Source organism: Strix aluco, chromosome Z (genome assembly GCF_031877795.1).
Source record: "Strix aluco isolate bStrAlu1 chromosome Z, bStrAlu1.hap1, whole genome shotgun sequence".
Lineage (NCBI taxonomy): Eukaryota > Metazoa > Chordata > Aves > Strigiformes > Strigidae > Strix > Strix aluco.
In genome coordinates this window covers 78,107,693-78,251,871 of record NC_133971.1, presented here as the reverse complement: position 1 = coordinate 78,251,871, position 144,179 = coordinate 78,107,693, and the positions used below count along the sequence as shown (strand labels likewise).

The window sequence follows — 144,179 nt, the reverse complement described above, 5'->3', positions numbered from 1 at the left end:
TATTTGTTGTTTGCTATTCACCAGTCAGTTTTCTTCCAATTTAAAACACATCCATTTCTCAGTAAGGAAGGTAGTTTGTTGACAGTTTGGTCTGTGAAGGGCTCTTACAACACTTGAGAGGAAACCTGTCCACTGGCATCTCTTCCTCACAATGTTTGCTACCCAGCCACAGCTAGGAGAAAAAACAGTCAAAGGAATAAATCTGTAAAAAGCAGCGAGTGTCTGTAAACAGCTCCCATAGAGCAACAGGGTCTAAATACACTGAGGGCTGTATTCAGATGGCTGAATGTTTGACTAGCTCCATAACGGTGTGCAAGCCAGAAAGAGAAATAAATGTTACCAAAAGAAAAGCAAAGTCTGATCAAATATGGTGTCTGGGAAGGAGAGAGGAGAGCTGGAAGCACTCTTTCCTGATGCTGTGCCTGAGTGAGCTCATGTTTCACCCTTACAGCTCCCACCCCATGGTCCTTTTGGAGGAGTTGGCTATGGCACAATCCCATGGACTCTCTGCACCTCTGGGGTCCATGTGAGAGTCACTGACTGGCAGAAGCTGGCCTGGTGTTTCTGGGTGGGAGCAGAGTCAGGCAGTGGACACTTAGACAGAGTAGCTTAATGACACTCTGTCAGTATGTGACCTAGCATGCTCAAGGATGTGCACATCCTCTGTCCAAATGAAAGGCTTTGCCTGATCCTGTCATCTGTTCCAAAGGGTGAACCTCATGTGGCAGGTTTCTGATAACTCACTTTGATGCTGCTGCTGAGGGATGGGGTAGTGGGAGGCCTGTAATGTGCCTGAGTTCTGAGCTGCCAGGGACTCAAGGGAGTTTACTTAATCAGAGATCTCCACCAAAATCTGCTGCAGTCAATGGAAGACTTGCATTGACTCTAGAGCTTTTTGGATCAGGTTCCAAATGATTAATTCCTCATAAACAAAGGAAAAAAAAAAAAAAGAGATTCCAAAGAGTCAGGCCTGGAAGAATGACAAAATTTGGTCCTATAACTATCATACTCATTATAAACTGAGTTACATGGTTATATAGCCTCTAATTATCTTGTAATCTTCAGTGCTGTGTGAATATTAATATTTACATACCATCTGGATATATAGTATGCTTGTTCTGTGCTGTAGTTCTGTGAATACTTTCCTTTCCAAGAAATGCCTGTTCAAGAGTGGAACAAAAAAACTCATATGGGAGCATAAAGTTTACCCTCTAGGAGCAAATTCCAAGTGCATTGCTGAAATGCCAGAGTTGAGTATGATATAAACTGCAAAAATGCTGACGGAGAGGGAGAAGAGAGGATATGAGATAGAAGAAGATGAGAGTTAAGAAGAGAAGGACAAGGACCTTGAGTTCATTTGCAGCCTTCAACTGAATGTTTTTAATACAGCCAGGTTTAATTCTGTGCTGTTAGAACAGCAAGGGCATGGCCAGAGAGAGGAAAGCCTAATAGGTAGCAAGAAGAAGAAGGTATATGCATTGTCTATTCCCAGGTTTATGCCTGTGTTTTTTACACAATTGACATAGCCTTAATTCTTCTTCTTTGTGCACTGATCCCAGACTTGTGGGATTCCTAGGAGAGGAAGCAAAGGTGCTTGCTTTTGCTGACTGTTGGTGAATGAGAGGTTGTGTCAGAAGTCATCGAGCTGTTGCCTGCTTGGATGACATCAGCGTTCTGCCGGCAAGGGCTCTGCTCCCTTGGTATGCAAAGCCAGCACACCAGGTGCATCTTGTCTATATGTGAGAGACAGTTGTTACTATATGCAGCAAAGCAGCAGGACTGAACACAGTATGAACGACACGTTCATTATAGTCTGAGTTCTTGTGTATAACTGAGCAGTGCAGCTCAAAGATGGGCAAAAGAAACTCCCCTCTCCTCTCAGACTTTCATGGAGCACAGGCCATATCAGAGTTAAAAGGTGAGGTAGGGCCCTTCATTAAGTGAATGAGTAGAGATTCAACTGCCAACATCTACCTGAAACTCATACAGATGCAATCACTGCTTTTACATTAGGGAACTGAGGTCCTTGAGTTGTGTTATATGGAGGAAACATGGCACCTTGTATTGGCATTACATCTAGATGAAGTGACAAGGGATGAGAGATCCACACAGACATGACATTGCAGCTAAGACAGTGCTACAGGAACCAAGTTAACACAGAAAGCCTATTGTGGAAATCAGGCAGCATTTCCTTCCAGAACAGGAGTTGCCATGGCAGTCCCCACAAAGCCTTTTATGGGTAGTCTGTGAAGGACTTTCAGCTGTGTATGTTTGTGATGGAACCAGCAGATCATTACTTTCACAGTCTCTTCCACCCTCCCTGGGACTGGAGCCAATTACAGCTTGAACTGACCAGCCAGCTTGGAGCTGTCAGTCAGAAGGTGATGTCAGTCAGCAATGTCCTGTATTATATAATGGACCCTGGATACAATTTAACACATTTCCAAGAAATAAAACATTTATTGTCCAGAAGTCCAAGGCTGACCTATCTGCCTGACCACGCTTTAAAAGGAATATTCAGAAATCCTGATATAGAGGGTTGGGCAGAGCAAGTGCATGCTAAGGTAGAAAAGAAGGCTTAGACTGAACACTGTCATATTACAAAATGTTTGTTTGGGGCTACCAGGATTAAAAAGTTATGACTGAGCAAACTTAGAAAGATAAAAACAGCAGTAATTTTACACAGTGGGCCTGTTGTGTAGAATTTGCACTGTCAATCAGAAAAAATCTTTTTGCTCTATGCGCGTTGCCCATGACAGAAGACAAATGAACCAGAGATACCATGGTAGTTGTATGTGCCATGCCAGAGGAAGCCAGTTAGTGACATTTGTCCTCAGTATTTCTTATCACCTTAATGATGTCCTGACTACTACACACTTGCTCATGTGTTTGCTTAAGGCTTCTCTGCCTCTGATTATCTTTGTGCCTGACTGATGGTTTGGGACCATGTGTCTCCTCATCAGGTGTTGCCTCTCTGGAGTTAGCATATAAAATAAGTTGTGACTGAGTCCACTCAGGTCCAGGAGCAGCCTGAGAACAGGCCATTTTTCCATAGTAGCAGTCAATGTAAAATGCCTGGAAGCAGGAGAGATTCGATTCCTACACCTTCACCCCAAGGCAGGGAACACTGTGGTGACTAAAACTATTGGCTGGGATCTTCCAGTTTTTTGGTTAGTCCTTCTCAGCTGAGACACAGTGGCTTGTGTGAGCACTTTGATTCACGGCTGAGCAGAACAGGGTCAGTTTAGTTGCCTGTTGATTTGAAACTGTTCCACTTTCTTCTGAAGTGGGTTGAGTACTCATGTGGCAGTTATTCTGCCTTAGCTGGGAATCAGCAATGGACAGCTGGAATATAGATAGCTGAGCTGACTTGAAGTGAGCCTGTGGTTTGCCACAGCTCATGAGCACCTTACAATTAACATAGCAGTTGAACAGAGAGCTTAGATACTCTTCACAGACTTGGCAGGCTTTTGGTTCCCTGGGAGGTGAGAACTTTCTGAGGTGCTGAAAACATGATCTGGATCAAGGCAAAAGGTTTGAGTGGTGAACAGTCAGTGGGTCTGATGTCTGGCCCCCTCCCAGGCCAGTGTGGACGTGTCCTTATTAGTGGGGTTTGACAGGAATCCAGCCCAGTCTTTCCTCTCTGTTCTGACTCCACAGACTCTATAGCATGAAAAACTCAGCTGCAGAAAAGCAGCCTGGGTAAAAGTGGTGGAGAAGTGCTCACCTATCAGTGGATAACATTCTTGCTGTGTTCCCAGGCTCCTTTCTCTGTCCTGCCAGGTACATGTGTCCATGACAAGCAAAATAAACTATATGAATAGTCGGAATATGGGTGGCTAATTCATACATGATCTCTTTGTTTAAGGCTACAACATTGCTCAGGACATGAAGACTCTAGCTGACTGGAGACATGGTCATGTTTCCTTTTGTTTCAGTTATAGCACATGGTATCATCATTCTACAGTTAGAGAGGAGGCAGGAGATCATTCTATGTTAGCCAACGTACACAAAGTTTTATGTTGTAAATGATTCCGGTTGCAACACTGAATGCCTCACATCTCCTGTCCTCCTACCTCTTGCAAGCAATCTGGAAATATCTGCAGTAAAACTATACATGCCCAGTGCTGTCCTAAGCCACCTACAGCCTTACTGTTGTGAACAAAACTCCAAGGCACAAGGGGATGAGCACGCTGGGGAGAGAAATCATTGTGGGCAAGGGATCCCCTCTTGAAGGTGGTCTGGGGGTGCCTTTCAAAATGAGGTGGAGGAACATCAGTTTTCTGGTTCCACATGCTGCACTGCTGTTTTCTATCATTGGTAAAGGCAGATCCATTTTTACCCTAGAGGGTGGGCTTCCGTTATTTTAATTGTAATAGTTCATATGCTGCACAGAGTTTTATTTTTAACATATGTTCCCTGGTAAATCAGTTGGAATAAATTACACTCCTTTAAAAAGTCATTTGACCCAGTACAGGATATTTCTTTTTATACTAGTTGTTTGGAAATGTTAACACTCAAATGATCATGAGTATCCTTTGAAGTGAACGCTGGCCTGGAGATCAATTGCTGAAATTAGCACCATGGTTGTTTTTGCTTTAGTCTGCCTGCTTGAGGTGTCTGTAACACAAGAGTTAATCGTTTTACTGCTTGGAGGTTATCTCTGACATCTAAAGGGGCAAAGCACTTCATTTTCTCCTCTTCTCAGTTGGGGTGTGGAAGTAGAGAAGCTCTCAGTCTTGAGAGTCTCCAAAACTTCCCTGTCTGACAAATTGGATTACAGCAATTTTGATTCAAACAACCAGGACAGATATTTGGTCTTGTGCAGGCAATGAAATATAGACAAGTCTCGAAAGCACCAAGGTTGTAGGTTATTTGCCACACAGTATCAGCAGTAGGTTGCACTAGAAGTTGATGTAAGCGAGAAACCTAGTGAGTTTGAGTGCGTCCGTAATAGATTGGCCAACACGAGGCACCAGCAAGGCTGCTATTTTCAGGCAACACCTTAAGCCCTGGAAATCAGACCTCTTTATGGAGTCTCAAGGCACCTACAGTCATTAGTCACTTTAAAAAAATCCTGACTCTTGTTTGGATAAGGCTTAAAGGATACTGCAAGGTTATTTTCTTTCTTGCTCCCCACTCTCAGAATAGAATATGCTCCTGAGGAGCTTAATCTTAGGGAAAAGCAAGACATTTGCTGGGTTGCAGATTGTTGCTCAGACCATTCATAGAAACCTTTTCAGGAAGCCAAGAAGGAATTTTACCTCCCCCAAACATTTTTCCCCTTTTGCTAAGAATATTTGCAGATCTTGTCTGTGTTTGTGCAAGAAGAGATAAGACGCACATGCCTCACTGTGAAATATACATTAAGGAACTTGGGGTGTGATTTATTTCCCAAATATATAGCACAATATTCCACAAGCTACATCCATTATCTCATGCTCTGAGATGATGGTAATGTGTGTGCATCAAAAAGATTAATCAATAAACCTTTATTTGGAATGCAGCAGGGGAGCCACAGAGAGCAGTTTTGTGAATCTATCAGAAAAGCCAACTTTATGGCAAATACAAGATGTGTCCCTAAAATAGCAGCAATAAAACCTTTCCAGTGCACAAATGGCTATATTCCTTAGGATATGACCAAACTGCTTGAGATAACATGAGGATGATGAGGATGTGTCTAAATTTCTGACAAGTTAGCAGTGTCAGAAAATCACCACAAATCCTTCTCCATGAAGTCCCAGGCCCAAAATAAAACCTGAAGAGGCCATCAAAGAAAGGGGTGACTCCACCTGATCTGAGATAGGAGGAGGGAATGCAAATTATTCACCTATAGTAGTATGAGAGTTTTAACTTTCTGCTAAAACTTCTGGAGTTTATTGGTATTGCCAACAACCAGTTTAATTTTTCTGTGACTGTGATGCATTGTGTCCTTGGCAACCGTTAAGGAAAAAGGGTTCATGACTCACTTGAAATCTCTTGTAATGTCTCTGTTAGAGGAAGAGATTTTTTACTGTGCACTAATACCAGGATTTTTGGAGGGCAGTCTTGTGGACCTGTTTGCATTCTCTGCTTCCTGGGCTTAGTGTGTCTCTGGAGGACAAAGGTCATCGTACTGATGTGAAAAAGGTGTCCTGAACCAAGCTGATGTGGTCAGCTTGGGCAAAGCCAGAAGTTTAAGATCCTGGTCCAGGATGTGTAATTAATCACTGGAACTCACTTCCTCAAGTTGTCATAGAAGCAAAATAAACTTAATGATCTAAAACAATTGTATTGGTTGAAATGATATAGAAATTTTAAAAGGGAAATAAGGTCTCAGATGTCAATGTGCTGGTCCTTAAATAGATAACAAAGAAGCTTTTCCTGTGATTTGGTCTCTGTAGAATGGATTTCTTGCACTTGAATGGTGGCTCTGGTCACCATTGGAAACAAGATGCGAGCAGGATGATTCACAGAGGCAAAACCTTTCCCCATGTGTTGCACTGCTGTGTTTATACACAGGTTATGCAAGATGTAGCGGTGGTTTGGTTTAGTTGTACAAAAGCTTTGCGCAGGACCCAGCTATCTAACACCAGGCCAAAGCCCCAGAAATCCTTAATATAGCAGTATCCAAAAAATAGGGGAAATGATTCTCAGGTTTCAAACTTTCTGAACTGCTCTTTGATTGTTAATTGACTTTGGTGGAACTAAAACCAGGCAAACACTCAAAAATTCTGCTGAGTAAGGGTCTGAGGAATGTTAAACTACCAGCTGGTTCTAATTTGAATCACTGTTTTAATTAGTCACTCAATTAATTTTGGCACGTCTAAAAGGTGTCCTCACTCGGAGTAACCTTTTTCTTTCTTCTGACTGGCCTCTGTTTCTCAGTCCTCCTCCACAATTTAATCTGTTCTTCAGACAGCAGTATTAGCACAAGAATGAAGAGCGCTCTGCCCTTGTCAAGTCTGAACTCTGTAATTTTACTCCCTTCCTGAATCATCTGTTGGAAAGATGCAAATCTAGGAAGTTATTTTTAAAATATTATCTCTGTGATGGAATATGGCATCTTTGATGTGGGTGACCCATTCAAAAACTACATTCTGCTGGTAAATTTTAAGCCTCTCATTAAAGTTTAATCGTGACTTCGTGATATAGATGTCAATACAATTTATTTTAACTTAAATGTCATAGATGGCTTAGAGTTAAAAAAGTAGCTGACATTTCAATGGTTACATGTAACTGTTCTGGAAGAATAAAGCTCCAGTATTTTATTCTGCCACTGTGCAAGAATGTGGCATAACTTCTGGGTCCTGTTCCCCGAAACTCTGCGTGTACCCATCGTTCATGTGGCCAGCACAGGAAGAAGACGTTCTCTCATGATGGGAGAGCCTGTACTTTGTTCTCTTGCTATCCTGGTGAAATTCCTATGACTCTTTCTGAGTTTGTTTTAATTTTTGTGTCTTGTGAGCTCATGTATGTCCCTGAAATATTCGGAAGGCAATGACATAGGTGGGATTTGTTCTGGAGTTAGATGAAGCTATTCAGAGGACATGGTACAAGAGAGATGAAGCCAGCCTCTAGCAGTTTTCCTAAATTGTGTCTTAAAAAATCATAGCACATCATAGATCCATGATCTGTAATAAATTCATGATGACCATATGTGAACATGTCACACTTAGCACATGTCACAGAATTGAACCAATCCCTTTTTGTCTTAAGCATGCAACTTCTGTTTCAACTCAGGTGTACATGTCTGAAGGACCCTGGTGAAAAACTTCAAGTAGCATAGAATTCATTATTCCTACACAAATTTTTCAGAGGGTTAATTACAACTGCTGTTTTGGCTAAAGTCCCATAGTGAATTTTGAGGAGATATTTTTGTGTTATTAGGTATGTGCAAACAGTAGGCTGAAGAGACCATGGTTGAGTTTCCAATACTGTGTGGTCTCTCCTGTGTTGCCTGACCTTATAGAGTGTTTTGAAGCCACCTTTTCATTTTCACTCAGTAAATCCTCTAGGTGAAATATATGGTTCCAATTCCTTACTAGGCTAACTTCAGACAAGTAAACGGGACTGCACTATGAATAATTTTTACCTATTGTTTAGTTTTTAAGAACTTTATTCCTCTTGATTGAGCACAAAGTTTGCAAGGTTGAGGCAGCTCCAGAAAGAGTAGAGCCTGATATCTCTTACACTGTCAAGCGCCAAGGATCCTGCAGTTGCAAGACAGCTTAATAATACATATGTTTTCCAAAAATCCATTTGTTAACTTGTTTATCGTCAGTTGATCTCTACTCCAATTTGACTGAGTCTTAACTGAAACTCTCTCCTAATGTTCCCTTATCTCCATCAGCTTTGGACTTTTAGCCTATGTGGCCAAATTTAAACAGAGAGGCTCGAAAGGAAAATAGTTTAGTTAGTAGATTAAATTAACATGCAAGAGTAGGAGGAAGGTGTAATTTTATTTCGTAGTTTTAATTTATAGCCATATCCCCAAGAATAAAACCTAGGTTTTACCAGTAAACTCATCTGGGGTACATGTGTGCGCAGTTAAAAAAGAATGCTGGACTTTGGCAGCACATCTGTCCTAAATAGTCAGGCAACAGACTGGGAGTTGATTTTTATTCCTTTCACTACAAAACCTTTAATATGAGAGTTTTAAAAAAATGAATAAAAGAAAAAAAGCAATGTTCAAAGTTTTTACCCTTATAAATTAGTTAAACTTCTATTGTGACTTCTGGTCCCAAAAGCCAGAGGAACAGTTAGAATATAAATAATTTTAAACATCCTTTTCCCTCCAGTCAGAGTGACAGCATGATTTCCACAAAGTTACATCCAAATACACCGTTTTTAAAGTAAAACTGTGTTCAACAGATACTTGGGTATTGGGAATTTCAAGCAATCAGTGGTCCTTTTTCTTTTTCCTGATGTTTATTATTTTTATATACTTAAAAGAATAAAATGTGCTTGATCCTGGGATAAGAATGAATCTACTAGCGTAGACTAGGCATCTACTTTGAAAGACAGAAGTTTAGTGAAATTAGATTGCATTTCTTTTGTCCTTTCTTACTCCAGTGGATTTTAATTGACCCGGATCTGTGCAACCTGCAATGTATTCTGATGGATTTTTAATGAAAAAATAGGTTTTTTATGAAGACACATGACATTTCTCTTTGGATTATGCTAATGCTTGATAGGTAATGCTTTCTTTTTCGATTAATCTTTCTAGTGTTTTTATAGTATGTGTTTTCCAATGCTGGTTTTGATTGTGCATCCCAGTAAGGAAGATTTACAATAGGAAATTTCTCTAGTTTGAAGCAGGGGGACTGTACTTTTCATATGATCTTAAAAACTTTTATCCACAAAAATAAAAGAAAATTGCATTGACAATTCTGAAAAAATGAGCATGCAAATCATATGGAAGTCATTTACTAAAATATGAGTTATTATATTGATAAACTTGAGCCAGCTCCATATAAAACCTGGTTTAGGGCCTGACCAACCTCCCTGTGGCTCACTGAGCCATCAGTTTTCCTTGGTGTCTGTGTAGTCCCAGGTATGCCACCATATTTGGGGAACAGAAGAGATGATTTTGGAGGTACTTCCATCCTACTTGTTGTTGAAATTAGTTTTTAGTACAGGGATCTGAATATTGCAAGTGCTTAGATCAAAGCAGCCTGTCAGGTCCCTGGGGTGGAAGATGAATTAGGAGGGAATTACTGTGCCTTTATGCCAGCTGCTGCACTCCCCACGAGGTGGGTGAGGCCAGGTATTGTTTGTGAGGGAGCAGAAATGTTAAATGGCCAAAACCTTTAGAGCATGAATGCTGAAGGCACATGTGAGACAACAGTTACGTCTGTGCTTTTAGCTCCTCTAAGTAGAATTTTAAGGACTTTGGCTTTAATGGACACTGACCTTAATGAAAGTTTCCCTCTAACAGGTGTTCTGTGTTAGGGATGTCTTGGGAAGGACGGTCATTAAAATCTCGATACCATGATGTAAAGACCTGGGTATAATTTCATAACATCTGATAGCAGCCACCTCATCTCTAGCTACTGCTGATCATTTTTCCTCACTGAGACAACTTTTATCACTGACATCTCTAACATTTCTTCTCAAGACTGAATACTTTGCAGGCTGCATCAAACAGCAAGTAGTTTAAAGGCAGATACTTCCTGTTACATAGCAGGTACAATGTCTTTCAAGCCTCTACAGGCTCTGCTCACACTCAGCATCAAATAAATCAGACTGTTAAGCATAATTGCTGCAAGTACATGAACATTTTTGACAGGATGCTTAACAGGAATGTATTTGCCGACGGGTTCTGTCTCTTATTTTGTTTTAGTTACAAGAAAGTGCTCTTTTTTTTTTTTTTTTTTTTTTTAACAGGACAAAACAACATGAGAAGTCACCCTTTGCAACATCTGCTTGTCTAGATAAACATCTCTGTGACTCGGGCTTCTTCTGCTCCATCTGCCGGGCCTCTGCTGCCACCCACCGTGGGCTGCAGAGGAGAAGCTCCAGGTGTGTGGTCAGCTGGAAGTCTTTTGTATCCGTTATCCAGACAAATTGCACAATGAATCACCAAACTGTGTGATTTACTCAGTATGTGGAATTTTGCAATGGAAGAATTGTTTTTCTATAAACAAGTAAATCTTCAAATCTTTTAAAGGGATATTTTCATTCAGAGGGTAGCTGGATAATACTGCTTAAATCCTGTAGAAACAGAGTCTGAAACCTGCTAAACTGAGTTTGAATGATGATCTCTGGAAATACAGAGTAAATGGGGCCATATTTTTCTTACATTAGTCTCTGAAATAGCATAGGCACCTTTGAAAATGTCATCCTGCATTAGACTCCCATCAGTTGTCCCTTCTCTGTGGAGAGCTGATGTAAGTCACTGCTCTTTGCTGTGATGGGACCCAGGACTTTTCAACTTGAACCATCACATTTGGGTAATGACTTAAACCCATTCATGTCTGATAGTACTTGGACAATTACATTAGTTAGTTAATTATTAACCCAGCAGTTGATCCCGTCCAATTCCTCAAAAACAGCACCTCGTTTGTTACTGGTGGAACACTCCCAGCAGTAGGAGGTGGCTCTCACATCACCCTGTCTGCAGTGAGCCTGGGGGAGCTGATGGGCTGGGGCTGGGCTGCTGCACCACTCCTGTGGGCACCGCTCTCATGAGCAGGACTCTTCAGAGCTGTTCTCACAGCAGCTTTCCCAAACAGTAAATTCCTCTGATATAAAACAGTGCTGTGCAAATGCTATTATCTTATGTCACTAGTACCTGCCAAAACAGTATTAGTGATGAATCAGTTAACAAAATCCTTCACCCTGTCCTTTTGGTGTCCCATCTTCCATGTAATGTTTGGGTATATGGGCTTTTTAAAGGCTCCAGTGATAACGCTCATGAGCAAAGACTCATGTGCGACCTTAGACATGTGTAAGCAAGAGAAGGTCACTGACATGCTAGGAAAATCTGCTGTCTCTTCACAGAGGGCAGTCCAAAAATAGTATCCTAACTAGTCTGTATTAACTCTTTAATGTCTTCATCCCTTCTCTTGTGCATGTGTTTGGACTACCTATTTCAAGTGAGTGGATGTCTTGTTTTCCCTTTGAATGTCTCAGAAACATGTAATCTGTGGCCTCATGGATTTTATCATGCATTGAAGTGCAACACATGATAAGGAGCTGTCACAGACATTATTGGGAGAATACAGACTCTGAAATATTCATGCTTTGAGTTCAAACACTCTCATCACAATAAGCTGTGGTCAGAGTCTTCCAGTGCCCAGCAACAGGACAAGGGGAGGAGAGTGGAGAGGTGACAGCTGGGTAAAGGCTGGGCCTTTTGGCAGTCTCTCTTGCCCTCTTAATGTCTTGCACACCCATAACTAGGAGAGAGGAACAGCAGTACAACTGTGCACCACGAAGGTCCTACTGGGAGGTGACAGTACACAGCAAACATCCTATTGAGGTTGGCACAGCTCCATGCTTTGACTGGGGTTCACCTTAGGCAAATGTGACCCTGGCGTCAGGGAAAGGAGCTGCTCCAGGCCATGCAGGGCAGGAGTGTTACATTGCAGGCTTTCCTCAGGACGATCAGCAGGCACTTGGTACTGCCCTTGCTGCTCTGCTCTGCAATTGCTCAATGGCTTCTCTAAGGGCTAGTCCTAGGGAAAGCTGTTCAAATAAAGTGGACTTAATCTACACCCCAAGGCTGTGCTATGTCTAGCTGATAGTTCATGTTTCTGGTGCTGCTGATGGCCCATACCTGTGGCCAGCCTGTCTTTCGTTCTCAGTATGAAAATATTTTCCCATCAAAGACACCTTCAGCAGCACCTGCTTTTCAGCTGGTGCTGTTTGGAGAAAGCAAAACCTTTTGCCCCTGACTCCTTTGAGGGTACAAGAGAAATGCCCAGCTCTACGATGAGTTATATCATTTTAGATATGTTGCACGTATTTCTGGCTGCTTCCTCTTGTGAAACTCTTCAATCTGAATGACATAGGGCTGGGAGGGCCACATTTCCTCTTGGTGGGAGCAGGGACTTTGATTTGTAGGTGAAGGGAGTAGTAAACCCAAAGTATTATAAGGTGAAATTGAGATCACAGATTAAAGTTTCCTGATGTAAATTGTAGGGAAAGTTTACTAATAATCCTAGCTGTATCCCCTTCAGCCTCTACAGCACAAAGCAAGAAAAAGGACATGATCCACAAGGAAAGGACATGATCATGCATTTCTCAGATTGCTGCTAACAACATTTTTATTAAACAACAGATACATCTTGCAGCCAAAGGCATTGTTGTGCATGCTGAACTGAGAGTATGAAGGTCATTTATGTGAAAAATGAATGGTAAATTCTTATTGATAAGTTGCAGGTGACCACAGAGAAGAGTGAAAAGCTGTATGTGCTACTAGCATAAAGCAGAGTTTTCAATCCAGTAACAGCATTAACTCTTTTGAAACCCCTCAGGGTCAATCCTGTAAGTGTGTCCTCATATGCCCAGGACTCATGTGTCTCTCTCCATCTGGATCTTCTCTCAAAACAGTTTTATATTGTTCTACCGACTGCAGTGCATATATCTCCCCGCTTAGATTTGCATGGGAGTAGAACTGGGTTAAGGGACTTCAAGATTAATTTAGTAAAGTTTTGAGTGAGACCAGGTGACAGGAAAACATTTGAAAATGAGCATATTAAAGAGACTTAGGGAAGAAATGTGGGCAAAGAGGAAAATATTAGCAGGGCAGAGAAAAATGAAGTTTTCTGAGGATCCACAATTAAGTCAGTATAGAGAAACATAAAATTACATCTTTAAAAATGATGCAAAGCATAAAAGCAAGTACTTGTGGTTTACAAGTTCAAGATAGGGAAAAGGGAGAAGGGAAGTGATTTATCTAGGATTGTTAGTGGGCTACTAGCTGTGATCATTGAAAATGGGCTACTATTGAACATTTTAAAAGCTCGATAGGCTTTTTGAATATGTGTTCACCCAGAGATTGACTCCATATGAGTGGAATGTGAGTGACAGTTTGCTGATTCCAATCCTTGCTCTGCGTGACATGGTCTCTCACTGCTTTTTTACCTTTGGTGCACTGGAGCTGTTTGCTCTAGATTGAAACATGGTTTATGGAGAGTTTAAGACCTGTCATATTACAAAACAGCAGGAAATGGAAAGGGGTCATAAAAGCCAGTGGTATCTGTGTTATATTGGTCCAATACGCCTGGGAAGCATTTGGATACACCTCTGCTGTACAGTGTCTGCGTATGTAGATAGGGCATGCTGAGTTCCAATGTTTAAAAAAAAAGGCTTTTTGTCCCAATGAGGAAACACCCAAATTCTGCCCAAGAGCTAGAATCTCTCATTCTCTCCTGGCTGAAACTCAATTTTTGGGTTTTAAGGGATGAGTCCACAGACTAGATCACCAGCCAATGACATTGCTATTTTTCCTGTGGATGGACAGAGTTGGCATCGCCAGACAAGGATGATCAAACCCTGAGAAGCAGAGGATATGATCTTTGAAGTGTTGAAGAAGGGCATCAGAGCTTTCTTTCCTTGAGAGTCAGATCACCACAAATCTGAGCAAGAGCTGCTTTTCAACCAGTTGAGTTATTAATAATTGGTGATAGGTAGTTGAGTGTGCTGTTTGGATTTCTCCCTTTCTTTAGCTATCTGGTTTTAATGAATGTATCCTCTATCAGCCCTTTAGTGCCTGTCTGCCCATTCCTATCTTCCAGACAGTAAGGAGCCCCTCATAACTGTTGTATTTTAGGGAGTTCTTTTCCTCAAAAGAGGGCATAGCCCTCCAAAGAAATGGTGGTACATAGGAGATGTGCACAGGGCTGTCACGGTGCCACAGAAACAGAGTCTCATGTTTGTTCATCCTTTTTTGTAATAAAGCAAATTCTATCTGAGTTTTGTAACAGTGGTTCTTGTGTTCTCATTGCCTCCCACTTAAGCATAGCAATTCTTGGTCGGGTACAGAATCAGATTGCAGCGGGGTTAGCATGTGGTAGCAAGAATGATGCTGGGGGGCCTGAAGGAGGGAGAGCATTGCTCTAATTTTAAATCACTGAACTGGCAGCTTCATCTTAGATCAGCTTACCCAGAGTCAAAGGATATTGCTATGATCTATTTAACTGAAATCAACCTCTACTGATATGAAGCAATTACATTTCAAAATCAGCAACGAACTTCTGCTAATTAGTCCCCATTTGACACTGTCTCTAGATTTAAGAGCATTACTTTCAATCTGTGAGAACAGTTTTTCAAACCCAGCTTCCTCAGTCCCAGCCAACCTGTGGGCAGCTGAGTGTGTGTTGCACGGTTTTTAATTGTATATATTCTGCCATGAGATGGTTTTGCAGAGCAGACTGAGCCTGGCTTGTGCCAGAGCTCACCTGGCTCCTGGGCACTCTTATCCTCAGGAGGGAAGATTAAGGTAAGGAGCCTCCTTGTGTGTCTCTTCCTGTGTGCAGTGAGATCACCCACCTCCCACAATCTCTTCCCTGTGTAGTGCCAGCATTAGTATAGTCTCCACAGTCGTGCTCTAAAAGAAGGCAGGAAGAGACTGGGAGAGGCCAGCGCTGGGGACACCTATTTCTGGAAAAGCGCTGAATCAGCCATCAAAGCAATTCATGTTCATGGGTCATGAAGGAGGACAGAAATAGGAAGTCACCTTGTTCACGTCCTCAGTTAACAATGACTTATGGACACAGGAGAGGAAACAGTTATTGAATGGCAACAGCAGATGCTAAGTCAGGTTACTCTGCTGTCTGAATAGGTGAAACCCAGTGGTTATCTTCAGAGGGTGGTAGAGTGTCCTAGAGAAAGGATATGTGAAGAAGAGTAAGCAGCTCTGCTTCTCACCCCACACCCTTTCCACAAGCCTCTGTAAAGAGACCTTCCTAAAGAGTGACATTTGGAAAGGAGGATGTCTCGTCACCTAGAATCTTGTGAGTTTGAGGAATCAGTCAGACTTAGTGATATTTAACTATATCTAAATGTCCAGAAAGTCCACATTTAGGCAGTCATCTGGGGACACAGGTGAGTCAGGACCCACACGTTAGTGTCCACATGGCCGCCGGTTTTATTGTAATGGTCTTCCAGACTGGTAGCTCTTCCAAAGATACTTTTGGATTGAAGCTATGTTTACCTTTGCTAATGTTCACATTGCTGTGATCCTTTTCCTTCTCTTAACATCCTGTGAAAATCTACAAACTTGTAAGCTTTCTTTATGTGGCCTTGGAGTCTGTGTGAAAGATTTCTTGTTGTATCTTTTTTTCTAATTCTCAGCAGGGGAGGATTCACTGATTCTCAGCCCCCTGTTGAGGGCTTAGTGCAGCAAACTCTACTGTACATTCAAGTAAAGGCCCTGCATGACTATAAGAGAAGGTAAGTAGGAGGAGAAGGTAAGTATTGGCTATTTAAACTTAAGCACAGCTGAGCTGCTAAGCCATCTCCAGTTTACCTCCATGCCCAACATGTTCACTCTCACCATCAGATCTTACAGGTACTGCTGGTGGCCAATGCTTTGCAGAGTTCTCTCTGGGCTGCTTCAAAACACTTGCTTTTCTCTTTGAAGTTTCCTTGGAAGTTCCCCTACAAAGTGGGTCTGAGCAAATCTGCTTCTGCTTGTGTCATCTTGAGTCCAGGTCCAGATTGTGTCCAGAAGCACCTCAACATTTTGTGTGCTTCAGCCCATATATAGAGGAAAGCAGCTTACTGAAGTCAAGACCAATAACCAGACCTCTATATTTCTACTGAAATAGAAATGATGTGGGAAAAGATCAGGCTTTGTTTATTCAGGGCAGAGAAAAGATCCTGTTATGGCTGAGACATAAGGCAGCAGGATATATACATCTAAACGTAACGCTACTAAGGTGCTTGTAGAAGCTCAGAGCTGCCAAGCGTCCTGATTGCATTCTAGTGCCTAAACCAAACAGAGTGGAAAAGTGCCTCTGTGCTTTAATGACCTTTCCTGGGGTCACATTCTAGTCCCATTTATTTGGGGATTGAATCCTTTTCTTTCTTTCTCCCTTCAGCAAATGTTTAAACGTTAAAGTTCATCATGAGTCTTGGATGAATTTTTGTACCCTTCCCAAAGGCCTCTGCAGTGCTCCCACCTCTCTGCTCCCTGTCTGCTGATGCTGATCTGCTACATACCTTATTTTGTATGAGCTCTCAAATAATGCCTGTTTCAGGCTGCCTGTTGATGTCCTGCATAAAAAAAAATCTTTAATAATCACAAGAGCCTGTGTAAATATAGTAGAACTATTGCTCTTGTAGGACGCGACTCCTGTGTTCTCAGCCCAGTTTGCTCATTGACTCATTGGATGACCTTGGAGAAAGTGTACTGGAACAGGGATTGATTTCATCAGGCTGGTGACTAACTCATCTCAGTCTTGTACTGGTAAAAGAAGTGCTTCTGTGTCAAAGACATACTCCCACCCAGGCCCTATTCAGCTCTTTTCAGTGCCTGCTGGACTTTACTCTGAGTTTTCTTTGAAGAAAACAATGCCATCTTTTATGTATGAGAGGAGCAGAGTTTGTCAGAACAGAGTGATATAAAAGAGAGACTTCCATCTGCCAAAGTTTCAATCCAACATTGATGGGAAAATCTAAATGAAGCTCCTCCAAATGTTACTGATTCATGTTGTAATATTATTTGAAACCAGAAATATCTGTATGTTCATCTCCATGCTTGTTCATAAAGGACTACCCAAAACCTCACATCTCTTACCCTCGATTATGAAAGAAATATCTAGTAGCTCTTTTCTATATCATATTTTGATAGTGAGCTTGGAGAGTGCTTGCACTGGAAAACTGCCCAGAGAGCATTTTATTGGTCACATTCAATTTTAAAATCGTTTATATCTCCCTAAACCCCAGGTTTACAGTATTTAATATTACTAATGAGATGGTAAGATTGCCAAGCATTTATCAGCATAGAGATATCAGAATGGAAATAGTAAAATGCCACATCAATCTTCAAGCTCTCAATATGTCACCACAGAAACACCCGCTGCCCATTATCCAGCTGTTATGAAAATAGCAAGTTCTTAATAACAGACATGTTGGAAGAGAGGTAGAAATGCTGGTGAATTAATATTGCAGTTAGCTCAAACCTCCCTTTCCTTGTTGAGCTTCAGTCACATCCAGTTTGGTCTTGCAGGCAGCGCTGACTGCCTCCCATGGAGATAAGTCATCACCAGGCTGTATTTAAAAGGAAAGATAAGAGACAGGGGTTTTTTTGTTTGGTTTGTTTTTTCCTAAATTAAAGCCACACTAAGTACTCTTATGCAGGACACTTGGTCTGTAATGACAGCAGAGTTCCTACTGGTTTCATTGGCACTAGGTGAAACTCTCGGGGACCTGACATTTATTGCAAATGCTGGTTACAGTGTTAAGGGTGAACAGAGGACAAAATCATAGGTTGCCCGTGATTTACAGGACTGTGATTTTCCAGCTAACACCATTTCTAGGCTTGGGTCCCTCCCCATCTCTCCAGGGCCTGACAATATCCATAGCCTATTCTCCAGGGCAGGAATTTGAAAATGGAGAAACTGCACATTTGAAATTCCTGGCTGACATCTTTATCCGATGAGAGGAGAGTTAGCATCAGCAGCATTTGCACCTGAGCCTGTATGAGCCTAAATCCTCCTGCCTCTCAAACTGCTTCCCACAGGCTTTATTGGGTAAACAAAGTTTAGTTAACTGTCACCTCATTAAACAGCCTGCTTCCCTTTAGATGGTAAAGGGACTGGAACGGAATAATACATGTGTGAAGGTGCTTCTGCATTATATATTTATATTATATTTTTACTACAAGCAAAAATAATTGGTCTCTTTGTAATAAGCAAATCCAAAGGAAATATTTTCCCTTATGACTGGGGAGGTGGGAAATTCATCTGGCACAAATCTTTTTTGATATATTGGGGTAATAATCTTTCCTTAGAAAGAAGGCCCTTCTGGTACATTCTCTGGCATAGTCAGGAACAGGCAGTCCAACCTGAGTAGCTCAGCTGGTTTTGGCTCTGCTTACTCCTTCAAACTAACCTCTAGTGAAGAAGTAGAAACAACTGTTCCCCAGCTGGGGTCAACCTGCTGCCCTTCCTTGGACCACGAACTGTGCTGGAAAGAGTAGTGCACCATGCAGGCCAATGGCTCTGGGCAGAACCGTAGGTTATGGTACCAGTATTTTCCAAGGCTTTAATGAGCAATGAAACTGCTGCTTTATAACTTGTCCTCATGTGAGTGATGATGATTTTATTTGTGGAATACGCAGCAGTGTAGAACAGAGATTCTCTCTTTTAATCCCAATCCTTTTAGAAATAGATAGCAAAGGAAGCTATACATGGGTTTTGCCTGCTTTAATATGCAGCCCTGCTTTTTTATGAGGAGTGCACACATACACTTTCCCTGACGAACAAGGGATTTGATGTTAACTGGTACATATTCAAGCTTAGAGTTCTTTAGCGTGTCTCTAATAGCACTGTTGGCCCATCTCTTCCAAAATCAGATCCCACATGCAAAAGTGTGTTTAAGTCAAACTTTCTATGTGAGACACTTATTTTAAGCTCCACAGAGGCTTTGCAGGTGTGTCAGAAATAACCAGAGCTCACATAGCTGCAGGGAAAATAAAAAGCTCTGTCTACCCACTTAGTGATCTGGTTGCTTGTGTCATCCATGCTGTCAGATGAAAAGTCAACACCTCTGTTTAACTCATGTTTCTACTTTTCACAGAGCTGATATCCTTAAGTACACCTTATACCTGCTGTATACCTTACAAAGAGTCAGGAGGCATGTCCAAAAATCACAGCAGCAGTTCTGTAAGAGATCTAAGCATTCATTCAGTGCCTGTGCATTAGCTTTACCAGTCAGGGGCTATCCCACACAAGCATGTGTACAGATAGTAATGACCCTTTGGGTGCATTTTAGAATGGAAAAAAGTCCCAACTACCAACCTTGTAGATTCTTTGATGTTACTTGCCCAGAGCATTTTATCCAACCAGAATAAACACTCTGCTGGGATGATGACCTAGTGGAGCACCAGGGGAAATCATTAATGCCCACACATTTGTTCTGTTGGGCGCCATGGCCTAAGAATAAAAAGTCATCCGTGGTGATGCATGTGCACTTTGCAGGGATTAGCCCATCTGTATCTTTCCATTTTTTAATAAAATGCCAGCTACATGAGTGTTTCAGCACTCGTGATGATTACTGTATTGTGCATCTGCTAAAACTAATGATTCAAGGAATTTCCAGAGTTCAAACACTTTCTTCATTTCCTAAAGCTCAAAGATAGAACACTTCTGGGAACTGAATGCAAATTTCTGAATTGAATTAGGAGGAAAATTGGATTAGGAGGGATTTTTTTCATGTTCTAAGAAATGAGAGTTAAGTGGCCTGCCACAGAAAGACTACACACAGTAGACCACGCATAGTAATAATTCAGAACTAAATAAACAAAAGGCCTGATTTATATATAGTTTTTGATGCACAGAATGAGTCAGAGCGTCATCTTCTCATCGAAATGAATGGAGGGGTTTTTTAGCTTATTTATACTGAAGACATAGTACCTATTATTCTCTCGAATAATCCAGTCCATTGTTGTATATATATAATTTTCTTTTTTTTATTGAATAAGGATTAAATTGCATTCTGGGCATAAATCCCTCTCTAGATCTGGTTCTAGCTGAGGACTAAGCTGCTCTTGTCAGGTCTGTAGTCATCCAGTTTATTTTCCTGACCTGATCACCTTTTCTAACCTAAGATAACTGCTGAGGCTGACTGCACCAAGGCATCCATTTCAGCAAAGGGTTGGCCTAGGCAGGGGAGATACTGTGTATTGAGGTATTTTGTGACTTACGCTGCATTCCTGCTCTGCATTAGCTGTCCATGGAAATGTGCTCAGTGAGCAGATGGTAGGGAGAACAATTCTCTCCAAGTGCCAAACATTATCTGTCTTTTAAAGTGAAGGAATTTCCTTGTGTTGGCAACTGCAGGGTTGCACTAAGGCTGAACATTTTCTTCGTAAGAAAAAAGTAACTGTTCCCTGTCACAGTACCCTAAAGCAAACTCTTACCCATCCATCATTCCTCTGTGATACCTAATAATAGCTGGTATGGCAAAAAGATCCCAGACCCTACAACTGCTTGGTTGTTTTCAGAATCAAATTTCTAGTCCAGAAAATCTCCTAGTCCTAACTCACTCTTAGGAAAGGTCAAATTTTGGGATTTCTCCAGCTTTTAACGGAAGGCAGTGTCCCAGAGAGCTGAGGTGTAGACCAAGCTGGGTTGGACAGGTTCAAAGGAGCACCTTACACACCTGCACAGAGGAAGTAACGTCAGCCACTGTAATTGCAGTAATGTGATCCTCCCTGGTTAATACTGTCTTACAGAGGTTCAGCCACAGCTGGATAAAAAGAGATTTTGGCTAGGCATAGCATTAGAAACTTTAGGAACAGTTGCTGAATAAAAGACATCCCAAAATATTTTGTTTCCCTCCAGTGAGTACAGCACAGTTTCAATAATCATCAGAGGTAACTTCCTGATGTCCTCAACTCCTTCTCTCTGCCTTCTCATTCACCTTCAGCTTTCAGCTTTCCTCTCCCTATCCACAGCTCGCCTCTGGCCAGTGCTAGAAAATCTGCGTGCTTGTCTCTGGGAATGGTGGAACCACAGCCTGAAGTATCTGAACTTGCTGATTTTGGAAGTTCATATAGTTTCATATTCCTTTCCCCTCCAATAGAGTGGTGCAAAGTATGATATAGGGTGAATGAAGCTGGACAAAAAATTTAATCACTATCTTAGAGTATTCGCTTTTTCCCAACTAAAGAGAATTCTGCAAACTTCTGTGGGAATATATTCCTAATAATGTGAATTTTCCACTTAGGTTCAGCTGTGCATCCAATGATAGAAGGCACAAAGCCAAGTAATAACACATTTCTAGGTCATGCCCGAAGGTTAAGAACAAGTTTGCCCTGCATTTGGGAACATTTGGAATGATGTGGTGAGACTGTCACAGTACTCCCATGGAGGAAAGGAAATAGCTTTTCCAGTTCTCTTGGCAGAAGGAGTATCTGAAGGATCTTAAGGCAGGGAGCTGTGTGCCTGTGGTGCAGCTTCACCTTGCTCAGTGGTGTCTCCCCAACACAGCTTTACTCTGCACTGGCATGCAAGAGCATAGCAATTCTAAACAATGTTCTATGAAAGCAGCCTCTGAAATCCTGGGACAACTTGGGAAGAAAATATAAGTAGGACCCTGAATGGAGATTAGCCATGGCTCCTTCAGTCTTGCAGGCATTGCCACAGAGAATTTGTTCATCTGCATTTCCCATCTTCTGGTGCAACCATTTTTAATGGTCTGGGTTGCATTATAGACTGGACGTCTGAACTGAGACCCAGACTGGCATGTCTGACTGCATAAATCCAGACAGACGTGCCCCGGTTCCAGAGGGCACATTGTCCTGTGTTTGGAGGTGGCTGCCATGTCTCTACAGACCAGTTCAGTAGCAAGCTGCCACGTGGGCAGAACAGGTGGTTGTGGGTGGCAGTATCATTTACCCACTGCCATCGGGATGGAGTCACCACACCATACAGTGAACAGTGTCAGCAGCAGTTGTCTGCTCAAGATTATGATCCACACAGGCACGAGATTAGAGCAGATTGCTGGTCACAGCCACCTGAGTCCATAAGCTGCTCAAACATGAGTGATCTTGTGCTAGGAAATAGGCTGCTAGTTTTGCTTTCTCTCTAAAAATGCTTGCAGAATACAAGCTGGTAGTGATGAAGAGACCTAAGGAAATGCTTTTAACGTCCCAGTACATACATATACCCTGAAGAGGAAATAAAAGGAATTTCAGAGCCAGCACAGATTGTTCTCCAAGCATTTTTAAGAAAATAAAACCCGAAGATATTTTCCATATAAAATTCTCCAAAGATGGAATAAATTAAATACATCTTTCCTGCAGGAAGGAGCTCTGTTCCATGTATTTCAGCACAGTGCAATCTTCTATTGACTACAGATGTAAAAGTAAAGTTGGTGGCTGGGATGTACCCAAGCTCCGGAGCTGTGCTGGGCGGGTATAGAAGTAGCCCAAGAGCAAGTGACAGCAGGAAGAGGCAGTGCTGCCTGGTAGTGCTGCAGCTCCTCAGTGTGGGCATCACCGCTGTAACAAAACTTCACAGAAGATCTTGGTTTAGCTAAATCTGTCAACTTGTAAACTCATCCTTCCATCTCTCAGACTGCTGGGGAGACACTTGCAATCATTGGGAAAAGCAATGTTTAGCAATCAGTCTACATGTGTTTACAATGAACACCAACTGGAATGCTACAAGTACAGGAAGTTGTAGTACCAACCTGCTTTTCCTCTGCAGGGAACCTCTAACTATGGTTTTCTCCATCTGGGGTCTGACAATATGTGACTATTTCATTAGGAACCAGGTGATAAAACACAAACCAGTCCTTTTAAAGTTTTGAAAGAAATTTAAAGGTGTCTACAGAGCACTGGTATAACTTTCATTATCCTTGAGTAGTATATCACCAATTTAAGTTCACAGGTTTAACTTAACGGAATATTATGCTTTATGGAGGAACCACTTGGACAGGTGAATTCAGATTTGCTTTATTCCATTTTTATAAAGAGATCAGCTCTTAAAGTGCTTTTTGTAGTAGCTCAATTTTACAAAGGGTCAAGAATCTCTGACAGGCTACTGTATACCATCAACTCTGTATTTTAACTATAGGTTTCCAGTAAATAGACAATTATCTTGCAGCATTGAGTTCAAAATGAATCTTATCAGGGAACACAGCATGCTGGCTCTGAACCTGTAATTTATGTGAATTTTTGCTACTTTCAGGGAGCAGAAGGATGCTGAGCACCTTCTAGTATTGAACATTAAAGAAGAGTCTGGACAATCCTGTCAAAACAGTTTCATTATAACAGTCTTTCTCTATCAGAGGTTAAGGATACCAAGTAAATTGCAGAACTGACCCTGAACATGTATTTATTTCATAGTCTTGAAAGAGATCGGTGACAATAAACAGCCTTGTTTACTGTAAAAAGTGTTTCAAATGAACACTTACCTAAATGTATTTGTTCCTGAAGGTCAGCACAGGGAAAAGAACAGTATGGTATCTCTTATATACAGTTTCTGCTGTTGATTTTTGCCTCATTTGGATACTGTGCATTTGTTGTGGTTTAAGCTCAGAGGGCAACTGAGTACCATGCAGCCACTCACTTCCCCCTTCCCCCCCAGCACTGAGAAGGAGGAAGGCAAAAGACCCAGGAACTTGAGATAAGGACAAGGAGGGATGATCTCATCTTTAAGGCACAGGCAAAAGACAGACTCATTAGGGGAAGAAAGAAAAGAACGTAAATTTAATACAGACACTAACACCACCACCACTTAACAGACAGAGTAGGACCATGAGAAGTGTTACCACATCCTGAAAGCACCTTCCCGTACCCCTCCCTTCTTCCCAGGCTCAACTTTGCTCCCAGTATCTCCTCCTCCTTCTCTCCCAGTGGCACAGGTGTCAGGGAATGGGGGTTGCGGTCAGTTCTGCCATTTCTTCCACCTCACGGGTGTAAACTTCTGGAATTCCTCCTCTGTTCCAGCATGGTCCCCTCTCACAGGAGACAGTCCTCCACAAACCAACATGAGTCACTCCCATGGACATGTGTGTCACCCCCACGTGTTGCAGTCCTCCCAGTGCCAAGCTACAACAGTCGAGCCTTCTTCCCATGGGGACCCAGTCTTCTTTGGGTGCAATCACCTGGGTCAGCATGGGTCCCCCCATAGGCCGCAAATCAGTATCTGCTCCACCATGGGCTGTGGAGAGACCTGCCATCTCACCACGGGGTACAGGAGAGACTCTGTTCTGGCACAGCTCCCCCTGCTTCTCCTCCTTTCTTTCACTAACCTCGGAGTTCACACAGATGTTCTCCTCTCACCTATCCTCACAACTCCCATTGACCTCCCAGGCTCCCGTTCTTCAATACATTATCACAGAGGTGCAGCTAGTTGGCCCTGCCTTGGTGTAAAGGTGGGTCTGACTTGAAGCCGGGGGAGCTTCGAGAAGCTTCTCACAGGGGGCCACTGCTGTAGCCCCCTACCCTGCTACCAAAAAACCCTGCCACTCACTCAAACCAGGACAGACTTGTATCAGCAGAACAACAAGAGAAAAGTTTTTCAGAAGCAGTGAGTGGTCCAGCAGCGTCCCTCACCATTCTAAGACTGCATGGCTGGTTGCTGGTGCTGACACAGGCATCTGCAAAGATTGTCACAGGGTTAAATGCTACCCTTGGATAAATAGTCTAAAAACTAAGACAGTGACAGAACCACTTGACATTTAGCAGAGTTTCCATGGTTAAGCTAAAAGATTTTAGCTCATTTATTTGTGCAGGTAGTAGAACTTGTGGATAACTACAAAATCAGCCCCAGGTGTCTGCAGAATGAACACTGCCATTTAAACGCTCCATTTGTACCTGCTTTAAATTCTGGCCCAGGTGAAAAGCAGGCTTGCTATCTCAGTATTCATGGCTTAACAGCAGCAGAAATGCAGGTGATGCACAGAAACCTGTCAGTGATGTCATGTATTTCAAGAGTTGTGTCAGTTTTGAAGGCTTTGGGAATTCCTAAGAACTACCAAAAGCAAAGTACCTCAGACTCCAAACTACCGCTCTTCCTTTCCATTTATCATATATGCAGAGGGCCAAATTTGAAACTGATGCAACTCTCCTGATTTTTTGGGATGTGGCCGAGATAAACTTTGCCCTTTTAACTCTTGTTTTTCTTTCCAAGCTGTGTTGAAACACTTTGGTCCTGTGTAGTTTTTTATTACAAGGAAAACATACTTGCTCTGCGCCTCTTCGTGTCACCATTTTGACATACCAACCCCTTCTTTTCTCTCCAGACAGTCTCTGGAGAGCCTGGACGAGCGTAACAGCTCATTGACTTGCAATGTGATTAATCCTTGGATTAGTCAAAATATGATGCAAACAGATCCTGACACAGTGCTGAATGCTGTTCTTGCCTGTGCATGCAGTGTTAGGTACCTTACAACTGTCTCGAATTGATCAGGACATCCGGATTTTGTAACCTCATTTTATAACTGTCCTCTCTCTCTAATTCCATCCTGTGAAGTTCTGAGGATATGTAACAAGAAGCCACCCAGTTACTATTCCTTGCAGCTATCTGCCAGTGTCACCTGCTTCTCTGGCATCATCATGCAAGCATGCACTGTCACACTCACTGCTGGAATCTCAGCTTGCGGGTTGAGATTCACACTATCACTCAGCCTGACGGGAGTGTTGACTCCTGGAGCCAGAGCTGTGTTTGGGAGCACATAAAAGCACCGGAGTCCCCTACGTCTTGGCAGGACTTCAAGGACTATCCCAACGAAGAGATCTTGACAGCATAGTTGTAAACTCCACAGGCCCCAAGGGCTCAAGCACCATGATATTTATGCTGCAGACTGTATTGCCAAGATAGTATCGCTGTTATGCAGACATCGGTCTCTGGGTAAGAAGTAGCATTTCTCACACCTGTTAATTGGCATTTGAAAAAAATGAGACTGACTGAAGTGGGCAGTGTGGCCAAGAAAGACAATGCATGCAAAGGCTGCATCCAGTGTTTCTTCTGTTTGCTGTTTAGAGAGACTTCAGCTGCATCAACATCACAAATATTTGTGAAAGTCAGCATTAACTGAAGGAACTAGATACTGCATTATTGACGTTCCTGATATATTTAGGCCTGTGCTTTTATACTCCTTTCTGTCTTCATTACAACCTCAATCTCTGCAAAAAGATAAGAAATCCAGAGCTCTTAAATTAGAGACAGGTTTAGGAAGCACCTAATTGTGTGATAAACTACTGTGAGATTACATGCAGGCTTTCAAATTAAGCATAATCCATACTTTGCTCAACTGTATCCCTGATGGAAATATTGTGTCTAAGGTAGGTTCTCCTCATGTTTCACTACTCTGGTCTGATTGTAGTAGTAAGACCAGGTATTTTTGTATTAGAAGGCAGTAATTAGAACATTAAAGACAGAGTGGTGAAGCTGAAGATGCAGGTAGTGCTTCTGGCACTTCAGGCAGCATGAGGTAAGTGCAGCAGCACTTCATGAAGTCAAGTGTTGACAGCAGATTTCAGGCTTTACCTGTTGAAGTAAATAGGGCAATTAACACCTTTGATATCTAATTCGTAAATTCACTTGTGGGGAAAAACCCTTAAGAACTTCTGAAGATATGGCATTACTTCAGTATCTTTTCCTGAGAATTGCAAGGTTTATAGATGAACATAACATTTAAAAAACATCAGATCATAGAGGGCATAATTCTATGACCCAGAGAGACCACTTATAAGTAGAACAGTATACACAAAATCTTGCTAATAACTTTTAACTCTACTTTCTCTGGTCTAAAGAACTGTCTTTCTTTCTGAACAAACTCATTTTTATTTGGAACAATTCCATTATTTTCAAACATGTTATAATGACAATAAAGCCCGTGTTGGTAATATGAGAATCTTGACCATGGGAAGTCAAACCCCAAACCATCCTGAAACTATTCAGTGTCACGTGAAATATCTGTAAAGTGCTCCCATCTAATAGTCAGCATCAATTAATCAGATTATTGGGAAAAATATCTCCTAATGAATGGAAGAAAAATGAGAACAAAGGGTAAAGTTTTTATAGGTAGCTCAAAACAGGCATCCTAAAACTCCACATCTGCAAGAATTCTGTAATAATACTCCTGCTCAGACTTTCTCCTAGTTTTGGCTCTATTTCTAATGAGAGTGGAGAAAACAGCACTTTAACCTAAAATGCTGTTGCGCTTGTTCACCCCTCCACCCCTATTCTGGATGTGCCCTCGGACTTGTTGCTCTTTTTGACTGTTTTATTTCAGGGTCTACTTTTCTAGTTTTTTATATTGCGTTTTTAATGTGGCTTCTCCCACTTCACGTCGCCTTCCGCCTTTCCAGGGAACGTCTCTAGCATTTGAAACCAGCAGAGACAGATCCTCACCCGTAAGTAAAAGTGCTCAGGAAGGGGCGGGGGGCGTGAAGAGGGAACTCTGAGTGGCCAGGGGAGGACCGGGCGAACCCCGGCGGGGACGGCGGGGCAGCGGCACCCTCTGGCGGCCACCGCACCGCCCGGCCCCGCCCGGCCCCGGGCGCTCACGCACGGCCCGGCCCCGCCAACACGGCGGGATGCAGACGGGAGGCCCAGCCTCGAACCGCCCCTCTGCTCGCTCCGCTGAGCGCCGCGGACCTGGCGATGGGCTGGTCACTGAGTGTCACAAAGCTACGTGGGCGCAAAGCTGCCTGCGTGTCTGCTTTTGCTTCTTCGGCAAAACAGTTTTCGGTTGTCACGCTCATTTTCCATCTCTTTGTTAAGTCCAGTACTTATCCTGCGTGTAAGAGGCTTATGTAAGAGGCTTGAAAAAGTGTTGGCCACCTTAATGGCCAAATCCCTGACATGAGAATTTAAAGTGCAAAAACCTTTACATGACGCTAGCCTACTATTTCAGCTGGCACTATTTTAAAATGACAAATCCCCATTTATTGATTGAATATTCTTGCCATAGCACACTTGCATAGATTTTTACAGAGAGGGCAAATGCTGACAACACCTCTGGTCAAAGCTGTACTAAGCACAACCCAAATTCTGAATGCTGATTTGAATTTCTTAGGCAGCTTGTATCTGTAGAAATTGCTGAAATTTTGTTTCGAGCCAAAACTGGGGGTACTGAGCACTGAAAACATTGACTTCAATCTGAATTTTTGCTCCTAGGCTGCTTTGTCTGGTAATATGTTAACATGGGGATTTTCAGCCTTTTCTGATAGGTGTAACCTCTCACTTGCAACTTACACCTACTGGCAACAGGCCTGCTTTTCTTAGTGGTCTTTCCATGGTCTGCAAGTCTGAACTCCTGTACTGGCTGTGATTGAAGTGATCATATTGTACAGATGGGACTTGTTGCTTCTCCAAATCACAGAATCACAGAATCACAGAATCATCTAGGTTGGAAAAGACCTTGAAGATCACCTAGTCCAACCCTTAACCTAACATTGACAGTTCCCGACTACACTATATCCCTCAGCGCTATGTCAACCTGACTCTTAAACACCTCCAGGGATGGGGACTCCACCACCTCCCTGGGCAGCCCATTCCAACACCTAACAACCTGTTCTGTAAAGAAATGCTTCCTAATATCCAGTCTAAACCTTCCCTGGCACAACTTGAGGCCATTACCTCTTGTCCTATCGCTTATTACTTGGTTAAAGAGACTCATCTCCAGTTCTCTGCAACCTCCTTTCAGGTAGTTGTAGAGGGCGATGAGGTCTCCCCTCAGCCTCCTCTTCTCCAGACTAAACAACCCCAGTTCCCTCAGCCGCTCCTCGTACGACATGTGCTCCAGACCCTTCACCAGCTTCCTTGCCCTTCTCTGGATACGCTTGAGTAATTCAATGTCCTTTTTGTAATGAGGGGTCCAAACCAAATCATATACTTTGTGAGTTTACAAGTTTTTATATCGCAGTAGTGCATAAAACCATTTCAATTTCTTCCAAAGCGTTGTAAGAGAGCTCTTATTTTCTGTTCTTGCTGAAGCTTTATTAGTGAGAAGTGTCCTCTGCACAGGGCTCTGGGCAAGGACCTTGCCATAGTTATTTGAATTCATCTCAGGGGTGAACATAAAATATTAGAGAGATTCCTTTAGCAGTGTTGAAATACCATAAGTGAGCATATCTGATGCTGACCGTGCATATGATATTCCCAGCAACTGACTGACATGCCTTCAAAAGATCAAATTCAGCCTTCCTTGCATGATGTCAGATAAAAATCTGGCCTAGGATTTAACTGTACCAGGTAATTAAGTTTAAAGAACAATAATGCCTCACAAACCTCTCCAGGCCTACAGTAAGCATGCTGGAATCTTGGTTGCCATTTCTGCAAACTGTTTACAATTCACATACCTCTGTAAATCCAATCCTGATCTCAAATTGCTGCTCATAAACAACATAGCAGAGATTTGATGTATGAGGGCATGTTCTGAATTACCCTTCTCTAGCAGTAGCGTGGCTAACTTCTAGCATTAAAAACCCCTCTTATGTCTCTTCTTATTGCAAGCAGTGCTCTGTTAGCTACTTGAATACATCTCTCAGACAGTTGGGTTTTTTTGACTGGTGGCAAGAAGGCAGATGTAACATGCTTTATTCTCCTCTTCTTCTGCTAGCCATCTGTAAATTAATATTTTTAACAAATGGAGGCAGGGCAGTCTCTGCTAACCATCCCAGAATTTCTCTGGCAGTCTATCACAGCCAGATGTTGTTAACCTTCAAAGCATGACACAAAGCTGATCTTTCAGGCTGTGCTCTTGCTTAATCTTAACACATCAGTGTTTATTAGTGAACCTTGGTAGTGCAGTGATAGTTAAAAATGATGTAAACTCTCCTGTTTCATGAACTATATTTTTAATGGGGGGAGGAAGCTCTTTGCAGGATATTTTGTTCAAATAAGAAAGAAATAAATTACTTGCCTTCATTTACTTGACTTAACAATATACACAAAATTAAGGGCTCTATCCCCAGTTATTAGCTGTTTCATGAGGACAGGTGAGCATCCCAACACATATATTACCCTAGGGAACTCAAGAAATTTTGCAGAAGTGAAGTCTGAGCTGGTTCTAAAATGAGTGTGTTTGAAGGGAGATTTAGGGGCAGGAGAACTGGGAGAGGAGAACTGGGATATACAAGACTGAAAGGAGAAATGAGCAAGGTCAAGAACAGAAACGAGTCTCTCTCATTTTACCTTGCTCTCATTTACCTGTGTTTAACCTGATGCATGTTTTGTGACCTCACTGAAATCAGGGAAAGCCTCCTGTCCTGAGCTGGGATATTCACAGTGGTTACTGATTTAATGGTAAATTATTTCTAAGAGACAAGGGGTGGGGGCCTTTAAAAGACTACAGATATCAAATATGCATTCAGACAGGAATACCCATCTTTAATGTAGCCTAGTCTTAGGGCTGCAGAACCTGGTTGTCGTTGGCCCTCTAGTCTTGGATTGTTATGTTCCCCAACAGTGGGTTTGCTCTTGCCTGGGACAGCCAGTGGGGCTGAGGGATGATATGAAACAGCATGTCAGAACAGACAGCGCAGGGGAGCTCAGTCTGGGCTCCATGGCATCTCTGCAAAATGACCTTCATGTTATTTCTTCTTCACAAGAATGATGCTATAAAGGCAGGATTTTTTTCATCTTCATTATGTCTTTCACATTCATGTCAAACCTATTTTAGCATAATGGACATGAAGCTTACACTTGCATGTGCTTGGGAGGTGGGTAATTAACAATACTTCATGGGATATGTGCATCTGGCATTTGGGAAGTATGTTAGCACAGCACAGGAGTGAAGCAGCAACGGACTAGTGAGTCTTGATTAAGTCTTTTTGGAGAATTTGGTAGAAACTGGGTCAAAAAATTACATCTGGTAGAGACATGCATTGGTGGAGAAGCATGAGTGTGGCTTTACAGGAAGAAAATAGCACCTCAGGAATATGTTGGAACTCTTTGAAGAAACTCTTGGTTATGTGAGCACATGCTGATCTCCAGAAGACTTTTGACAAGATCTCTCAAAGTGTCAAAAATCCCCTTAATCCATGAGAAATTGAGATTAAAGGTCCTTCATGGATTAATAACTGGTTACAGGTAGAAACAATGAGTAGGAATAAAAGTCAGATTTTTTAAGTCCTCTGGGGATCTGTCCTAGGACCTGTACTATTTGACATATTCATAAATGATGTAGGAAAAGGGAGTGAGAAGGGGATGACAAATTTTGCATGTGATAATAAATTACTCAGGGCAGTAAATCCAGGAAACAGCTATGAACGATTACTTGCCTTGCAGAAAGATGTCATGCTGTTGGTAGGCTGGAGAATACTATACCTAGTGAAATCCAGTGCTGCCAAACATGAAACGATGCACTTGGAGAAAAAAACAGGCACAGTGATGGATTCAGCACTAGTTATTATCTACCAGGAAGGAGATTTGTAACGTATTTCTGTGAAATGTCAGCTCAGTTTGCAGTGGCAGTTAAGCATAGAATAGTAAGAGTTACTAGGAAAGAAAAAGTAAACAAAAAAGGAAATACCGTTATGCTACTACAGAAATGGTAGTGGTGTGTCTCCTGACCGCTTTTTCCAGTTCAGAATTCCTGTTGCCAAGAGAACACAGCAGAACTGAAAAAAAAAAAAAAAAAAAAAAAAAGATATTCTGAAGGGTGTCAATGATGGGCAAAGATTTGCAAAGCATCTGTTCAAGGATCAACTGAACAGGCAAGGATTCTGCTGCTTGCAAAAAAGATACATTAGAGGGGGCAACAGAAGAGATGGCTATAAAAGTGTGATCAATACAGAACAGATATATAGGAAGATAGTCTGCTATTTTTCATAATAATACTAGAACTGGGAGACATTAAATGAAACAAGGTAGTGCCAGACTAGAAGTCAAAAGGAGGGATTTCATCATGGGCACTGTAGTATGGAAAATACTGGCATAGGTTTGTGAATGCCAAAAGTTAGCATGGATTAAAAAATATTGTTAATTACTGGAATGGAAGAAAATGCGATTTGACACAAAGGTAACATTTCTGCCAGAGGAGTTTCTGAGCCAGAAACTGCTGGAGGCTGGGAAGGTACCCGGGAAGGCCTGAGTATCCACGACAATAGACTTTTCTTCCACTAGATGTCTCACAAAGCCAGTGATTGCACTCATTTTGCTCAGCTGGCATTTCTTTCGGCTACAAAAGTTTATTGTCTTTAAAATAAAGGGTTTTGCTAAATATAAATGCTTTATTCATCTGTATGCTGATGCTTGACATAGTACTGCATAGCAAGCTTAATATTCCAAAACACATTTATTAATCTAGATTTCAGTGGAAAATTATTGTTACAAGCTGGACTTTCTTCAAGGATTCAAGTCAAGCAACTTGTAAATGTCTAAGTGGACCACAGGGGACATGAATGAACAAACCAGCTTAGGAGTCGGCGCTTCTCAGGCTGTAATGCAATTCTGCACACCTCCAATACAAGGGTTCCTTTCAAGGCCAGTCACACCTTGTTATTAATGGTGTTTGGGCCTTTTTGTTTCTTTTGGTGAACTGCCTTTGTAAGGAAAGCTTTTGCTTTAAAACTTCCAACTCTTCCTTCTCTAAACATATATAAGTTCTAATACAGAGATCCCCACATGCATACATATTACTCTGTTTAGGGTAGAAAGATCTGCTTATTAACTCTTCCACTGAGGATATGGACATTTAGTTGCCTGAGTAGCAGTATCTTTATGTTATTCTAACCACAGTCAAGTGTTGCTGCTCCTGCTTCAACAGTCCTGGATGCATGAGCTAAAAGCCATTGCAATTACTGACTTTATAGCTAGCATAGTGCCCTGGAATTCCCTTTCTGTGGTATCTAGGCAGCCAAATTTGGGACTCCCTGCTCTAAATGTTGATAAACTACATTTACAGTGAAAAGATGAATTTGTTATTTTTGCAGTAGGAATACTACTCAAGAAATGGCTTAATAAGTTATTTTACCTTTTTTTTTTTAATAGGTACAAAGAACTGTAAGAACATTTTATCTGCCATCCTTTAGAATACAGACCAGAGATACAGGCCATGCAGTTGCTAATGCACGTATTCAGGAAGGTCTCTAGAGCTGTCGAGTGGAGTGTTTGTTTGCCCAGAATAGTGTGGTTTCTAGAAAGATACCCAACCTGCAGTGAAAGACTGCAAAAATCCACTATAATCCTAGGTGTGTCGTTCTGATAACTAATTACTCTCATTGTTAAAAATGTGTGGGTTTCTCCACATTGAATTTGTCCAGCTTTACTTAGATGCTGGACCTGATTATGCCTTTCCATGTTAGGCTAAAGACTACCAAAACCAATATCAAGGCCTAGAAACAAGGTTACTCTATTTGCTCTACGTGGTGATACACTTTAAGACCCATCATGGTATCTACATGGTACAAGTTTATAAAGAGATGTAGAAAAGAGGCTGTGGGTACCAGATTTAGATTACTAGGAAGAAGCTTCTGTTCAAGAGTCTTGACTATTACATCCTTTGAAATGGTTCTCCCTCCAATTATCTGCTCAGTTACACCTTGAGAAAAAATTATTAAGGGTAGTGTGTTTTAGTGGGAGGGGAAACCTCTGTGTTTTCACAGCCCTGCCTGTCAGAGCCTTTGGTAAAGTTCAAATGAAGAGTGAGGAATACCTGAATACCTTCTCTAGCTAATGTTTCTCTGAAATCACAGTCTCTTTCTGGGGTGTGGGTGGCTGTGTAGACCCAGATAACCAGATAAATCCGAATAATCCAAAATAACCACCCAAGAACTTTTATGACCATTGGAGCGTTAAAGTAAAATAATCTAACAAACCTTGTCTTCCTTTTGGTAACAAGATTTTTAGTGCTCTCTTTTTTTTCTCCAAGACTAGCACATAGTTGTCTTCCCTCTGGAGAATGAAAATACTTTCATATTTTCAGGACATTCTCAGATGCTGCTGCCAAAATCTGGAATTCTTTGACTTCATACTTCTACTCATGCCACGTCTCAAGGGATGCTTTCTAGCAGGCCTGGGGTGAAAGAGGCACTAGAGACTTTGGCTGCACAATGTGTACTGAGGGGAGATTTGCCATGTAGTGATAAGAAAGCAGTTGAGGAAGTGGTTTATACACTGACCTTCAAGTTAGAAAGGAGCAAAATCTGGGACAGCAGAAGGAAATCTGGGACACTGAAGGAAGAAAAGAGCTTGTGAAAGTTGGTTGAGACAGGAATGGAAAGAAGATTCTCTTGAAGTTGGGAAGGTTTTGAATAGTCAGCAGTATTTCAGGAAGGTGGGACAATGGTGAGAAGGGTCTTTCCTGGGCAGTAGGTCTGGCCTTCTGTGGGACACCATCTCACCTAGACCCAGTCCAGCTGCTCCTGGAAACTACTTTATTCTTGCCCCATGATTAGTCCTACTGGAGGACTTGCTCGGACATTTACTTCTTTCTGGTTACTAATGTTCTGATTTTCAGATTAAATTTGCTCTGATGCTGTTTGCAACCATTTTTTTATGTCAGCACTGCCCTTTATTTTAAATAGTTATTTTATTTTCCTCATTTTTACCATCAGAATCTCTTACCAATCAGAAATCACTCTCAGGCATCATTTTCTTAAAGTGTTTAGTCCACTCTCTCTTTTTTAATAAAAAAGTCTTTGTTAAACATTTTCTATTTAAATCTAGTACATACCTAAATGTTTGAAAGCCATTACTGTCTGTGAAACCAGCATAACACATTTAAAAAGAAATGTGTCTACATTATTGTCATTTTCCTTTAAGTATCTGTAAACATACTTGTTCTGTCAGACAGAAAACAGAGTCTATCCAAGTCTTTGTAAAGTAGATTTTGAAGATGAAATATGTTACTATAAGGATAGTACTTTTACCACTTGTTTTTATTCTGCATTCTGCTCTGGTCTCTCTCTGTGCAAGTATTTTGTTTGTTGTTTTCCACTGTAACAGATTGTTCTTTTCCCATTGTATGTGGAGGACTTGAACTTCTATATCAGAAGAAAAAATTGCCAAATGGAAGTAATGTGTCAGTTAGTCAACTACCTCAGTTACTGCATTTTGCATTTCAGAAGAACATAATGTTTTTTCTCCACTGAATTTATTTTACAGTTTGAAAACACATTTTCTTACAAGTATCTCATGAAATGACACCTGAGCAAAAAGTGCTAGAAAGGCATCAAGTTTGCAGAGTTCAAAGAGTTTTTCCTTTCCTTTGGTGACTTTTGATGTAGAGATATAGATGAAAAAAATAGATGTATATTATTGGTTTAATAAGTACACTCAAGCCTGATCCAATACACCGTGAAAGCAAAAGACTTCCATTAGCTTTTATGGGCCTGATTTGATGCCCTTTAAAGATTACCGTATCCTCCAGTGCAGCAGTTGATAAACTGCTGCTGATGGTGGTGTTTGAAAATGGGGTATGCTGGGGTTTTTACCACTTCCAACAGGATCCCACCAAGTTAATCATTATGCACCAATATCCTTTTACGAAGCTGAGTAAGAGAAACATTTGTTCTATGGTATATTAGCTATGTTTTTCCCTTTGCCAGTATCCCTTTAATTGCACTCTCTCTTTCCTATTTATTATTTATCTCTGTAATTGTATTCTTTCAGTATGCATAGCCTGTTGGGATATAGTTGGTATGAAAGGCACCATAGGAAATAAAGTTTTATAGCATAAAGAATTGTTTTTAAATATTGGACATATTGGCCATTGATTTCATTTTTATTGTGCTCTGAAATCATAAGCCACTTCAACAGCAAAGTCTCATATCCTTAACAGCAAATAAGCAAGGAAGAAATGAATAATACATTTTATTTATGTTGCTTCCTGCAAGTTCCATCTAAGCCCATCGGGCAAAGATTTCATTTTCATTTCACTGTGTGGCTAGCAGTCACACATCCATAATCTACCACAAAGTAAATAAGATATTTGTATTGCTGCATTAAAATAAAATGAAAAGTGAGAACTGTGCTCCCATTGAATAAGACCCTTCTCTTTGTTTTTGAGTTCAATTTTTACCCAAAGATCCCACTATGGACAGGTATGATGACTTATCTGTTCCAGTGGAGGTAGGTGAAATTGAATTGTATTTAGGCATCTAAGGAAATTGTTTTGGATAACCAGACCATTAATTTAGATATGCAACTTAACTAGCTTTGACAGTGAGGGTTGATGTGACCTCTTCACAGATGATACATGAACAACCTCTTGCTGTGGCACATAAAACAGCTCTGTGAAAACAAAGACATTCACCAACAGCTTAATGTTGAATCTGATCTGAGGGCGTTTTCTTCTACAGCCAAGTGAGAGCAAGTAGAAAAGCTCTTCTAAACACAATATAACATGTATAAAAATTCCTTCTCTTTCAAAGGATTGACTTCATCACCTCTGATGCTGACAAGGCAGAGCTGGAGTCTTGGTAGCCAATCCCCCCTGGTACCCAAGGAAAAGTTGGTGTCATCACACTGAAGTTTTCTCCTATGGTTACCTGTAATACCCAGGAAGAACTATACAGAAGACCTCTCACAGCCTATGACCTGGTATCCTGGGGGCCCTCCTGAACCTTTTTTGTCGTACAACAGTGCAGGATGATTTTTTCTGCTGCACTCAATGGGCTGAAGCAAGGGCTGTCACTGAAATACATAGCTCATACGCTTCATTACTACGGTGTCCAGCTATTTGTATCTGTTACCTTCAGTCATGTTTATAAGGTTTCCTTCTTACTGCAAAGGCTGAGAACTTATTTTCAATGGAAGCTGCACTGCTGGGTTAATCTCATGACTCTGGTACATGGGACTCTCAATGGGGGATTGTAATGTTTATAATATGGATTGAACCAGATAATCTTGAAGGACAAATGAAGATCAGATGAATTGGCAGTAGTTTCAGGGCAAGAAATTTCAGTGACTTCTGTTTTTACTGGTATGGATCCTCCACCTGTGATCATTCCTTGCTAAGAACCACTCTTCCAGAGGCTCCTTCTTGTTCACCACAATTAGTAATTTTAAACATCTCACCCCAACTTTGAAGTAAATTCAAAGCTCAGATTTCTTCTCACAGCTTCTCTGTCTTTGTGCTCTGCTGCTCTTCTGACGTCCCAATGCCTTTCCCAGCCCATTTCTGTGGTCAGCTGCTGTCTTTTCATCATCTCTCACAGAAGACTGACTTCTACAGGCTTAATCAGTATTGAACTGCACTAGGCGAGAACCTTCTCAGCCCTTGACATGATGTTCACAGAAAAGGAAATTAAAACTCCGAATTCTTCTAACTGTTCCTGTGCGTCTGCTCCTTGGAAGGGGGTGAACTTTTGCATCTCGTACAGGACTCTGCCACTCACCAGCTCTTAAGCCATTGGGGATTTATTGCCAGGTTTCCTTGCTGACATACATGTTTCCCTTGAATATTGTAGCAGAAGTTAGGATACAGCTTTGCTGATCAAGCAGAGATATTGAACAACAATAGCACTATACACGATCAGAAGTATTTTTCAAACCAGCAGCTCTTGGCAGCACAATGACCTCTCTCATCAGGCAATTCCTATGGATGTGCAGAATACAAAGTCAGACTGTGTGCAGGAGCTGTTTAACAGAACAACACTATGCACTTTACCAACTATAGGCGACAGCGGAAAGTGGAGCGGGGCATGGAAAGTCAGACTGAGAACAAAACTTTGTTCTTAGATACAGAGTCCAAATCTCATAACAGCTAAGTTTGTCATGAAAAAGCCGTTCAGTAAGAGCAGTCCCTCCAAAAATGCATTACAGGAAGTGTTCTGACACAGAAAGAGTATGTGTCTATCTTGTTTACCACATGGTAAGTTTGATACAGCACAACAGTAGGGAGCTTCTGTGCTATAGGAGAAAGGATCATCAAGTAATGCTTGTGCAGAGATTTCTGAGAAATCAGCTCTGGAGTGATGGAATGTTATAGACCTGCTCAGAAGTGCCTTTCTCAACAAAGGTGATCAATCCATGATATGTGTAGGGGTGTAATATAATGCCTATATTTAAAAACAGATTTCCACACATACCCCACAGAAATATCTTTTGCCTCTACACCAGTGCTACATAAACTATGTGAGAAAGGAGATGTATTTGGGAGTCTCTTTGGTTTTTCTATAAGTCTGGGCAGAAGTGTGAGACTGAAGACCTCAGAGGTACCATCCTTCATAACAAATGCTCCCAAATTCCTGTTATTATTTGATGATTCACTTTCGACATGAGAATCAGTCTAGTAGATCCCATGCTCCTCCTGTTTCTCTCAAAGCTGGACTAGTTATCCAAAGGGCCCAAGGTGGGAGGTGATGTGCAGAGTCGTGAGATGTCCTCTGATGATGATGACAGCACATCCAGCTGTGTGCCATGGGGGTTTCTCTGCCCTGTGAGGTTGCATTGTGATGATGAGGTGATAACCCATCAATGTGTTCTATCTCCTCTATAGGCAGTAAATAAGATGAGCACCCACAGGGGAATTAAACGTGAGATAACCAAGATACTGCAATTCCCTCACCAGGGAGTTACCCTCTTGGGCAGATAAGCCTTCTTCCCAGTGTGATCTTAAACCAGTGCAGTGAAATGTGTGCTTAGGACTGCTTTGCTTTAAACCAGTTATGTCTGCTGTCCCAGTAGGACTGCTTTAGCTGCCTGTGTGGAACAAGCCTCTCCTAGACTGAAATACAAGTGTCCACAGAGAAGTTTGCTTGAGCTTGGCTGAAGAGGGTCTGTGTGTGGACAAGTCCAGTCAGCAAAGGACCCCTCTTGGGAGTCCTGGTACAGTGTGGCTGTGCAGTGTCTTTGCTCAGCTGTAACAGCTGGGCTCCTCCAGGCAGAGGAGGAAAGAGACACATCTCCTGTGTGTCCAAAATCCCCCTGGGACTCATGGTCTGTGAAAGAAACTTTCATTTCCATATGCTGGGCTTTACATGCAGGTTTTCTTTGTTGCTCATCATTACAGTGCAGAAATAGCTGCACACAGCAACAAATTCCGTCTCCCAGCATCTGTGTACAGGAGAGCAGGACCTTTCTGCTGCAGTGCAGGGGTGCGGTGTCAGGCTCATGCCCTGTATCTTTAGGAGAGCAGCAGGGAAAGGAGAGAGAGCAGATTTTTCCCCAAGTACTAAAACTGCTTTTCACATAGATTTTCCAGTGGTAACATTACCTCTTAGCTTAGTGTATTCAGATGACTAGAAATTCAGAGACTATAACAATGATGCACTGACAAAGACACTGACCAAAGATAAGGTGAGTCAGCTGGAGCTAGTACTGATAATGCAGGAACGTACTTCCATCCTTTATTGCTATCATACACTGTGGGGTGTGTGTGTGTATATGTGTGTATTTTTAACAGCTTGGGGGTAGAATAAAACTATCTTCATTCCCTTGAAGAAAAATATTAACCATCTGTGACAGAAAGTATATATTCAGCAATTGCATTCCACATCTATTTTCTTGGCTTTTTAAATTATTTATACAATTACACCATCCACAGCTTCATGGCCCTTTGCACTCAGTGAAAAAGTTTCTCTGTGGATAGGATTCACTCTTTTGTCTCTGTCTCACCTACTGTATGTGGGAATTGGAGAATCTAGTATATAAAATACAGTGCAATAACAAAAGAAGTGACAATCGATGATATGAGAAAGATGAGATTGATATGGCACGAATACCTCAGAGCAAAAAAGAAAAGAGTTTGTTTCAGGGTAGGGGGACGTAAAAAGAGAAGCAAAGAACAATGATATAAATGCTCTAGTAAAATGCAGAAATAGATTATATTCCTAGCTTGCTCTGCTGATTAATGCCTAATAAGAAAATACACAAGTTGTTCTAGTGATTTAAATCCAGTCACAACATTAGTTTCTTTTTACTGATTATTCACAGTTTCATGGTCTGAATTTAAGAGAATGATGGAATCTGCATATCCTGTGTCATCAGCTTGTGAATCAGGTGATGTTCAAACACCTGGCTGAACCACACTGGTAAGGTAAAAATATATAGGCAATGAACCTGAGACTGCACCTTGTCCTTATCAGTGCTGATAGCAAACTTCCCACTGGCTTTAATCTGAATCTGTGTTTGTCTGTTAGGTTGGAGAAATGATTAGTAACTTAATGCTGTGTAATAGAAATGTTAGAAGAGAAAAAAGAAATAACAAGGACACAAATTTTAATGTGAAATCTAATCATTATATGTTACAATAAGTAAGTAAATAAGTAAAATATCCTTAAAGTTCACTCTAGCAGATTTCTGTAAAACTGAAGATCAAGAAAAGATTTACGTTGCATTGAATAAAATTAAGACAAATGAGTAACATGATTTTGAGTCTTGAAAGTTTTCCAAGGTTTGCAACAATACCATCAAATTTTAGACTGTTGCTGATAAATCTGTCCTTTGAAGGGTGTGTGTTTCCCTCTAGTAGCTACCAACCCTCCTCCAGAAATGCTACTTTGGACTGAAACATTCTACTTTAAATTGGTATTTTCTTGCACAGTGATATTTAAATGAGTTAAAACAGCAATTTGAATCTAAGCATTGACATTTTGAGATGAAGCACTTCATATAGTTTCAAAATGTTGTTTTGAAAAATGGAAATATTTTCTCAAAATGGATATTTTCCCAGGAGTGAATGGGACTCTTTAAATTAGAGTACGCAGAAAACTTTTCTCCTACACTAATTCATCTACTTGACTTTGGAATTTGAGAATGAAGCTGAGGCAGGTCTTTGAAAGAAAACTGAGCAGCTAGAAAGAAGAATAAACTCCAGTGTATCTCTCCATCTGCAAAATATTATTTCTTATCACTCATTTTCTGCATTTTGCCAAGCTTTTCAGAGCAGGAATGGAAGCAGATTATACTTTTGTGCAGTGTTAAGCATAAAGATTTCCTGATTTCTGCCACAGTACAAACAAGAATAAAACTATTTTTGTCCGATTCACTGCAGCAATTAATGAGCCAATGTGTAGGGCTTCAACACATGTCCAGGGGAGGCAGCTTAAAACACTTAGTCCAGCCTACCTTTTTTTTTCTGAATACTTCTAAAGAAAGTACTAGGAGCTTGTGCTGCTCTATAATGTGTTCCAGGCTGCTGCAGTTGTAGGTGCATCACTCTGTCTCAGAGCACTGATGCCTAACACGTTTCAGCTCTTTCTTCAAGACCATCACTTCCCTGCACTGAGTTTGATTTTCTGCAAGTTTTCTTGAGGTGAAAAGAACTCATGCTCCAGACAAACTCAGCCCCCTTGTGCTGGATTCAGAGCTGATACTAATCTTGCTAAGCTTGGATGCTCAGCACTAAATGTCTGACATAGTAAGTCAGTCTCATCCTGCTCCAGTTTCATAGATAAAGATTTGGAATTTAACCTTACATGATGATTTTCATCCAGAGGAGCCACCTGTTTCAGCTGGATGCACTAAGGACACACCTGAGATGCGTAAAAGCAGCAAAACAAGGTTGATAATGACTGGCAGCCAGAGCTGTGTTATGCTTAAATTCACTGTCCCAGTCTCAGTGCTGACAGTTAGACACTGGGATTACCTGCGTAGTAAGTACCACACAAGGGCTGACTATTAAAAAATAAATAATAATTATAGACTAACTCAGCCCTTCCAAAACTACACTGTCCTGTGTCTCACCTCGTCCTAGTCTTGCCCTAGCAAAGAGATGAAGGTAGCCATTAAACTTCGCTTTCCAGCCTGCTCCAGTGTCCTCCCCACCACACTGTGCCAGGATCTGCACCAGGCTTAGACCATAGCACAAACAACATGTGCTCATGCTCATTCCTCTGCTCTTTAGCTCCCTGCCTCCTAAACCTGGATATGCTGATAGGAAAGCACAGTCTGTGTCCATATGTTACACTCTGCTGTGCTTTACTGTCTGCTACAGCCAAGAAGCCACTACTGACTCTCTGGTGTACAGGATAATCCAGATTTCCCCCAGGACTGCATGCCTTTTCCCTTCAGGTGCTACCTTACAAGCTTTGCACTGTTACAGCATGAAATCACAAGTCTGGCCTTATTTTGATTTTTTATTAGTAGCTGGTTGATGCTGGTAGCCAAGTAGAAAATAAGACTCTTACCGTGGAACACAGTGAAAAGCAAATGGAATTTACAGTTGCTGCAGATACCCCAAGTTAGCTTCTCATTTTCTCAGGAGAGAGAGAATGTTAATTTTTCAGGATTTCAGGAATGTTAATTTCTCAGGATTTTGCTGTCATCTTGCCCTGTGAGCAAAAGCAGAGTGAGTGCAGCCACGTCCAGCTGTACCAGATGCCAGAGAGAGCACTCCAGCTTGCAGGGCTCCCTTGCACGAGCTCAGTACAGCACTTGGATATCTCCTTTCTTCATCGCTCATTCTCTTTCAGTGATTTTGTGATGGCTCAAATACCTCCTTGTGAAGCCATAAGGCCTCCTAACTTGCTGGTAAGCACTAAGTTGTACCTGACAAGAGAGAACCCAACACTTGTACAACCCCTCACTTCTCCCAGGCTTCAAAGGTGTGTATTATGGAGGGTTTCTGTTATGGTTCCCCCTCTTCTCACACTGAAAAAGTGGGGTAACTTCAGAAATATAAGTTTGTACTTTGATGGCATATTTGAATAAGGTTTTTTTAGTAGGGCCTGTAGTGATAGGACAAGGGTTAATGGTTTTAAACTAAAAGAGGGTCCATTCAGACCAGATATAAGGAAGAAAGTTTTTATGATGAGGGTGGTGAAAAATGGGCTGCCCGTAGAGGTGGTAGATGTCCCTTCCAACCCAAATGATTCTATGATTTTTATCAGGCTAATTCCTTTAAAATACATATTTTCTGGTTCCAAAATAAAACACCATAACACTTATCTTCATAATACCAGGCGAGACTGTTGCAGCCATCGCTGGGCTAGGATGGGGTGTAAACAGAAATGGAGAGGTTTCTCCCGACTCCCCTGACCTGTCCTCAAAGTGGGACTGGGGAGGCAGGGCAACTATAAATGTTCAGAAATAATACTATTGGCTTGAAAATCATGTAAAAAATACCCAGAAGAATCAATTTGCTTTCCACTGATTGCCTTTTGCTGTTAGATTCCTAAGGATTTGTGCAGAACACCCTTTTTCTCCAATTTAAACTACAGCAATTGTGTTTTAAAATTACATCCTTAATTCCTCAAATGATTGCGTAACTCAAGGACCTGAAGTTTTACAATGTGTATGGACGAGCTGGGTAAGATGACAAACACACAAGGTGTACTTCATTTAAAAAATAAAGTTGGGACTCAGCCTTGGGTAATGAGTTGGACTCCAGTTTGTTCCTGAAGCAGCACAGCTGTCTTGTGCTTCCTACTCAGGATAGAGGGAGCCTAGTAAAAGAGTAGCCTAGAAACTGGCTTATTAAGAATGCCGTTATTAGATCAAGGCATGAGTAATGTTAGAAAAGGCTCCCACAAAGAGTCTGTTGCTTCTTTACCTAAATATTACAGTGTAGACTGGCATTGAACCTTTCACTGTACCAAGTGCCCCTCTCTTGGGAGGTTAATGTCCACCCTCTTGTCCCGAACATGACGCTTTCTCTTCCCATCCAGATAAATCTCAGGTCAACAGTTGGATGCTGCTCTCCTCAGCAAGCAGAAAAAAAATCATTTCAAACAAAATCTTTCACGGAAATGAGGGAAATATTAATTCACTGTGCTGCATGTATTCCTTTGCTGAAATATGTATTAAGTCCACATCTTAAATCACTTTGATACTCAGGCTTTGTGGTGACCCCGAATGTTTCCTTTAAAAATTGAGAGATTCAGAATTCCTACAGTTTTTCAAGAGAACTGTAGTTCTGAGCTGGTTCCTTTACCTTCATCTTGATTTCCTATCCTTAGCACTCTCCCTAGTCTTGTTCCATGTCCTCTGACCTTACATGCTTACAGACTTGGCTCTAGTTTTTCCCCCTGGAGTTTGCTTTTCCCTGGTCCTGCTCCATCTGGCACTTGCTTCCTCTGTCTGTCAAGATGCATCCTCTTTTTGAATGTGCTTCTCAAATCTTCCTGTTTGCAGTTACACTAAACCCATTTTAGGACTGCATCCATGTACTTTCATCTTTGCCTTGCAAACAAAGTGGATTTTATCTACTTTGTGAGTTTCTTTTCTCTTTTTTTTTATCCTCTGTATTTTTACAGTTTCTCTGTTCACAGGCAAGGCTGCACTGAACTCTCTTGCACTTGTCTCTGACAAAGCATTTTCTGACTCTCTGGCTGATAAAGCCATATTATTATGTTGTGAATGCTAGTACCGATTTTTTTGCATGCAACCCTCACTAATGTTTTTTTTTTGTTGTTCTTTCCTCCTAGTGATTCATTTTGGGTGTGCAATTACCTTGATTATGCATTGACCATGCACATGGTTAATTAAGCATATCTGCATACACCATTTTGGCAACGGCACAATATTAATCTTGCTTTGAAATGATGGCTCTCACTATTAATAGATTATCTTGTTACACTGAAGATAATGTCATCCAGTCACTAGGAGTTATCCATTTCACATCTCCACCAACTGGAAATACGTCAATTTTTACCAAATAGTAGTTACTGAGGTACACAGACTTCCATGGGAAAAATGGAGAGCTGGGTCGTGTGGGTGAGGTCAAGGACGTCTACTAACCTAATACCCTATAAGCGTGGCAAAATTTGCAAGAGTCTGTGTCTAGTCTAAGTCATGGTTCTCCCTTGTTCTGGTGAGAAAGTGAGGAACAATACAGCCACTGCTGTTGTAGCGGTCTTTCTCCTTTGCACTTCCTTCAGTTCACAGGTGAAAAGTTTAGCTGTGGTACCCCATCTCTGCCCATCCTTTCTCTGCCCAGTTGCATGGGAGGAGCAGCAAACATCACAGGGAGTAGTTTTGTATCTCAGACTGGGCTGCAACACTCCAGGGTAGAGGTCAGGAAGGACAGCATCAGCTATACCTACCAGATTGGGCCAGACTGGGAGGGAGGGAAGGAACTATGACCTCCCCTTTAGTTTATTTACAGAGGTAGGAGTGAGTGGAAGGTATCAGTCCCTTTGTTTATGAGAAATGCTCTTGAAAAGGCAAATGTCCCTGTTGCCTGCAGATGTCCTTCAATTTTGCTGATTATCCATGTGTGTTTTCCCTTTCTGTGGTGGTAATTTTCTGGGGATTATTTCCTCAGAGTTTTCCAGTCTTTTGATTGTCTCCAACATCTCCCAAGGTAGACCCTAACTGACCCATCAAATCTAAGAAAAGAGAGAACTCCCTTAGGGCTGGATTGTGAATCTCCAATCTAAGCTGAGCTGGACAGGAGGAACAGCATCACTTCAGGTGGAGATCGAAGTGTAGACCTTAGCCTTACCTCCTGCCCCCTCCCTTTTTCTGGAAAAGCTCATATATCTGGCCTGTGCAAGTACCCCCACCTCCCTCCCTGTTTGTCATGAGCCCCCTACAAGTGGCTGGCTTCTGCAGGAATAGGAGGAAGTTGTTTTAGTCCACTCTATCACTGCCCATTTCCTTATGTAAGTAAGGCACCACTTTCCTTCTTCTGGTACCAGGACAATGAAAGTCTTTTGATTTCCTTTACCCACAAAGTTGGAGCAGCGTCCATTTCATTCTCAGACAGTGTGTCACACCAGCAAATAAATAAATAAACCTCAGTGATCCCCTACAGCTTTCACAGACCTGCTCTTTAGCGTTTGATTTCTGAGGTTCCCGCTGTAGCTGATTGAAAAGATCTGTTTACATTTTCTTTCTAAGGGCTTTGCAGGACTTGTCTTGTGTACGTACAACACAACTTAAATGCTTATAACATGGCTAGGTATTCATAAGTGTTTAAAGAGAAATACAGTCATTGAGCCCAAGCCCCCAGTGCATGGTTGCATTTCTGAGTCCCATTTTGTGTTTGAAATCCTTCTTGTTCATAAGAAGACAAATTTTTTGACAATTTTTTTACCCCCTAAAACAATTTTACTTCTCATTTTTCTAGAGTTCATGAACAACGGGCTTGCAAATAGCCAGAGGAGTGGTTACAGCATGTGATTATAACCAGAAGCTGAGCACATCTGGAAGGACTGTCACAGTCATAGTGACACCAAGTCTTTTGCACTTGAAGGTGACAGATCTGCTGGTGGGATTCAGATGTCTGTGCTATCACAACTGCTTCAAAGTTAGGTGCCTGATTGCAGAACAGTTTACTATCGTGTGGGTGTGTTTGTGTGCAAGCTGTGGATTTTCTGGTGTGGGTTCTGGGCTCTGGCAGTGAGCAGTGCTGCAGTGTGGCTGTGAGCCACACCCTGGAAGCCAGAGCTTTCTAGGGAGATCAGAGGAGGCAGGGCAGTGCAGACACCCTCTTCCTGCTGTGTTTTTTTGGCTATGCTGGACAGAGAAAATAGTAGTTATTTAAAGAATTAAAGTCTGCGTCAAGTCAGTATCAGTGTAATAGTAAAAGGTTACAGTATTGATTTTCAGCACTAAATATTGATGTAATACTTCTCAAAATGAAGATGAAACCATTTTAGACTCTTAACTGTGTGTCACATGGGCATCACGCAATAGATTTGCTTAATCAAGATCTTGATGAACTGGCAGTCTATGGAAGAGGGAAACATACTGTTTATTGGGCAGGGAGGTTAAAGGAGTGAGCCTGGAGTAACTGAAATTTTATAGCATGTAAAGAAGACAACATCAGATGGATCCAAGTGAATCTCTTAACAGATAACAGCATGGTTTACTTCTGGGATTGGTACAGGAATAGAAATAAATCAAAGAAAAATTATTCCCAGAAAGCTACAGACAGTATTCTTGAGGAAAGTCACCTAAGTATGACACCAGCAAAACAAGGTTCAGTACATTTTAAATTGACTTAATCCAAGAAGCGGCATGATGTCTCACATACAATACAACAGATGCAAGCTTCTATTATTTCTGTTAACAAAGTGCATCTGGAAGCCTGTAAGGATCTGACAAGTTTTTATGGGCTTAAGTTTGTTCTGTGCTTCTTTCTTCTGAAATTTTTTTTTTTTTTTCTGAAGGTAGCCAAAGGAAGAACAAAGACAGACATATCTTCTCTGTGTAAATAAAAAATTAAGTTTGTAACATTAAATATCATGTTAGAATACTTTTAATTAATAGGAAGACTTGATCATCATGGTCTTTCACCTGGATGAGGTAAGGAAAAAAAGCGTTGAAGATTTTGAGTAAGGGTTTGGACAACATAAGCAACATCAACACTGGAATCTTATTTCATGAGTATGTTGTTCATCTCTACTCCTCATGATGCTGTAGGGTAACATGCCTGGGCCAGACCCTCTGTCACTGTAGGAGGCTGTGTTTTTCTGAAGCTGATGCAATCTCCAGAGAGCTGTCTTGACTTAAACCCACAGAAGATCTGACCTAATATATTACAAAAGAAAATATGGTTGATGTAAAGAGGACATACATTTATATCCTTATTGGCCATCTGTCTCTTTGGCAGCAGCGATGTTGACGTCAGGAAAGGTGGCTGCAAAACAAAGACACTGGTGGCACTTGTTGCTATGGCAGGTCCAAATGAAGTCACAAGTTTAGAGTTACATAGCAAAAAATGACTCAGTATCTCCTCTTAATAACATCCTTAAACTTCCTGCACTCAGTGGCTATGAGATTTGTCTTTTTTATGTGGAGGGTCCTTTTGTGAAAAAATAAAAATAAAAGAATATATAATGCTGTCACTTAGTAACTGGAATACTGAAAAATAGCCCAGTTTATTCCATTTAATCTATAGTTATTTATATGCCCTTTATCACTGTTCTGTCTTGATCCTGATTCTGAACTAAAAAATGGTAGTATAAATTCAGAATTGCTCCACTGATATGGGTAGAGAGGAATAGACTACTCTTAGTACAACCTGTTGTATTTTCATTTTTCAAGCTGTATAAAGGTCAGTATTTACTTCCTTCTCCAAAGAGGTAATTTGTCTAATTTTTGATAGAACTCATCACTTACTAGAACATAAACGTGAAGTAGGCTGCTATTCAATATAGTTAGAGCTACTATTTTTCTGGGTTTTGTTGTTCTGTCTGGTAATTTTGTCTGAACAGAATTTAAGAACTTTTGTGCATTTTCTAGCGTTTCTGGGTATCAGCCTTAATTCAGCAGCAGGTCTGACGATGCTGATTAAGTATTGTGCTGGTTTTGGCTGGGGTAGAGTTAATTTTCTTTGTAGTATCTAGTATGGGGCTATGGTTTGGATTTGTGGTGAAAACAGTGTTAACACTGAGATGTTTCAGTTATTGATGAGCAGTGCTTACACAGAGGCAAGGCCTTTTCTGCTCTTCACAAAACCCCACCAGTGAGCAGGCTGGGAGTGCACAAGGAGTTGGGAGGGCACACAGCCGGGACAGGTGACCTCAACTGACCTAAGGCATATCCCATACTATATGATGTCATGCTCAGCATATAAAGCTGGGGGAAGAAGAAGGGAGGAGGGGACATTCGGAGTGATGGTGTTTGCCTTCCCTTACATGTGTCTTTATCTCAAAGCCATGAGTTTTCTCACTTTTACTCTTCCACTTCTCTTCACCATCCCACCATGGGGGGAGAGAGCAAGTGGCTGTGTGGTGCTGTGGATAAACCACAACAAGTATCCACATCCCATCTAGTACACATGCTCTTTGTACAAGCAGAGCAGGCACTACAATGCACACTCAGATGTGCTTCTGAAAGGAAAACCTGGACAAAACCACAGTAGTACTAATGAAATTGTATCACAGGGTACTGTAATCCAAAACAGTTTTAAAAAGATGTGGATTATTATAAGAAAGTCTCTCAAAAATGTGAAGTTCTCAATTCTTATAATATAGAATCTTAAAAGAACCCAAACTTATTATTTTATTTTTCCCTCTAGCTCTTTACTTTCAATCTTACAGCTGATTTAGTTCAGCTTTAACTTTACTATCCTTGTTGCATCGTATCTGTGCAGATATTAAGACTATATAGGAAATGCTATTAGTTTGTAACATGTACACCTGAAGAACTGAAGAAAGGGCATTGGGTCAATAGCTTCCTCCCTCTCTTGTCTTGGGATGCCAAAGCATAATTTGTTGTTTCTTAACTTTTTGTTAGAAAGTAAATTTGATGGGTTCTTCTTCCAGTGTCCACATGAGATTTCTGGACTCACTAAGACTACACAGCGTTTTGCTAGTTGCTGTGTGGAGAGCACTGTAGATCAGAGACCTTCATACTGTTTGGTAGCTGAAGAGGAAGTCCTGTGTGTGTGCATAGACCAGAATATATGAAGGGAAGTTTCCCAACTGTGGCAGCTGCCACTTCTGCCATGAGTTCAGCTGCAATAGGAACAGAGTGGTATGCCTAAGTCCCTCAACATTCACTTGACAAATGCAAAGTCCACTGAAGTCGTTAAAAGTCTTTCTGTTAGCTTTAGCAGCTTGGAATCAAGCCCAGTAAGGCAACTCCCTTAATAAGATTTGCAGAACTATATGCTCCAAGTTACAAACAATGTGTCTTGTTCATATCAGATCAATAATAACAAATGCTAAGTTAGATAAGGGAAGATCTCACATTCTAATTACAAGCTGAATATACCTTTCTTTTCACTTTCTCTGAGAGGAAATAAATCAGTAGGTTCATGGCAAGGGGACAGCTGTCTCATTGTGCCCCTCTTAATATCCTCACTAGGTGAGGAGTTCTTCAGCTGCTCTCAGTGGCACCGTGCTCTTCTCCCAGTTGATACTGGCAGGAATCTGCATGGTCTTCTCCAGAAATTTCATCTGTAAGTTTGAGTCCAAGCTCACTCCCTCACAGTGACTTCACCCCTGCACTTGCAATGCCATTTTTCTCAGCAGTGGGTAGCAGAGCAACAAAGAGCAAGATGGTCAGCACTGAAACTGGGGTGTTTCAGGAAAATAATGGATATAAAAGCAGTAGCACACTGTCCTACACCCCACCCACCCTACAGCATGACAGGAATGTTGAGTGGAAATTCATGCATCAAAACTGATCCTTGGCATTAGATAACTGTGCTGTAAAACATCCGGCCTTGGATTTCAAAGTCAAAGGAAATTGAGGTGCAGAAACAGGCCAGAGGGCAAGCACAGCTAACCCATACTTGAGGTAGCTTTATATATACTAACATGGATATCACACGTAATGTGTGTGTGTACAGCTGCCCTGCACAGAAACTATTTGCTACCTTCAGAGTTATGATTACATTAACAGAATGGTACCTTCGTCTTCTGAAACTGCATTACAGACCAGCACCATTTTCCTTGTAGTGTTTTGCAACCTGACAAAACAATTGAGACCTGAAATATGAATCCACTACACAGCCATTATGAATAAAAGCAAAGCTGGCTGATGACTTTTCCTAGTCCATAAAATCTGCTGCTCTATGACTACTCAAAAGTTCATTTGGTCTTGTGCTCTCTGGGAAACAAAGAGTCTCTCAGGTCCCATATATTAACAGTCTGAGCTGTTCATGTGCCAGTAGTTGCCTCCAAACCATCATGCTTAATAACGACAGATGAACTTGTCCTCAAGGGTTTGGTGGTACATCGGTATTACCCTGTGCAGGTGAAGTAAAGGGAAATTGCTGTATTGCTATAAAACATCTTTCAGCCCAGAGAATAAGAATCATGTTTTTATGATAAAGTGAGTACCTCACTAACCCACTAGTTTCATATTTATTCAAGCAGAGGGCTTTTCTGATGACAAGAACGAGGTAAGATTATTTCAAGTTAGGCTTACAAAATAAATAATGTGACTTTCTTGTGTTTTCTTGGACAGAAATGAAAAAGTTAAAGGTTTCACAATTTCTTCAGCATATAATCCTATCTTGGCACCGTCAGTATCTTAATTTGGATCTTGCTACCTACTATTTTTAAAGAAGTATTATTACTCTGTTAGGACAAATATGAAAAACTGCTTTTAAAGATCATTTAAAAGTTTTATGATTTTTCAAAATCTTCTTAAAGGCTTATCAGGTTCCAAGACAGCTGGAATTAACTCTACAGTATCCTCTCTGTGTTTCCGAGACAGTGAATTAATCTGTGGCAAGTGAAGTTTTCAGTGATCTTCTGAAAGAGACATAGGAGGAACATCTTAGATAAATCAGTGCACAAAATTAATTGGACACCTCTTGTCTTTTGAAGTCATCCAAATTGGGAGACCATGTGATGCCTACAAGTGGGTTTTTTAATGTCAAGTCCCAGAGGTGAACTGGTATGTGACAGAGTGTGTTGCATCCAGGGTGATCTGTTCAAAAACTGAGACTTCAAGAACATGACTGGGCTCCTAAGAGGTATGTGGTGCTCATTCTGCAGTTTTCTCCTTGGTCCTCTGAATTAGAAAAAAAAAAATCAATTTCTTAAAACTTCTGCTGTTTTCTCCAGTGCTTACATTTCCCTATGGAAGGAGCAGAAGAGACTGACTGAGTGAACTAACAGATCTTGTTTTCTTCCATTTCTTCAATAGCCTTCTCAGAAGTGTCAATGCTACAAATCCATCCTTTACTGCTCTTTCCTGCAAGTAAGGAGGGTGGTGAGATTCATGAAGAAACAGGCAATTCACTGGGGGATAATGAATAGGTATTAGTGAGTAAAGGAAATGAAGTTGCATACATTCATCCTTCTCCCTGTCACTCGTCTCACAGGAGTGTCATCAACATAAGGTGTAAGTAACAAAGTTGGAGTAGTATTCTCCCCTTCAGACTTCACTTTTGCCTAGCAGAGATTAATGAGAACCACATTCCTTCTGCACGCAGAGCAGAAGCAGACAGTAGTGCACTTGCCTTTACCATATGGGTACTCTTTCCAACAGAATGGGAATTAACAGTAAAGTTGGAAAAGCTAAGAACTGTGGTACTTTTATGTGTCACTTCTGCAGAATTTGTGCCCTGTCCCCCTTATTCACTGTAAATAAACTATGTAAGTCCAAAGATGCATGGAGTTCACTGTAAATACTGAACGGTTCTTTGTGATCCATCTCTTCTTTCCTCATTCTGAAATCCAGATCAGAAAAGTGGAGGAAATACCCCAGGAGATTATATCATAAGCAGGAGCTATATACCAGTCTATGAGGTTAATGGTTGAGAGGATGGGAAGAGCATACATACTACATTAAATAGAAAAACAATGAAAGTCAGTCTTTGAAGTCATATTTCTTTGAGAGCAGCAGAAAGACTGAAATGCAAAAATGAATATGAAGATGGTGCCCTGAACTCCTCAAAGCACTGTGGATCATTCATTTTTCTTTATATCATCATCATAAACAAAAGAAAGTAAAGAAGCTTATATTGGGCAATACATCATTTCCCCAACTCCTCCCACACTTGCAAATACTGAATATGTAATATTTGGTGTAAGTAAGGTATATGAGTGTCTAAAGCAACACCTAGATTTGTAAAAGAGCTCATTTCTCCCTTCTACAGCTTTTCATTACATTTACCATAGGCCCAAAGTCTGGCAAGAATTGACTTGTCAACAAGATGAGAAGAATGTGCTCCATTAAATCACCAGGAATAAAACTGGCAAATATTGACCTATCTGAGATGAGATGGTGAGAGAGATACATAACAATATACTTAGATTCTTAGGTGAGAATTTTTTGGAATTTGCATCTTTGTGCTTCTGTTGTTTCTTTGTGAGCTGAATAAGGGACAATATAAAGAACGCTCTGTGCTCCAAACAATACTTTCTCCACCTTACCAACACCTAGCCAAAGAAGATAAAAGGAGAAGGAAAACAAAGTTATTAAAACTGGAACCTATAAATCCACAACAACTCTGACTGATAGAAAGAGTAACTCAACAACTTTCTCATAAACCACAAGTGTAAGATTTGGCTTCCACAAGCTACCACTCATATTGCTCACCCTATTTCCAAGTGGCTCCTTGTGTTTATGAATCTACCTATCTTGAGGTTAAATTTACTCAGATTGAGTGATCTTTGGAGCTTATTTTGGGCATTTGTACCATACTGGCATCCTAATCCATGACCAAAGTGGTGTAAAATTATTTGCTATCCAAGTAAGAAATGGTACTATTTACAAAGAAAAGCTTGCAGGATAAAACTTTAGGATTTGAACACATAGAAACATCCATTTTGGAGCACTGGCACAAGTGAATGGTGCTCACTGCTAATCTCATAGCTACCCTGCAGGAAGACCTGGATAGGCTGGATGAGTGGCCTAACAAGAACCTTACGAATTTTGCAAGGATGAGTGTAAGGTCTTGCACCTGGGAAAATATAATCCAGGAGTGCAGCACAGGCTGGGATCTACCCGGCTGGGGAACAGGTGTGTGGAAAGGAACCTGGGGGTCCTGGTGGGACAACAAACTCAATAGGAGTGAACAGTGTGATGCAGAGGCAAAGGAAGCCAACAGGATTCTGGGTTGCATCAACAAAGACATCATCGGCAGAGATAAAGAAGTCATTATCACACTCTGCTCAGCACTTGTCAGGCCACACCTGGAATACTGTGTTCAGTTTTGGTCCCCACTATACAAAAAAGATGTGGACAGGCTGGAGAGGGTCCAGAGGGAGGGCCACAAAGATGATCAAGGGGCTGGGAAGCCTGCCATATCAGGAAGGTCTGAGAGAATTGGGTTTGTTCAGCCTTGAGAAGAGAAGGCTTAGGGGAGACCTTATCACCATGTTCCGGTATTTAAAGGGTGGTTACAAAGAAGATGGAGACTACATTTTTACAGGGAGTCACATGGAAAAGACGAGGAGTAATGGGTACAAGTTACTCCTCTGGAAATTGTGATTGGACACAAGAGGAAAATTTTTCACAGTGAGAATAATCAGCCACTGGAAAAATGTCCCCAGGGAAGTGGTGGATTCCTCAACATTGGACACTTTTAAGATTCAGCTGGACCAGGTGCTGGGTCATCTTGTCTAGACCATGCTTTTACCAAGAAATGTTAGACCACATGATCCTTGAGGTCCCTTCTGGTCCCTTCCACCTGGTGTTCTATGATTCCATGATTTTAAATTTTAAAAAAGTAGTAAAGTTAGCCCACAAGTGAAAGAAAGAAATGTTAAAATTTTATCTGGTATAATCCTATTATTTTAAGACTGTAATATATACTAATTCTTGATTATAAATATACTGCTGTGCTTGGCAAGGTGTCATCCTGTGACTAATAAAAATGTATAGCATGTTAGGAAAGAGCACTTCATAACATGATAAATACTGATGTGGCATAAAAAAGTGAAAATGAGTGAGGGCAAAAGAGTGAGATAACAATGAGGAATGTAATGATTTATACTGGCCAGGTGAATGCAGGGGTTTGACTTTTATTTTTCTCGTTGCTTACCATCTTCCCATTCTTCCTGTTCTCAGCATTTACTTGTCGCATGCTTGAAAGTTTTGGGCACAACAAGGATTTTTATGTTATTTGTCCCTGTGTGTAGAACTACTAGTCTTGACTGGGGTTTGTAAATCCTGATACAGTACAAGTAACTGGTGAAATGTAATTAATAAAAATAGCCTGAAATACAGTAGGAAGCACGGAGATTGGGGGATGGAGCTGACAGCATAAAGAAAGAGGACTGAAGACTCTCATCTGATGCACATGTGGTCAGTAGAGGCCCTTTGTAGTACAATTATCGCTTGCAGATGTATGAGTTGGTCATGTGTATTATCTTTCTGGCTATGCCACAGCCAATTCATTTGAGAGACAATGGAGGAGAGAAAGACTGAGTCCTTGGAAAGTGTAATGGGCTTAAACTGTCAGTTTGGTGAATATATGGCAAATATTTATTGATGTGACAAGACAGAAAACTTATGCTGCTTTGCTTGGTTTTGCATTTTCAGCATTTAATATGTGTAAATGTATAGTATGTCTCTGATGTATGGTTGTTTCTATATTAAAACATGAGTAAAGGACAGGCAGAGTTTGTTTTAGTTTTGTGTTCCAAATGAATAAAATCCAGGCTCCATAGACTGTCTGATGGAAAACAGGGAGAGGACAAGAGCCTTGAAGGCTCAGTTCAGACCCAGATCTAAAATAAGTAGATGGTCTCAGAAGTTATAGGATAATAGGATAATAGGAAAAGCTAATAGGATAAACTCATTCCTTCACCATTTCGAGGTAGTTTAAACTTACATTAACCTTTATGTGTTTTCTAATAATATCCTAAAGAAGAAACCCTACCAACTCTGCAGGGAAACTAGTTTCCATGACCCTTTCTCCTTGAGTTTGTTGGACAGCCAGAACTTCATTCCTGATCTGTTCAGGTGTACGCTGGCTGCAGTGCCGCTTTTTCATGTGGATAAAGCTGCTCTAAGTATGTGTTGTAGACTTCTCTGGTGCCCTAGGCACTAAAAATCTTTTAAATACTCTCAATGACCATCCTCTGTGCAATCTGAAACAGGTCTAGCCAAGACACTCTACTTAGTTAAGCCAGAGGGAAACAGCATATGCAGAAGAGTTATGACTTTAGATGGCATATTGTAATATGCACTCCATGCACGTCTATGGCATTTTGTGATAAATGAAATAATAAATGTAAACAGCCATTATATTGCAAAGTAATTAATTATTTGGTTTTTTACCAGTTAGACAATTATTTATTATAATGATTAGTAGAAGCAACAAATATATACATTCATGAAACATTACTGTTTTCTAATTAAATTATAATAAGATACAGATTACTGTGATTTGTTTGTTATTGCTGTAAAACTAAACATGATCTGCTAAAATAAAGTTTTCTAGTTTTAAGAGACATTTACGTTTATGAGGTTTGTATTTGAAAACTGGTGGGTAATGGTCCTTCTATTTTCCATAAATTTATGAAGTTACTGAAGGCAACAAAAAGATTCTCACTTCTATATAATTCTATATAACACATATATAGATTGGTGTAACTCATAGTCAGTATCTCATGTTGGAATTAATATCAGGATGGTAAAATAGGTAGAATGACCCTGGCATACTAAGAGGACCTTAAAACGTCAACAGTTTATGCACTTCTTTCAAGAGAAACCAGACAAATTTCTGACAAAAATCTATAGTGTATTATGGACAAATTGACACAATGACACAAATTCAGAATTTTTCTTTTAAAAAGTTGCAGATTATTAATGAAAAAAAGAGGGAAAACAACGAAGTTTTTGAGGCTTTAGTTAAAGAAAGAAAAATCCATTCTTCATAATTATGAAAATATACAGATTCCTCATCTCCTAAACTGAACCCTAAACTGTCATCATAAAAAGAACTATAAAGGTGTAATATATCCCATTTCATTATAGATGTATCCATTTTTATACTTCTACCTCAAAAGACTTCTTCACTGGTTTTCTTTTAATCTTCTTTTGGACTAAATGTGTCCACATACGGAGTTACTCTGGAAAATGCTATAAATTTATATGCTCCTTTAATCCCAAATATCTTTCAAGTGAGGACAAGCCCCAGGGCAAAGACGTGGCTTTTTTCCCACCATGAATCACAGTGGAAAAGCCTGCTAACCCCACCGGCCAGACTCCTATGCTCTCCAGTCTCACCGTCTGCTCACTTAATTGCCCACAGAGAAAGGCTTCCTCGCTTTTACCAAATAGTTTTGGGGTAAACATCCTGTTGTAGCTTCTTTCACAGCAAACTCCTTCCTCAGTGATTTATTGTAAAATCAGGTGTTGAAAACAATTGTAGGGATCTGGTTTTTACTGTGAATTAATAACGGCCTACGTATCTGCTAAAAAAACTTTGTTTCATCATGAGACTTGATGTGTCAAGTATAAAATTTACTCAAAAAATGAAGTCATGTTACACTGGACCTCCAAAACCTGAAAGGGGGGATATGGGCATGTTTGAACGTTTGGTGCTGTATATTCATATCTATTTTTATCTTTTCAAAAAAAAAGGGTGGCTCTTGATTTCAGCACTTGCAAGTCACATGTGACATACTAGTATAATGCAGTTGCAAGCTGAATCAAGTCAACTCTTCTGGATGTAGAGCTTTTAGAGGGTTCTGGGTACACAGAACTACAAGAGAGCATTTGTCCTGCCTGCCCAGGACATCATTCCGTTTATTCCTGTTCCTGTGGCAACATGTGTTGCCTCTTAGAGAAGAGATATGAGGGAAAAACTCTGTGCTCTCTGTTGTATCCCTTTGCTTCCTGGAGTAAGAAACTATGTGGACGGGAGCCTGATTCCCTATGGAATCCTTTCTTCCACGCTATGGAAGAAAGGAAGGAATATTTGACCTGAACACAGGTTTAGTATATCCAAATTAATGTGCTGGTTTAGTTAGCATCTTCCCCAGTGGAGTGGGTTCAACAGATAATGATGGAAAACTGCCTCCACCGCCACTGGACTCCTGGACTTAGGGACTTCTAAAAGACTGTGTCTCAGCCTTTCTCAACAACTATATACAACCACTGGTGACCCAGGCCCATGATGGATAGTTTACAGATCTACATACTCTCAATGGCAAACAAATCTCATCACTGGCATAGAGATGGTTCTGAGGCTGAATCCAATCACAAACCACTGATTAAAGCTGAATCCAGAAAAAACCAAGTTTCAGGTAAGGAGGAGGAGCAGTTGGATGAATACGCAGCCATGGTGTGTCATTAGTAACAACTGTGCTCCTCTGGCACAGCAGAGTCCTCCACGTTAAAGGTAATTTTTTTATCTGTAAGAGGATGATGTATCTCAGAATTTGGTCTGAGACTGACACTCTGCACTGTCAGAAGTACATGGTACACTTCACTCATTTGCCTTCTCCCAGATCAATGAACAGCAAGGTGTACATTTATCTTTTAACCCTAATTCCAAGTTTTAAGTCCAGATACTCCACTAAAATGCTTCTTCCTCTGGAGAGAGGTTGCAATAACAAATGTGTGCCAAGAGTTATTCATGTTAATCAGTATGCTACTGGAAGCCAACTGAGGACTATGACAATGAGGAGAGTGTTAAAACCTTACCAGTGAGAAAGCCACTGGGATTTGTTCTGTTATTTAGAGAGATTTTAATGGGCTTGCAATGGATTACCTTTGTTGGTATGATGTTGGTACCCCTCATGAAGTTCAACAAGGCCAAATGCAAGGACCTGCACATGGGACAGGGGAATCCCAAGCACAGATACAGGCTGGGTGATGAGTGGATTGAGAGCAGCCCTACGGAGAAGGACTTGGGGGTATTAGTGGATGGAAAACTGAATATAAGCCAGCAATGTGTGCCTGCAGCCCAGAAAGCCAACCATATCCTGGGCTGCATCAAGAGAAGTGTGACCAGCAGATCAAGGGAGGGGATTCTCCCCCTCTGCTCCACTCTCGTGAGACCCAACCTGGAGTACTGTGTCCAGCTCTGGAGCCCCCCAGCATAAGAAGGACATGGACTTGTTGAGCAGGTCCAGAGGAGGCCACAAAGATGGATCAGGGGACTGGAGCACCTCCATTATGAAAGAGTTGGGTTGTTCAGCCTGGAGAAGAGAAGGCTCCAAGGAGACCTTATAGTGGCCTTCCAGTACTTAAAGGGGGCTACAGGAAAGATGGGGAGGGACTCTTTATCAGGGAGTGTAAGGATAGGACAAGGGCTAATGGTTTTAAACTGACAGAGGGTAGACTTAGATTAGATATAAAGAAGAAATTCTTCACTGTGAGGGTGGTGAGACACTGGCACAGGTTGCCCAGAGAAGCTGTGGCTGCCCCCTCCCTGGCAGTGTCCAAGGCCAGGTTGGACGGGGCTTTGAGCAACCTGGTCTAGTGGAAGGTGTCCCTGCCCATGGCAGGGGGGTTGGAACTAGATGGTATTTAAGGTCCCTTCCAACCCAAACCATTCAATGATTCTGATTTTCAAGAAGAGCACCTATCTATACACCCAGAACTAAATATCCCACTCCATCCTAGCAGAGGCACGTTTCCAGCTTGCATGGCTGCAGAGATAATATTCCAAAACTGTAATTAAAATTACAAAATCTGTCTGAATCTTACAACTGCCTGGAACTCAGTGGTATGAACTTTTGTGATACAATCAACTTGGTCTCAATATGTCCAACTACTACTTAAGCACAGATTACTTTTGGTAGATAGGCGTATGTAAGGGAGAAGATGTGGCCAATACAAGTGCTGACAGAAAAAGAAGTCAGAGAAAAGATGACACAGAGTTAGAGGAGTGAAAGAAGGAAGGAAGGAAGATCAAGGAAGATGAAAAGCAGAAGTAGTAATGTATTTGATGACAGCATGCTGTACAAATAACAATTGCTTGGACCATATATAAAGGACAGACAGTTTTTCTCCACCCCTGGCTGTGATCTCTCTGCCATCTTTTACAGACGAGTGAGCAATCCTGTGTGACTTGTGGGCAGATGTGGAGTCCAGAGTTCATTCTCTGCCTTGTGAGCTGCAGTTGCACAATGCCCTGCAGTCCCTCACCCTGCTGGGAATTCCTGCCATGGGCCCTGCACTTCTCTCACACGTGCTGCAATCCCTCCAGCTCTGCAAAGGCAGGCTGATGAGGGTGTGAAAGAGACACCACTGGAATCCTAAATACGCTAACAGAACTACTCCTCATGTCTAATTCCTGCAGCCTTAAGCATGCTCTCCTGCCAGGGATCACTCTGAGACTTGCATGCTGCCCCTTCTAAAGGGACCAGGTTTCTGTCTCTTCACCTTGTCCCTGAGGGACGCAAGGGCTGTCCTCTCCAGCATCTCCTGTGGTTTCCGCCTCCAACTTCTTCCTGAGGTACTTGTGGTGCTTGTACAGCCTGTACAGGATACAGGCTCCCAACTCCCCTCCTCTGATCTTCCGTCCAAAAGGATTTAATCACCATTTCCTTGCCTCCTCTTGTACCCCAAAAAGCTACAGCTTTCCTTATTTTCCTGTCTCGGCACTGTTCCTGCATAAAGAACAGCTTTTCTTCTGATCTCCTCCTGTTTTCTCCCCATGTCACAAAATTACAGCCTGGATCTCATTGCAGAGAGTATCAGTGTTACGAATTTAATAAAATTCAAAAAGGGACTGTATAAACATGCATCATTTATGTGGACATCAAACCCACTCTAAGTTATCAAAGTGAACAGCAAAACAAACAAATGAAGCTCATTTTCAAAACAAAGCCCCCACAAACCCTCAAGACATAAAACTCTGATATTTCAGGGTTTAAACTGATCTCTAACTATCCAAGATTAGGATGAGACCTAAAACAGACGTAGATAATCCCACATCTGCCTAATACGAAGTTTTCTGCACCTTTCTCTGTCTGTTAAATCTCAAAGATGGGACACTGGACCAAATGGATTTGGTCTTTCGCCCCATCAATGCTATATTGCTCAGACAGGATGCTTTGGGTTCCTTCTTGCTCGTCCCTTCCTGTTTTTTCCTGGGATCCTCAAACTCTGCAGCTTCCCCTTGCGTTCCTCCCCCAGCCCTCCCCATCCTCTCTAATCTCCACAGGGGTTTCTATATCAGTCTGAGTGGCTGGATAGGTCTCAGCCTCCATCTGGGAGGATTTATTTATCCTCTTAACTCAGCAACAACTTCCTCACTGAATCCTCTCGTAGCTTTGCCTTCACCCTCGCACTCGGCTCCTACTTCAGCCCAGTCCCTCCCAGGGAAACTAGGGAAAAAAAGGAAGAAACCATGAACCCAAGTGTCAATGCTGATACCCCCTGGGGAGAGAAGCAGCCGAGCTGGGGTCCCGCAGTCGGGAGGGAGCCGAGGACACCCCCTTGCGCAGGGGGAGGGCGGGGATGGGCAGGAGGTCCTCGCTGTGGAAGGGGTGACACCGCGCCCCGCACCCCGCCGTGCCCGGGGGGGTCCCGAGTGTCCGCCCGGCGGGCAGGGCCTGCGCAGGGGTCACCGCCACCGCGGGGGTCTCCCCGGTAGGGGACACCTCGACCCCTCCATTAGGGCCGGGCCGGGGCCGGGGGCTGCGCCGCGGGGGGCGGCGGCGGCCGGTGGGGGAGGTGCCGAGCCGTGCCCAGCGCCGTCGCGGCCGCCCCCCGGGCGACGGTAATCCCGCCGAAGGGCCGGACCCAGCCTCCTCCCCCTCTCCCTCCCTTCCCCTCCTTCCCTCCCCGTCCCTGCCCGGCGCGGGTGCAAGCCCCGCCGCTCCGCTCCGCTCCGCGCCCCGCCGCGCCGGCCCCATCCCCTCTCCCGGCCCGGCTGCCGCCCTGAGGGGACGCGCCGGGGCGGCGGCGCCCCTTGCCCGCGGCCTCCGGCCCCCACCCCCCCGGCCCGGGCGGCGGCGGGGGAACGCGGCGCCCATGGCGGTACCGGGCCGCTGCCACCGCCGCCGCCGCTGCCTCGCCCCGCCGCCGCCGCTGCTGCTGCTGCTGCTCCTGGCTTCGTGCGTCGGGTGCGCGGCGGCGCCGCGGAGGAGCATCCCCCGCCGGCCAGGTAGGGCGGGCGGCGGAGCCAGGCTGGGGAGCTGCCCGGCTGGGGAGGTGCCCTTCCAGCGCCGCGCTCGCATCCCGCGAAGTTTCGCGTCCCTTGAAACTGGCGTTCGCCAGGGCGGAGGGGGGTGGTGGGGGGACACAGGCCAGCGGGCCGGGCGGGCAGCGGTGGCGGGGCAGCGCCCGCTCCTCGGGCGGCCGCGGGCGCTTTGAGGTCGGGTCGCGGCGCTGCCGTGCGAGACGAGCTGGTCCCGGAGCCCCCGCGGCGGGAGGAACGTGCCGTGGAAGAGTCCGTGTGCGACCCGTTTTCTCTGGCATTTTACACCCAGTGCCGGTGGGTTCACTCAAGTTACAGACTAGGACCCGACGGCTGCTAGTGCGGAAGCAATCGGCGGGAATGTTACCCGTTTTTCCCTGGAGCCCGTAACCTGTGGTGCTGCGTGAGCGGAGTTAGGAGCCAGGCGAACCTCTGTGCCAGTCAGAGGTTTCCTGGTGTCAAGGCTGAGCTTTGGCTGTGACAGTTACATGGGTGGTAGCGAATAACCTAAGACACGCAGAATGTGAAAGAATAATGGTTGAGAAAGCAGTAATTTCATCCAAAAATGTAGTTATTCTGTATCAAGAGTAATGTCGGGTGCTTCGAGGTCCTGCTTCTGGGTGAGCATTACTTGTGACCTGAGAGAGAGTTCCCACAGCTGTCGGAGGGTTTTTGCACGTTAATCAGGTGGTGGTACGTGGTCCTCCGTGGTTGAAAGTTAAAAACCTGGACTGTGAGCAGCCTTTACAGCCCCTGCCGCGTAAAGTAAAATGTGAATGGTGAGATGCGACACAGTGTATGGTGAAGTTTGACATTCTGCATACTTAAAAAATTGTGGCACTAAGAGAAAATATTAAGACCCAGGACTGTCTCAAACACTCGGACTATCCTGGAGTCTGAGGCCAACACCGATTTTTATCACTGAGTTCACCAGGATCAGATCAATGAAAAATATAACACGTTTAGTAAATTCTGCCTCAGCTCACAAAGTGTTCTCAGCTTCAGACCCTTTTTGTATATATTTCACAGTGTTAAAAGATTTTTATTGCTGTTTTTTAAATGAGTATTGTGCATTCTCTTGCTGTTGTGAGGAAAAAAAAATGCCTGTACAGTTGGAAACTTAATACTTAAATACAGCCTGAGCTTAAAGCCCTTGCTGGACAGATGGCTAATTTTACAGGTCTGACCTTGTCTCTTAGGGATCTAGTCCCATGATCCTTGGTTATCATAATAGCTGCCATTAAGTACTTGAGGAAATTAGATAGACAGTAGTTGTGAATGAGATGATTAGCAGATTGCATTAAAATACTAGATATGTGAAGTTGAGGATGGAAATGTGTAAGTATTTCTAAAGATTCCTCTGCCGTACTGGTGTACTTGTTTCCCCTACTCATGACAGACCTAGTGGAAATGTGTTCCTATTCACTGAATTTAAAAAGTTTAATAACTTGGAAACAAATTATTTGCAGTACTGTGAAGGAGATTAGTCTGATAACATTGTGTGTACATTAGTTTTGTTAGTTATACCTTTTATGTTAGTTTTTCTATAACTTATGTTATTTCAGGTTCACTGACTCAGTCATCCATTTTCTACCTTTTTTGCTGTATAAGAAGTAGCCAGTTTTATATGGGAACAATTTTTTCAAAATCTGTGCAGACGTGTGAAAATCCACTTGTAGCAAGACTTGAAGAGGGAAATCCCCCAGACAGTTTGTGTGCAGCAGCATGTGATTTAAATCCCATCTGCATTCTGCCAAGGGCTATTGGAATTGCGGGCTTCCAAGAATCCCACAGCTGGGTACCTGCTGTGAAATGTTGCTGTCAAAACACTGAGAACAGGTATAGTTCCATGTATCTCACATCTCTGCCTTGTTCTGCAGTGTATCCCATGCTGGGTGATTAAGTGTGAAAGGGAACTTTGATTTACTCGCACATCAAAAGTAGTGGCTGAAGAAGAGGTGAGATAGTAAAAAGTTCTTTAAGTTTTTTTTTTTTCCTTTCAGTTTGACTTTTTAATAGCAATAGAAGTGAAACTTGTATCAGAACTGTAACTGAGGTGAAAGCAAGGTTGTATTGAGGGAGAAGTGATAAAACCAGTTCATCTTCAATAACAGGAGCTGACTGGAAGGTCCTGTGGGTCAAAAGAAAAAGAAAATAGTCACATGCATCTCCATTTTTGCAAGATTTTTGTTCAGGGCTCACCTTACAAGGATCAATTTTGTAATCCCAAGAAAACAGCAGAGTGAGAAATATGTCTGTGAAGTTAAAAATAAAGTATATAGTAAAATGGCCACAAATGCATCTTCTTAAATTCAGGGAAAAAAGCTGTCATGCTCAAATTTGAAACATCCTGATGACTGCTAAACTCATTTGAACATTTATTTACAGCTACATGATCCATTTGCTGGATACAAGGAAATGGGGTGGCAGTCACTTTCGGAAGGGCTTAAAACAAATTCTTAGACACTGTGTGGTGAATAGCGTGGTTGGGAACAGAGTAGGCTGCGATTCTCTAAATCTTGTACTCCCAGAAGTTGGCACTCTTGTTGCTGCTTTCACATTGTTTTCTTGCTTTTGCCTTCTGCAACGACACAGATTTTCACTGCTTCTGTTTCAAGTTTCAGTGAACTGGTTGAAGGTTGGAAAGCCTAAACCTAGCCCCCAATGTGTAATACTACTACTAATATAAACACAATAATATTGAATTTTAATGGTTCTATGATTTTAGAGGTTTATGGGGCAGAGCGCAGACCACTTAGCTGATTTCCCATGGATGTTCATGGCATGAACTTGTTGCACTACACTGCACTGTTACTTTGTTAGTATCAGAGTGTAAAGTTGCAATGCCCTGTAAAGTATTAAAAGTGTTGAGTTGGTCTGCCTGGAGAAAATAAAATATTCATATCTGATGCTTAGGAATCCTTTTTTTTAAAAAAAATATGCTTGCCAACTAATATAAACAAAGAATTGGGCTTGTATTGTATCTATTTCCCAGATGTCCACAATGGTAGACATTACTGGCTTTGTGTGTAAATGCTGGAGGAATCAGACTGGTTAAAGTCTGAAGACTTTACAAGAGTGTAGCACTCAATATCAGGGCCAGATTTTCAAAAGAGCCCAGCTCCCTGTTCAGCACTACAGTAAATGACTTTTTTTCCAAAGAACTTGGCACTGCAATACTTGAATTCTTTAGGAAATCTGGCTATAATAAGAGCTGCTGGATATGGAACACTTTTGGAAGTCTAGCCCTATTTAGGTATCAAAATAAGTCAAACTACCTTGAAAATCAGGTCTACAGATAAGGAAAATGTATCAGTCTTTAGGAAGGAAGGTGCTTATTTGAGTTTTTTAACTATTACAATTTTTTTTTTTTGAACAACAATACAGTAAGTTGTAATTCACTGCCATAATAAATTCTGCACGTAAAGCAGAATTTATTATGGCAAGGGTGAGGTTGATCTGCTGCTGAATGTGAAGTGTCTGAGGAGAGGAATGAGTCCAGAGCTGAATGATTCCTAACACAAGGGCTGCAGAGCTGACAGAGACGGTGTGTATCTGTGAGCTAAAACTAATAAAGAAGGTGTGAATAATTTATTTGAGGGAAAATTAATATAATTCTTTTATTGTTTCAGACATAGGCCAAAATGCGGGCTATCAGACTGCACTGTTTGATGTCTTCAACATCAATAAGATCAACCAAGCACTAATTATATATATATATATATGTTGTTTATCATATTTGGGTGTAAGTTATGTCACAATGCTGTGTGACATTTTCATTTTGATTGGACTTTCTCTCGTACCTTTGGTGCCTATCTCCTGGTAAATCCTGCTAGTGCTGATCAATCCCATCACCACCTCACGCAGATATGAGCATTCCCCTAATATATACTCCAGGGCAGCAGTGGGGATGCACTCGAGCATGTTACTTGGTATGTCACTGCTAATCACTCATTTTGAAGTATGCTTTCTCGTTTTAGTTAGCTTTATTCACAACAAAACATGTTATGTCCTTTCCATCCTGAAATTGCTATCTTCCTATGTAAAAGGAAACTTTTGGTAAACGTTTTTCTTGGGTACCATTTTGCCAATGCCTCCTCTACTATACAGACTTCCACCAGTGTTCAGAAAAGTAAAATTAGCCAAGAAATTTTTAAAAATTGGTGGAATTATACCTATACCAGATATTGGGGTTCCCAGTGATGCTTTAGAGAAGAGGGATTGTTTTGGAGTTAAGGCACTAGAGTGACCCTTGGGAAACCTTTCTGTCCTGAGGCTGTCACAGACTTGCTTTGAGGGTTTTCCAGTCCTTCCCAGGCCAGATTTTCAGTTTTCAAAATAGGGTTGAAGTGGTTTTGTGCTTTCATCCTTTTCCAACCATGCCACATTAGACAGTAATAGGAATTCTGTAGGATGCTCAGCACAGCTGTACCCCAATTCTAGTCAATGCTGCTAGGCATTATCTTAGTAATAATGCATAGGTGAATGCCTCCATATCTTACAGCGTGCCTTGCAGAAAAAAACCCCTCTTTTTCTCTGGCAGATACACAGTGGACTAGACAGGGCACAGCACTGTGTACTGTGTACAGCTTGTCAGGAGTGAGCACATCCAACGATCAGATTCACTTTCTTAAACTTAATGTCAGGGATTCTGAGTGTCAGTCACCCAAAAGACTTCCTGAGGAGCAGAAGAGTACCACGTTGTCTTAAAATGGAGTATTTCAGTGGATGGGTTCTCTTCAGTGCCCCACAAACTCATCAGTTAGCTGAGAGTGTATTTGGAAGTTTCCTATTCCTCAGATCATGCATATATTGGTACTCAACCTTGTGCCTGATTCCACTTATATCCCTTTAATGTGGTCTTACTGAAAATAAAAAAAAAAAATTAAAAAGGTGCATAACATTGTTTCATGATGGAGACTCAAAGCAGGACTGATAGGGCCTTTTCACAGCTTTTCCATCACAATGAAGTGAAACAGTAAAATAAATTGTTATAAGAAGTTTTTCTTATGTTAAAAAGTTATTAACATATATTAAAGATGCCTGAAATCTGAGCAAATTACTATGAAGAGGTCCTTGCAGACTTCGTTATTTCATATATTAAAAAGTTATTAAAATTTGGTGCCATATTTATCGAAGGTAAAACAGTGATCTGTGATCATGTAATAAAAGGCTTTCTAAATCCCAGGCGCACAGGAGACTATGTTAGCTATGTGATCTTGAATAAAATTTTCTAATGGTTTTCTGTGCAAACAAATGATCTATCTAAAAAACCCCCACAAACCAAACAAAACCCAAAACCTGTTCTTCATAATTCATTCCAACTGAAGGGAAACACTTTTGAACAAGAATAGGCAAGATTTCATTTCCTTTATTTTTTATTTTTAGTGAAGATGCTTATATATTAGTTATTAGTAACACCAAATTAGTTATTTCATATAACATGACCATCCAAACCACAGCAAAGGATGAACATTATTTTTTCAGATTTTTCACAGTCACTGAGCTGAGAACAAGCACAACCGAATTCATCTTTGAAAGTAACTGCTTCAGGAGGGCATAAGCCACTGAAAATTGAAGGCTTAGAGGGGCAACCTCCATCACAACCAGGTAACTAACTCAAACTTAGGTAATGATATGGTGTGTGATGATCCATAAAACTCTCCAGATGAGATGTGTATATTGTGAAATGCACCAAATTCACGCCAGTCTTCTACCAAGGGCAGTGTAACTACACCCAAGAGTAAGGACTACTCATGAGGAAAGGTCCTCAGGATATTGGCCTCCAATGAAAGAGAAATCCACACAATATTGACCCAGGGAGCCTTTTGTTCAAAAGGAAGAGGACAGCTATGGGGCCATGGGAGAAACCCTTTCTTCTGTTAGTGACTTGCTGGCCATGTAATTGGTTGGTCAAAATACACCAGTTTTGTTTTCTTAAAAAGATCTTTTGGCATTGCCAAAAGTTATCCTGGATAATTTTTAGACCTAGAAGAGATAAACCACGTGCAGACACTAACATATTCTGCACTTGGCTTTCTCGGCGTGTCACCAAGTGGTGATGTGGTGTCTTTCCATTTATATATATTAACCTTATAGTTAAACTCTTTTTTAAATAACAGTGCAGATAGTTGTGTTAAGAGTAGTTGTTCTGAGAAGAGGACACTGAGTGGTTTAGAGTTTACCTGTGTCCTCAGAGGATAGTCAGACTGCTGTAGTTCACACAGAAGGATCTCTGAGGCAGGAAGAATCTCAAGCCAAATTATTTTTCACACCTCTCTCAATTTTTAAAGTAATTTAAAATTGCTGGCACCTGTGAAAATGATGGTACAGTCAAGTATCAACACCTGTGTACATTTGGAACTTGCAATTTGAATTGTCTTTCTAAAATGAGGGGAAATGAACATCTCATGAATGTTGAGCATGCTGCTTTCAAATATAAAAATCTTTCTGATTCTTCTGATGTGTCAAAGGCATTATTGCACATATGAAGTTTTAAACTAATACTGGCTTTGTGTTGCGGAGTTCAAAAATCTTCTGAAAAAAAATCCTAAGGGCAAAGATCATGGAAGATTTCACTCAAGTTAAATTCTTTCATGCATGAGAAATTTCAACTAGAAGATCATTTTAGGAAAAAAAACATGAACAAAACCTGTCAAACTGCAAATGATGGAAAGTAAGTGTCTAGTACCAGAACTTTTGTGGTTTAATTAGAGATAGCAGAAGCCAGAATTAGTTACTTGGGACAGAAATATTTCAGCTGTTTCATATTCTGCTTTCTAGATAATCACAGGAGAAGACAACATGTTTCTAAAAATAAGCAGGTTGTCTTATGAAGATGACAATTTATAGAGATGGTGGCATTGCAGCTGGTACTCCAGCCACGAACACGAACATCCAACTGGCATTTTTAGTTCCTGTTCCCGTTTCACGATGTTCTCATTCTTGCATGAACCTGTTGCATGTGGGTTGCTACTGTTTTCATCTGAGGTGAGAGTGTTTGAGCCATTTACCTCTGTGGAGCCATAAGATGTAGTGAGCATGGGGAAGACAGAAGAAACCTGCAGAATATTAGGGCAAGAAAGTCACTGCTGGACAAAGGACTAGACAGCACCTAAAATGGACAGAAGGGGGAAAAGAAAGAGCTGATTAACCAGCTGATGCCAAGACAAGGGCATGACTTGCATGGTGAGGAAGCCCTAGTAAGGGTTTGGGCCAAAGGGTTGAACTCTGCAAGCTGCAGAGGAGCAGAGAACGCTTTGAGAAGATTAGGGAGTGTTAGATGCTAGCTTTGTGGACATTGTAACTGTGCCTCTGTCATTTGCTCTTTGTTCCCTTACATATTTGGAAGACATTTGGTCTTTATTTATGCTGAGGTATATTTCCATGTCTCATTGTCTCTTGCAGCAAAGAAGGTTTCATCACTCTCACTCATTCTCCCAGCTTTCACATCCCACTGCTTATTACTGGCTCTTTGGATACACAGCTGTATCCCATGCTACATTGGTGTGGGGATTCAGGTTTGAAAAAACATCTATTTTAGTCACTTAATAGAGACAAAGAAATTCCTCAGTGGTTTTTACTGATACTGGTGATGAATGGAGACTTTCTGACTGCAGAAGGTAGTGAAATTATCCCATTTCTTATGGAGGAACTGAGTCAGAGAAGAATTTCCTGCTCCTTTAGAAGATGCCAGATTTCCTTCCTGACCCGGCCTTCAGCAGCCTTTAATAAAATCACAGTTGCTATTGAATTGGTTTCTCCAAACAGGTTAGGATCACTGTACGGTGGCAGCCCTGGTTGATGTGCCCTTGCAGCAGAAAGGCCAGCAGCATTCTGGGCTGCATTAGGAAGAGTGTTGCCAGCAGGTTGAGTGAGGTGATTCTTCCTCTCTATTGAGCACTGGTGAGGCACATCTGGACTACTGGGTCCAGTTTTGGGCTGCCCAGTGCAAGAGAAGACATGAACATACTAGAGCGAATGCAGCAAAGGGCCACAAAGATGACTGAAGGATTGGAGCGTCTCTGGTATGGGGGGAGGCTGAGAGGAACAGTTCAGCCTGGAGAGTAAAAGACTCAGGGGAAACTTATCAATGTATATAAATACCTGATGGAAGGAGCAATAAAAATGGAGTCAGGCTCTTCTCCGTGGTGCCCTGTGACAGGACTGGAGGCACAAAGAAACATCAGAAGAAACTTTTTTACTGTGAGGGTGACTGAGCCCTTGCCCAGAGAGGTTATGGAATTTTCATCCTTGGAGATATCAAAACCCATTAGGCAAAGTCTTGAACAACCTGCTACAGTTGAGCCTGCTCTGAGCAGGGGTTTGAACTAGGTGGTCTCCAGAGATGCCTTGGAACCTCACCCTCTCTGTGGTTTTGCAGAATATTACAAGTATCTCTTGAAAATATCTATTTCAGTTCTTGTGTTTGGTTCCTTTGAGCTGTCATCCTGTCATGGACTGAAAACACCAACTGGACCAACTGCTGTGCTTCCTACAGAGAAGCGTGTATTTGCTTTAGTTGTGATCAATACAAAGACGTTCGTTGGGAGGTCGCTACCATTTGAAGTGGTGTAACCCTATGAAGCCTATGCCGGAACCTCAGGGATAACAAACACTCATGTTTATTTTTGTGTTACTCTCTGGGGCATGACCAGATCGTTTGTGTCTGCCAATAATGAGCTTCAGAACAATTACTCAGGACTTGTAGGGATTGTGAGAGCCCAATATGCTGCATGTCCTGTCCTCACCCTGCACATTTGTTGCTTGTCACATGGTCAGCTTTGTCCTCTTTATACTTTAATCTTTTTGTGTGTGTGTCCATCCCTAATACATGTATGATTGTCAGGTTTTTCTATCTGACCACTTTTCCAGAAGCTCCCCTTGAATTTTGTTTCTTATAACAAGTAGGCTGTTTCTTCAAGAGCTCAGTTTTGTATTGTGTATTAGTGAGAAATAAATTTGTAGTAGATAAAGCAAAAAGATTAAGAGACATCAAGGAGAACATTTTTCAAGTAGCATGAACAATTTTGCCATGGTTCCCATTGAAGATAATAAGCTTTGGAGAGCAAACACCTGAAAAATACACCCTTAAGTGATACTGATTGATGGGAACATAAATTTTCAAGTTATTTATTTGGCATTTTTACAGTTTAACTGGCCTTTATATATATATTATCTATATAATGAAGCTGTGTTTTTTGATAATAAATACAAAGTCTTTTGTATGTGGTTTTCTTACGTATTTTACCCATGTTATAAATGCTCGGAAAATGTAGCAGGCTGACTTTTATCCTTATTTTTATAATTTCATTTCAGAACAGTAATAGCCTGCTTACTAGAGGTTATTTTCATCAACAATGCCTAAGACTCAGTTATGAACTTTAAGCATTGTGGGATTCAACTTGGTTAATGCTTCCCTGTTTCTGCCTCTGATAATGTTTGGAGAGCCATTTTTCTGGAGGTCTGATGTTCATGCTTCCTAGAACCTCAGATGCATAACCCATGAGAGAAAAGAGAAAAAAGAGAACAGCCTTTTTTTTTTTTTTTTTTTTTTTTTTTTTTTTCCCCTCCTCCTGGTGGAAGTGTGTTGAATTCTCTTAGATGACACCCAAATTGGTGCAAAAGTGGAGGAAGAAGCCCTGGGTAAGGTGGAGGAAAATGCCTGGAGGGAGAAGGATGGAGTAGCTGGGAGGGGACAGGGCAGGAGAAGGTGTGAGACCTTGTCCTTGCCACTGGCAGTGAGCTGCTGCTTTTGCTCAGTGGTTAGGATGAAACAGCACCTCTGAATGATACAGTTTTCCTTGGGTGCAGAGTTTTCCCTGTGGCTCAGAGGGTCTGTCTCACCCTGGCAGCATGTGCAAAGCCGCTGGGGTGCCTGGCTGGAAAGCCACTGCTGCTTGTTGCTGCTGCTGCTGCTCAGCAGCTGAGCGGCTTTTCAATTGATTGCTGTTCCCAGTGTAGTCCCAGTGTAGAAACTCGTGGAAGGAAATGGTTTAGAGGGGATGCCAGGGGATGCTATTGACATGCTGGTTCTTATCCAGCCCATCCTACTGATTATTAAAATCTATTGCATAGATGTGCTATCATGCTGTTCCTTGATTTCAGCTACTTTCTAACACCTTCCAGACACTTGCTTTTTAAATTATTTGAAAACTGGTGAAGCAGCAGATGAGAAGCAGGCATTAGCAGGGCAGGCAGAGACCTGGCATCAGGCAGGGCCAGCCACAGTCATTCGACTGCTGGACATATCCTCAGGGACAAGGCAGGTCTGAGCCCAGACAGGAAATCTCAAGCCAGGAAAAATGTTGAGCTTTGCATTCAAGCAGCCTGTAGGCTGGAGCAGGGAGAGGTGAGCCTCAGTGTCTCCCCTTCTCCGGGAATAGGGACCTGGCTACCATTTTCCTCTGCCAGGCCAGGGTGCTGTCAGGAACTGGCAGCCATGCCCCAGCACTGGGGCTTTGACAGCCAAAGGTCGATCCTGTTTTTAGGGTCATCAGCACTAGATTTTGACTTAGGCTTCCAGGAATGCACCTGAGGTTATGCAGGTGGAGTGTCTTGAGGGGGCTTTTTATAGGCATCTATACTACATTTATAGTAGTGGAAGGAGCTTCCATTAGGAGAATATTTCACCAAGTTATCTCAGATGCAGGTACAGTCTATGCAAGCATGCACTTGTGTTAGAGTGGTCTCTGATCAGTAATTATTAAAAACACAAGCCTGCAAGAGTTATCCAGAGATTGCTCTGTCTGTTCCTCTTGACAAAGGCAGGATAGGTATAAACTAGACCTTTGTTCAGAGGTAATGGTGTCCCCTGCTTTTAATAACCTTCAGCACCAGGAATTCCCCAAAAGTGGTTCCAGTGCGTAACTATCCCCAGCTAGAAGTTTTTCTCTATATCTAGCTCTTAAAAAAATTATTCCGAACAAGTTTCTGCTTTTCCTTCTCACACCTGGAAGTCACTGTGCACTGTGCAGAGCTCCCCTCCTCTCTCCTTCCCTTGTCTGCAGAGTCGGAGCCTTCCTGGGAGCTGAGCCTTGCTCTGGGGAAGAACATGGGGAGGGAAGCGGGGCTTCCCACCTCTGTCCTTCTCTTCTGGGATCTGCAGGGCCAAAGCAAAGCAGGAGAAGCTGCGACAAAGTCGTCACTGACTTTGTGTCTGTTCATTTTTAATGGGATTTGCTGTGTCGCACTGTAGCTTAAGTTCTGAGCTTTGCCTCCTTCATTCCTCTTGGGCTATAAATACCCCGATGACCATCACCTCAGATGTACCTGGGGCAGATAACAGATGCTATATACTGCATGAGAAAAACATCACGTGGGTCTAAGCCTGCTATTATTATAATTTTGAGCATTTTTTTACATTGTCTTTATTACAGTATTTTTAAGAGACTAACTGAGATTGGGTTAGTCTCTCCAAAGGTTTGCATACTGTGGTCTGGGTCAAAAACTGTGATCCTTCTATATGGCCATACTACCTGCAGTCTCTGCACGAGTGCTCACTTGGCAGCACACAGATGGTCCAGTGGATTTCCTCTTGTCAGGATCTAGGGCACTCGTTCAGAGCAACAACTATCAAGATTTCTCTATTTTTTGATGTTTTCCATGTTGACGTTGCTACTCAGGATGCAGGACCAGGAGAGACAGGCTGATATTTTCCAGTTCCAAGTCATTATCCTTTGTAGTTGTTGCGGCTAGGAGATTCTTGCTCTCTTACGTAACGCTGCTGGGCAGAGGGAGCTGGAAAACGCTTCAAAGAAATTAAAAGATGGCACATTTTTTTCATTTAGGATTTCCTGACCTTTTTCGGTTCATCATGGTGTCTTCATTCCACCGTGGTGTTGCATAACCTCCTTCAGTCTGTAAAAAGAAAGGAAAGAAGAGAAGCCCTCTATCGCTGTTTATTGTTTTACAAATGAGAGCTTCACCAATACTTAAGTGAGAGAGTGAAAGGGCCACAATACACTTTGTCTCACCTCTGGGAGTGGACAGACTTTTTTCCTGAAAACAACTTTTGCAATGATAAAATGCTATTTCAATAAAACTCAGGGGTTTTTTTATGAGTTAGTGAACTGAATTAAATAATGTTTGAAACAAAAGAAATCCAAGGGAATTTCTCTTACTGGGAAATGTTTTGTTCTGAAAACTTCAATTTAAAATTAGCTTGAATTGTCTTCCATGAGGTTTTTTGTTCCTATTTCCTTATATTGTGACACGTTAGTAGTGATAGCTGACATTTCATCAACATTTCTCTTTTTTCATGAGACACAAATAGAAGACACATCAACCTGGAAAATAAGGAATCCTTCAGTCTGTATCTCTCAGCTGTTACCCACAGACATTTAAAAGTAAAATAATGAAATGGTTATCTCATTTTGTTGGCCTATGCCCTATCATTAATAGCAGTACAGAATATGTAGTACAAAGATTTTAATTTTGCAAACCAACTAGTGGTGGTTTATTATTTTCATCTAATGTAAAATTTCTATCAATTTTGAAGTTTCCTCTAAAATAGTAGTACCAACTGTGAGGAGCTTTATCCAACTCATCCACATTCAGATATGGAGCTTGTGAACATAAGAAATGTATTTATTTTGAAGTCGGGTTTTTTCCTCATAACTGTTCATCACTGTAGTAAGATTATGGGGTCACTTCATGACTGGAAGGAAAGAGGAACTTGTCTGTGTCTTGCATGAGCAGTTTTCTTGCAGTAGCTGGAGTGCAGTAGCATCAAGCTGAAGTGGTTGCTTCTCAGCTCTGCATGAGGCCAGTATGGTTAGTCTGGGAGCAGTGGGTGGATTAATTTGAAGTGTTCCCATTAGGTACCCAAGCTAACTTTGCTTAAAATCACAAAGGTAGATATGGAAGTGCCATCTCTGCTGGTGGATTCAGTGATGGCAAGGAGCATCCTGAGGCTCTGGTACTTCATTGACTGGCCTAGGCTGGTGACTGTTCCCAGGAGGCACTTTCCCTGTGGCCACCCTGATGGTGGCCTATGGGTGTTTAATTTACGGGCAGAGGCTGTTCTATGCAGCTGCAATGGAAATGACACTTGTACAGATGGGATAAGCTTTCTTACCATTTTTAATTTGAGTTACTTTTGTGAAGCAAAAATTTAAATAACAGTAATAATTTTAAAATGGTAACATTAATTCCATCTTAGGGAGAAGGCTCATGTATTCTTCAGTTCACTTGCAGAGCTTGTTCACTGGTTTAGCAGTTTTTGCATATTTTTAGAAGTACAGAACCAAAAAGATCTATAAACAAGAAACAAAATAGCTGTAAGCAGAAAAGTAAATACAATGTTGTCAGCTCAACATTGTTTATCTACAGCTGAATCCTCATTAACTTCTTGTATTTGACATACTTTTACGATATATACTCATAATATCTGTAAGAGTGCTCCCCGTTGATTAATATCTTCTTTGCATGGGAGCAAAGTCATTGCTTCCATTATCAAAGCATTTTGGACAATATTGAACTCTCTGTGCCTGACAGGCCAGAAGGGAGAATGACTCTGTACATAATGTGTTTAATTTTATTTTTATGTAAATTGGCTCCTTGTTCTCCGTGATCAGAGCTAATCTCCATGCCTTCTTAGGTATGCACTGGATCCAACTGCAGAGGACATTTGCAGGTGGGATCATCATCTTCAGAGTATGTACAAATAATAGATATATTGCACCTCCCTTGTCTGCAGGTTCCCGTCCAGCAGGCTGCAGAGGGGAGTAGGCTCTTGTGGTTTTGCACCGTGCATGGTGCTACAAGATTAACAGAGATTTTGTGCTGAATTTTGAGAAGAGAGGTATTTCTGATCTGGATTGTAAGAAGAACTACAAATATCCGAAGAGTTTTACCCTTGAAAACTATTTTTATTTTTTATAGTCTAAACACGACCTTTGACATAAAGATGTAAATGTTTAGACCAGTTTTAATATCCATTTTTAGTGTGCCTAATACATGACATTCTGTAAAATCTTGCAAAATACCTCAAGTGCACATTTATCTCAAAATAAATTGTTAGTAAAATAGTGATATGTATTGCATCAGTTGTGATCAGCTGACAAACCACTTTGATATAGTGTTGCGGCATGACTGTTTCAAAGCCATGGCATCTCCTGCATCTCAGTGGCATAAACATTGCTTGTGTCAGATCATGCAGTCACTTTGTCATGGTTGTGAAGGACAAGTTCAGTCCTAAAATGGACATTTTTTCCTTTCTGCTGGGTTGTGTGAAAATCAGACTCTGTCAATCAGAAGTGACTCTGAATCCCCAGACGCACATCAATAAACTGCAAGGTCAGGAGCGGTGACAGCGGAGGACTGTGGAGACTGCCACACTGCATGAGATGTTCCTCTCTGCCTTACCCTCTATCCTCCCCAAGAAATAACTGTGCATGGGGCAGGGCTGGCCCACGTTTTCCTTTTCCTCTTGGCTCATGGTTTAACAAGGAGGCAGCGTGGTCCCCAGCAGGGTGAGCGCCATGTGCCTACTTGTCACACAGTTTTTTCACAGGGAGGGCAGGACGCAGCAGTGGGTGAGCAGGTCCCGCGCACTCCCCAAACTCTTGTTTGACTGCTGAGCATCATCTGAGGCTGCTCACAATGACAGTGCTAGGTGCTGATGGTACTTACTCCTGGTTCCCAAGCACACCTCCTGACACTGTCTTCGTTGCATTAGGGGAATTCCTTGGCTTCTAGGGAGAGTTAAACAAGGAGGATGGACATATAGACCTCTGTGGCTCCTTGCTCTCGTTTTCCCTGGCTTGAGTTTGCATTTGCTTCTCCAGTGACAATTTATAGGCCAGTGTAACTGAGGTCAGTATTTGGCTCTATGTGTCTCTTTCATCACCTGCAAAACGGAGATAGTGTTTAGTAGGGCTGGGTGAATAATTCATGGTGTGGCTCCTTATTAAACAGATGTTGCCTCTCTGTTTGCAGATAGTCTGCAAATTGATTGCATTTTTTTTCCAATTTATTTGTTGTTCCAAATTATTCACCGAATACTTTCTGTAAATAATTTTATTGACCTATAGTGCATTCAGAATATGAATTTGAAGCCTGTCTTATATGAATATTTGTCATTGCTAGTTAAAATTTGTTATTTTAGCAATTATGCCTCCCAGCAAACTTGTCTCATGGAGCCTCCCCAGAAAGTAATACAGGGATGGCACAAATGTCTTAAGAGTGTTTAGGGGTTATTCTTTTTCTTTTGCTACTGATTCAGCTCTAATACTAATCCACCTCTCTGGGTGTTGTGAAGATTGGAAGGGTTTTTTCTGAGTGTGAAATCCTGCTTAAGTAGACAGCAATACCCCAGCCCTGGCTGCTCTTCCCTGTCTCTCCTTTCAGTAGCAGGTAGTACAGGGTGGTGTATGGTCCAGCTACTGCTGAATGCAGGGCACGAGGCGAGCATGAGAGGTGGCACTCTGCTGTGCTCAGAGCCCATGAACTGAGCAGAGATCCATGAGATTAAGTCTGTGCTAATAAAGAAAATAAATGAAGGCCTGGAGAGCAAGTAGCATGGCATGGTTTGGCTCTCATCCATATGGCTGAACTCCTTCCCTTCCGAAAAGATGTCCGTACTGACTTACGGACATGGTTTGTGAGCTGTGCTATCCCCCAAACTGTTTCTGGGAGACTCTCCTAGGAGGCTGAACCTGTGCCACAGACTGTACAGGCAATATGGATGTGTAGATGTCCGTGTGTTTGGGATCTGGGTAGTTTCCAGCATCTCAGGAACACATTTATAAGCCTACTGGTTGCTCAATGGCATTGATCAAAGCACTGGGTGGTTATTTGTTTACATGAAGATCCATTTAGGATGGGCTCACCTCCTCCATGCCCTTTACCTGGGAGGTAGGGGAAGGGAAGCGCTGTTGGTATCCCTGGAAAGGGGCTGGGAGGGGATTGCAGCTCCCTGTTTTACCCTCTTGGAAATGCGACAGGCTGGGAGGGAAACTGGGAATCAGGCTGGTGGTTTGTGGTTATGGAGCAGGAGCCTGTTGGGGCAGACTGTAATTCTTGTGCATACTCCCATTAACTCAGGTTAGATCATTGAAGGTAATGAGGACAATTCACACAGGTAGAGCTCTAAGTATATTTTGCCCCCCTTAATGTGTAAGTGCAGCCCTATCATGTTATGGCTACACGAACTTCTTGGGGATGTTATAATAGCGTATTAATCTTCAGAATTTCTTTCGAGTTGAACTGATAAGCAAGATCCTTGGGGTGCGTAGAAAATACAAACTTCTAGCATACAATGGGTAGTCCCTTTTTCAGAAGGTATATTGTTTTTTTTATGCCCTGCTGTGTTGTTTTAACAATAAAAGGAAAAAAAAAGTTCTTGGTGAGGAGACCATCGCATGCAGTCCTTGTACAGCCTTGCCCAGGAGACAGTCTGCTGGGAATTGTTTTAGGTAGGAATGGCTGAAGCTTCAGGCATAGGGACCGAATGGTGGTTGAAGTTAGGGTCTCTTAAACCTCATCTATATATTTATCCTTTCATGGTTGTACCCAGCACTGTTCAGGATTTCTTTTAGTGTTGAAGAGAATTAGATAAAAGAGCCAGGAAAACAAAGAGTCATCGGTGTTAACTGAGGGGTGTGGACCGCAGCTGGCCACACTTGCTTACTCAAAATAAAAACTTAAACCAAAAGGTTTCCCAGTGATGGGAAAATCAGGATCAGTTTGAAAAGGACCAGAATATCAGTTCTGTTCTCTTTTTAACTACTCGAGTATTGATGCTGATTGATACTGTGCAGTTTGTAAGCTGTTAAGTTGTGCATTCAGCTTCAAATCAAATATGTTGGTGGAAGTGAGAAGTGTAAATCTGATGCAGGCTTGCTTCACATCTGAAAATGACCTTTACAATAGCTTGTTTTCACTTGATATTTTGTCAGATGTAGTGGAAAAAAAGGGAAATAAAAGGGTTTCCTTAGTCTTTACTTAAAGTTTTCATAGGTGAGGGCATGCAAAAACTAAGCACAGTAAAACTGTCACCTTGAAAAAAATGAAGTTGTTAAAGTGCCCGAATCAGTTCTCTATTACAGTTGTTTGTTAGGCTGGTTTGGTTTTAAGAGTACATATGATGGTGGTGGTTTGGAGAAGTTGTGTTAAAAATCTTACTTGGGTTACAGAGCAGACACGCTCCTCTGCCTCCCCTTTCTCAGACAGTAAATGAAGTTGCTAACGTGTTACTGGAGACATGGAGTTCAGGGTTTCCTTCTCCAGCTTTTTTGGTTTTTTGCAGTAGTTGAATTCACCATTGTACTGAAACACCAACACGTACCATGGGAAGAGAAGGAGACAGATAGGTGCTGTGAGACCTGTGTAGCCATATCAAAATGCTCTACTCCCGCTGCAGCTGGTGAGAGACAGGGATGATCATGGCAGCACTGCAAGCGTGACAGCCAGACATCCCATTGCCATAACCTGCATCTGGAGAGGGGCAGGCTGGAACTGAGGGGTCCTCTGTGCTCTTCTCATCAGGCTAGACTTGCTTCTTAGTTTAATCATAGCCTTTCCTATTCATAGCTGTCATGAAGGAATTGAGGTTGCAGAGGCCGGTGGTGATTGGGAGACGTCTCAGTGGCCTGTGAAGGGGGTCTCTTGGCCTGTGCCAAAGCAGCAAAGGGCTGAAGAGGAGGCATGTTTTGGGTTTGGTTTGGTTTGGTTTTCCTCACACCAGGATGTTGCTGTTGGACATGAAGCCTGGGGAGGGGAGAGAGGGGTGAAGGGAGGCTGAAGGTGTCCGTGAGGTGTCCAGAGCTGATCAACGGTTCCTCACCACTGAGAGAGGGGATGTCCTCCTTCACCCCCTCTCTTCTGGTATCCCACTGCTGCCTTGGAAGTCAGAGGTGGAGAGGGAGAAGGTGCACCCAAGTCAAATCTGATTAGTGGGCTATGTTTGACAGTTTGGAATGAGGGCAGCACAGGTCTATTCTTCTTCAAACCCATACCTGCCAGGTGGCTAAAGGAGAGGTATTATGTCCTGTGGTTTCTCATACAACGTTGTTTTGCTTTGAGCAGATAGGCTGGGGCCTCCCCTTGATATACTGCTGGATTCACTGAACTGCACAGCGTTCAGCGTACAATGGAGAATGCCAAAGCAGCATGCGAGCACGATCACGGGATATACGGTAAGTGATCCTCTATGCTGCTAGGAGAGGATTGCAATACCCTACATGGCCTTGGACTACAGATGTAGCATGGTGAAGCAAGCAGGAGAGGCTGCTCTTGTAACAAATAGTACCATTGCCCAGAAAGCAGTCAGGGGACAGTGGTCTTGAACGGGTTGAGCTGTAACTTTAAGAAACAAGCGATTCATGTTTTAGAAGCAAGTTATGATGGGAATTTGGGTTGAATGCCAAGGGCTTGCAGTGGATATAGATTGCTTTTCTGTTGTGGGTTTCATGCAAGGATCTCGGCGCTTTCTGCAGCTGATAAAACAGTAGAGCAGAGCAGGTCGATATTACACAGTGCAAGTGAAAGGAGATGCATAGTGATTTCAGGGCCATTCAGATGCTTTGTCTTATGCTTCCAGCTTGAGGTTTGCTTTAGCAGGAATAGGTTTTCAGAACTACACTTCTGAACCTTCCCAGACAGGTACAGGGGAAGGAGAGTTTCATGGTGTCTCTTCCTCTGATAGATACACCTACTGCACAGCAACCCTGGAAGCCCAGCCACAACCTTAAATATCAAAAGGGACTTTGGTTTATTCTCCCCTACCTCAGTGGCAAATTTCCCTTATAAAAGTTCAGTGATTTTCCTGCTTTAGCCAGTAGTTTTATAGGGGAGGCTCTGATCCCCTCCAAGCCTCCACCATGTTACCTTTTGCCTATTGAACAAAACAGAATGGCTAGCCTAAACTGGGTACTGTGTTTTAGTGTGCAAGCAGAAAAATAATGACCACTAATCTGCCATTTATTCATTTTTATTAGGTATTGCTTTAACAGGTATTCCATGGCAATGAAACTCAGTCCCAAAATGGAAGTTAGTCAGCAGGGAATTAGCAGCAAAAATGTGGGATATTGACTAGAACTCATTGTTTACCCCTTCAATTGAAACAAATAGCAGATGTTTTTGTTAGCATTTTCTGTGGTAAGATTTGAAATTTCTAGAAAAAATAATCCAAAATTCAGTTTTATGTAAAAAGGTGGGAAGCAGAAAACTCCTGACTACCTTTACTGTTAATGCATGCTAAATGAGTGAGAAAATTCCCTGGAATAGGTATTTCTTGTACACATACCCCTTCATCCCATGGTCTTGTAAATGACACTAGTGCAGCTCAGCTGCAGGGCTGTTTTTATTGTTATGAAAGTGCTTGTAGTCAAGGAGATCCAGAAACACTTGCTGTGACCAGAGCCTGTCTCAGCTTGGGTCTCTGTGTAGTTGGGTCCATTCTACTGTGTGAAAACAGAGGTGGAGTAAGTGGCTTTTCTATAGGTCATGACAGTTTTCAAACAGTTGCAAAACTTTATAGTCACAAATCGTAGTTTTCACTGTTTTTGCAGTAGATCAAGCATCCACAGTTTATTTTTAAGCCTTGAGCTCATGTGTGGCATGACAATAAAATCAGTGACAAACAGCATTGATAGTGCTGTACCTAAACAATCTTCACTTTGTGTTAGCTTTTGACCCTCTGGCGTCTCAGGGTCTCTGTGCATAGGAAAGCAGACTCTCCCTGGCTCATTAGTCTCCAGTACATGGCAACAGAGATGGAGAGATGTTTATGATACAGCAATTTTTATAATGACATAATCATGTAATGTCAGTATCTTCCTTATATGAAGTAAAATCCCTGGCTTGTTCAGACTAGCTTTCCACGCTGACCATGGCCAACTGATGCACAATTAAAGTTGTCAGTTCAAGTCTGCCCTAAAAGCTAGGCTGTGTTTCACATCAGTTCAGCATATACACTGTAAGATGTGTCCTTTGGTCATACTGACAGCTTCTAGCAAATATGAAAGGGATGTTAAAGGGTGTTAGCTTTTTGTGCATTTGAAAAGGTAGGGGATCATAGGCTCAAATGCTGTCTACAATGTGATAGCAATGCACTTATTTTTAAGTCATTCTGAAGCATTTATTGCTTTAACTGTCTTGACTATGTCTTCTTTCCAAGGTCTTTTACTCAGAGGTTGAAGACGACAAATCAGTTACACAGCTCTCACATGATGTTCCCCTGAGTTTGGATATGCTTAGCATGGTGAGTATTTCTTTTCATCAACAGTTGGAGCACTGGAGTGGAGCTTGGAAGTGGGAACTTGCAACTGTCTACTTGTTTCTTGGTTGTGAATTATGCTGAGGATCCAAGCCCCAGATCTGCTCTGAGTATGGAGCAAAAGGAAATGACAATGTTTTTCTGTAATCCAGCCAGTGTGATACACTTTTGCTGCTTGTTGTCTGGCTAATTTATCATGTAAAACTATTGGGACTTGCCTGTGTCTTCCTAGTACTGACCTTTTGTATCTACCAAAATAGAACTTTAAATTTGAATATGCATTTTCTGTGCACTTCCACCCATGGAAGGGAAATTGCATGACTGTATGCACAGTTAGATTTGCAATATCAGTGTACGTGTATTGCAGTGTCTGATACAGGTCAGTGTGTGAGCTAAAGGAGACTCAGAGTTTTCAGTGTATTTTTGTATCTGTGTGAGACTCTGACCTCCTGAAATATGGAATTTAAAGTTTAATAGCGCTGCAGTAGTTGGATCTGTGCAAATCCGTCTCCCAGAAGATTTCCTCAACTTCTGGTTTTTTTGTTCTTGAAAGCACTGCTTTTCCTTCTGCTTCCCACTTTCCTCCTTTCCTTTAGTTCTCTTTTCCCTTTTATATCTCCTTTGCTTTCTTATTCTGTTTTATTTCACTCTCCCCTTCTCTTTCCTTCTTCCCCTTTTCTGTCCAATTTCCCCTTCTTTTTACCTTCACGAATGAACACCGCCCATCTTCTTCTGGTGCATGGCTGAACAGTTAGTACCAAGATGAAAGCAACTCTTCTGTGCTTCTGGATGGCTTTAATACTGTCTGCTTTTACAGGGTATTCTTGAAACATGCTGGTGCTTCCTCAGTGCAGAGAAGCTGCTCTTTGAGTTCAACAAGGCAGGAACAGAGGGAGGTTTTCCAGCCTCTCCTCAGGCAGAGGGCGAAGGAGTGTTGCAGGTTGGGTGCTGTGAGGGGAGCACTTTCATACCATGCTCTGCAAAGGGCAGTCTGTCCATGAGACAGCAACATTACCAGCACAGGAATCAAAGGCTTACCTGTGTGCACAGAGGAGCATTGCAGGCTTTCCAATCTATTTGCTTATCCTTCTTCACAATTCAATTTTTTTCCTCCTTTCTCTTCTGCTCATCTTCATTATCCTTTATCTCCTCACCCCTCTTCCTTCAGCCTCCCCACCTGATGTTTAGTGAAGTATGTTCACTGATATTTCCTGATCCCTGCTGGGCAGTGCTCAGAAACCTTCCATGTGAACAGCATGAGTGAGGGGGATGCTCAGATTTCCTGCAGTTTTCCATCACTCTGGTTGTCAGTTCTGACTCCTGCAGGATTCTGGGATCATGGTGAATGAAAGAATATCATTGCCATGATGTATTTTTTGTTTATTTATGCATTATTTTCTCCCTTCTGATCTTTATCTCTGTATTCCTCACTTCCTTTTTTTTCCCCCCAAAAAACATTCTTACTAGTAGTGCCAACAGAGGTCAAACAGCACGTTGTTTTTTTATCTTAATCCTGACAGCAGTAATTTTTACTCACTAGGAGAACAGTGTCTGTATCCCAGTACTCATGCAGATGAATAACAGCCACATAGACTACTGTATGGTGGAGCGCTGGCCTTGTTTTAATTCCCTGACCCGTTATGTATGTGGTTTTGCCATCACTTTTTAGTATGTTACTTCACTAACAAGTTCTATTTTGCTTTTTTACCAGGGTCAGCTTGAAGGACAAGCAATTTTTGTAAGTATTGCTTCACATGAAACTTGGTCGCAGCTGTGATTTAAAATTAAATTGAGCGTCCCTGACCTGGTCTTTCCACAGATTCACGCGCAAAAGTTGATCTCAGGTGTTGATTCTACTTAGCACTTATACAGGATCTTTTTTAGTCAAAATGTGTCAAATACTAGCTAAAGCTCAAAATCCAGAGGTGAAGAAGGTGGGCATGCGTAGGTACAGCAGCTCCCTTTTTAGCAATTTAAAGACTTTTCTCTCAGTCATCAAAAATATTTATGGATGTCTTGTTTTGCTGGAGTAAATTTGGTAAAAATGAGCTATACCCAGGCAGCGAGGATTTACAGGGGACAGGGACAGTCAGGTAGTCAGACACACAGTGAGAGGGAAGAACAAAGTCTGACAGTGGGAGAGGAGACAGAGAGGGAGAAACCTGAGCCAGTCCAGCAAGAGCCAAGGAGGAGGAGTGCAGGACAAGGCCAGCCACGCAATGCCCAGGAGGAAGTAGTGGGAGACTAACAACTAGTATAAAACAGGTTTGGAAGAAATACCAGCCCTCTTAATGGCTTTGCAGCTGGTGAATTATTCAGATTAATTATTTCCAGTCCTGCACTCAGTCCAGTCTGCTTCCTCTGAACAGTAAGCAGATTGGGTTTATTGTGAGAGGGGAAGAAAGCAGGAGGTGCCTGGGTTTGGGCAGGATGAGGGCAGCTATTTTAGTATTTAAGTGAAATCCCTAACATGAACAACCTCTTACAAACCTTTTTTGTTTGAGACCTGTTCTAGGAATGGAGAAGTCCCACAAAGTTGGTGGATCTCGCACAGCTTTCATGGGCTGAATTAAAGGAAGTTTTGTTGGACTGTAGGAGGTTGTTGTCCAGATGAGACCTCAGAATGCACTTGAACCAGGACGGTCTGGTTCAATCCCCGCTGAGCTGAGTCTGGATTATGCCATTTTAGAGTTGAGGTTCCATGCTGGCCCTTTTTTTTCCTGCTTGATAAAAATAACACTTCTGAGGGGTACTTGTGGAGAAGTATGACTGACTGGGATTAATCAGCTCCCAGCTGTCATTAATCCTCAGGAAGTGGTGTTCTTGCTGAAATGCTTTCTGTTATATTCATACCAAACTCAACAGAAATCTGCAATAGTTTTGTGGTTAAGTCTGCATAGTTCATGTTTCCGTCACTAAGCCTCCTCTCCTGGTGATGGGTATGACCCCACTGCTTTCTCAGAGACTTCTTTGGACTGTGTGAGACTGTCGTAGCAAGAGCTGAATTGGGTTGCTCGTTTCTGTGTGTGCGTGTGTGCATGTGCCTGTGCGTTAGCAAAGTGGATAATGTATTATAGATGTGTTATAACATCTTATAATAGAGAACATGTAAGTGAGAGCAGCCAGGAGAAGTGCAGGTACAGTACATTTTAATAAGGCAGTTGTTCTACTAGGAATAATATTCAGGAAGTTGAGCACAAATATTAACAAAAAGAAAAAAGCATGAAAAATTAGTAGACTTTAAAGGTGGGAGGTTTTAGGTCAGGCGCAGAGCCATGGAGAGCAATAGCACTCCCTATCAAATCACCAAACACACCACTACAAAATGGGGACTGACGAATTGAGGGAATGCAGGGAAGGAGTTGTGAGGGGATCAAGTGTCATTAAACCCAGCTTGGTTTCTCAGCTGCCTTGTAATCCAGGGTTTGATGTTTTTTCGGATTAAAACAAAACAAAACAGAAAACAGGTTTTCTTTAGAAAATAATTTGTAATCCTGGTTTCTGTGAGGCGGCTTACTGTGCAGCCTCACAAACAGTTTGAACACACTTGGAGGGAGGGCAAGCTGTGTGGCAGGGCACGGAGGGATATATGGTTTCTGTGTACACCTGACTTCTCTACCAGAGAAAAGGCATCATGTTCCTTCACCCCATTCAAGAATGTGAGATTGTAATGAAAATACCAAATGTCATTTTGCAGGGTTTTAGCAAGAGTGTTGTGTAAGAGAAGAAATTGAGGTTGGTGCCTAGTAAAGCCTCACTGGCAATGTAATGTCCAGTCGTGCTTCAAAATACAGAGGCAATCTGAATGGAGGGAAAGACTACAAAAATGATGAGGAACTAACTCTTCCACATACTAACTAAATTCATTATCTGTGAGGCCACTGAGTTTCTTCTGGGATAGAAAACTTGGTTTTAAGACCCTTCTCCTAAATACAAGCAAAAAATGAGGTGAAATATGTAGTCCTAGGCTCCTGGACGGTGGGGTACAAGGAAATGTGTTTCTTCTCCAGAATCGCATTTGAAAGTGTTCTGGTGTGAGGTGGGTATTCCCTGAGATTGCTATGGGTTAAGGTAGCTTGATGATGTTCTGAATCTTTACCTATTAACTAATGTCTTGATCTTAGAAGATAGAAGATACCTGATCTTAGAGATAACCCCTGTATGTCCAACAGCTGTGTTAATGGAGAGGACATTGACAGAAGAGAGGCAGATAGCTATTTGTGTAAAGCAAGAGAGCACCTTGCTAAAGTTTTGAGGGTACACATGTTGAACTTAAATACCTAAATTGATATTAGGACTTTGGTCTTGATTGGCTTTGTAGTCAGTGAGATTCGTTCTGTTTATTGTAGACTTGTGTCTGGAGGTAATAATATGAGGCAAGTACATCAATATCGCACTCTGCAGAGGCCAGGTTCCTGAATAGTGTGAAGGCAGTAAGACACATAGCAAAGGATTTTTTCTCGTAAGAATGAATGTAATAAAGAGGGATGCTGGCAGGAACAAATGCACACAGTTTAAATACAGACAGACGGTATGTATGGCATGGAGGATGGAATGGCAGGAGCAGGGTCATCAGTATTGTCATTGACAGGAGGTTCTGGATTTTCAGCAACTGGCTTTTCAGATTGTGTTTTGAAAGATCTCAGTCACTTCAGCCATGAGACTGAAAGACCCAGATAAATCTTTTGGTGTGAGTGTTTTTGCTGCCTCTCTCCAGGCAGTTACTTTTCCAGCATAGTTATCATCTCTCTCAGATGAATCCAAATCATTCAAGCAGATCAAGGGTGAATGATGGAAAAACAGGATAATGGTCAGGTCATCCATGTTAATAGGAAATCAGTAATGGAGCTCCAAAGCCGCAGCTAGAGAAATGACAGATGGCAGGGTGTTGCTGAACAGTGTTGTAGTAATAACATAAGTTCCCTAAAGAATAGAGAAGGAGAGCTTGTCCAAAAGACCGTCATAAGGAAATTTAGCAGTTAATAAAATTTTGGGATTGTTTACTATTTTAATGCAACTGGAAATGCAGATTTAAAGTCTCTTCCAGCATGAAGAGAAAGGAGATTTCTGTATTTTCACATGCACTGTGAATAATGTTTTTAATATCAGAGAATGAAAAACAGAAGAAAAATCTCTGTAAAACAGTTTTTTATAAGTGCTTTTTTTCACACCAAAACAGTCTTTGGTGTAGAACTTAGTATTTCTGTTTACTTGTATATGCTGTCAAAATTTGTAAATCTGGGATTTACATGTCTCTACAGATAGGATGCCGGTAAAGAATGCTGAATTTGTATACACATGTACACATGCTTCATTAAAGACCAGACCTTAAATGTCTGAAGCTGATCCATGCTATGTGCACCAGCCAGTGATAAAATGTAATTTTTTGGGTAACATTTGCTAATTTCTGGGAGATTTGAGCAGTCTTCTCTGAATAGTATTCAGCAGCACAAGCTCTTTGTGTGGAGGTTAGCATCACCTCCCCTACAGTAGTTGTCTGTGGGTTAATCTTTCTGTGTTTATGGCAGAAAGACAAATAAGGGAAATGCTCACTTCAGGTCAAGGCTGATAGCTGGGCTAGGAAACTTGTGAGAGGCGACAGGACTGGTCCCTGCCCCGTGAGAACTTAAAGATCATCAGTTCACAGTGTGGCAACTTGCTTCGTTCTCAGGAGCTTCTACAGTCTCTGGATTTAAAAGAAAAACAAAACCAAAACAAACAAAAAAAGGAAGATGAACCAGACTGATATCGAATGCCAGCAATTGGCTCAGGGGAGGGAATAGTATGTGACTTTGACTTCACCAGCAAAAAAGTTGGATAACGAATGCAAACGATCTGCAACCTTGTGAGTTATGCTGAGAAATGGGTCCAGGTCATCGCTGTGGATTCCCCCTGGGTGAAGCTGCAGCTTGAGAGGAAACATGTGGTGCTGTTTGTGTTTGTTGCTTCTGAGCTGGGCTGGGGACAATCTTCCTAGGAGGCTACATGGGAAATGCCCGAGTCCCAGCTCACAGCGCCATCCCCAGTTACATGGAAGAGCTTTCACAATATTCTTGTCTTCTCTTGACTCTCGTAGGAAGTTGTTATCGGTGATCTAAAGCCAGGCACTCCACACCGCGTTAGCGTTGGAGCATATGGCTGGGCAGGGAAAGGACGACCCAGCATGCCCAGGGAAGTGACAACTTTATCCCAAGGTAATGCTGTGTGCATGGCTTTCTCTTGCAAAACTGTCAGGCACACGTCTATAACACAGCACATCACTCACACTTAAATCTGTCGTGTGCAGTATAGTAATATTTTACTATTGTATTTCTACAAGTGTGTCATTTTAGAGGGGCAACAGATGAGGGGAAAAGCCTATGAATTTGATTCCTAAGTCTGTGGGTGTTTGATTATTGTGTGTATTAGCCCGTCTGCTTTTCTGATGCTATTCATTTGCACTTCTGGCTTAGATAAGTGCATGCCCCCTGCACCGCCCTATCAGCCTCAGATCGTGGTAGTTTCTGATTCAGAAGTTGCATTATCCTGGAAGGCCGGAGTGAGCGAAGGAAGTTCTCCCATCCAGTACTACACGGTGGAGTTTATCAGGCAAGTTTACCAGTGGAGTCTGAATTTTAGTGTTTGTACACTACAGTTTTTTTTACTTAAATCTGCGCTATTAATATAGATTGTTCTCATGATTTATTTACTTACTGTATATAGTGTACCTAGTTTTCCTCTTGATGTGTGTTGAATTACCATGAAAATTTAAAAACAAAATCAGAAATAATCTAATTTGTTATAAAATCACCAATAAGTTGTACCTTCTGATTGAAGAAAACAAGGTCTAGTTTGGTATGTTCTCTCTAACAAAGGCCTGGGTGAATGAAGTTTTAAGTTTCTCCTGTCATCAAACACTGTTGAACCACGCTGAGTGTGTGGCAAAGCAGTTCCCCTGGGCAGGAGTACCCTCAGCTGCTATAGGAAATATATACCAACAAACTCAGTATGTTGAGCAGATTTACCTGACAAAAGTCTTCTGGGTCTTGAGCTTGCGGGACTCAGACTTGCGTTGTTATAAAGTTTACATGAAAGGTTGGCCTTTCTGTTTAGATTTTTTGGGTGGAGATGGGGTGTTGGTGGGTTTTTTTTTCCTTCTTGTATGGTGAACTCTTTAAAATTTGCGGTAATAGAACTGAACTGTGATAAATTGCCAGTTAAGTTGCTTTTATAAGATGCATATGAAGGGTCAGGAGGAGGTGGTTGTATCTGCATGAACAAACAAGTATTCATACTTGAATGTTCATATGCTTGTGTAAGTTGATATCTGCATACAAAACTATTTATTTTCATTTGCTTGCCCCTATGTTTACCCTTACACTGAATGCAAAATTCAGCCTTTAAAAGTTTAATCCTTTGGGTGAACACTTGATGACAGCTTTTAGTTGAGGTCCCTGGATAAGAAGAGAGAATTGCTTCTTTAACTACTCTGACCTGTAAAGGTCAAAAAAATCGTTCTTCAGAAAAAAACTTCATTTTTTAAAAAGAATTGTTGTTAGACAGAAAGAGCTATTGGTTTTCAGTGTTCAAAGTATGGTTAGAGTCTAGAAGACATTGATATGATGAAAAGAATTTCAAGGTTGAAAGCCTACTTGTGAACTTAAGTTGCACTTTGTGTTTGAATCAAAATGTCCCATATTTAGTGGGAAGCCATCCAATGTTCATTGCACTGGGAGGCAGGACATAAGGCTGAAGATACATTATGGCCATCATGTAAGCTGTGCTGTAACATTGCCATGACATTTCCCCAATATCTGTTTTTTAAACACAGTTGTTACTTGAGCCTTTCTCTCTTCTCCCTGTCTCTTGTGTCTCATTTGCTTGGTGGATGGGGAAGGGATTTCATCGGGTTCTGATTGGCCGCACTGCTGTTGCCTCCATGCTTTTGCTGGAAAATGGACCCTGCAGGTTTATGTATACCTCTTCCTAGCACCAGGGGCCTGCTAATGGAAGAAGAAGTGGGCACTGTCATCTCCATCTGACACATTGAAAGTGCACCCTTGAATGTTTTTGTTCAGCCAGGGAGTGGAAAGCTGCCTTCACTCCAAAGATGCGAGTGATTGAAATTTCAGTGTTTTGTTGGTTTTAGACTTTGGGAAAGCATTTGCTAACAGCACAATGTTTTGATTACACTGTTTAGTTTGAGGTTTAAAGCTAAGCTGGAAGTGTATTTGTTAATTTTGGGATTATGCTCTCTTAGACTTGGTAGCTTGATTATATATTTGGAAAAAGTTCAATGAGCCATAAGCCCTAATGGCAGTTAGAGGTAAAGATTTAACTTTAAGTTTCATTTTCTTTTGCTGCAGATAGTTTTAATTTACTATAAAATGTATTAACATGAGTTAAAGCTGTTGAATGAAACCAATGTAAAACCAAAACAAAGCAGTGCAAGTAAATTTAGAACCATGTCCTTCTATGTCAAAGAAATGCAATATTATGCTGTGTTTTCGCAAGATTGATGACTTTCTTATGCAAATCTGTAATTTCTCTTGGGTACAGCACAAACGTCTAAAAACTATGACGTTGTTTAAATCATTTCCATCCCCTTAGAACTAACTTTATGACTTTAACCCTAGAAAAACCATGCTAGGAGACTGAGATGAGAGAAAACCACTCTTTTCATTTGCTCAGCTGTGAAATTGCAGATTAAAAACTCATGAAAAGTCGGTACATAGCAGAATCCAATCAGAACCAGAGCTAACCTGCAGTCTGTTTCTACTCAGGGTCTAAATTTGAGCCTTTATTTAGGCATGTGCATGGGTTTCCCTTGTGACCTTTTGGTTCACTATAGGCAGTGGAGGGCTGCAGGCAGTTTCAGATGTAGGATGAGCTGGGCTAATTCAGACTCTGCTCTGCTGTTGACTGTAAGAGGACGCTAAGGAGACCACAATCACAACTTGGCTAAATGCTGAAAATCAGGAGGGTGAACTCAAGTCTCGCTACTCACTGCACCGTTCATAGGGAATGTGTAAAAGAATGTGTTAAAACCCCAAAAAGCTAATCGTGTCTGTGGAAGCTTGCAGACTCAGTGTAAACAGTCTGTTGATTTATGCTGAGAAATATTTTGACAAATGACACTCTTATGAAAGCCTCTAAAGTGAGACACTGGACTTAAACATGCTAGTTTGGGTGTTTTTCCTAAAGATACTATAAAAAATTAATTCTCAAAAATGTCTTGGATATTTTCACTCTAATACTCCAAATACTCAAAATTTTAATCTACTGAATGCCTACCCAATCTTCTAAGCTTGGAGACTAACTTATCCAAATTTTTAGAGTCAGCTATCATCTAAAGAACCAGTGTATTCCCTAAAAGGATTAGGTCACTTTCCTTTCATTTCTTTGGTACGTAGATGAAGTCAACAGCTTTCAATATTAATCTTGACATATAGGGGAAATTTTTCAATACCTCGTTAGTGACATGAAACTTCTGCTACAATGAGCTAGGCAAGTTCTGCCAATAAAACTGTGGAGATTTATCAGTATACAAGTGTTAGGGTGGACCAGATTCAGCATAGTGTTGTGGGCAAATTCCTTGATTAGTTCGAAGCCTTCCCCCCCAAAAAATGTGTATGCCTGAATCCATTCCATGTTGAACTATCTGTCCCTGGCACTACACTGAACTGGAAAGTCATATTTGCTTTTGTTTCCAAAGAACCCAAAACAACAGTTCTGACCAGGGAGACACTTCCTAATGCCCAACAAAAATACCTTAAATACTGTTTTTCTGATTAATGCATGAAGCAGATACATCTACCTCAATATTTTTCTCATTGTTTGTGGGGGTTAAATCCTTGAAAAGCTAATTAATGAAGAAAGAGGATTGAAAGGTGTAGAGCTTAAGGATGAAGTACTTAACAATATTAGACAGCATCAGAGGAATATCAGAAGAATGAGGTTAGAAAATTGCCTACTTCTACTTTTCTCAGAGTTGACCTGGCATATTGGTTGCTATATTTTGTAGAAAGTGTCACAATAAAGATAAATAATAATAATTACTAAAAATAATATCCTATAGTGCATTATTTTTTACGATGACTATTTTCCATAGCGAATAAGAATGCATTGTTCTTGTCACCGTATTTATTATTTGTAGGAATATTTTTAAAATTTGTAGAGATGAATTTGTCACTTGAGATGAGTACAAACATGGCACTAAAGAACGATCAAAAACCTTATAAAAATTGCTAGCAGGTGCTTCACTCTGTTAAATCATTTCCAGGTGATTTTAAGAGGAAGTTCAAGTGAGTATAAAATTGCTGTTCTCTGCATCAGAAAGATTTCCTTTCTTAAGTTGAATCAGTCCCCTGATTACAATGTAAAGCAATAATCAAAATGTTTTGGGAACATTTGGGGCAGAATTCTGCCCTTGGTTTATATCCACCCAGTCCTATTGACTTTACCCATATAATAAATTATTATCTCAAAAACTCTCTGACTTTGTCACTGGCCAGATTCTTACTGCATGGCATTTCTGCATTGGAGGTGCACAGCTGTAACTTCAAGAACAGAAAATGCCCATGGAAGATGTCTGATTTTCCTGTGCACAGATACAACATCCAAAACAACCCTGTGAGGTCTTGGCCAGAGAGGGAGACCTGTTCAGTTCCAGGGAACATAGCACTGCAGAAAGATGGGAAAAGTGGCATAAAAATGAGCCTTTCTGGTGTAAAAGTGGATACAAACTGAAATTTGACAAAAAAAAAGGACCATTGAGACAGTTTTCAAGAGAATGTTCCCAGCTTAGAAAACATGGGAGCTGGCTGGCCCTGGACACAGTCACCAGCTGAGTTTGTTGTGTTTCTCTCCCCATCTGTTTGCCATTTTTTCGTCTTGTACCGATTTGTTCACACAGGGAATGTTCTGGACAAGTAGCAAAGGTCAAGCGATAAATCTCCCTCTTTCCCTCTCTTTCAGCTGAAGATCCTTACACGTTTGCAGGCATTTCATTTATTATTCACTTCTGCAGAAGGGAGTCTTGCAAGAGACAGTTAGCGAAGCTGAAGGCTAGCCTACAGTTTGTGTTATCTCCTAAACTTTGTAGAGTGCAATATCTCCTTCGGGTCCCTTCATCAGAGGCATGTGTTTCCATTCGGGTGCAGACATTGGCAGGGCCTGCTGCAAAGACACTGTGAGGCAGCTTTTGAGCTAGCAGGAATTTCTTGAACTGGAATTAGAGCCAAAAAAAGATATATACAGGAAAATTGAAAACACTACTAAGCGAGCATGTGGAAGGAAGCGATGTTAACAGCTTTCATTTGGAAAACACTATACATTTTCATTTTGGCCCAGGCATCAAAAGATTAGAGAAGGGAAACAATGAAAGAGTGGCCAAAATAAATGCCCTCCTGTCTACCAGGAAATGATGGTGGAAGGTGACTTAAGATGGTCTGTTTAGCTGTCATTAAATCTTGTGCATTTGTCTGATATTTTTTTTTTATTTTTAGCAAGACAATGAAATATTCGCATCCTGTGTGCCATTGCACACAGGAGCCAGGCAGCTGGAAGCTGCTGCTTTGTCACTGCATTTGCCCTGCTGGCACAAAGCAATGAAACCTCAGTGATCAATAAATCTTGTATTGACTGGTAAAAGAAAACATACATTAACTTTGGCATTTCCTTCCAACTGCAAATAAACAAATACAAAATGCCTGCCTTGTGCTATAATTTTCATTGGAGACTGTTGGAGACATTTGCAACTAGTCCTATGTAAACATTGGTAAATTCAGGGAGCACTTGGAGGTTATTTCCTGTAATAAATATCACAAGGACATCTTAGAAAAAGACACTGGAATAATTTTCTCTGAAAGTAATTTCTGTCCCTATTTCACTTTTATAGGCTTCAACTGGAATATTTTGGGTGGTGTAGACTTAACTTTTACATTTTTATTTTGTTTGTATGTGTTTACCTTCTCATTCCCTTCTCTCTTTGATAAGAAGAGATACTTCTAGAGAGGGTAGAAATGGTGTGAAAGCATCAGAATACTCTCTCAAAGTATCTGAAGCAGCCCTCACCTTTCCGATGTCCTTCTGTGTATGAACTCAAACATTTGAGACCAGACTGCCATGAGAATGGTTGTACTAATTTCAGATGGATTATAATGGCACTTAGAGCAAGCATTTATTGGCAGCTGACTTCCAGTATGAATCAGGAGTTAACCAGGCATTGTCTGAAGGCAGACGTGGGAATTTTGTTGCAAAATCCACCTACATAGGCCAGGTTCTCTGCATTATTGTTCTGATTTGTGGGGTTTTTTTTCTGAAGAGAAGACTTTGGATCGAGATTTTCCACTGTGAGTAGATTAATCTGATTGCCTCAGAGATGAGATGTTAGATTATCAATCCTGCTGATGCTTGTATATGTTTGAAGGGAGTTGGTGGCATTAGAGCACAAACTCTTAGAAGTAAATAAGGTTCTTTCCCTCTGGTGTGAAGTACTGCTTTATATAGCCAAACAGGGGATTGGGAACTGCAGGTAATAAACCTCCACTTGAAAACTGAACCCAAAATCCATGAAAACAGATAAACAGAACTTGATTTTTCAAACTGTCCTCTAAACAACCTCCTTGGCTTTGTAAGCAAAATCAGAATATTGGTTTTGTATCACTGTATAGTTTTGATATCACAGGCTTCACGGCTTAGTAATGGTTGCACAGACTGGCCTCTTAAGAGTGAAGGATTTCAGTGATTATTTAGTAGGCTTAAATCTCATTTATTTTCTGTGTTTCCCAGGAAAGTTTAAAGGCAATTTATTTTTACAGCTAGCTTTAATTATTTATGATCTTGAATTTGTGTGTTCTGAAGGCCAGACCTTGACAGCAATTGGACGGTAATAAGAGAGCAGATCCAGATGGAGTCCATGGTTCTCAAAGGACTCCTCCCAAACACCAAGTACCAGTTTGCCGTCCGAGCAGCAAACTCCTATGGATCCAGCCCTGCCAGTGCACCGAGCGATGTCATCCGAACATTCAGTGAGTAGAACCACATTTTTTGTAATTAAAGCTATATAAAAATAAAGTATATCTGTAAATAAAGTGTATCTGGCGTAGCTGTGGAGGACTGCTAGTGGAAAGAGTCACTCTCCAAGCACAGGCACCCCCAGTCTGACACCTCTCAGTCCTGTCCATGGAGCTTGCAGCATCCTGTGAAAATCAAGCTGCAAGCAAAGATTTGAAAAGTGCCAGGCAGAAGAGCTCTCATGCCGTTTCTCTGTTCTGGAGGTCATTGCCAGATATTTTTGGATCACTACTTACTGACTTTTGTGGTGGCTTCATGCAGACCTGATAAGTGAATATCATGAGGGGAAATGAGAGAGACAAGTCTATTGTCCATCTTTTTTTTTCTGATTTTGAAACTGAATGTTATATATTACATTGGTAATTTAAACAACTCGAAAAGACCAAAGCAAATCTCTACTGTATTCTGAGGAGTAAGGCTCTTAAACTATTAAGCATAATAATGAAAATAATGATATGGAGAAGTAAGCATCCCTTTTTGATCAGAAGCTGCATAGCAGAAATATTAGGTGAAAATGTATTAAAACATACTTGAACAATCACAACTTCTTTAATATTATATTCACATTTGCGTAGCAATGTAGGCAATGCACACTGCAATAAGAGGTAGGTTCTGTGCACATCTGCTGATGGCCTTCCTTGGGATATAATCCTCTGTCAGTGCTAATGTCCCTGTGGGCTGACTTTGAGGTGCTGTTGCTGCTGATCACCCCAGAAGTCATAGTTGTATGTGAGAATCCCAACCAAGCCAACGGTGAGCACGATGGGAATCATACAAGTCATGTCTCCCACACAGCAAAAAAAGAAATGTCACAAAGAGAGTTGATATGGAAGCAGAGCCAAGGCTGGCAGGGTATGGGGACTAATTGAGCTCTATCCTTAATGTGCCAAACATTTTATTGTGTTTAAAAGGTCTCAGTATTTTTAAATTCCAGTTTTGAAGGCATTTCTAGGTAACAGAATGCCATGCAAGAAAATGCCTGGATATAATTTTAGCAGATTAATGAACTATAAAAAGTACAGCAAAACTGACATTTTTTTCTTTTCTCACCTGTACACTCAATTGCAACTCACCTTTAATTAACTGGTAGAAAATGAACGGCTGATATTCAGGTAGAACTGTGAGCTCTGCAAGAAGAATTTGTATGCTGCAGAAATGTGGACCACATCCTTAGTGATCCACCAATTTAACCCACTAAGGATTTATTTCTGAATTGCCTCCCTATCTTGGAATCCTTTGTTTTCACTGACTCTTATATGGCAGTTTTCATTCTAGTTTCCCCTCTGTCATAAATTCAATCCCTTGAACAGTTTGCATGAACTGTTATGCCTTCTGAATTCAAAAGTTTAACTTCTGAAGCAAATGTTTGTGAAAACCAAGAAGGTGCAGCATATGCTGGGGTTCCTTGGCCCCTGTATCCTGAAGGGTCAGCTCCTGCTGCCTCAGGCATGCTTGTGTGCTCCTCAGTATCCTGTTTGGATGTGAGTGGCTGCATTATTTGGTCAGAAAAGATAAAGTGTTTAGCTCTGTTAATAAAGGTGGAGTAATTGTCATGGTGCACTTATTACTGCCCTGCTCTAGGAAAGGCACTTTGCCTTTGGAAACTGCATGTTCTGCAGAGACATGTCGAGATGGCTTAAAACATGGATTTTTGTCAGTAGAGCTTGGAATCAAATTCATGCCTGGTGTATTGAAACACTGATTTCTGGAGAGGTTCATAGGGTGCATGAGCTTGATTCTCTGTGCCTGGATCAGATCTGAAAAGTCAATGTATTATGCATGTTGCACTGCTTTCTGAATAGGCTCAAAAACTCTGTGTTGGTCCATGGTAAGGCACGTGGGTGCCACTGTGTCTAAGAGGTTGGTCTTCCTGCACCAAGGGGCTGGCAGTGCTTGGGGAAGACCCTCATGAATGGACAGAGCTCCCACAGCCTGGGGCCACGTCTTGTCTGTGATGTGCTTCAGGCCTGCACCTGGCTAGGGCTACTTTGGCAAACTCTGGGCCCTTTGACAAATGCGAATGTGGTTCCTCTGCCGTTCTGCTCTTAGTTTCCAGGGTGGATTTTGCAAAGAATCTTGAAAACTACATATAGCCCATATGCATGAAAGCCTGTGTTATATCTTGTGCATACCTGTCTTCACAACAACCAGATTTGTGCAGAGCACGGAATGGTGTTCAAAGGCAACAGAGGATAGATGCCTTTAGAAATAAGTTCTGTGGCTTTCTGGAAGCAGAAGTGTAATAAGTATAGCAGCTCTCACTTGGCTTTAGTTGTGATGTTTTCTAAGAAACTGGTTTGATGTTAACCAGATACACAAGTACATTGTGCATTAGTAGAAAAGCTAAACTTTTGTTGTGAAAAAATGCTCTGTGTAAAGCCTTGCAAAGCCTGAGCATTTATTTTTCCCCAAAACGCTAAAAAACCCTGAAGAATGATTTAAACCGTTGACAAGTTTCATGTAACAAAAAAATGCATGCTAAGCTCAATGGCAACCAAGTAAAACTCACTGTTAGTTCACATCGTGTATCTGGAGCTACCTTCCCCCTTCTAGTAGCCAGAAAGCCAATAGTTACCCTCTTTAACCCATTTAATTGTTCACTTCAGTTGCTCAGGTATAGACATTCAGTGGATTTGAGGTACTCTAGGTCCTGTGGTTTTCAGCTGTCACTGCAGGTGGGCATGTGTCTCCCAGACATCTCCCAGACACCTGACAGTCCTCTGGGGATGTCTCAGGTACTATAATGCGTCTCAGGTGGCACCAAATGCCTGACTCTCTCAAAGTGCCAGCAGATACCTCTCAGTCACCTATTGTTGCTGGAAGGGTGTCAGACAGTCGGCATGTCTGAAAATGAAGCATCTCTGCTTTTCAGCGTGCACATCATAGAAATTACTATCTTCATTATTACCACGGTTCCTCCTCCCATGTAAACAGTGAAACATGCCACACATATTTGATGCTGTATTCTGGCTGCCTGTGTATTCCTCAGAAATACCTGAAATATCTTGGGAAGCTGGCAGAAGTTCATACAATACCTGGGTCCTCTGCATTACATCTTAGTCCACATGGTGCTGGCATTAAGGTCCTTCGTGTGTTTGGATTTTAAAAATTTGTAGCTTTATGCTTATATATCCTGGATTTTTATGCTTGTTTTGAAACAATTAGTGCTTTTCTGATGCTTTTTTTAACCGAAGAACAAATTCCCAGCATTACCTCAAACGCAATGCACCTTCAGGTTCCGTGTTGCATTGCATAGAATCTTTTGCAGCTCTTCTAGGCAGGCTGAGACAGAGATGAGTCCTGCAGACACTGAGTCCATGTTACTTAGCGATGTTTTCTGCTGGGGCTTATCTCATTCTCACATGTAATTAATTTTGTTTTTAAATGGTGTCAGGCTTTGCAGTACTCTTGACTGCACTGTTTCAGGTCAGCATAAGAAGCTGTTGTCTTTGTTTGCTAAAATGTTCCTTTGAAGGGTTGCTGATGGTATCACCTAATGTGGCAGACCTCCCAAGGTCATTGCAAGTAGAACATGTGGCCTTGATTATAAGCAGTTACACCCTTACCTAGTAAAAAATGCGTGCTTGGTTTATGTTACATTGCTCCATTTTCAGGGAGGAAAAAGAGGGCAAGTTTTCCCAAGGGTTCTCATTTATTTGTGATTTGGTTTCTTTTTTTTTCTAGAGGGAAATGATGTAATAAATAAATTTTTGTTGCCTTTCTTAATTACAGATGCAGGTTCTGGGTATTTCATTTCCATTGTTGTTGGGTTTTTGCTATATCAGATCTTTCAATGTGTCATGAAAAATTTACTTGAAAACAAAAGATTGCACATATCCAGTTTAGTAACAACAAAATAAACTGTCCCAAAGAATCAAACAAAGTGTCATCACCTGCACTGCTTAAATACCCTTTGTCTCCTGGGGAAACAGATGGGGTTTGCACTGTGTCTGGAAGGTCGCCAGCCTTGGGCTTTGCCAGACCAGCAAAGGAAGAGTCTTCTGTTAAAAATACCCTCCTGCTTGTCTCCACAGCAAACGTGACAGAGTGGCTGCTTAATCTGGGTACATCCCTTCCTCTGGTCCTGGCTGTCACCACCAGGCTTGTCCTGAGCAAGGCACTGGAAAGGTGCTTAAATATTCTGCACAGTGCTTGCATGTGTCAGCTGAGGTTCAGCCACAGGAAAAGGGCAGTCCCTCAGGCCCAAACCGTGATGTAAATGATGGTGATGTGACCTGGAGATAGCAAGTGGAGAAGGTTTTCCAAAGAACTGTTTTCCACAGATCTCCAAAAAGTTCACAAAGGCAGCATAGTGTATTTATAGGGACAGGGACAAAAAGCAAGAGACAGGCCAAGCGATGTGCAGTGCCTCATTGTGAGTCACTGACAAGAATAAAATTCAGATTAAAATGCCCCTGGTGTATTTTGGATTTAGATCTGTGAGAGGTTCAACATGAAGCTGATCAGTCTGTTAACACTTCCATTCAACCTGCCTGCATTGCAGTGCCTGGTGGTCTGCTTCCTATACTTTTCTCTGTCTCCTGATCAGTATGCTAGTGGCCACCTAAGCGCCAAAACAAAAGTTTTTGCAGCTTTCTGTTTGTTTTCAGAAAGATTTTTTTAGTATAACTTAATCTCTGATTATTTGGAAAGAAGCTGTCTAAAGTTCATGACCCCTGCCAGGTTTTCCAACTAATTATAAAACAGGATTATAGGACTTGGTAGAGGGTCTTAAATTGGCTTCATCTCCTTGTACACTGAAACATTGATTTAATGAAATATAGCATGCTTACAATCTCTGTAGTCATTGTTTTGGTATTTGCAGAGTACCGCTTTGATTAATTGTCCCTGATTTGCCACCCATTATGAGATGAACTCTCTACCAAAGCAACACAGTGCTCTTAAGAGATGGGCTCGTGTTGGGCTTTCTCTACAAAGTCCTGTTAGCTTTTCTCCTCTCTGTTAGGTTTGTAGTTTTATTGCATCACATCACATGTCACATTCAGTGAGCAAACACCAAATGTAGGGAAGAACAAGGTGACTGAGAAGCCAGTGGGCTGTTAGATGATCTCATTATAAATTCAGGCATAGTTAAAAGAGGGTACATCTCCATGACTTCATTGTTCCCAGATGCATTATGTGTTACCAAAACTGCTCACAGATCGGCAGGTAATGTAGCATGTGCTGACTGGAACTCAGATAGAGCCAGGGAGAAGTAAAAGCAGGGATTTGGGACTGTCCTAGAGACCTGTGGGTTTTAGGACACCTTCTGAAGTTACACTTTTTCTGGTGATGCCAAACTTACATCCTGAAAGTCTTTGAAGAGGGACCTCAAAGCAGTCTTTTCTACCAGCCACAATAAGCTGTACCTTCTTTGTTTTCTCCAGGCTGTAAATGTTGTACCAGTTCAATAAGGTGAAAGGAATCATTGTCTGGTTTAAAATAGTGGGTACATTTTGTCTCCCAAGGTCTTCTGTTCAAAAAGCATGGAATATTTTGGTCTGCCAGATGAAAAAGGCACACCTGCTTGGGGAACTGCCTGTCTTTTCTAAATTACCAGGTCTCATTACATGCTGGTGGTTATTGATGTAGTTTAGTGATAACTGCGTTCAAATCAATAGAGTTACACTTCTGTAAAACTGGCATGGCATTCAAATCACGTCTCTACATGTAAGCACGTATGCATATCTGAATGTGAATTTGAGACCTAACATTTTCCTACAGGTGAATATAAGGATACTTCATTCTCTGTATTGCTTCATTCCTGCCACCCTTATTGAACTTAAATTCCATTAAGCCAATAGAAAGTTTTCTTGAGAAGAGAAAAAATGTGGCAGAATTTGGACTACAGCAGATGTTTATTTTGTAGCTTGTGACTTCTAAGTTAGAAAATGGAGTTTGTGTATCACAGCTTGTTTGAATACAGATTAGATTGTTTTCCTGACAGATGATTGTGATTTTCTCTTTCTTTTTCCAAACTGATCTTTATGGCTTCTGTTACTCTTAGGTAAATTACAGTTTCATCCATTGGAGGAACTGAATGAGTTCTGAAATAGGTTCAGACACACATTATAAAGGCAATAAGTAATATTACAGACCTCACTTAAAAGCAGCAATATTCCAGTGTTCTGAAAAATTTCTGCATCTGCTGAGAGCTAAGTTAGTGCTGGGCTCTGCTTCATTCATATGATTGCTGTTAAACTGCAAGTCGTGTTTATAATGCTTATATTTGAGCTTTTGCACACCTAAATTCTTCTGTAGAAATGCATGTCTTATAATAAAAATCACTGTTGCCAAAGAAGGAGATTCTGATGCAGTGATGGATGGAAGAGGTCAGCCTTGCCGTGGGACTAGGTCATTGTTATAGGTCCCTTCCAACGGAATCTATTCTATTCTATTCTATTCTATTCTATTCTATTCTATTCTATTCTATTCTATTCTATTCTATTCTATTCTATTCTATTCTATTCTATTCTATCCCATTCCATTCTATTCTATTCTATTCTATTCTATTCTATTCTATTCTATTCTATTCTATTCTATTCTATTCTATTCTATTCTATTCTATTCTATTCTATTCTATTCTATCCCATTCCATTCCATTCCATTCCATTCCATTCCATTCCATTCTATTCTATTCTATTCTATTCTATTCTATTCTATTCTATTCTATTCTATTCTATTCTATTCTATTCTATTCTATTCTATTCTATCCCATTCCATTCCATTCCATTCTATTCCATTCTATTCTATTCTATTCTATTCTATTCTATTCTATTCTATTCTATTCTATTCTATTCTATTCTATTCTATTCTATTCTATTCTATCCCATTCCATTCCATTCCATTCTATTCTATTCTATTCTATTCTATTCTATTCTATTCTATTCTATTCTATTCTATTCTATTCTATTCTATTCCATTCTTCCTATCTGGAGTAAGATTATCCTGTGATGGTGATTAATCAGAGTGACTATACAAGTGAATACTAGGAGTAAGAGGTTTTGCCCACATTTTGATAATACCTATTGTTTTCCATAATGAATGCAGGATTGGGACCAGTTCATAAATGTGCGCTCTTGTTTCTCCAGTAGTAATCCTTTGCCTGTGCATTCAGTCACTAGCAGAAATAATCTGGATGTAGTTTGTCTAGTTGGTCTCATCTCGTGGCCAGTCATAAAGCTATGAGTTCTCTGCTTAGCTCAGTTGGTGAAATTCTGTGCTGAATACTTCTGTTTAATATACAGTTAAACTGTATTATTTACAGATGATTAGGTATACATGTCAGAGTGGAAAGGCTTATACACATTGTCTCCCAGTCTAGCATGCTGTTTTGGTTGCAAGTGTGTATGCCTCATTACCTCTACTCATTTGCCTCTGATTTTTCTGTATGCTGATGTAACACGTAAAGCCCATTGATAAGTAATTCCTACTGAGTGTATGGCAGACAGCCAATTAGCCAGCCAGGACACGCATTCATATCTGGTGCACATATGCTTGATTTCATAACTGTCTGCCAGGATTTCTGGGTTGCAATGATGGCAAAGGAGGAGAGAGTACAAAAAGGATTCAGGGAAGTGCTTTCCTGCCTGAATCAGGTCAGTGTGATATTTTTCCTTTATCCTCCAACTGAGGTCGGAGATGGCTGACCCGAGTTACACTGGCTCAAAAGGCCCAATAGCACAGTGCCCGCACTGCTCCCTCTGAAAGTCTGCTGAGCCTCGTTAGCTTTTGCTGACTCTAGCAGGTTATCCAGTGGTGGTAGTGAAGCTCTGACTAGCATCAAGTGGCATTTTCTGGGTTGGCAGGTCTCCTTTCTGCAGGCAGTCACTGCCTGGCAAGACTTTGCATCTCTGCACGTTGCAATGTGAAGGACCTGCTAACTTATGAGAAAATATGGGCAGCTTGTGGCTGCTAAAATAAACAAACACACATGGTCAGCCCATACAGAGGCTTTGTAAAGCAAGGGTTACATGTGCTGGTTTTAAGTGATTGCCAATATTTTATGTAAAAGGCAAATGAATGAAGTCTGTTGTTTTAATGGTTATCAAATGTCTGTCTATTCTTAACCTTGCTGAAATGCCAAGTAACAATAGTGATGCAGTTCCTTGTACTATCTTTCTTCATGACTTCTGGTAAATTTTAATAGCTAAAAAGCATAAAAAGCATTGTTTAAGCAGAATTTGCTATATAAAGTGCAGAAAAGCACAGATATTTTCTATTAGGACCCTCTTACTGCTTAAACTGTCTGTTGCCAGCCCAAAATCCTTCACAGCGCAGTTCAGCACTCCAGGGAGAGGCAGAAGCAGATTATGCACATGAAAAGCACATGATGTTTGTGCATGATTCTTTTTTCAAGGTGCTAAATTGTGTTTTAAAAAATAGCCTAAAAATAAAGTTAAGATGCTAAGTTCAGGAGCACTGGAGCCAGTGGAGGCAGATAAAGTCCTAAGCAGAGTGTGGTAGAAAAGCCTCACTTAGATGCATCACTTTTGGCGTTCCAGTTATTTAGTAGACAGTAGGGCAGATATGTGACAGTGTACTTATAAAAGGAAAAAGTTTGATCTAAAACCAATTCAGTTATTCAAATGTCCACATCAAAAAAGTTCAGAGCCATTGTCCTGGAAGAATGATAAATAAAAGTTGGGTTGCGGTGGGAGAACTGAGCTTTGCCTGCTTTGTTTGTTTAGTCACTTAGTAAGTGACTAAATGGAGGTCTTTACTTTGTTTTAAGTTGCGTGTGTATTGAACAGCATCTCCCATCTTCAGGCTGACACTTGCATTGTCCCTGCAGGATGAACATTAACACCACTTCAGATTTCAGCTGGTGAATCAGAATGTCGTAAGATCTGAGTTGCTGTGTGTAAAGAGAAAATATATATGAACTGAATATGCCAGTTGTGTCTTTTTAGGTTCTGAGGAGTTAGGAAGTGGAAGCTATGGGCATCAGTATATCACAGACACAGTGACTGGTGATGATGATGGATTTGATATCGATGACTCAGACTATGACATTTACATAGAAGAGGTAAATTTCAAGATTTCACTTTGTCGTTTCTGTTTTCTTCATAGTCTCGATATTTTAAAGTGTCCAGTCTTGTCAGGAAGTTTAATATCTGATATTGTGTGCTCAGATATAATAATGTGGTTGTTTCTTTTTCTTCAGTGAGGATGATTTTGTTGCCTCAGATCTGTGTCTTGGAAGGTATTAGTTTCATTTCCATGTAACATTTTATGTTTTACTGAATTTGTGTTTCTTTATTTCCTTTCAGCTCAGACCGCTTCCTGCTATCAAAGGAGGCAACAGAAAATTTCTGGTAGAAACTAAGGTCACACCAGGGTCTAGTTCCAGGCTCCTGTCACGGGTCCTTACAACCACTTCTGAACCCACTACTTCCAATCCCACCACCCCACAGGCTTCAACCACAGCGAGGGCAACTATGGCTGGGGCAGAGAGGAGGGGCGGCACGTCTTCTGCTGCGCGCTTCTTTGATCTCTCCTGCGATGAGGCCATCTGTTCTGCAGACAGCTTTTGCATCAATGACTATGACCGGGGTGGCTCACGCTGCCACTGCAACTTGGGAAAAGGAGGAGAGACATGTACGGAAGGTAGGTTTCTGTGTGCCCACTGCTGCTGGCTTCTCTTTGTCTGAGGCAAAGAGCAGCTTCACGATGAAACAGAAAAAGCTGGGAATAGGCGGCTGGGCTTAATGGATCCCTAAGGACAGCAGCAGCTTCCACATCCCATTTCAGACATCGGCCCCTTGCTTCTCTTTCCTCAAGTAGGTATGAAGAAGTTATTCTTTAATAAAGCTGAATGCAGACCCTGTGTGAAAGTGCACAGGGTAGGCTAATCCTCCTTCTCCCACCTAGAAGTGGGAGGGCGATGCAGCCAGATATGTTGGTAGGCAGTCAGGCCTGACAGGCCATGGCATCCACAGCTTCCAGCAGGGACATTCAACCCCACTTTGACCCTTGCCTTTTGTCTGCAGCTGAAGCCGTGAACCACCTGCATTTCCAGTGTGGTCTATCAGATGATGCTGATCCTACAGCAGAGATGTGAGACAGATCCCCCATTGTAAAACCATCTCCAGAGGAGGCTTTCCCATGGTCTACAGGGCAGAAGTACTGGAGTGTTAGCCTGGAATCTCAGGCAGCCTGGGGCAAGGGAGGAACAAAGGCCCCTTCTCAGTTCAGAACGAATGCACGACCTGAAGCCTGGGTCAATGTGAGGAGGTGTGGTTGTTCCAGTCAGGACTTGCCACACATCCTCTCACTTCTCTGTGGAGCGCCTGAGCCAGGGCAGGGGCTTGCTGAGCTGAAGGAGGCTGTCCTGCTTCTCCTTCCCTTGCTACCTTACTGTCATTTCCCTCTGCAGACCTAACCTCGCCCTTTTGCTGGGTCTGACGTTGAACTGATCACCTGGTGAGCCAGTCCATCTCGCTTACAAGGCCGTAAACAGGTCACTTTTTTTCAATCCTCTGGAGTTATTTTTCTTCTGGTTTGGTGACCAAGGGGTCAGATGAATGCCAGAGATCCTGCAAAGAAAGTATCCTGTTGGTTGTGGTGGTGCTGTCCCACCAGCTAAGAAAGAGGTGATCCATCCCTCCTGCATGCTGATCTGATCTGCCAATGCGCTGCCACACAGCAGAGCATCAGGGACACATGTTTTTTCTGAAGGCTTGTGTTAGACATTCGTGCTGCACAGTGTCATGCATCGGGTATACAGAAACTGAGAGTGTTTGATCTTCTCCCAGTGTTGGAGTAAAGAGAGCTCATTCTGAAAAAAATCTGTTGTGACTCAGCCACATGGAACAGCTGCAGCTGTAATTTTTGGCCTTGATCAAGTATGAAGAGTCAAGGATTTATTTGAACTGACATAACCGTATGCAACTTGTAGAGTGGGTTTGTTAATGTCAGTCCAAACCCACCATTTTTCACAAGGGAGTGTGTTATTCCTTGGTAAGCAGTAGCATTATGTACCAATATTCCCTTGTACTGCATTTCTCCACAGCAGCCAATATTGTTAAATAATATATTAATCTGAATGAAAACAGACTTTTCTTTGCAATCAACAGTTGCATGGTGCTCTGGTCCAGTCAGTTCTGCTTGTGATCAGGGCATGAGTTAATTGCTGTCTGCTGCGGTTGCATTCAGGTTTATAGCACCAGTTCTCTTCACCTCAGCCTAAAATGTATGCCTTGCAAACCAAAAAGCCGAGAGCTGTATCCAGATCCAAATATGCAAGAAAAACCTACTCAGTATTCAAATAGCAAAGAAGAATAGGACTCCTCATCCTTCCTTCCGTGTTAGACTTAGATCCATTGCAAAAGTAAGAATTCAGGCCTGAAACTGTGTCTGTCCTCAGTGCTTCTTAGGAAAATGAGCTTTAAAGGTAGCAGTAAGACACACCTCTGATTTTCTTTTTCTGTGCTGAAGCCAGGATGGGCCTCTAACATGAGACAACAAAGGGTGAGGATTGATAGTGCCAGCTGACAAGAGCAATATGAAGGGCCACTGTGGCAGCCAGGAATGGAGATGCCTGCAGGTGCTCTCTTCTCCCCATCATTCCCTTTAGCTTCTGCCCTGAGCTGACTTGAGGGAAGCACTGGAAGCTGCTGGGCTCTTATGAGCCACCCAGGGATTCTACAGATGTTGGACACAGCTGCTATGGAGCAGCAGTGACTAATGCAGTGAAGAGTCTGGCCACACTTCCCACATATGTTTTTATAATCCTGCAAAACAGAAAATTACTTTGTTGTCTCTCTTAAGTGAATTCCTAAAGGAGGTAAATATAAAGTTGATGGGTTCTGTCTTCTGTAACAAGGATGAAAATCTGGAGAAATTTCCACTGAAGCCAGCAATTAAACTGTTGAGCAGTATTTGGCCCTCAGTATCCTGTTTCTTTCCAAGTTCACCAGGTCCTTGGGAATAAAGGAATTAGTTGTGAAAGGTGGTGGGAGGATAAGGCAATAGGTTAACTGATCGTTGGCTGCACTGACTAATGGTTGTCTCTGGAGGAAGTCTGCCTTTCATTGTCACCTGATGCCTTCTAGTGCTAAATGTATATATTGATTTTTCTATGGGAGAAAACTGCTAAATAACATGCTTCTGTCTGTGCTTTTCAGATATTATTATCCAGTATCCTCAGTTCTCTGGCTACTCATATATCACCTTTGAGCCACTGAAGAACTCCTATCAGACATTTCAAATTACCCTTGAATTCAGGGTAGGTTTAAGCAATTCCGAGCTCACATAGGAGCTTTAAATTTTATTTGCTTATTCTGATCACCTGTGGACAATGGAACAATAGCTTACCTTCAGTGTAGCTTATAATGTAATTGTGGTGAACCTGTACATAACCTTCATGTCTAAAGATCTGGCTTCACCTTCAATGACTGCAAATGAAGTTGGTAAACTGGGCTAAAATGTTTGCATCCATTATTGGCAGGCAGTGCATGAGAGAATCCCTGAGACTAGCAATACTGGTATTGTAGGCTAGTGGCAATGTACATTGTCAAGATTATAGCCTTGTGAATGAGCTACAGGCTGAAGTACACCTGGAATTTTTGTGAGTTACAGTTTGGAAGTGGCATACAATGTCTTTACATATAAGGAACTGTGGTCTTATACTGAGCAAAACACCGCCCTATATCTAGAGTTCCTTTCCTACCCTACAGGATTTAAGTAGGCATTATTTTCCACCTCTGAAGTTTTGGACACTGGCTACTAATAGATGCAAGATACCAGACTATTTAAACTACAGGTCTGAAGTGATGGCATACCTCCCACAGTGACTTGTGTTAATGCTGTCTGTGTGTTACGGACAGAACTGATAAGGTTGCCTGTAGGGAGGGTGACCAAGCTCTCAGATGCACCCCTGCTCCCATGTAAGGCAAACTTGCCAGCCTCACAGCCTAGGTATGAGACTGTCACTAGAGCAGCAGCGGCAGTCTGTCACCTCACGTGGTGATCTAACACTCCTCTGGCAATTTGTCAGCTTAAAATGCAGGATGGCTGCAAAAACCCACTGTGTCAGCTGCTATGCACATATGGAGAAATCCTGCCTGCACAGGTTGTTTGGCTTGAAAAGTGTCAGGTTCACTGAACATGTGAAGCAGGATGTGTGTATTAATGTGTAGTAAGTCTGATGTGTCTACACTTAACAGGCTTGCTAGGACATTCTTGCTAGACTTTGTGCTCAGAGGTCTCATATGGGACATGTCTGACAGTCTTTAATGCTTTCAGGCTTGTTTTTAGTTCTGACAGTATCATACTGTAAATAAAAAAGATGTTCTTAAAACATTTAAGCATTAAGGCAATGGTTTTTTAGGTTCTTCAAATGCAGGATTCAAAATTGATCAACCAATTTCTCATTCTGCAAGTTAAACTCCATATGAAAAATGCTGTCCCTTTTCTGAAGAAAAGTCCCCCAGTGCTACTTGCATTTATCTGTTACTGTGAAGTTTAGACTTTGATTTTTCATGTTGATGCAATGATTGCAGGCTGAATCAGAAGACGGTTTGCTGCTATATTGTGGAGAAAATGAACATGGTCGTGGTGATTTTATGTCACTGGCAATCATCCGACGTAGCATCCAGTTCAGGTAAAACCTCCATTGCAAATCTGATGTAAAGAGAAGGGAACATTGCTGGGTCTGCTGTATATGCTGAATATCTGCTGTGTCTCTGACTTCTGTCACATGCAGTGAACAAAATGGACAGTATTACTTCATTTAACAGTTCTTCGATTTTTTTCTCTCATCCTTCATTAGTGTGTGGACTTGTGCCCTGTTGAACTATTTTTACTCAGATATGGTGTAAAGGCAAAATGATCACTTTTCTTCAAGACATTATGTAATAAGAAATGCCAGTGAACCACTGCATTTGCTAAGCTTATGCTATATTAAGCTGTGCCTGGTCAATGCTTTTGCTTCAAAAGGACCTGCAGATAACACAGTGAAATAAATGATTTAATGCCAGCAAGGGGCCTGGGACTTCATCTAATATCCATGATTTAGATGAGAGTTGCAGATTTTTTAAATGAAGATAGAGGGGGTTTCTTGCTGTCCCATAGATACGAAGCATGTGAAAGAGTATCTCAAGGATCTCCTTACTTGGGAGGGTGAGTCCTTGGAAAGTGGGGAATAACAAAGTGGGTGATGTGCCTTAGTTGTCTTTCTGTTCACCTGCACGGCAGTCAGAGAAAATGGCACATTTTGTGTGCATTCAGCTCCATGGAGACTCTCCTGGAGGTCTCCTTGTCAATCAGTGCTGAGTTTCATATAGAATCGCCTAGTTATTAATGTAGCACTGACTTTCAACAGGGAGCTAGAAAAATTCCCAAGAGAAATTACTGTGGTAGCAGGAACTCAAATTGTAATACCCTCCATCTTGAAACAGTTTCAGGTGTTGGCAAGCTTTGCAATGCACTTGGTAAGGACAGAGAATGCAAAACCTTCTCCGTGGGAGAAAGACAGATAATGAAGTTTGAAATTTAGAACAGAACATATGTAGACCCACTGTCTTATTTTCCCTGTATTCTGCTAATATGCAGTGTGAAACAGAGAGGTTCCCAAGAGTGAAGGAAATATTTGGAGTCTAAAACTGACTTTCAGTTATTTGGTTAATGTAAGATTGTCACCTTGCCCTCTCTGTCTCATGTGCCCAGGTTCAACTGTGGCACTGGAGTTGCAGTTGTAACGAGTGAAAACAAAATCAAGCTGGGGAACTGGCATAGTGTCACATTGATCAGAGATGGGATGAATGGCTGGCTCAGGATGGACAACGATGCTCCAGTGTCAGGAAAATCTCAGGTAGGTAATCCTGTGCTTGACCTTGGGCTTTCTCAAGATTATGATGACAATTTTTCTTTTCAGCAGAAGTCTGATCAGATTTAGAAGGTACATTTTTATTTACCAATGTAGGGGCATTTAGTGAACCAGGATCAGTGTACAGATTACTATTCCACACACGTAGTCTAGAAATCACATAGATAAATATTCCAGCGCTGAATCCCATCACAGTTTCCCTGTTGCCCTCCATGCTTGCTCTGCTGCCCTTCTGTTACACTTCACTAGTCTCAAATTCTGGCTGCTGTTAAAAGTTTGCCAGGTTTTACAGCTGCTGTCCCTGATTGCTTTCTTTTTCAAGCCTCAGAATTCTGCTTTACTTCCTCAGCCAGAAAAATTAGATGCATATGTGTATATGTGTATATATTTATGTATAATATACATATAGCCACACAAGGTTTGTATACAGAAGCGTAATTACATGTATACTATGGACTAGATTTAAATGCATTAATGGAGATAGACATTCTGCCCTGACTTACTGTAACACCAACAATTACATATGAGATTACCGGGATAAAATATAATAGAGGTAGATGTCTTGACTTCCTCATCTGTTGCCAGGCCAGAAAACAGAAGTGAAATTAAGGCACTGGAAAAAAGACAGGTGTAAATGACTTCAGATGTCTTTCCTCTTCCCTTTGATAGCTACTATTAACATGACATCCCTAGCCGTGAAAAAAAGTGGCTTTAGACATCTTATTACTTTACACTTTCATGTGCAGACACTGAAGAGAAAAAAATGCTGCGCATTGAGTTCTCATCAGCTGGAAATGGCAGAGGAAAGGATTTCAATGACTGTCATGTGTTGCTAAGTGTTATCACTGCTATGAGGCCACCCAAAGGGCAAATGTGAATCAGGAGAGATATGTCCAGTAGAGACTAATGCCATTGTACAGCACTTTGGTAAGACAACATCTGGCTATGCAGGGCTATGATCACCCATAGCCAAGAAGATGAAGTTGAAGAAGAAAAGGTGCAACAAAGGCATAGTAGGAGGATTATGGTTCAGAGTCTATTACAAGAAGAGTTTGGCAGTGAACAGACATTTTTCTAGCTACAACTAGAGCAGAAAAAAAGTTAATTGCTCCAGGTGCTGCTCACCACCGGAACTTGCTGCTGCCATAGTATTGTTGCTCCAGTGAGTCCTCCTCAGCCCTTCCTAGTTAGGATGACCTGAGTTAGTGTCAGCAGAGTGATAGTGTTTTCTGACCTGGTTCATTTTGACTTAAACAATCTAGAGAGTGCCTACAAGAGAAGTGCAGCTTGACAGACCAAGGCGGGGCAGGAGCATCAAAGACAATAGGAGATGGCAAATGGTTGGAGACAGGCTAGAGAGCTGTATGCCCACAGCCCTGACATATGCCCACCATGAAATCCTGTGGACATCTGACCTCTTTTTAGCCACAGGCTCCACCTGAATTATTTTTTTCCTGCTGAAATTGAGATCCATTTGATGTGTTTCTGCAGTGTGCTGTGTAGTGAACACCCATAGACTCAATAACTTTGGCTTATTTAGCCTGCCAAAATATAAGCTGTGGTATAATTTATTGTTATAAATACTATGGAGGTAGGGCGGGGGTGAAAAATCCAGAAAGTTTCTGGGCTAAAGGTCAGTGCTGTCAGAAGGACACATTGGTAAAAACTAAGAATTTCGAGTGTTTTTTTTCTAAAGGGCAGTGAGGGTTTGAAACACCTTTTGAGTAGGAGGCAAAAGACATATATTCTTATCAATTTATGAAGGGAATTATGACTCCATTGCCCACAATAGCATGGAGTTTGATTCAATGGTCCAAAAAGTTCTGGTTGTTTTTTTTTCCTTTGTTCCTTCCTGTGCACTATAGCAGTGCTAGTAAACTTGTATGTGTACATTTCTATAGGCAGGTTAATGCAAAAAAAAAAGATGGGGAGTAAATTTAACACTGGCAAAGTGAGCAGAACCCTACTGAAGTAGTAATTTCATTGCCTTTTGCCTTGTCTTTGTTTTTAATATATGTTTTTATCATTTCATTATTATTCAACACTAAGCACTTGCTGTGTTCTGTCCAAAAGGCAACATCACATTGGTCTGTGTCCCCCAGCACTTAAGAGTTTAGAAGACAAACAATTTTGGCAAAAGTAAAGGAAGAATTTGCAACAAAAGCCAGATCACAATCCATACTCAGAACAAACTGATTTTAAAGTTTTTTATTTTGCTTTTATAGTCCAGTTATCATGATGGATGCAGGTAAAAAGTAACATTTAAAATGGTAGACTGATTGGAAGAATGACTAATGGAAAGGAATTACCAATGATCAATCTACATATCCCCTTACACAAATCTTTGTGGAGAAAAAAATTTGATTCTACCCAGTGTGACTTAATTAGTTATCCTGTGTTATGTCTGTTCTACATCATGTCATGCTCTGTTTTCCCTTCAGGGCCAATATAGTAAAATTACGTTCCGGACTCCCTTCTATGTTGGCGGTGCCCCCAGCGTGTACTGGCTGGTCAGAGCCACAGGCACCAACCGTGGGTTTCAGGGCTGCGTTCAGTCACTCAGCGTCAACAAAAAGATAATTGATATGAGACCCTGGCCATTAGGGAAAGCTCTCAGTGGTGCTGATGTTGGTAAGTGTAATGGTACGGAGTCTTTAATCAGTGATAAACCAGGGGTTACTTTTTTGGCTGTTGAAAAAAATGAATCAATGGTCCAGGTTTGAGAGATGGAAGATGCAGTCTCTATTTTTGGCATGGTATTTCTCTGTGCCTTTTCACATTGCTTTTGCTGTGTCTGTAGTAGGAGGGTTTATCACACTGTGCAAGTAAACATCACTGTTTAGTATGCCAAAACCCCCTGTAGACACAGTTATCCTTCACAATAAATAGTAAAAGCAGTTCTCATGGTCAAGCAGGAAACTCAGTGTTGCCGATATAATTATGTCTGCACCAATATTTCTGCCAGGACCTTTCAGGATGCCCCTTCATGCTCCTGACTGACACAGTCATATCATCAGAAATCAATAGTATGTACGCTGTGTTTGTATTTACAACACTATGGACCCAACAAAATGTGTTTTGCCTAAAGGCATCATTGCACTTGTCCAAAGCAACCCAGGGGTCTTTCAGACTCACAGCAGTGCTGTGGCCATTACAGACAGGTTTTGCCCATTAAACCCCATTACTGCTAAAGCAAATAGGCTTTCCTGTTGACCATCCATTGTTTTCATTTCCACAGTCACAGTATGTTTAAAAATACCGTGGAACAAATTCTTTCAACAGCTTTATGAAGTGATATTATAACTTTATCTCCCCTTCACAGATTAAAAGGTGAAGAAGTAAGGAAGTTAATTAACTATTTCTGTCTTATTGATTCATCGCTATTTCATCCATCTAATGGGCACTTGGAAAAAAATCAGGGCAACAAAATCCTTGTTTTAATAACCTCTCAGTCTAAACAGTTTAACAGTAAGAGTAGATCCAAGTCAGAAAGAAAGTGGTAAAGCCAGGAAATAGATCCCATATCACTGAACTCTCTGTGCCATACTTCAGCCACAAAGTTATCTTTCTTCTCTTCTAAAGCTGTGCATTTGGCATTCCAAGAAGGAAATGATTAATGAGAAACTTCCTAACAATTGCTCTGTATTCTCTAGATACCATGACAAAACTTCTGTGCAATATAGGGGGAGAACAGAGTGGCCCAAGAAATGGATGGTGAAAAGAATAAGACTTTGGAAGCAGAGAGCAATTTCATGATAGACTGAGAATCTATGGAATTTAGATGGATAGACGAAAGCCATGCTGAAGTTCTCTGAGCCCAAATCTCTATTGCCTTTTGAGATGCAGCTGGCTTCATTCCCATCCATGAATGCTCCACATACTACTGCATTAACAATCAACATCAGTGAAAATAAATGCTGAGTTCTGCCATGTGTGACTTGAAACTGAGTGGTAAAACCTTACTGTCCTTATGTGACTGCACACACTTATATGAAACTGTACCAAGAGAGCCTTGCAAACAATATGTCATATAAATTAAGCCCAAAATAAATAAATTGCAAGTGAGTTCTACTAGGGATTAGGGATGTTTTTTTGCTAGCCAGTCTTTTGTTTCTTTTCTATTGGCACAATGTGTAAATCAGGGGTGCTATGGTACATGGACTGCAGAATTGAAGGTGGGGAGGAGAGGGGTCCATTCTGCCCCTGCGCCATCTCTGCTGGCTGCTCCCACTGGACCATGAGCTAAGGGGCCACTGCAGCCAAGCAGATGCAGCCATTAGACCTATGGTTTGCCTTTTTGATGTAGTCACCTGAGCTGGCTCAAGGCTGTGATAAGTCACTGAGACACTGTGAGAGCAGCCTGTCCTTAAATACCAAGACTACTCCAGTTCAAGCTGTCCCTCAAACCAGTGAGCCTGCAACTTGTCCCACTGTTGTTATCTTCCTTGTCCTTTTCTGTTTCTCAAAGACTTTGTTTAACTTTGATCTGTTTGAACATACTGCCAGCGTTGACTAACAGTGCAGCAGATGCAGTAAAGATGAGCGTTGTCTTAGTTTACTGTTTGTGTCTCAAACTCAGTACATCTAGATCCTTGTTTACCCACATGTCTTGGTTCTGTTTCCTTGTCTATAAAATAGAGCTAGTGCTACTAATTTCTGTCACTGTCATGATAATTGATGAACACATGAGGGGTCTCAGAGACTAGATACCCGTCCTGCTCTGGTTCACTGTGACCATTACAGTGCAGCCCAGAAGGGGAAAAGATGGCTCAATGAGCATTGCAAACACCCCTGCTCCTATGGCTGGGCATGGGGCAACCTTTTGAAGGGGTAACTGTCCCCTTCTACTTAGAAGGAGAATTTGTTCTCTTCTGGGGGACTTATATTTTGCTTATGCTCCTTGGGTTACCCCTGGAGCCCTGTGTTATGACTGTTGTACTGAGACCTTCCCTCTCTACAATGAAAAATGAGCCTGGCAGGAGATTTGTAAATACGAGAAAAGTCTGGTCTGTCAGGGAGTTGTACCAGATGACGCAAGAGTTATTAGTGCCTTTGTCCTGAGTTGATGAGAAAAGGTTATTTTCCACCATGGATGGCAGAGTCGTTAGGATGAACCACCACATCAACCATTTACCTCTACATACTTCTCTGTGCTTTTCTTTCTGGCTATGCAATGGGAAATCAAAGTGTAAAGCTGGAGCTGTACTAACACTGGTACCTTCTTGAAGATTTGTAGAGACCTTGTCTGGAAACCATCAGTGCGCTGTATTTAAACAAAGCAAAAAGGGCATATCCCATTTTTGCAGTAGTTTTGCAAGACTTCTCTCAGTCATCTCAGATAAGAAAACTGTTCTCCAGCATTTATTGTCAGAGCTGCCTCATGACACCTGTGTCATCTCAGAGGTGTTATTTCAGTGTGCCTCAAAATAAATGTGCAATTCTTTGTCATAAACACTTTGCCCCTCCAAACAATGTGCTTACACTTGTACACCACAAATGTCTTACTTGGGCTTTCTTAATGTATAAGATCAGTTTATTGTTATCAACAAGGGGAGAATTATTTAATCAGAAACTAAAACAGAGAAAGTAAACAAAATCAACAAGAATTTCCATCAGATGTACATTTGACCATTGCATAATCTAGCTTTATAGATATCAGTTTTAAGAAATTAGTAAATTATTTGTTCTACAACAATTTCAGCTTAATTCCAACAAGAAGAAATAATTTCCTTGTTATTTTAGTTGATGTGCCAGCATAGTAGAAATGCTTCTTAAAAAGCCCATATGCTGATGATATGGATCCCTTTTAGTGCAGACAAGAGGGCTGACAACCTCATTTTAGTTAATAAGATTAGTTGATGATGATTAACACCTTCCATGCTTACCATGGCATGAATTTACAGTGAACAAAGAAGCACTTAAGGTAATTGAAATTAAACAAGTCATGGTGCTTGTAAACAATCTAGAGAGAATTCTATGAGAAAATATAGGTACAAACAAGACGAGAAGTAATCCAAGGAATGATTGAAAGCTACAACTGTCATGGTTTGTTAGTAAGGGCTGATTTTTGCTATTTTTAAGGTCTTTTCTGGTCCGGTACAAAAAAAAGTGCTAAAAATCAAATTACCTTGTCTAAATTGCACACTGACAAATTCGGAAACAGTCTAGGCAGGAGAGCAAATTGTATTGGTTAGTAGCAATGATCAACTGCCAAATAAATCTTCTTTGACAAACTTCACTGATAAATCAATGTTCTGGCTCTGTGTTTAGGTGAATGTAGCAGTGGCATCTGTGATGAGGCATCCTGCATCAACAGTGGTACCTGTACTGCGAGCAAGGCAGATTCATACATTTGCCTCTGCCCTCTTGGATTTAAAGGTCATCATTGCGAAGAAGGTGAGAGGACACTGGGCTACTTATATATCTTTTAATGTGTTATTTAGTGTTCAATATGTTTTCCACATAGTGACATCCAAGGAGGTTTCTGACAGAAGAGATTACTTGTTACTTCATCTTTTTAAAATCATATAGCCAAGCCCTCCCCGACCATTCAGTTTGGGGCTACATCCAGCTCCTACATAATCAGTGATTCTCAAACTTCTTTGCTTATTTAAACTAGCTATAATTAAGCATCTCAAACTTACTTTTCAGAAGTTAGAATAATGTACTACTCCACAGCTGCACATTAACTCTAAAAAAATCCCTACTTTTCTTGTAAAACCAGTGTCAGTTGTATATTCTGAAATGTAAACAATGCAATATCAATTTCCTGCTGAAATTACAGAGATACAAACAAGTAGTCAAATACACACAGCATTATTTTCTGTGCTGCAGAACTTTTCATGCCACCACCCGTTCCGTGCTACTTTGAAAAACACTATGGTGAGTCACTAAAGAAAAGGAGCACAAAGCTTTATAATACAAATACATCCCTGGAAAAGGAAGAGATTAAGGAGGCGAGCAGTGTTGACTAGGATGAAACAATTATTTTTAATTTGGAAGATTAAATTTTTAGGTTGTTTTTCTTAACATCAGCTTTAAGTACTTAACGAAGGGAACTGACACTGGTTGGTAGGAGTCAATCCCTTACCTTTGAGCCTCAAGTGACCTGCTTGTGTATTCTGGATTTCCAGCACTCACCTTGGCCATACCTCAGTTCAACGAGTCCTTAAGGTCATTTGCTAGCACACCCTGGCCCTTGGAACCACAGAATTACCTTTCCTTCATGGAGTTTGAGATGACATTTCGTCCAGATTTAGAGACTGGTGTCCTTTTGTACAGCTACGACACAGACAGCAAGGACTTCCTCTCCATTAACATGGTGTCTGGTTACGTGGAGTTCAGGTTCGATTGTGGCTCAGGAACAGCTGTTATCAGGTAAACAGCGTTGCTTGTGTTTCCTTTCCAACAGTACCATAGTTCTGATCCAGGAGACGAGTGGGCTGGAAAGGGTAATAGCCTATAATAAGGTATGGGAGCCTGTCAGTCTGTAGTGCCTGCTTCTTCTAGGGAAGCACAGAAGCACTAGAACTGTATTGAAGCGGACAGGATTTTCTTCCTACATAGGTTTATGTTTCAAAGCTTTATTATCAGTGTTACCATGTCATGCCACCATCTTACTGCATATGTTACCTTTGTTTCTGTATGATATTTCAGAAATTCCCTCCTTGCCTCCATGACATTGTACCACAGCTAATTAGGGGATCTATAAAAATTTGATGCATATACTTTCTAGCCACAGGATTTCACAATATTGGCACTGTCATGGTTTGAGCTCAGAGGGCAACTGAGCACCATGCAGCCACTCACTTCCCCCTTTCTTCCCCAGTGCTGAGAAGGGGAAAATAAGCAAAGACGCTGCTTACTTCTCCCTTCCCCCCCAGCACTGAGAAGGAGGAAGGCAAAAGACTCAGGAACTTGAGATAAGGACAGGGAGGGATGACATCATCCTTTAAGACACAGGCAAAAACCAGACTCGTTAGGGGAAGAATATAAAACCTGACAAATTTAATACAGACACTAATAACAACACTTAACAGAGTAGGGCCATGAGAAGCATTGTCACATCTTGAAAACACCCTCCCCCACCCCTCCCTTCTTCCCAGGCTCAGCTTTGCTCCTGATATCTCCTCCTCCTCCCTGCCAGCAGTGCAGGGAAAGGGAATGGGGGGTGCAGTCAGTCCTGCTGCTTCTTCCACCTTGGAGGGGGAGACTTCTGGCATTCTCCCCCTGTTCCAGCATGGTCCCCCTCTCACAGGAGACAGTCCTCCACGAACCAACTCCAACATGAGTCACTCCCACGGGCAAGTGGGTCACCCCCGTGTGCGTGTTGCAGTTCTCCCAGCGCCAAACTACAGCAGTCAGGCCTTCTTCCCATGGGGACCCAGCCTTCCTTGGGTGCAATCACCTGAGTCCACGTGGGGCCCCCCACAGGCTGCAAATCAGCATCTGCTCCACCATGGGCTGTGGGGGATCTGCCATCTCACCACAGGGTACAGCTCCCCTGTTCCAGCGCACTTCCCACCCCTTCTCCTCCTTTCTTCCACTGACCTTTGTGTTCATACAGATGTTCTCCTCGCAACTTTTCTCAACTCCCATTGACCTCCCAGGTTCCCCTTCTTAAATACATTATCACAGAGATGCAGCTAGTTGGCCCTGCCTTGGTGCAAAAGTGGGTCTGACTTGAAGCCGGGGGAGCTTCGAGAAGCTTCTCACAGGGGGCCACTGCTGTAGCCCCCTACCCTGCTACCAAAAAACCCTGCCACTCACTCAAACCAGGACAGGCACATTTGTGAGTATCCTCCTCCCTGGTCTCCAGTTCAAGGCAGTAAGTACCGAGCTGGAGATGTCACAAGAAGATACACCTCCAGGTCCCCCCTTTCCCCATAGTGCTGTTTTTTGGGAGATTTGAAGCTAAAATCCAAATTACATAGCATAGGCAGTCTAGAAGATAAATACATGAATCAAATGTCACTGAGACTCACAAAGACAGACCTTCTGAGAATGATTCATCACATCTTAGAATGAATGTTTAGGAGAGGAGCAATGAAATGCCTCAAAAAGGGCTGCTCTCTCTCTATGTCTGTGTAACTGAGTGCCAGGTCTCTGGGCAGCTGTTCCCTCTGCTCTTCTGAAAAGGCAATGGCCCAGAGGCAGTCAGTAGCTTGGATGTGGTCCAAAAGGCTGCCAGTTTGACCAGGCTGACCTAATGTTTAGAAATAATCTATAGAAAGCTTATGCAAAATGTGTACACTGCCTGCAAGTCTTGCATACCATATGTTTTCTGTGGATGGACATCAGGAATTTTGGCTGTACTGTGATTAGGTGAAATGTACTGATTTTCCACTAGATGAGGACACAAGCAAACCAACCCGTTCAGATGACAAAATGAGAGATGAAATTTCCAGGGAACAAATGCAAAACAATGCACAACTGTAACAATGCACAGTTGTGGCAATACAGTTGGTGTTGTCAGACAGAGCAAGATCCTGGAGTCATCATAGATAGTTCTGTGAAAGCAACAGCTTAACTGCTTAGATATAAATACAGAAATGTAAGTACAATGCAGATAATTATTAGGAATTGAATAAGGAACAAAGCCACTGCAAAAATCCACAATGCACTCTGTCTTGAAAACTTGCTGCCATTCTGGTCACTTAATTTCAGAAGAAATTAGCAAAATTTAGAAAGAAGAGTAGTGTTGATACCCAGGGGAGGGAAGGAAACAGTTTCCACAAGACACAGCAGAATCCTTCAACCCAGAAAAGAAAGAGTTTGGTGGAAGTATGATAAAGGTTTTTAAATTGTGAATGACATGGAGATATATAAGGAATGATTATTCTGTATTTTTTCAGTGTGAAAGAGTTAAAAGGACCTCAGTGAAACTGCAAGCCAAAAAATAGCAAACAAAGAAAATAAGACTTACACTTTTTTTTTTTTTTTTTTTTTTTTTTTTTTTTCCCAGGCAGCACATAAATAAATTGTGGAAACTAATTGTCGCAGCATGTTACAGATGCCAGAACTATAAATAGGTTAAAAAAAAACCCAACACAAAACCAAAACTTTAGACAAATTTGAAGAAAGCTCCATTGAGGGAGATCAAACACAATTGTACGGATGCAGCCTCTGACTCAGGAAATTGCTACATGACAAGTTGCCAGAAGCCGGGAGGATATATCATAGGAAGAACCACTCCATACTTGCCCTGTTCTTTTCTCTTGCTGAAAAGCAGCAGAAATAGCAAATGTCAGAGACCTTTGCTCCAACCCAAAATCTTTTTCTGATTACAGCCATCTAATTCCTATTACTGGCAACAATGAGACAGTAGACACCATTTTTTTCCCCCCAAGAATATTGTGGTGCTTCAAAACACCTTGAACTAAAGTTTAACTGGAATGTAAGCTTGTAAAATGTGGCAAGAGCCTCAAGCACATGCCTGGGAGTGGAAACTGCCCCTTTTTATTGCAAACCAGAAGAGTGAGCAGGAATGCCAGTGAGCGCTTGGGTGATGTGCATTGGGGAAAAGGAGCGTGGTAAGATACCTGGGTAGTGGGGGAGACTCGTGAGACTGGCAGGCTTCGTTGAAAGTTGTCAGGATGTCCTGTGCAGTTCCTTTTTCTAGATAACAATGTGCAGCTTGCACCCTGTCATCAGCTGTGTCAGTGATTAAATAAGATAAATAGATTCCCTGTTTTTCATGCCTGCTTAGCCAATATCCACTTAAAAGTCTGCCTTGATCTTCATCATACCACTTCATACCTACCCTTTGTCCTAAATGGGGGTATAACTCTGGTCATTCTGACTACCTCTTCCATAGGACCAGGCTGTTAAATATTATAATATAATCGGAACACTATTATAATGTCTTTATAATCAAGGATGAGGCAAGCTCGTTTATGTATGTGAGCAGCAGGAGTAGGAAAGCTGATGTTAACAAAGCTTGGGTTTTGCCTGAAGTGTCCCAGGATGGAAGCAGCATGGTGTGCACAGGGGGCTCAGGAGGGAGCGGGGATGCTGAGCAAATGAACGCTTAGTAGAACCTGAGCTATTTACCAAGATATCTCAGAGGAGAATTTGTTGTCCCCTGGGATTTCCCTTGGCCAGGTGTCCACAAGATCAAGATCTTCATCATTTGGTGTATTTTTTAAGGTTTGGTTTATGCAGGGAAAAGTAATCCTTAACCCCACAGCACATGAAGAGCCAGAAGTGTCCAAATGCCTGCAGAAAGCGTTACCAAACTCATGCTGGTTTCAAAAAGTCTGTGAATCCAAGAAATAGCTTGCAACTCTGAAGTGATGACTCTGCAAAGCTTAATCATCCCTAATTGTATTTAAATCTACCAGAGCAGGAGGGTCAGCATGATGATTACCTATTCAGCAGAGGAGGTGAAATGTATGTGTTGCCACTTATTAGGTAATCAAACCTATCTGGTTCCTTTATATGTATATATTGACTTCTCCAGGGTGATTAAATTCTGTTACCTATTGATTTACCCAAGGTAGTTAAATCCTAAATGCTACTACGTAAGAAAGAGGACAAGTGAATGGCATTGCTCGATGATTCTTTTAATGGAGGTTTTCTGAACCAAGTGTCAAAGTAATATTGCCAGCATTGTCCAAATAGGTGAAAATGGGCTTTGAGAAAATTTGGAGAAGCATATAGATATAACAAAAAGATTTCAAAGCTCATGTTGATTGTTCAGAAAAAAAAGAAAAAAAAAGAAATTGTTGTTTTCACATTTTCAAAATTATATACCTTTTTGTGTTTATATACCTTTTATTACATACCTTAGTGGTTCGAATCACTGTTGACTCACTGTTTCAAATTACAGTTTTTTCAGTTCTTTCATTTTTGAAGTGTATTTTTTTTCATTTTTAAATTTAAGTAGCCTGAAAATACAAAACATTATTTCACCCAAAACAATTTTGTAGTTTTTCATTAAAAGTTAGAAAGTCTTCAGGTGTCCTAGATAACACGGTTTCTGATTTTTCCAGCTTCACCAGTGAATCAAATACAAGTTTTCATTGCTCCTGGAAGAAAGGCTGCAAGATAACATTTAGACATAAAATGCTTTAACCAGTGTAGTAAAATGACATTTGGAAACAAGATACAAAGTTCTGTAGAACTTGTAAAGGGGACTGTGGTTTTCCCTTTATACAGGCTGCTATTCATGTTAGTGCTGAATTAATAAAGATTGTAAGAGCAGTTTTAAAATGCTTCCTTTGAGACTGGTGAATACTTTGAACAAATGGGAATTATTGTTCCTAGTCAGGATCTCATCACATCATTACAATCATATTTTAGTTACTTCCCCTTAATGTACAGCAGCTGGGGGGTTTGGGGTGGGGGGTGTGTATGTGTGTGTAGATGTCACTGTAACAGACTGCATAAATAGCGCTGGTAATCCAGCACAAAGTAGTTCTGTTTTAAAAGAGGATGAAGAATGTGGGACTAGACCAACCGTTAAGTGGGAAGCTTTATCTCCAGGCTTATGTCCTTGTGAAATGAGGATGTACAGCTGAGACAAAAATTTGTCTTTATGAATTATAAATGACTGAGCAGAAAACTTAGCTCAGAGGTAGATGCATGCTGATTATAGAAATATTTCATTTATAAATAAAAGCAAGGTATTTGCTATTTGCTGTAGGAACATGGTCTTATTTTCCTTTGCTGATGGAGCTCAGAAATTATGTTACTTCCTTATAAGGAAAGAAACACAGTGATTTATTTTTATTTTTATTTAGAAAATCATCCCAAAGGACTTGACTTTTTAACATCACAATGATATCTGAAAATACCAGAAAGGCAAAAGCGTAAAATACTCAAAAGTTTTCTTCCCCTTAAAACAGGAGTGAAGAACCTGTCAGTCTGGGTCAATGGCATGAGTTGCGAGTGTCTCGCACAGCGAAGAATGGTATCCTACAAGTGGACAAACAAAAGCCAGTGGAAGGGATAGCAGAGGTGAGCATATGGCATGGCTTGTCATCAATATGGCTGTTAGACTATAAAATGATTGCATGGTAAACTACACATGCTGCTCTCAAAGCTCAAAAAAGTATACATGTTAGGGCAACATTTTCTTAAGCCCAAAATTGGAAATTTGCACATGAAGTCTTCCCTCTGAGGACAGGGATCCTTGTAAAGGCAGCTGAAATCACCACCTTACCTGCTCTTGCTATGTAACTGGACTCACATTTTTGTGATTGGTTGATACATGTTCTTGAGGTTCTTTTCTTGGTACTTACTGGTTGTGGCTGTCTGTTGAACAGCATGTGCACTATGAAATGCCTCATCTGCAGAAGGATGATTTTGAAAATTATGTGCACAAAGTCCTGTTTTTACTTCTCTCTGAATATTGTGCTGGAAAGGTAGGCCAAAAGAGAATTGTTTCTTTGTCTTCTCCTTGTAAAAGTAATTTTCAGGACAGAGTAAGGGCTGGATTGCTCAGACAGTTGATGATTTGCATTTTATTCTTCCCTCACCAAGAAGTCATAGTGAGTCAAGGTTGTAAATAAGGTGAAATTTTGTTTGTACCGAGCAGGGTATTCACTCTAAGCACTCAAATGTGAACACAAGAGTACTTTTTGATCCCAAGAACCTGAGGCTAGAACTGCTTAGAAGATATTTTTTATTCTTTCCTTGTGGAAAGTGTGGCCAGAAAACCAGACTTCTGATCTTGTTAGCAGAAGAATCTGCAGGTTCTTCTGCAAACTAGGAAACTATTTACAGATTTGACTTTTCTTGAAAAATGTAAATAAATTGAAATTCCAGTTGTCTGTCAAGAAACAGGTTGAGAGGGAAACATTCAAATGGAGCAGCTGAGACTTCTTTAAATAGATGAGTAAAGATGAAGATTCCCATTTTTTTTCTCTAACTGCTGCAGTGCAGCTGCAGAAGGAGGTTGGCTGACAGCTGCCAACAAAGAAATCACAGGAGCTTCTGCAGGACTGGAGTTACATGGTTATCCTGTCCTTAGCTGTTAAACATCTTTCAGTTCACTCCAGGACCCTGACGAGTTCTGTCAGATATCCTGAGCAACTGCTTCTGGTAACTAATGCAAACTCATTGTTTCTTTCATTTAACCCCATAATTTGCTATGGATTTTCTTTTTTAGGTGTTGGAAACATTAAATGACTCCATGTTGCATAGATTTTGCTCTGATTTTAACTTTATGAATCTCATTCTAGTTCTAGATTTGCATCAGTGATCCTCAAGTCAGTGCAAATAGAGCTAGATGTGCAGTCAGAAATCACTAGTCAGTCTTTTTTTCTTTCTTCAGTATTTCCATTTTGAAATACTTGAGGTTTTTCAGCTAGTTCTTATTAGGATAAAGCATAGTCAGTAGAGAGTGTTTTACATTGGCTTTCTTCAGAGAATTGTACAAAGAAATGAAATTAACAGAAGTAGAGGCATTAAAGTAAGCTATAACATCTAATGTAGGCTAATCTGAAGCTACAAACATTGTTCCAGCCACTCTAATAAAATGTTATTCTTATGTTTCTTGCAGGGGGCTTTCACACAGATTAAGTGCAGCTCTGAAATATTTATTGGCGGAGTCCCTAGTTATGATGCTGTGAAGAAGAACTCTGGGATCCTCAGACCTTTCAGTGGGAGCATCCAGAAGGTATGTGCCCAGAGAAACACACTGGACACATTTATTTCCATCTCATCCAGTGTACACCTTAGATGGAAACCTGCCCTTATATCACTGGCAATATTCAAAATAATCCAGGATTTCACTCAGGAGCCCACCACAAAGTGCTCAAACACATACTTCACAGTGAAAAGTCATTCTAAATTTAATAGCGAGTAAGTATTACCACTGCCAGTCTCCCTATTAATTTCCATACTGTACTAATAAGTGAGCAGGAGCCATATGGGATTGAGTTCAGAATGATGCACAAAACTCAGTCAAGATTAGAGTCCTCAGAGTGCCGTGTAGCATCATATATAAATAAATGAACAGAAGAAATGATCAGATGCTTCAATGTATGCACACTGAGGCAACTAAATGTTGATGTAACATAGACAGTAATGAGCAAAAAAGAGTCATCAAATCATAGAATGGTTTGGGTTGGAAGGGACCTTAAAGATCATCTAGTTCCAACCCCCCTGCCATGGGCAGGGACACCTTCCACTAGACCAGGTTGCTCAAAGCCCCGTCCAACCTGGCCTTGAACACTGCCAGGGAGGGGGCAGCCACAGCTTCTCTGGGCAACCTGTGCCAGTGTCTCACCACCCTCACAGTGAATAATTTCTTCCTTACATCTAATCTAAATCTACCCTCTTTCATCTTAAAACCATTACCCCTTGTGCTATCCCTATACTCCCTGATAAAGGGTCCCTCTCCATCTTTCCTGTAGCCCCTTTAAGTACTGGAAGGCCGCTATAAGGTCTCTTTGGAGCCTTCTCTTCTCCAGGCTGAACAACCCCAACTCTCTCAGCCTGTCCTCATAAGGGAGGTGCTCCAGTGCCCTGATCATTTTTGTTGCAGCCTCCTCTGGACCTGCTCAACAGGTCCATGTCCTTCTTATGTTGAGGGCCCCAGAGCTGGACACAGCACTGCAGGTGGGGTCTCACGAGAGCAGAGGGGGAGAATCCCCTCCCTCGACCTGTTGGCTACACTTCTCTTGATGCAGGCCAGGATATGGTTGGCTTTCTGGGTTGTGAGCACACATTGCTGGGTCATGTTTTGCTTCTCATTAACCAACACCCCGAAGTCCTTCTCCTCAGGGCTCCTCTCCATCCACTCATTGCCCATCCTCTGTTTGTTCTTGGGATTGCCTCGACCCATGTGCAGGACCTTGCACTTGGCCTTGTTGAACTTCCTGAGGTTCACAAATTAAAGTGGATCCCAGTCCAGCTATAGCCAGGATAGGGTTAAGTTTCCCCAGCAGTGGGGGGGAAGCTCTAGCCAGGTTATTCATCTGTCATGCTGACATCACATCCTGGCACGAGCGAGTGAAGAATCGGTGATCGAAGAATCGGTGATCGTGTGGGTTGGCACAGGCGGTTCTCTCTTTGCTGTATCCGTATATACTTTGCTCTGCTCATTGTTATCACTGTTATTCTTATTGTTATTGTTTGTTGTGTTGCTGTTGCACTGTTGTATTAAACCTCTCCTTATCTCAGCCCCGGGGCTTTGTATTTCACTCCCTTTGTGGGGGAGGGGCAGCGGCTGCGTGGTCTCAGACCCCGGCAGGGACTAAACCACCACAAAGTTCCACTGTGCATGAGTGCAGTTCTCTTCTGGAGAGTAAATCCGTAAATTCATAATAAGTCCTAATAAGTAATCAAAAGAAATTTCAAACTGAACTAACATTTGCTCTCCCTAGGCTTAAAATAATTTGGATAAAGCTGAAAGGTTGGCCCTGAATCCTCAGAGTTTTAAATGAGTGAATTATTGCATCAGATTTACTTAACAAGTAAAAAACTCTAATAGTGCATCTCATAACAATTGATCAAGGGCAGAAAGGTAATTGCAATTCCGTGTAAATATTTTCATCACTTGGTTCAACATTTTTCACTATCTTGTCAGCTGTCTAGCAGAAACCATGAAGTTCAAGAAAACTGGGGGAATGTGTAATAGTCATAGGAACAAGTCAGTCACAATAACATCATTGGTCAGGTGGACTGGCCTAAATGCAGTGCATTTTGGAGTGCAAGATTGCAAGGAGCAATTAACATAGGTCACACATAAAAGGGGAGGGATTGTACCCTAGAGTACAGAAGTACTGATAAGGATTAGGAAATGCTGAGTGTGAGCCCTTATTTCTGTGATGCAGTTAGAAAGGTGCATTTGCCTTCTCAGAGGCCTGAATGGGATGTCAAGGAAGAGTATCATCTGTCTTTTGGGCACTGGGAGACTATTAGTTGGCTGCGGTGTTTAAATGTAGTAGGATTTTGTAGAATTGTATAGAAATAAAGCTATAAGCCTCACCAAGTATTGGTAAATGTGCCGTGTATAGAAAGACCTAAGATCTCAATCTATTTAGTTTACTCAGATAAGGTTAAGAAGTGACTTTATTGTGGACTGCTACTTCCTACATGAGGGCGAGATTTCTTTGCATATTTGGCTCTGAAATGATGCAGAAAAAGACATGATGAGAAACAATGGCTGGAAGCCAAAGATAAGTTTAAGCCCAGAAATAAGAGACACATTTTTAAGAGTGAGGGCTTGTTAACCTTTGGAACAACATAGCCAAAAGTTAGAAAGAAGCTGAAGAGATACTGGAGTCTTCTCTGGTTCATCTTTACAGCAGGACTGGATGTTTTTCTGCTGCTGGAGTTGTTTAGTGCTGTTTCAAACAGACCATACATGCTTGATGCAACCCCTTCTCCCAGTAGGACCCTCTAAGGTACATCATCCGAGTTATGCAGGAGCTGGAGTAACTATTACCATTCTCACTTACAGCCTTAAAATCTATTTGTTTTTGAAAATGGACTAGTTATTTTGGTGTAGGTGAGATCAGAAGTCATACTCACATGTAATCTCTCTGCCAAGGTATCAGCTGAGATTATACAAATGTCAGTTTATATTGGAGAACATACGCTGCTGACACATTGGAAAAATCCCAACATTTAACAATTCTCTTCAGTTTATATACAAACAGTTTTGTGGAGTCATTAATTATGTTTTTAATCCATCTTAACTCTAACGTCTTTCAGGCAAGATGAGATACTAGAAAGCAACAGAAAATGTCAAAAACAAGCTGTTCTGCTTAGTATTTCTGTTGTCAACACTCGTGTCCTGGGGGGGTTTCCTGGTCTCAGAAATGCTTTTCCTCAGCAGTGCTCATCTGATTTTACCGTCCTAGCTGATGGCTCAGCTGCAAAGCATTGTGCCAGTGTTCAGACACAAGACTGGTAAAGCCCACACAGCTTCACCCCATATGAGGGTTGCCACAGGCTGTGTCACAAAACACAAAAGAAATTCATCTCCAGTGGGTCAGGGTGAGCAACAGAATGCATTGGACTTCTGTGACCGGAAAACACACATTACAAGAAATAGGTTTTTGGCCAAGTTTTGAGGGTTATGTTTCTCTGAAGTCTTTTAGAGAAGTTTTCTGACTAGCAGTACAATACTGGGAATTTGGAAGTTTTTAGCATATGTTTTCCTCCCCTTTTTTTTTTTTTTTTTTAAACACATAGATTATCTTGAATGACCGGACAATTGATGTGAAACGGGATTTCACTTTTGGAATCAACCTAGCAAATGCTGCCCACTCCTGCGTGAGCTCACCATGTGCAAATGGAGGCACCTGCGTTCCCAAGAAGGACAGCTACGAATGTGACTGTCCCCTGGGCTTTGATGGGCAACATTGCCAAAAAGGTAACAATGGTTGCATTTCAATCCAGGGATCCAGAGCTGATCACAAAAATTAGAGAGATTTAGCACCTACGTTGTACACATCCCTTGAAATAGAAACCCTGGAGGCCAGAGCTCCCTTTGCATCCATGCACATTCCACATACCCAGGGAAGAATTCATTTTGTTATTTAGGAACATCATAACTGTTATTCCAGCACAGAGCTATGATCCGTAGATACCAGCCTGGTATCTGGTTGCTTTTGGTGGCCACATACACCTCCCTAATTGCACAGTGCTATACAAAGGGGGAATTCCTGCCAGCGTCCTCCAGCCAGTGGTTATGTTACATCCTGAAGCATGAGCATTAATAACCCTTGTAATTTTATCCTCCCTAGGGCTCACAACAAACACTGTTCTCATATACAGAAAGGTCTAGTCCTTTTTTAGACACTGACTACTCTGATGGTAGTTTCACCATCTGCACAGAACTCTACCTTGGTATGGCAATGGAGACCACGAAGGAGGAAAACCTGCCCAAATGCACGTTATTATTCTTTCCTCAGTGCCACTGTAATAGTTCAACCCTTAGATTCAAGAAAGTGTTCAGATTGCATGAAAAGTGTTAAAAAAGAAAAAAAAAAAAGTGCTTTGGGTTGTTCCACTAGATGGAGACGTTTGCCTTCTGTCAGGCTTGATCTTGAAAAATTCCTAAGGGTAGGTTTCATAATGTAGCAGTGAACTCAGTTCAAGAGAGCTGACGGACATTATTGTCTTCACCCACTCCTTTATTTCTCACAGGCACAAACTTCAAAGTTAAAAAGTAGTGGGTTTGGTTGAATCGTGATGAATAGATGGGCCTTCCACAGAAAACAAAATGTATCATAGAACAAACACATTTTATTAAAATACAATGCAAGAAACCCCTTTGCTTACGTTGTTGTGGTCTAACTAATAGCTGGAGCAACGTCATTTATCCTGGCTTCTCTGTGGGGAGGAGGGAGAATTGCGATTTTGGCTTTCTAGGTATGTGCAGGGTGCTAAACTTCTGACTTCAAGATGGTATCTGCAGCAGTACAGATGTCCCCAGGGGGAGTCAAGGCAAGTGAGTGCTTTGCAGCTTGGGTGTGTGAGTGCCTTCCCGTTCAGTGAGCTCCTGTGCATTGCTCAGGCCACAGCTGCTCACCGCTTGTCTGCTTCTGACCTGTGCTAAGCCCCAAGAGCAGTGTGCCGAGCTGCCCACTGTGGCACCGGACCAAGGCACGGCAGTGCTGCCGTTCGGCTGGCATGCCGCCATTCTCCTCCTTGTCCTAACCTGAATGGGTGTCCAGGCTTTCAGAGACAGTCTGAAGTGCCTTGTGCCTTTGGCTTCAACTGGATCCTGGCTGTTGCTTCCTATGGAAATCCAACCTTGATTCATTTTTAAGAGTGTCCAAAAGCACGGCTCACCTGTCTGCTGTTACTGCTGCCTGTGGCTGCTGCTCACGTACCTTTTAAACCCCCTGCACTTGTGCAGCCTCGACTGCCACCAAAAATCCAAGTTTTTGCTGATGGATGTGCAGAGAGCATGGAGGTCCCTCCTGAACCTCAGTCCATCACAACCTTGATGAACATGGAGCAGATTTCTCAAAATAATCCTTACCTGTGTCTCTTTGGTAGGTTGTAGACACAGCTCCACTCCTACTTCAGAACGGGGTTTTGGTTAGTGCACTCAGCTGGTATGTGAGAGGCTGAAGGTGCAGTCTCCAGCCCGCTTGCTGGTGGGCTGCTGTAACCCCACACCCTGAAAAAACAAAGTACTTTTGACGGACTGCACCTCATTCTCCAAAATTATACGTGCCACTTACAAAACTGAACTTAAATGATGCTGGTATGAGGTATATGAGATACTGATTCATATTGTAATGGATCATTGGCCAAGGATTCAATAGAGTTTCTTCTGGCATTGCTGGGTTTTATATCTTCTGTCCAAGCTGTGGGGAGTGTTAAAGGTATTTTTATACTTAATTATAAGATGGAGTAGAACAGCAAACTGTTGCTTTCCCCTGGTTAGAGCTGATCCCTGGGTAAACCATGGTGAGTTACTGGGATCTGAAAACCAGGACTAGCAGAGGGGTTTGGTGCTGGTCCTACCTGTCTGCACCTTTGTGTTTTTTGAGCAGGCATATGTAAATACTTGGGGCAAAACAATAATAAAAGACTGTTACCTTCATAGGTGATTATAGTTGGGTATGCAGATGGGAAGCGGGTATCACACATTTGTAGAAAGGTGGGCATGAAACTGGATGAAGGGAGATTTATATATTATAGAAAAATAAAAGTAGAATGTTCTTGTTTTGTTTTGTGCTGACTCACTGCAGAGTGTGGAAGTTACTGCCTAAACAGTAAGTACTGCAAATGATGTGAAAACTGCTCTGTCATTGTGCGTCTGTGTCTGCTCTAGGAAGCTGGATGCTGGATTTCCATTAAGCCTGGCAAGCTTCTGTCAATAAGTCAAAATATTGTCTGGGATTATATAGTACTTCCTTAAACCTTGTCCTGTTGATACTTTAAACTGCATCCATAGCACCTGCCAAGTGCTGAGCAGTGGCTGTAGAGCTGGTCCCTGTATTCACAAAGCAGTGGGACCAGGCAGCCAGCTGAGTGCTTTGTAAGGATAGGTACTACTTCATGCTGCCCTGCAGTTCAGAGCTCACTCCCACTTGTCATGAGAGCTTTGGTGCCTCTCTGCTGAATCGTGGTGAGCAGAGAGTGATGGTGTTTCGTCCTAGATCTCCTTAATGGCCCTGTTCCCTTCCAGTTGCAAGGGTCCTGCATGCCTCAAGGGTACTGCTAAAATTTACTTGTTTTTCTGCGGTCAAATTCAGTGCAGCAGGTGAAGAGCATACAGAAGCGCAAGCAGAGGGCCCATCAAGCTCCACAGGGGAAGTCAGAGTGCTAGAGCAAGGGCAAGGGGAAGGGGAAGAAGGGCTCCTTTCCCACTCAGCTGCCATCTGCCATGGTCAGAGACTGTCCAGTGCACAAAGCATCAGACCTGGTGAGGAATGTCTGGCCGAGCCTAACACGTCTTGTGCAATCTTCCAATGACGCTGGCAGGCTGCAGGCTGTGGACTGCCTATGGTGGTTTCTTCAGACACATTAGGCAGCTTTCATGATTTCACTACGGATGAAAACAGGAGTTTGTCACTATCTAAAATTCTCAGTCTTGGCACTTAGAGCTAAATTTCATATTGCTGTTGTTGGCTGCCAGACTACACCAATTGTTGCATATCTATGTTACAGTGAGCTCTTAAAGCCCAGCCAACCTCTGCATTGCATAAAGAAAGAAAGCATCTATGCCCTGAAAAGCCTAAAATTTATATAGATGGGATTAGCTGTGGGTTGAAGGAATTAGTTCTCAGGAAGAAAATGGGATGAAGGCAGCTATTTTAAGGAATTTATAAAACTGGCTTATGTTAATAAAGCAGTCAGTTATGAGAGATCAGCAGCAAACTGCAGGTTGTTCACTCAAAAGAAAATTTGTTCAGACCAGTGCTCATAGCCTACCAAAGGCTGTGTGTCAGGGATGTTCAGTGGTTTAGATCACACATCTGAGATACTTTGACAAAGTCTTCTCCATGGGCAGCAGTACATCAGCTCCAGGTCTGGCTGCAGTGCGTGTTGACGTCCCAGCAGCTGTACACCACAGCTGTACCAGGGGCTGTCTGTAGAGAAATGGGAGATGCTGTATGTGGGACACGGGTGAGCTCTGAGCAAAACACCCTCCAAGGCAGCACTATGGCATGTTGAATGCACGTGCCAAGAGGCTTTGTAGCCGCTGTCATACAGAATTTAGTGCAGTCTGCGTTGCTTTCAATAGATCTAAAGTGATTAGAGGCACCCTGTATGTCCTCCCCAGAGATAGCCTCCCCCCACACTGCATGCCAGAGGTGAGCCCTCAGCAGGCAGCAGCCACTCTGTGCAAAGACACATACACAAAAGGGCAAAATGGGGAGCTCACAGATTGCCTGTGCTGCTTCCCAGCCTCACTTTCCAGGGATGAGAGGTCCCAGCACATGCTCTGCACATGGTGCTCCATTAGGAGCTGGGAAGGAATTTCTTAGACTAAGAAAAAGGGTGGTTAATGCTTAAACTTTGGCAGGAGGGTGGCTTGAACCATATGGAGAATCAAGGAATGTGGAGACAGGGAAAAAAAAAAATTGCATGTTTTGCCAATACTTCATATTTTCCTGTGCTAATATTGCTCCTGTGGAGCAATGCATTAGGCCTATGACATAAAGGCTATAAAATAGAGGGAATGTCAGCAGTTTAAACTACCTCAACTACTACTGCCACATTTAGGTATGAACTGATGGTGCCTTTTTGCAAACCAATATGAGTTCAGCTCAGTCAGTGCCACTGGCAGGTACCTACCAATGTAGGAGTAAATTGATAAAACGGTCTAGTCTATTTTTCTTCCTTCCATTTCCACATCAGCTAACTGATGTTCATCTTTTGTTTTTTATTTACTTTTCAGCCGTTACAGAAGCAATTGAAATCCCACAATTTATTGGTCGCAGTTATCTCACATATGATAATCCAGATATCCTGAAAAGGTAATGTATCTTCTATGAACATAAATATTCTGTTTGTTAACCATTATTATGCTAGGAGCATCATGTAAGAGGATGTTGTATATTTAAGTGTTTTGAGCTGTATTTGCCATATTTCTAAATTTCAGGAAAAAATACATTTTCTATGCATAGGCTTATGGCTCAATTTGTTATACTATCTGAGAATCTTGCAACCTGTAAAGAAATGGCATGCACAGTACATGTCTGGCATGGAGAAGGACTGGGGTGTGCTTTCTGAGAGCAACGAACAGACATACAGAGCCTGTATCTGTAAAGAGACTAAGGATTTTAACTCCTGTTTTAGCCTGAAATTTAGGTCCTCAAACTACTTTTTGGCTGCTCTGTACCCTAGAAGATGACCAAATTCCAGCAAATGGCAGGTTGTTTCAACAAATTCCTCCATCTGTCTGTATTTCCGCCACTGACTAGAGGAGGCTTCACAAATGTCCTCACTGGCAGCTCAATACCTCTCACCTACCAGGACTTTCTGATTTGCCCTTCTTATGCTTCTTCCACTGGCTTCTGAGAGCACCAAATCTACTAGATGTTCTCAAAATTTGCTTGTTGGACTGGATTTCACACTAGGTTTGAGGAGAAAAATATTTTCTTTTATTTGTGTGGAGTAACTGAGTAGCTACTGTGTTTGGGATCCTAAATGGATAAGTTCAATTCCCCTACTTCAAAATACTGAAAATGGGAATGTGAACCAGAGTCCCTCATATATCAACACGTAGGCAAGTTAAAAGACAGTAACCTGCAAGACCTATGGAGAAGAAATACTGCATCATCTTTTATGTTTTTTTAAAAGAAGACTGTCCCAGTTCAATATTTTACTATTATTTCCTTTTTCTACATTAAACAGGGTATCAGGATCAAGAACAAATGTGTTCATGAGGTTTAAAACCACAATGAAGGAAGGTCTTTTGATGTGGAGGGGAGACAGTCCCATGCGACCTAACAGTGATTTCATTTCTCTAGGCCTTCAAGATGGAACATTAATATTCAGGTAAACTTTCTCTCCCTTATTTGTCTTGCATGCAGTACACTCAGGGCTCAAAGGAATCGTCACAACACATCCAGTGCACTTGTTCTTTAGTATAGTGTGAGGCAATTACATCCTCAAAGTTTTGTTCAGTGATGGGTCCTGTTGTCTGGAAAGGATGTAAAGGAAGAGTTAATGTGCTGCAAGATTTGCATCATTCCTGGTTGCTCTCTCCCTCCCTTCTAATTTTTAAAACATCCAGTTTTTAATGTGATTTTCTAAAAGTCACCTTATGAGGGTACAAGTACTGTCAGTAACTCCCCCCATGTGTCTTGATGCACTTGCCATCACAGTTAAGCAGAGCACGTGTTTGCAGAGAGAGCAGGGGTCAAGGGAAAACTCTGCTGACGCCCGTGCTCACTGCAGGCTCACTCTTCATTGGAGAGTGCACATGGGAACAAGGCTCCCACCTTCTCAAACCACCAAATGTCCAACCCTGTGACAACAAACTCAGCTGTCTCCAGTCTTTGTTACTGCTACCATCCACAGAACCACTTATTTAAGAAACAAGTAATATTATTGTCAAAAAGCTGAAATAGGGGAGTTTTGGGAAAATGTTGGGCTGAACTCCTGTTCTCCCTTCAGAATCACTTTCTTCCTTACAGACCCTTAGGCAGACTCCGTGCAACTTTTTGCATGCTGCTTTTTTGGGACTCCTGCCTTTTGAAAGCCTTATCTTTCCTAATGATCCCCTTTTAGGTTGTGTAAGACAAGTACTGAAACCGCAAACTACAAATGCCATCTTTATTATGGACTGTTGTGAGACACTGTTGATTACATGACAAAGATTTTGTTAATCCTTTAAGCTAATTTGAAGCTATCTTTTACTTGACTTACCTGGTTGTTGATTGCTACCATGAACTCATAGAAAAGTAGCACATTTCTATTTAACTTAATGTCTTTTAAGCTTTTTTTTCATGTGATTTTCTGTGGTTAACTTTGCAAACAGTCTTAGTTTCCTCATTGTTTTATAAACAAGGAACTGACTCTGCAGAAATGGTGCATTTTTTAAATGTCTTTGGGAGAGCCTGTCTTTCCAAGATGCATGGTAATAAGTGGCCACTCTATTCTATCTGTTTTCTAGACACGGTGCATTTTTATTAGGGTTGTTGCTATCTCCCAGAGATGAAGATACACAAAGGTTTTAGACCAAAACAGCTGAATTTTACTGAAATATCTGTACCTTCCACACTCATTTAGGAAGGTGAAAAACTAAGATGCCAATTAAAACCCTCATAAACAATGACTACATACTGACAAGGAGTAGGGAAGAAGATGGTGAAAGGACAAATGAAGAAAAAAAGTATCATCATCTTCTTTCAGAAAAAGTGATCCTTATGCTACTTTTACACCTTTTGGGAGGTGAGGTCAGGAGAATATCAGGGCTGTTTATTAGTCAGATGTATTTTCCTGCATCTCAAAATTAGATATATGTGTTCTGGTCCAGTTTGAAATTCAAAACATACCTTTTCTTTTCCATTTTCTATGGTGTAGCAGAGTAGGTTCCCTGTACAGTGTAACTGCTGCTGTAAATCCTTTCTGATGCTCCCTGCTTCTGTAGAAGGTTGCATCACTATTGTAGGGGATGCCCATTCATTAGGGGTATGAATCTCATTTTTGTAACCAAAGGTCTAACACTCAGATAACAGTCCTGAACACCCAGAGCCTTCTGTAGCTCTTGACCTAGTCTGGTATCTGCAACCTGGGTAAAGGAGATGCTTGTTTGAGACTCACGTAAACCGCGGGGAGGAGTCAAATTCAGGACAACCATTTTGCTCTGGACAGATCACAACTTAACGTGCTGATCTCAAGTACCTAACCCTGTGCATGAACTTATTTTCAGATTCAGCCTTATTTGAAGAGATGATGATGTTGGCTTTAATCTGTCTAGCTTGGTACAAGATGAAGGCCAGCAGTGGCTGGCTCAGGCTATCTCATCCTGCTTATTTAGGCAGCTGAGCACCAAATAGCTTACTGTATTGTAGCACCTACTTCCTCTTCGTGAAAGTTGGCCCAGATTTCTGGGACCCAGAAATTAAGATGCCTGAAGTGTAAACATGATGGGGACATTATGTCTGCTGAGTAATTTTAGTAGCAGCAAACACAAAGAAATAATCACAGCTGCAACTGAAGCAGGGAACTTCATGGTTGTTTCTGCATTTATTTATTAGGCTTCATCCTTTCTAATATCACAGGTCTCAACTTTCCCTATAATTCAGATGATTTGTAGATCTGCTATAGGTCACATGCTTATTTGCTCTTGTAATAATTTATTAACCGTGTTTGCAACCTCCCACTTCTTTCTCCCATTAGGCCAAATGTCTGTAAGTCAATGGCCTTCATAACCTCCTGTTTCAGGGAGGAACTGCCATGCAGAGACCCCCTTCTTGCTCCCATGGGATGGTGGTGATGGTAACCACTCTGACCTGCGCAGGAGGGAGTTTTGCCTGTTGCTCTATGAGCCTGACTTTGCAAAATAAGAGCATTGCTGCTAGCCTTCCAAAGGACTCCACCAGCCTCCCCAAAATCCGAGCTATAAGGGGAGCTCAGGGGGCTGAGCAGGTGCAGCACAGAGTAGGGATGTCTGAGCAATTTGGCAGGCAACTGGTCTTTGCAAGGGAGACAGTAACATTTTAATTTTCTTTAAATTGTAGCTACAATTTGGGCAGCGGCATTGCTTCCATCACGGTGAATGGCTCTTTCAGCGACGGCCGGTGGCACAGAGTCAAGGCTGTTCGGTAAGTGACCACGCTTCATCTGGGAGGTGTTTTGGAGCCACCCTGCCACTAAAGGTGCTGGCTGGCATGTCTGCATGCTGGTTGAGTGTGAATCACTGTGGCTCCATGCTCTCACATCGCCTGGGAGTTGAACTGTTAGCAACTTGGCTGTTTCAGGATGATGTACACAAAGATTTTTGTATTAGAGGTGACAGTGCCAACTCAGCACAGCTCAAGGCAGGCTGCCAAAGTCACACAGGGCTATTCTGGGGCTGTGACAGACATTCTATTAAACCCATACCATTTGGGTTGAGAGTATTTTTCTTTAATGTCTGCATTTTGAAATTCCCTAGTGAGCATTTTGCGGGCTGGCACAAGCCCTGGAGCACGGACAGTGTATGCCTACTTTTTCTATTTGGAGGAGGTGCAGACATCTTGCAGTGTATATATAACTCATATTTATAACTCATTACCTCATGGGAGGCAAGTGTGCCCAGTAGGGAAAGCACACATCCCTCTCTTCATGAGATGTTGGTTCCCTGGAACTTGCAGGCTGACATTAGCACAACTTGCTACCAAATTCAGTAAAAATAGGAGCCCTTCAAGTGGCTCTTCTGTCAATGTGGTTATTGACTATATATAAAATGGAAGTGGCCTAAAACCTCTAGTAAGAAACAAAGCTGCTTATGAGTATTTTTTACCTTAGCTTGCCTATTTCTTCCCTTCTGTTGAAGCTTCTGCTGTTTACTTTTTATATTACATCTGATTTTTAACAACACGTCGGAACCTGTCCATCCACTCCCCTAGCTGTGCAATTTACTTCTTTCCCAGTTTTTTCTCCTCTGCAAATGTGTCCCACGCCCTTTGCAGGTCTCTGACATCTTAGTCCCTGGAAAAAAACACCCTGAAGGGTCTGGATTGCTGTAGCACACTGCTGTCTGTGTGGCTCTCCAACATCAGTCCCCAGCCTTCTCTGTGAGCCCTGCTGAGCACTGAGTCACCCTGGTCTCCTGGCGGAGGGGGAGATACTGCTGCTCCTCCTCCTGCCTGGTTGTAGGCTGGATGCATGAGAGCAGTTTGTTTTTCATTTCAGGGATGGACAGTCTGGCAAAGTAACCGTGGATGATTATGGTGCCAGGACTGGTAAATCCCCTGGGAAAATGAGGCAGTTAAACATCAATGGAGATCTCTATGTAGGTGAGTGCTCACTGTTCACATTCAGGACCCAGATGCATTTTTGTGTTTGCAAGGTTGACTGCAAGGCAGGGCATCACAGCTCTGTCCATGTCAAGGTGAAGGCTTCATGTGGCAGTCTCTGGTCCTCCACAGGCTGATTTTTGTGGCGAGGCCTCTCTGGGTGGAATGGGCAAGGCACTGGTGGGAGAAGGGACCAGTACTGTGGGTGCACTGTGGTACCCCCAGCAGGTATATAGAGAAACAGCTAGTAGCAGCTGCAAACCCTGGATCTTAATGGGAACCTGGGCACAAGCTTATTCAGCTGTTACTGATGCTACAATTTCTGCAATAAATAATTAGCATCCTAGTTTATTGTCTCCTTTCTGTACTTTCACGCGTTTAAAACGTGTATTTAAAAGAACACAGAGCAACCTGTAAATTAAAACTCCCTTCTGAGGTATGCTGGGAAGTCTAGTGGCATTGCTGGGTGTGCAGTCTGCCCAGCAGGAGCAGACACCCATGTCGGTGAAGAGTTTCTCATTGCTGCCTTTCTCCCAGGTGGCATGAAGGAAATAGCCCTGCACACGAACAGGCAGTACATGCGGGGCCTGGTGGGGTGCATCTCCCACCTCACGCTTTCAACCGATTACCACATCTCACTGGTGGAGGATGCTGCTGATGGGAAGAACATCAACACGTGTGGGACCAAGTGACAAGAGAGGAATCCCGGTGCCGGGGACCCGTTGTGTGCTTGCATGTGTGGCTGAGCGTGAGCTGGCTGCCACAGCCCTCTACAGCCAACCCACGTTCTCCACCTGGGAAGGTGACAGAGCCAAAGGGAAACCCTCCCCCAAAAAAGAACATTTTTCTCTCTCCTTTTCTGACCAAACCAAACCGAGTATTTTGTGTAGGAATCCTCCCCTCTACCTGTTAGTTGTTTAGTGAACACTAAAGGTTGTACATCAGTGCAAATGGCAAAGAAATGTGTGATCTTACGGGTAGCTGAAAGACTGTGTTATGGTCCTTAGGTTATCTTTTGTAATACCACACAAAGCAGTCTTAAAACACCTGCATTCATCCCACCCTGCAGTGATACAGTGACTGTGCTGTTCAACAAATACACCATCAGGCAGTATATCTGTGCATTCAAATGTACGTCCCAGAACAAGCAGTTCTCCTTACCAGTCTCTGATTAAGCTAAATTATGTTTTATCCTGTGTAAATAACAGCTACAGTGACTGGTTTCAAAATATTGTTGTTTGTTGAGGAGGAAGGTTCTTAAAGTCTACTTTTTTTATTACAAGCAACAAAAGCAATGAACCAATTTTGTAGAAGTAATTTTATACTTGTATATTTTTTATAGCAGCAGCAGACCTGCTTACGTGGTATAACTTCTAACATTTAGGTGTACTATACAATTAGCTCTTTGCACACTTTCCTAAAAACAGCAATGTGACCTGTGGTTTAAATTTGTTATACAGGAGACTTAATGTCTGTATTATACATTTTTGGTGGGGATATTTGTGAGTTATGACCAGTTTTAAATCTTACTCTTTTTGTTTTGTAAATTTTGACAGTTTAAAAATGTACATTATGCTTTCCTGGCTTAAACAGATTAAAAGATTAGGAAAAAAAAAGAGCAAATGCTTGCTACTGTGATATTATAAATCACTTTTTTTTTTTTTTTTTTTTCCCTGAAAAATGAGAAGAGGGATGTGCAAGAGACCTTGGTGGGTCACAGTCCTCTTAAAATGAAATGTTTTCTAGGCACAGGACCAACACTTATGCAACCTGGATTGCCAAACTGTAATTTAAGCAAGTGAACACAGTGCTGTCGAGACACTAAGGAAATGGTCCTGAATTTCGTAGTTTGGAGAGTTTTCTTCCTTAACTCTTTGTTCAAAGTGGATCAGTGAGCCATCGGGGGGGAGAGGAGAGACAGTGCAGCAGGGCACCCCATAGCTCGCCACATGCCAGCAGCAGGAGAAGCACAAACCTCCTCAGCGGTGCAGGCTCATCTGAATGCCTATGAGCTAAAAGGACCTGAAGTGGCAAAAGCAATGGAGATCAGGAGGTTTCTGCTGCATTTGTATTGTGCCCAGGGTGCTCCTCACTCCCTGGGAGCTAAAACACATCCCCAAGACTCGCCTCAACTACAGCTGACTGTGAGCAGCTGCAGGCTAGAGTGGAAAATATAATAGAATCATAGTATAGAATCACAGAATACCAGGTTGGAAGGGACCTCAAGGATCATCTGGTCCAACCTTTCTTGGCAAAAGCATGGTCTAGAAAAGATGGCCCAGCACCCCATCCAGCTGCATCTTAAAAGTGTCCAGTGCTGGGGAATCCACACTTCCCTGGGGACATTATTTGACGTTGTTCTCATTGTGAAAAATTTTCCATTAGTGTCCAATCGCAATCTCCCCAGGAGTAACTTGTACCCATTACCCCTCATCTTTTCCACATGATTCCCTGTAAAAAGGGAGTCTCTGTCATCTTTGTAACTGGTACTAGATAATGGCACATGCAAATAACTGCTGGGGAGACCCCAGCTCCTCTCATGTACACTGAAAGGGACACCCTGATTTCTTTAGGTGAAAGATATTGTGATCATGGTAGATAAGGCAGCAGTGGTCAAAAACAAATACAAGCACTTGTTAGAAATAGAAAGAAACAAAAATATGTGGTGGTACCAGCATGTAATGTGCACCTGTGCTCTGCCCCCTGTTCAAATCACATTTCAGAAAAACTATCCGTAGAAGACATGGGCAGCTTGCAGAGGAGTTGGAGAAAGTCATGGCTCTTCTCCCAGGAGAAGCGAAGTTTTGCTTGGCTTGGGGAGCCCCATGGGGAGTGAGAAACCTGTGCATGATTGGGAAAAAGCAGGATAAAGTATATATGCCCAGGGCAGTGGAGGAGTCCCCATCCCTGGAGGTGTTCAAGAGTCGGGTTGACATAGCGCTGAGGGATATGGTGTAGTTGGGAACTGTCAATGTTAGGTTAAGGTTTGGACTAGGTGATCTTCAAGGTCTTTTCCAACCTAGATGATTCTGTGATATGATCAAGATGTGGCTTTAAAATGGAAGTAGATGGTATTTGATGCTGTGGGTTGTAAAGGGGAAATGTGCAGAGTTTGAAAAGGGGTAAAAACTGAAACCTCTGAAGACTGAAGGTCTTGCTGGCTGCTCACTGCAGCAGCCCTGCAGTGGTGCCCAGACGCAGCCTGCACCTGGGCTGTGTCTCAGCTGCTGGCTGCTGGAGATGGAAGACTCACGTTTTATGAGCTTGAGGGGTTTTCCCAGGTGGTAGTGACCTGTCCTGACCTGGTGCAGGGTAGGGAAATCTGACTGGCTGTACCCCTAGTCCTGGGGACCTGCCGTGCTGCTGGTGATGGGGGACAATGCTGGTCCAGAAATGGTATCAACCCTCTGCTCTGCCACATGTCCCTTGCCTTTCCCATCCTTACATTTCTGTCACAGGGTTTGGAGAGCAGCTCCAAGAAAAACATCTGGCAGGAGATGTCTCTATTTTAAGATCATTTACTGCAGAATAACAGGCGTTTTGGTACAAGGCAATACTTCTCCAGAACAAAAGCTGGTCTTTGAAACGTGGGGGGGGGGGGGGGGGGGGGGTAGAAAATACCTCCGTTGTTGTGGAAAAAGAAAAGCAACAAACGGCAGTTCCCCAGATGACTGTTTCCAACTGTGAATATCACCACACGGGAATTTGGAGCTGGCAGCATCATCCTGCTGCAGCATAGACTAAGCACAGGCGGCACAGCTGCATAGTGCAGGCTGGGGGGGAATAACAAAGATGCTGCAGGGTTGAATCTTTTAAAGGAAAAAAAAAGGTCCTTTCTGCATTCATTTAAAGATAGTCAGAAATTTCTGAAGGGGGAAGCATCCTGCATCCACATCTCCAGTCTCCCTCGTGAAGCCTGGGGCTGGGTGAGAGGCAGGGGTTTCCACCCAAGGGCTGAGCAGGAAATAGGTGCCAGGAACATCTGACCAGATGTGGAGACTCAGCCACGTCCCTGCCCCCCTGATGCTGGGCCAGGGAAGGAGAGGGGAAAGGCAGACAGTGCGTGGCAGAATGCTTAGTCATTTTCCCAGGAACTGGCCTGGATGTGCTGCTCAGTGTCTCTGAGGCTGTTTATAAATCATGTTATTTATTGCTCATGCTGTATCAGATGCTCAGCATGACCCTAGTGCTGCTGCAGGATGAGCTCTTGCCCGTTGACAGAGCCATGTCCTTTTTACTGGTACCTGTGCAAACTGACAATGAAGCCAGCATTCTCAGGTGCTTGTGCCTCATTTTGCAATTTAATCACCTTCCTAAAATTGCAGTTCTTAGCTTTCTTCCTTATTTTCCACATTAATCCCAAAAGACATCCACCTCCACTTTCTAGGGCTAAACACTCACCCCATTGGTGCCAGCCTTGGATGGGCCAAGTCAGGCCTTGTGCTGGGCACTGGCTCTTGGGCAGAGCTGCTCCCAACCTGCCCCTCACCCTGCCTGGGGCACAGCCTATCTTGAGGCTCTCCACCACTCCTCCATCTCCCTGGGGATCAGCCACTTGGGAATCAGCAGTTAGGTTTGCTCAGGTCATACTAAAGCAAAAGAAAGAAGAGGAAAAAAAAAGGCAAGTAAAAAGAGGCATCAAGGGAAACTAAAGCCAGACAAGACAAGACTTAGCAATGATCCCTGTGATAGGCAAATTCTTGATGCATTGGTGTTTCCTGGGTTGGTCAAAAATGAGGGGCCAGGAGCTCTTTTCCATCCCAGTCCTTCCAGCCTGGCCCCAGGGAGAGAAGAGGTGAAGAGGAGGAGAGGCTGCCAGGGTCGGGAAGCTGCCCATTCCTTGATGGTACACCTGCCACAGGTGCCTGTTAAAAGTTGCTATTTCTGTAAGCCAGGTTTTGCTTTTGAGAAAACGTTTTCATTCTGTTGATAAAGCAAAATAAGCTGGGTGGGAAATGCATTGTTCCAGCTCTGTATGTGCAGCTCCCTCCACAGCAGCATCACTCCTCAAGGGGCAAATCTCCTCACTTTAAAGGACTAGATAAAATGCAGCTGTGGTTTACTCATGGAGAGCAGCAGTCACATCCTTGTTTTTATTGACATTTTATTTCTTGGGGGAAAATGTGTGCATGCAGTGGGGTTTCCCCTTCTCCAAAGCAACACCTTGCTCTGATATCCAGGTCAGGGCATTGACTGCTCCGATGAGCACATCCCTCCCTCCCACTCCATTTTTTCCATTGATTTGAGTCACTGCGGACACCCCTGGTCCCCTTGTTGAGCAATGATGTGTCCCTGAACCTGCGCTTCGGCATCTCACATGAGTAACAGCCTGGTGCTGGCACCTGCGGTCACCGCAGCTCTGCGAGGGCCTGGCTTTCCGCTCCCATGGACAGGATCAGATTCGTCTGTGAGTGCCCTCTTCCCAGACCCCCTGCGATGGAGACCGCCTGGCAGCGCTGTGACCGACTGTCCTTATTTCTCTTGAATATCATTCACTGTCAGAGCATTTTTCTTTGTTAATTGTGCACAAGACAAAGATGATTTTGTCCCTCCCCACCGCCTATTTCTTTTTAAAGCTTCCCTCAATCTTCCTTTCTAGGAAAACAACAGTGCTGGTTCTTTCAACACCCCACAGGTCATGTTTTCCAGCACCATACATTACTGTGACGTATGGTGACAGCGTGGAAGAAATGGGGCTGCTGAGCACAGACACCTCACGTTCAGGCTTATAATCCAGCAGCTTTCCAATCTTTTTTTTTTTGTTTTGCAGACCCTTAAATAGTTTCTAGTAGCAATAGCGGCAGCCTATGTGGTCACTTTTTGTAAACATGGTGAAATTTTCCTCAATTTTCCTGTCTTTTGAAGATACCAGAGCAGCAATATTTAATATTTTCTTTACAATTTCCCTTGCTTCCATTTTTCTTCTCACTACAGCTTTTAATGTTGGTGTCAGCAAAGCAGAATTCAAAAACGTAGTCACCAATTTAGCATCATTTTTAGGCAATTTTCATTTGAACTGATTGCTCTTACAAAGCACAGACTTTTTTTAAGACCTGACAAATGCCTTGTACACAGGGACTCTGTAACCTTTATTTGTGTTGAGAGTGACTTTTTGCGGTTGCAAATGTGAGGAAATGCTGCACGCTAATGCTACAGCCAGTGCCACATTAGGAGCAGCCACAATTGACAGCACAGGGAGAGTCAAGCAGAAGATAAGGGTGTGTGCTGGAACTGGGCCAGGAAACATGGATGGTTTAAGTCCCTTTCCCCACCCTTGTCCCAGTGGTAAAATGGGACAGTTCACATGATCCATCATTACCCAACCTTCAAACTCAGTTGCTGTGATTTTGTAGCACAACTTATTTTCTTGGAATGGCCATGATGCTACATGAAACTAAGACTCTGTGATTTTAATTACTTTGTAGAAGTGCCTGTATCTGTAGTTCCCAGGTACCTCATAAATGCACCCAAAATTAAAAGCTCAGCTCACAACTGGCTTGGAGTATTTCAGCTACGGTGCCTGTGCATTGTAAATGCAACATGGCAGGATATCGGCAGCAACTGATTTCTGTGCTGGCTTCATGACTAGAATTCCCTGATTTGCCCAGCGGGTAAATCAGCACAGGCGTGGGGCTGCACACCCTGCATGTGGGCAAGGCATGCAGCGGGGCCATTTGCCCCAGCTGAGCCTCCAGGGCAAGGATGGTGGTGTCCACGGAGGGGTCAGACC

General features: G+C 41.9%; 1 protein-coding gene across 2 annotated transcripts; it reads left to right on the top strand.

The window, feature by feature from the left end:
- The first annotated feature begins 61,108 nt into the window (after positions 1-61,108).
- Positions 61,109-139,072, top strand: EGFLAM (EGF like, fibronectin type III and laminin G domains). Of its 2 annotated transcripts, XM_074811655.1 has the most exons (24): positions 61,109-61,434; positions 79,498-79,607; positions 81,590-81,673; positions 83,400-83,426; positions 87,765-87,882; positions 88,141-88,276; positions 94,532-94,698; positions 103,657-103,772; positions 104,017-104,353; positions 106,873-106,973; positions 108,250-108,350; positions 109,415-109,559; positions 112,016-112,205; positions 115,845-115,970; positions 116,708-116,951; positions 122,423-122,534; positions 124,081-124,197; positions 127,725-127,905; positions 130,241-130,264; positions 132,397-132,475; positions 133,356-133,499; positions 136,190-136,273; positions 137,346-137,449; positions 137,987-139,072. In XM_074811655.1, the coding sequence occupies exons 1-24, from the start codon at positions 61,302-61,304 to the stop codon at positions 138,139-138,141; spliced, it is 3,135 nt and encodes a 1,044-aa protein (XP_074667756.1). In that variant the 5' UTR covers positions 61,109-61,301; the 3' UTR covers positions 138,142-139,072. The 2 variants fall into 2 exon arrangements, with proteins under 2 accessions (XP_074667756.1, XP_074667757.1); XM_074811656.1 differs by lacking the exon at positions 130,241-130,264.
- Positions 139,073-144,179: the final 5,107 nt, after the last annotated feature.

Bases quoted from the DNA above. Each gene is read 5' to 3' on its own strand.
- EGFLAM (XM_074811655.1), top strand. From the start codon at position 61,302: ATGGCGGTACCGGGCCGCTGCCACCGCCGCCGCCGCTGCCTCGCCCCG. The intron at 103,773-104,016 runs GTAAATTTCAAG...ATTTCCTTTCAG, and splicing joins ATGACATTTACATAGAAGAG to CTCAGACCGCTTCCTGCTAT. The intron at 116,952-122,422 runs GTAAACAGCGTT...CCCTTAAAACAG, and splicing joins TCAGGAACAGCTGTTATCAG to GAGTGAAGAACCTGTCAGTC.